This window comes from Symphalangus syndactylus, chromosome 5 (genome assembly GCF_028878055.3).
Source record: "Symphalangus syndactylus isolate Jambi chromosome 5, NHGRI_mSymSyn1-v2.1_pri, whole genome shotgun sequence".
Classification (NCBI taxonomy): Eukaryota; Metazoa; Chordata; class Mammalia; order Primates; family Hylobatidae; genus Symphalangus; species Symphalangus syndactylus.
The window spans coordinates 63,191,125-63,335,015 of NC_072427.2; the positions used below are offsets into that span (position 1 = coordinate 63,191,125).

The 143,891-nt window shown below is 36.7% G+C and overlaps 1 protein-coding gene across 1 annotated transcript; it reads left to right on the forward strand.

Moving 5' to 3' along the window:
- The first annotated feature begins 17,994 nt into the window (after positions 1-17,994).
- On the forward strand, positions 17,995-121,356 carry SPRED1 (sprouty related EVH1 domain containing 1). Its single transcript, XM_055278649.2, has 7 exons — positions 17,995-19,159; positions 64,533-64,707; positions 87,291-87,459; positions 89,810-89,856; positions 104,762-104,920; positions 113,425-113,526; positions 116,248-121,356. Exons 1-7 carry the CDS (start codon positions 19,128-19,130, stop codon positions 116,896-116,898), a joined length of 1,335 nt encoding a protein of 444 aa, XP_055134624.1. The 5' UTR covers positions 17,995-19,127; the 3' UTR covers positions 116,899-121,356.
- The last annotated feature ends 22,535 nt before the right edge of the window (positions 121,357-143,891 follow it).

Below are 143,891 nucleotides of genomic sequence, written 5' to 3' on the forward strand. Positions count from 1 at the left end.
TCTCCTGCCTCAGTCTCCCGAGTAGCTGGGATTACAGGCATGTGCCACCACGCCTGGCTAATTTTGTATTTTCAGTAGAGACGGGTTTCTCCATGTTGGTCAGGCTGGTCTCAAAATCCCGACCTCAGGTGATCCCTCCCCCTCGGCATCCCAAACTGCTGGGATTACAGGCGTGAGCCACTGTGCCCAACCTCCAATTTCTTTATCTATGTGGTTATAATGGGAACACGCTACAAACCATCAAACTGGTAAAATCTGACCCTGCCCAGATTGGTCAAGGTCGTGGTCATGGTCAAGGTGGATTGATCGAGGCATACGCACTCCCAAGCTGGGCTGATATGAATCTTTTACAAGGAACTTCAGGACTGGAGCTAAAAAGTAATATCAGCTTCTTTCTGGTAGCTGAAACTGAGGATATGCAAACCTACAACTGGTTGGTGGCCACCTTCCCAGTTTGCTCTATGTGGTGAAAACGATTAATAGACAATGAGAGAGAAGAAAGAAGAGGACACAAAAAATAGAACAGAAAGACAGAAACAACTTTTAAATCCATGATCCTGGTGGAATGTGATGCTCAGTGTATCACTGCCCTTTATACAATGAGAGGACTCAGAATCCTTACATTAAATTTCCCACTAAAAAAATTACATTAGCCACTTAGCCAATAACTTATCTATTAGTTGCGATGAAAACAGTTACATGCAATATATTCTAATATCTCTTTTGTTTCTAAAAGTTGAAGGTTTTAAGGACTGTAAAGGTTGAAGGCATAGCCAGATAGGAACATCATACTTTGACAGAAAGCAATTTAACTGGAACAGACTTGAAAACAGAAGATGTTCTGCTGAAGGGAGATTTCCTAGAGTTAAGATCAAAGGCATATTTTTACATCGGGGAGTTAAATAAAGTATCATCTTACCTAAATGTGAAGGTAAATCATGGAGTATCTGGACAGAATGGATATTATTTCCACAATCCTAGAAAAACTAAGAAGCAGATAGAATCCTCTGCATTATTTAAAATTTTTCTATTTTGTTCATCATGAATTCTTATGTATTAATTTGATTTTTATAAAACATTGCATTAAAGTATTATCTTCACTACTGAGTTTTTTGGTCACCCTTTTACATTTTTAGCTTGAGGTAAGTCCGTCACTCATCTCATCTTAGTCCTGAGAGTTCCATCTGTACAAAAGTTCAACGCAAGGGTACTGGTAAGAAGTGAAACAGGAGGAAATTATAGAAGCTTTGGTACCTGTTAAGCCAAATTAAATACAATAACTAAATGGTATATGTATAATTTGCCTTTCTGCACCTAATTCATGTCCCCAAGATTTCCTCACTCTGTAGTAGTTTTAAATTTTCAGTAGTGACCTCAGTATATATTTTGAACAATTACTGTATAAGAAATACAGGACAGGGGCCGGGCGCGGTGGCCCACGCCTGTAATCCCAGCACTTTGGGAGGCTAAGGCGGGCGGATCACGAGGTCAGGAGATGGAGACCATCCTGGCTAACATGGTGAAACCCTGTCTCTACTAAAAATACAAAAAAATCAGCTGGGCGTGGTGGCGGGCACCTGTAGTCTCAGCTACTCGGGAGGCTAAGGCAGGAGAATGGCATGAACTCAGAAGGTGGAGGTTGCAGTGAGCCGAGTTGGTGCCGCTGCACTCCAGCCTGGGTGACAGAGTGAGACTCCGTCTCCAAAAAAAAAAAGAAAGAAAAAGAAATACAGGACAGGAGTTAGAAGTATATTTCCTTGGGACTCTCAGGTAAAGACTTTGGTAATGAAACGCTGGAAAGCTTTCAGTCTTGTGTTGTGGGTCTGCCTTGTCACACTATATTTTTAACCTGATGGATGATGAGGGGGCAGAAGCCCCCCTTCTACCATATTGCACTATTCTCATGGATGGGAGCTATATTCTCCTATTACTATTGTGTCATTTAGTTTTAAGTGTGGATCTGAACTGGGACTGACATCCAATACTGATCTGACAAGAAGCTATTTCTAAGACAGTTTCTGAAGAAGCACAGATAGGCTGGATCTCCTAGTCTGATGTATATAGTGAAGAAGAACTGACTCCAGTACTCAAGTGGTCTCTGAAAGGGGTGAAAAAATCCCAGGATGTACACGAGATGATTTTAAGGAACAGAAATAATATTTTAGAAATTTTATTTTTACTTGTTCTTCGTTGCTTTCATTTTTGAAATTTTATTTTGGAGTGTTTATAATGAACATACTATTTTAACATAGCAATATATTTATGTAATTTAATCATGATTTCATTTAGGGGTATATTTTATAAATTACCAATAGAGATACAGTCCATTCTTCGATGTTGGGAACAAGGATAATGAGACTGACATACTCATATTATGTAAATAATGCTAGATTTGGTTTGAGTCAGAAAACATGAATTAAAATCCTAGTCTGCCTCATACTAGCCGTAAGCTTAGGCAAATAACTTGAGTGTTTAGTTTCCATATCTGCTAAATGGATATACGAGGCTTAAATAAAATCATGTACATAGGATTGAGCAGAGTATGTCGTATATAAAATTTTAAATAGTATATCAATTTCAGATACAATTATTAAGCATTTTTATATTCTTAGAATCTACATAAATATATCACATTATTATTATTAGACACATAAAAGAGACAGCATTCAAATCTGTAAAGTAAGTTTTTTTTTGAGATAAGGAATATTCATCCAAGTGTCTGAGTCTAATTATTGGGTAATAATTATTCCTTAGTTTCAGTGGAATAAAGGTTTTCCCTTTTTGCTTCTATTATTATCCGAACAACACCTGCTCAGTTTCATTTTAATCCATAGCTTTATAAAGAGATACCCAAATAATATCATTCACAAAATCCTTTGATAAAATATTCCATGATCAGTGGTAGAAAACTCAGACAAGAAATTACAAGCAAATATATTGGCTTGGATCTTTATACAACTTTTTTTTTTTTTTTTCTTCAAATGAATGGCCTGGCCTTAGGCCTCTGGAAGGAGTTGGAAGGGAAAAGAATGTGTTTTTTTTTTTTTTTTTTTTTTTTTTTTTTTTTTTTTGAGAGTCTTGCTCTGTCACCCAGGCAGGAGTGCAGTGCTACAATCTCCACTCCCTGCAACCTCCGCCTCCCGAGTTCAAGCAGTCCTCCTGCCTCAGCCTCCCGAGTAGCTGGGACTAGAGGCAAGCGTCATCAAACCCAGTTAATTTTTGCATTTTTTAGTAGAGATGGGGTTTTCCCATGTTGGCTAGGCTGGTCTTGAACTCCTGACCTCAGGTGATCTGCCCACCTCAGGTGATCTGCCCGCCTCAGCCTCCCAAAGTGTTGGGATTATAGGCGTGAGCCACTGCTCCTGGCTAAGAAGAATTTGATTGGAAAGAAAAGTGTCACCTGTCCTTGTATCTTTGTTAGGGAAAAAATTCCCATGCCACCAGAGATGAGCTTTCACTTGAGCCTGGGTAGCACTGCCTCATGGAACAAGGTTTCTCATCTTAAGCACTGCCAACATTTCAATCCGATAATTTGTTGTTGCGAGGGGCTGTCTTTAGCAGTAACCCTGGCCTCTATGTGCTAAATGCCAGTGGCATTCCCTCCAACCTTGCCAGTAGTGACAACTAAAAATGTTTTAGACATCACCAAATGTTTCATCACCAAAATTGTCCTTGGTCGAGAACCACTGTCATGGAGTGATCCTCATTACCTTCTTTACTGTGCATAAGATGAGGTGAATCTAATGAATTAAGGAGAACTTGAAATCCAAATCAGAATTCTATAATGTTTCTGCTATAATTTTTTTTCTATCTTATCTCTGCTATAATTTTTTAAGGGCACACTTTGTACATATGCCACTGGCCTGTATTAAGCCTAAAAGCACAAATCAATGAGTATAGAGTTGATCCCATTTTGCTTTGTAAGAGTTCATCTTTTACAATTTTTGTCAGACTTAGAAGTATAGCAGGGGAGATGCTAGGACCATATTCCCAAACTAGAAGAAGTACGTCTATAGGTGGAGGGAAGGGGGTGGCTAGGCCAAAGACTAGGGAGGATTAGGAAGACCAAATCCAAAATGCGGTGCATCTCATTAGTGCTGATATGAGCAAGCTCGGGTTAGTTGGCCATTGTGTTGATGGCATGAGAAGTTTGGAGAGTAGTTTTCCCAATTTCTTTTTTATTGCCTCCCTTTTGTCTACATCTCTATTTTTCTTTCTTTTTCTCTTCTCTTATCCCTTACTTCTTTCTTTTCTCCCTTGTGCATCCTTGTGCATGTTATTTTTCTAGTTCCTTCCCCCTCTGATACTATTTTAGTCAAGTACTGGTCATGAAAGCCCAGCATCATGGTTGTAAGTGGGGTCCTGGAACAAGATGGCCTGAGTTTGAATCAGAGCTCTGCTACTTTCTTGCTATGAAACCTACTCAAGCATATAATTTAACCTCCATGTGTTTTCATTTCCTTACCACTAAAATGGGGATGATATTAATAGTACCTGTCTCTTGGTCAGCATATTAACATATGTAAAGCGCATGGAAGGGAGGCTGTGGCAGGCAGTAGATGTTAACCATTATGATTACCTTCACATCCCCTACCCTGCAGGGAAGAATGCGACCACACGCTTTGATATAAGAGAGTCTAGCAACATTTTCCTGTTTGTATTTATTGAGAGAATTATTCTATATTACTGGTTTAGGAGAGGAAAACGTTAGGCATCTGTTTAATAACACTTTCAGGAAGAAGGCTCATTTAACACCTTTGTGCTGGGGAAAGTGCTGAGGAAACACTATGAACAAATGTACATTTTATAGTAATAGAACAGAAGTAATTCCATTGAATTTCTCCCTGCAATATGTGTATTGTTATTGCTAGTCTGAATATAATGTATGCAATATTTCTCTGTGGCTGGAGGGAAAACAAACTTTAAAATTACATAAATAACAATAGAATATTAAATACAGAAAATGAAATTTTGAAAAGCCTTTCTGAACAAGACTTATTTTTCACCTATTAGTTTTCTTAGAAAAGACAGTGAGCTACTGCTAATAGTGTTTAATAAATGAATATTCTCTGTATTAGTCAGTTTTCACACTGCTATAAAGTACTGCCCTAGACTGGATAATTTATAAAGGAAAGAGGTTTAATTGACTCACAGTTCAGCATGGCTGGGGAGGCCTCAGGAAACTTACAATCACGGCAGAAGGTGAAGGAGAAGCAAGCCACCTTCTTCACGAGGTGGCAGGAAGGAGACCAGCAAGCAGGAGCAGGGAAAACTACCTTATAAAACCATCAGATCTCGTGAGAACTCACTATCACAAGAACAGCATGGGGAAACCACCCCCATGAGCCAATCACCTCCCACCTGGACCCTCCCTCAACAGGTGGGGATTGTGGGGACTAAAATTCAAGATGAGATTTAGGTGGAGACACAAAGCCTAACCATATTAATCTCATTACAGTTACTTCACAACAACAGCCAATGGTATAGCTAAGGAAATTGAAGCAAAGAGAAATTAAGAAACAGGTAAATTAGGGAACTCACTGAAGAAGAAACATGAATAAAATTAAACCTAGTGGTTAGGGAAACACAAAATAAAACAACAAGATACCATTTTGGTAGGGCATCACACTGGCAAAACTTAAGAGATTGTTAATATCCACTTTGGGTGCACCTATAGAGTAAAAGCTACTCTTACACACTACTGGTTAAAAAATACTGGTTAAAAAAAGGAACAATGCTTTTCGGAGGGCAGTTTGGCATTATCTTTTATTATTTAAAATATTCATTCTCTTTGATGTAGCAATTTCACTTATATAAATCTTTCTGAGAGAAATCTTTGCCTTTAAGTCCAAAGGTAAGCGTACAAGGATAATCACTGAAGAATTGTTTTTGTTTGTTTGTTCGAGACAGAGTCTCACTCTGTTACCCAGTCATGATCCTGGCTCACTGCAACCTCCGCCTCCTGAGTGGGTTCAAGCGATTCTCCTGCCTCAGCCTCCTGAGTAGTTGGGATTACAGGTGTCCACCACCAGGCCTGGCTAATTTTTGTATTTTTAGTAGAGATGGGGTTTCACCATGTTGGCCAGGCTGGTCTGGAACTCCTAACCTCAAGTGATCCATCCACTGTGGCCTCCCAAAGTGCAGGCAGGAGCCGCTGCACCCAGCCAAAGAATTGTTTTCAATAGAAATAACAAAATCTAAAACAATAAATGATTGATGTCCATTTATAGACAGAAACATAAATAGAAATAAATAACTTGTAGTATATCCACATTATGAAATACTATATAACCATTTAAAATAATGAATGCTCATATAAAAATATACACAGCTTGTTAAAAAGTAGCATTATAATATGTAAAACTTGTGTTTGTTATGTGTGTGTAAATATATGGAAAAGGATGTGAAATTATATACTTGTATTCTAAACTGCTAATTGTGGTCACCTTTGAGAAAAGTGGGATTGGAGTACTCACTTTTACTCTGTACACTTTTTTATACAATTCTAAGTTTTTAGAAGGAGTACTTGATTTAATTATTAAATGAGCAAAAATGGCAATTTAGCAGTTTTGTCTTTGCACTTGGGGATTACTAGGGTTATATATGGAGAGTGCACGTGGACTTTAAATTCCAGTATATCTGATTTGAGCTAAGTATTGAGATTTCTTCATCTTGATATTATTTTGAGCCTTTTAAAATTATTGTTTTGGGCCAGGGGCAGTGGCTCACACCTGTGATTCCAGCTCTTTGGAAGGCAAATGCAGAAGGATCACTTGAGCTCAGGGCTTCAGGATCACCATGGGAAACAAAGTGAGACCCTTTCTCTACAAATATTAAAAAATTAGCCAGGCATGGTAGCGCACTCCTGCAGTCCCAGCTACTTGGGAGGCTGAGGCAGGGAGGATTGTTTGAGCCCAGGAGTTTGAGGTTACGGTGAGCTGTGATCGTACCACTGCACTCCAGTCTGAGTGATACAGTGAGACCCTCCCTGTCTCAATAAATAAATAAATAAATAAATAAATAAATAAATAAAATAAATAAAATTATTCCTTTGAATTATACATGACATAGGTGCACATAAGTGTCCGTTAAATTTCTGAAAGGCAACAGGCAATTTCTACCTATCAACAATACTAGATATTTGGGGAAGATAAAAGAGATCTTAGAAAGTAAGGCTACTGTTTTCTTAATCTGATATTCAGGGCAAACACTGAGAACCAAGAACACTTTTTGGAATAACATAAACACAATAAAAATATGTCTAGTATAGAATTTTTACATGCATTCAGAAGAGACAAGAGAAACAGAAGACCTAGTGAAAACTATATTGGAATGGATAAGATGAGAATCAGAACAGGTGGCCTTGGACATTTAGAATTTTTTTTGGTTTTTTTTTTGAGACACAGTCTGGCTCTTGTCACCCAGGCTGGAGTACAGTGGTGCAATCTCGGCTCACTGCAAGCTCCACCTCCCAGGTTCAAGCCATTCTCCTGCCTCAGCCTCCCGAGTAGCTGGGATTACAGGTGCCCACCACCACGCCTGGCTAGTTTTTGTATGTTTAGTAGAGACAGGGTTTCACCATGTTGGCCAGGCTGGTCTCGAATTCCTGACCTCAGGTGATCCACCCACCTCAGCCTCCCAAAGTGCTGGGATTACAGGTGTGAGCCACCATGGACAGCCAGACATTTAGAATTAATAAAAAAGACAACCACTCTTAGTTCTTGGGTTGGGAATCAAACCAAGTGCATTATGTAAAAGATAATTTTCTCAGAGTTTGTAGGTACTAAATTAGGAGATTGTTGAAATAAGCCACAAAGGGCCTATGTAATAAATAACTGCCAGAAAGTATAATTGAAAACAAACAAGTCAGCTACATAAACATCCATTGGGTCACTGTGTGGTACCAAACAGATATTTTCCCAGGGAAAATGAAATAGGTGCTCGTGAAAAGGATAACATATTTAAATAGGTTAAAGGCTGGGCAATGGCTATGACAGCTTAATTCTGATGGGGTTTCCTCTTCAGCCAAGTCCTAGCCTTGTCATATAAAAATGTACCACAAAAAAATCCAAACATGTATCAAATCTCTCTTAGCTTCAATTGGCCCTTTGAAAGTTGAAGTTATACAAATAAATAACAATTAGCATATTTTTTCTATTTACATTCTCCTTGACATGGTTAAGTCAATTTCAAGGACTGTTTTTCACTTCCTTGTTCTTGTTTATGTTTCACTATAATGCTTCATGGTAACTCATCTGCTGTTAATCCTCTATTTTATGTGAAGCAAAATCAGTTTCTCCCATAGTAACTCTTACAGCACTTACCATGGTAATGGTGATTACCAGTTTACACCTTTACTAGACTATAAACTTCTTGAGTTTAAGAACTGCTCTCATTTCATCTATAATAAGAGCCTGGCAAATAAAATAAGTAAGTCAATAAATTAGTGTTGCTGATATAGATATCTTCTGTGAGTTTATCAAAGATGGACCCTTTGAAAGTTGGACCTAGACACCACTCTTTAATGAATTCTAGATGTCTCTGATAGTTTTCTGAAGGTTCTCTCTATCGTTTATTGAGTACTGTTGGCTCTGTAAAATAGGATAAATATCAGAAGTGAAGGTGATAAGGAAAAGTCTAAAAAGAGCAAAACCAGGCAATAACAATGGTTAGAATTAAATGAGTTAAACTTCAAGTGATTTTCAAGCAAATTTGATATTTTAGATATATGAAAAGTAAAAATAAACTGGAATTGCACGTAAGTAGAGTTTATGAATTTGGATGAAAGCATGTCAAAATTTACATGCCATTTAAATGGATAGGAGCTCCAGAGACATAAATTCAAAATATAAACTAAGAGTTGTCCTACTAGAGTAATAAATTACTATTACCATAATAAAATAACATATAATAAGTGCCTATCTGACATCTCACTTTACAAGTTATTACACAAAATAATTTGTGTAATAAATGATAATATGAAATTTGAGACTTCATAAAATTTGGAAAGGATGGTTAGCTAAATACAGACATTAAACAAATACACAGTTAAGGACAGTATCATGGAAACTATAAAGGATAATTACATTTCTAAGACATATTCTGGACCAAGTAATTTAAGATTGCAGAGAGCAATTTTATTTTCCCAAATCAATTCCAAAAAGCTTTATGGAAAATATCAGGAGATATATAGTAACGTGTTATTTAAAGACAAGGATAAATTCTGAGAAATGCATTGTGAGGCAATTTCCTCTTTGTGTGAACATCACAGACTGTACTTAGACAAACCTAGACGGTATAGCCTAGGCTACAAACCTGTACAACGTGTTACTGTATTGAATACTGTGAGCAGTTGTTACACAATGGTAAGCGTCAATATTTGCGTATCTAAACATAGAAATGGTACAATAAAAACAAGGTATTATAGTCTTATAGGACCAGTGTCATATATGCAGTCCATCGTTGACTGAAAGTCATTATGAGGCATCTGACTGTACCTGAAATAAGCAAGAATAAGATAGGTAAAGAGAGACTGTTCAAAATGCATGGCATCTTGGCAGGGGACCCAGAAGGAAGTCTGGGACAATCCAACAAAAGAAGGAAACTTGACATAAACAAAAATTGGCTAAAACCCAGGAGGCAATGAGGGTGTTAATTGTTTTAGGGCTTTTTGATAAAGAGCTTTAGAGTTGAAGGAGGCATTCTCTAGGATGAAGGAAAGCCAGTGTCTTAGGATTTTAAATCTTATGGAAAATAAAAACATCTCTTTCTGGTGATGTAAGAACTGGCCAGATGTCACTGGACTGAAGTTTTCAGCATTTTTAAACCGGAAGAAGTTTTCCTTCGGGTGTATATTCTTTCTTTATAGAAAAGTACTAAAGACAATATCATAGAACTTCAAAACAGACACATTTGAGGATACTAATAAGATTAGTGTCATTGGAGAAAAACGAGTTAATTTTATTACTTTTTATGGCATTTAGTCATATTGCAATTTATATAATCTAAATGTTTCCTTCTGGTTCTATGTCTCCCTAGCTAGACTGTAAGTTTCTGGAAAGCAGGCCTCCTCCCTGTACCTAGAGTAGTCCTGTGGATTCTACCACCTACATATGTCTATAGTCATCTTCTTTCTAGCCCCACGAGCAATGTCCTCATTTTTCTCCTGTATAGATGATTGCAACAGTCTTTTTACTGGTCTCCAAAATCTTACAGTATAGCAAGGAGACATGGAAAACCAAATGGAAATATTTAAATAATATAAAATGTTATACAAACATATAAAAATATATAAAAATAACTGCTATTTTTCCCTTGAATATTGACCTTTTCTTTATAGCTCTCCTCCCACCTCTACCTATATTCTGACTTTCAATTATAACTATTAAACTGCACACACACACTGCCAACACAGAGGGCTGGATGGAGGGGCCAATGTTGCATGAAAATACAGGGTCTTAAGTTTTGTTTTGTTTAGCTTTCTAAAATTATAGTGGACGACACCGCAAGCTACAACAAAATGCAAAGTTTTAAGGTCTCCTGAGTGACTTACGTAGAAACACCAGGCTTTACATGTGCCTAATGAAGTGTGAAAAAGTCCGATTAAAGTGTGATGTTGCAGTGGGAAGAGGAGGGAAGCTTCAGGTAAGCCAGAGAGTTGGTGGAGGGGAGAAGACTTTTTTTTCTTTTTTTTTTTTTTTTAGAAAAGCAAAGAGATTTTGGAGAAAAGAGGGAAAGCAGGGAGTAGCTGTTAAGGCCACAGTCCCCTGCCAGGACTGCAGGGAGCTACAGGTGAGCAGTGGGCTTAATCCAGAGATGAACAGAGACAAGGCGCTGAGTGGTGCAAGTCACAGGCCAGGAAAAAGAGGCTAAAGGAAAACAGGAATAAAAATCCTGTTTTGGGGTGGGGAGCACAGAAAAAGGGCTAGAAATGGTGATGGGAATATCTGACTTTTGCATACTTGGAAGCTGGACAAGCTTGAAGAACAAGGTTAGGAAGGGACACTATTAAAGATAAAGGGATTACTGGCCGGGCATGGTGGCTCACACCTGTAATCCCAGCACTTTGGGAGGCCGAGGCAGGTGGATCATCCGAGGTCAGGAGTTCAAGACCAGCCTGGCCAAGATGGTGAAACCCCGTCTCTACTAAACACACAAAAATTAGCCGGGTGTGGTGGCGCACGCCTGTAATCCCAGCTACTCAGGAGGCTGAGGCAGGAGAATTGCTTAAACCCGGGAGGCAGAGGTTGCAGCGAGCTGAGATCACGCCATTGCCCTCCAGCCTGGGCAACAGAGCGAGAGTCCCTCTCAAATAATAATAATAATAATAAAGATAAAGGGATTACTTACAATAGGGCCTCTTAAACTTTAATGCACAGATGACTCATATGGGGGGTATTGTTAAAATGCAGATTCTAATTCAGGAAGGCTGGAGTGGAGCCCAAGAGCCTGCATTTCTAACAAGCTTCCAGGTGAAGCTTTTCAGCTTTGAGTGGCAAAGATATGCAATATTAAACATGAACACTTAAAACATTTTTTTTTTTTTTTTTTGAGACAGAGTCTTGCTCTGTTGCCCAGGCTGGAGTGCAGTGGTGCAATCTTGGCTCACTGCAAGTTCCACCTGCTGGGTTCACGCCATTCTCCTGTCTCAGCCTCCCGAGTAGCTGGGACTACAGGCACCCACCACCACACCCGGTCAATTTTTTGTATTTTGAGTAGAGACAGAGTTTCACCGTGTTAACCAGGATGGTCTCAATCTCCTGACCTCATGATCCGCCCACCTTGGCTTCCCAAAGTGCTGGGATTAGGGGTGTAAGCCACCGCACCGGGCCAAAACATTTTTATATACAGGGTGTGGTGGCTCACGCCTGTAATCCCAGCACTTTGGGAGGCCGAGACAGATGGATTGCTTGAGCTCAGGAGTTTGAGGCCAGTCTGGGCAACATAACGAAACCCCCTCTCTATAAAATACAAAAATTAGCTGGGCATGGTGATGGGTGCCTGTAGTCCCAGCTACTTGGAGGCTGAGGTGGAAGGATTGCTTGACTCTGGCAAGTGGAGGCTGCAATGAGCTGAGATTGTGCCACTGCACTCCAGCTTGGGCAACAGAGGAAGGAAAAAAAAAAACAAACCACAAACTAAACAAACAAAAACCATTTTTTTTACAAAATAAATCAGTCAATGAATTTATGCTTCCCAGTACAGATATCTTCTGTGGGTTTATCAAAGACCTATATATCAAAGATAATTATGAAATTATCCTCCCTTTAAGCGTTAGTTAATGGCAGTGAAGAGATAATCTACAGTGCCCCAGTTCACACCAATAATAATATATTTGAGAGCATAATCATTGTTACATGTCTACTTTAATAACAAGATAACTACTTTTGTTATTTACAGCAACACATTTGCACATTAATGTGTCTAAGAAAACAACCCGTGATGACAGAAATATTTTATATCTAGATTGTTCAATATGATAGCCACTAACCACTTGTGGCTATTGAGCACTTGAAACATGGCAAGTATACCTGAGGAATAAACAGCCACATATGGCTAGTGGCTACCATGATCATCAATATCTGCTAGCATCACCCAAAGACAACCAGATGTTATTCGCCTTCTGATTGAAGTAGTCCTCCTATCATGGCTCTAGATTTAGCAACCAATTTACAAAAGAGACTCCAGATGTCCCCAGATCCTACTCTAAGAACTGATGATATAAAGGAACTTATATACCTGAGGCCCACAAAAGGTAGCTGATAATAGCCAAGGAATTTAATTCTTTTGTTATCTAAAAGTAGGACTCTCCTGTTAAATCATTATCCAAAGTAATAATGACTTGAAAGTCTATCCCACCAAATATCCCATCTTTGAGAAATTATAATATCGAAACATACACACACACACACCCACATACACAGAATTTTGAAGGAGGGGATGATATGGGATTGAGCTCTAGCCATGCCTTTACTATTGTGTAACCTCTGGGACCTCTCTGATATTCAGTTTGCAAGTCTCTTTGTAAATTGGAGTTAATAATAATACCTACTGGGCAAGGGTGTTAGGAAGGTAAGTTCCTGAAGGGCAATGTATATTTGAAATGTAATCCTGTTGTAATCCTATACAGTGGTTAATTAGTACTTATTAAAAGGGAAGGCAATGCCATATTTAAAGCGAAATCCAAGGAACCAGCCTAGAATCTTTTGTTATACTAAATTTGTGTTGCACGTGACCTTGTATACTTTTATGATGGGTATTTCAGTCCTCCATATTTGTTGTAGTGGGACATAACCATTAAAGAATGAGCACGCTAAAGCCATTTGGGAGAATAATGGTAAGTGCTTTATTTAGTAGTGTGGGGTCTGGTAAGCATCCTCCCTGCTAAGATTATACAGAAAATAAAGGAAATTGCAGACTGCTCATTTCCCTTGTACTCATCCTAATCTTGTGGAAACTTCCTGTAAAAGGCAATTATAGCATTAAAAGTAAACTGATTACACACTCACCGGATACTGCCAAACCAACAATTGCCGTCCTTAGGGAAAAAAGGAAAATAGCATACTTATCCTTTATACTTTGCATTAGTTTGGAAGAACATGGGAATCCTAGTGATGGGGAAGCAGACTCATGCCAGAGGCAAGGAAACTATTTAGAAACATGGTTACCACTTAGTAATTCCACTGAGAGGCAGGGCTCATTAGCCAAGAGACTGGTTAAACTAAAGAAAAAAATCATTTATTAAACAAAGTACACCATGAAAATAGGAAGCTCCCATTGATCAAGGCACACATTAACTACAGTTTTAAAATACAAAATTTTAATAACATCTGCTAAGGAGTAATGTTAAGGGTAATTTTAGAAATGGAAATATGCACTTGTATTTTGTGTACTTTTAGAACTTCATATGTTGGCATGGCTGTCTCCTCTTTTGGCTTCTCAAGAATACAGATATCTGATGAGAGCTTCTAGTGCTAGGCACAGTGTATGTGAAATGCTAAACTGCAATAGTATTAAGTCCCAATAGGAAACCAGAGGGGATTCCTGATTTCAACTCCATTGCCAGTCAGTATAGCTTCATTTTTATATATAGTCAAGGCTCTGGTATAGTATTTCACCTAAAAAGCCTCTATTACTTAAAACCACTGCTAAAAAGGATGCCAAAAAATATAAAGGGCAGCCCCTACCTTCAAGTCACTAAAATTTAACTGGGAAAACAAATATAAACTCATAAAAAATGAATCAGCAAAAATAATAATTATCAACACAAGTATAAACAGCAAAGGCAAAAATAAAAGAATCTGAGAAGACCAATTTTGAACTTATAAGAAAGATTATTACTATGGGCTGAGCAATGTGAAAAAAAGAAAAGAAACTTTGAATAGGAGAACGGCATGCCATCTGCCAGTGTCTCAGTGAGGACAGCCTACTTTTTGCTGTCCTTATGAATAAACCCTGGCCTGATACCTACATGGAACTCAGAATCCACTTGTACCTTCTTAACTTGGACCATATCCTATAATGGCAATTACTTGGCAATTGTTCTCTTGTTCCTCCCTCTTTGGCCCATGGATGCTATTGATAATTAATTACCTCGAACAGGTCATTAAATGGTTGTGGCTAATTCCTAAAGCTGAGGACAATAATATAGATAGTCACTTGTGATAACCAGCTATTGTGACTAGCTTCCTTCCCACAGGTCCACCTAGGAAACACAACTGAGCAAATATAAGTATCTCCTTTCTTGCTGAGCCCGAATGTGGCCATAGAATTCTTCTTGATTAGTACCAACTGAATGGAGTTGGAACTTAAGACAAAACTGTGATCTGTATTTAGCTTCTCACATCTGGCTGGATCCCCCTTTCCTAACTGAACTATCCCTCTGGCCTTGACCAGTATGTATCTAAGCTTATGATATACCACGGGCCACCCTTTTTTGTGTTTGGCTAGAACACAGCTTTCAATCAGGGATGTGCTGGGAGACAGGATGACAAAAATGGTTTTAAGGAAAGGGGGAGTAGATGATGAAGGACTGAAAAGGGCCAAGTACCTGGCATACTTACAGAAGCATGGTCCCATCATAGACCTAGTGATCACAATTTCTGAGCTGGGGTCTAGGATCTGCATTTTAAGTACTTGCAGTGTATTTAAAAAAAATTATTGTAGAACATTTTAAATTATAAAATAGTAAAGAGAATGTGTTCATCATTAATCTATAACCAATCTTGTTTCATCTATATCCTTACCTGTTCTTCCTACTCCTCACCCCAGTGGATTATTCTGAAGCATAACATTTCATCTGTAAATATTTTAGTAAGTATCTCTGAAAGGTAAGGACTTGAAGACAATGTTGCCATAAACCAATACTTTAAAAAAAAATTCCTTGTTCTCATCGAATCTCCAGTTAATGTTCAAATTTCTCCAGTTGTCCCAAATTTAAAAATATTTGTTTAAGTCACGATCCAAATAATGTCTCACACATTCTCTTTGGTTGCTACATCTCTTTACTTTTAAGGTCCAGACACCCGGATAGATCAGTCGAGGCCTCCTGAGTATAGAGCAGCCAGTGATTGACAGACTAGAAGATCCCTTGGCTCTGAGCACTAGCACCATTTCTGACTGCTTCAGAGTAGAAGACTCTGAGCTCTGCCAAACCAAAGCAAATTTTTAAAAAGTTGGTAAGATCTTCAACAACTGGGTGAGAGAACTACAAATGTGTTGTTGAAAAAAGCGTATAAAAGTGTCCTAGAAATGGCACAGGACCACCAAAGGCTGTGAATGGTTTGGTGACTACGTCTTGATCATAGAGTTGAGAGCAATCTTTAAAGCATTAATTTGGGCTATTGATCACATCTTACTCCCTTCATGTAAGCAGTGTGTAGTGTATGTGTAATGTGGAAGTAGCCAGCACAGTGCCTGGCTCATGACAACCAAGATTCTTCCAAAGACGGTACTGACAACTTCCTTGGTACATTAGAACCTCGAACAGATGCAGATCTTCAAAAGAGAAAGGCCTTTGCAACTGACCAACTTTCCTTCTATTTACTTAATCATAATAACTGTGATAGTTTCATTTATTGATGGCTTACTAAGGACCAGGCCATGTGTCTAGCAACTGCTAATTATTTGTTGAATGCATGAACAAGAATATTGAATGCTTTACATTTAATCCTCAGAGCACCTGCCATTATTTTGCCATGAAGTTTATTACTATCTCTGACAAAATAGTAGTAAGAACTAGGACTTATTCTTACTGTGAATTCTTAATCTGTTCTAAGTAACTATGTATATTATTATCTCGTTCATCATTACAACAGCTCTATAAGTACTATTATCCCCATTTTATGCAGGCCCAGAGTTTCAGTAACTTGGATAAGAACATAGGTTATAACTGATGGGACTTGATTGAAACTTGAGCAGCCTAACTGGTTAACTGTAGTCCTGGAAGGGGAAGAGGCCAGTATCAACACTCCCACGTATAGGTTCTTTGCAAAATAAGTTCAAAAAGGCAGGTTTAGAGGTCATGTCTAGCACAGACCACCACCAACATTGCCCCTTTCTTTCTCAGAGTAAGGACAATACCGCTACTGAGGCAGGAAGCAAGTTACATAACGAGACCTCAGAAATCAATGGGATGGTTTTTTGGGCACATTGACTGGTTTAGCGCCTCTGTTTATTCGTCATTTATTAAGCACCTGCTACGTGCAAAACACTGTTAACAGTGCACTACTGTGCACGCTCATTCTCAGAGCAACAATCCTGCGATTCCTGGAGTGGGATGGTAGAAGAGGAGTGCTGCCTTGTTGCGAGGTTGCGAGGTTCTCCCAACTTCTTTTTTTCCTGGGGGATTGTTCTCTTTAATGTGGCACCAGCGGCAACCTTCATTCTTAGGTCGCACAAACCTGAGAAGGAAGAGAAAAACACTGCACGCAGGGCGAGACTTTCATCTGGGCAGATGCGTCAGGAACTTGGGAGCACTTGGGATTCAGTCCCCTAGGGTGGTTCATGTATAGGCTGGTTTTCTAAGTAGAGAAGACAGAATTGAATTTGCAGAGCCAGGAGCTCTGACTCCTGTGGCTGGGTTGACCTTAGGCTCCAGCCCGCAACCCCAGTAGGTTTCTGTGCAAAAATCTTTTGAGATGAATGCAAACATTGTCCTCTAACAATGCATTCGTGACAGCTGTCTATCCAATCGGTCCGCCTCCGTTCAGAGCAGTTCGTGCCACAGAAGCATCTCCTGCGCTATAGTTATGCAACCTCAGTCGCAGCGGGAGTTATTTCCTCTGTTCTGGCTGCGCCAGATTCATGTAACACGCCTACCCTGGGCTTCAATGGAAGTCGTTCTCCATTAACAATCACTCCAGCTTTCGGAGATGAATGCCCTGACAGCATACCCCTTGCGCAGTAAGAATCCAAGCAGCGAGGCGAGGTGTTAAAACTAACACACATACGTTCTCATATTCTCTCTCCCTCTTTCACACACACACACACACACACACACACGTCGTGCATGCAGCTAGGGGACTGCAGCAGTGCAACCAGGGGGACAGCAGGAGGAGCTCTCTTTGCACAGTCCCTGCTTCTAACCCCCACTAACTAAAGATGAACTCATGCCAGTTCCATTCTTTGCTCTGCAAGGAAAACACACACACACACACACACACACACACACACACACACACACAAACACGGCAGAAGAGAGTAGCCTCCAGATTTCCCCTCTGAGCACACTGTCTTTCTACCCTCTTCGTTCAAGCCACCCGGATATTCTAAGCAGAGTAACGGGGAGTAACGCGCCACAACAATGCAACCTCCCTAGCAGCTCCCCTCGCAGCTCCCACCCCCGCCCCCTTTCGCGGCGTGCCAAGAGTTTGGAGCGCGCGCACGCACACCGAGCACGGTGCAGGGCGAATATCCCTCCGCCTAACCCCCCCTTTCTCCGCTAAGTGGCTCGACAACGATTTGGGAAAGGAAGGGAGGAGGGAACTACTTTCCTGAAACTTGCTATGCTGCACACGACTTCGAGTTGCAGTGATTCGCCCGGAGGCCGCGGCTATTAGTCCTACCCACACACCCTCACAGCCCGGGCACCCCCCTCGGCAGCCCCACCCCGCGCCCGCTGTGGCCTCCGGGGGAAGCGGCTGGCCGGGAGAAGTCGCGAGGGACTACTTCGCCTCCTTCTCTCGCGGGTGCCCCCGGTTCGGGCAGCGGCGGCGGCGGAAGGAGCGGGCGGCGTGAGCGCTTCCGCCGCCCCCTTCGCGGCTCCCCTCTCTCGGGCGTGAGGAGCTGGCCCGCTGAGCTGCTGGTGGGCACCGGCTGGCGGGGAACCTGCGGCCGCTCTTGTCCTCTCCCGCCGCTTCTCGGGATCCTGTCCCCCGGACCCGGGCCCGCCCGCTCTTCTCCGGCCGGGTGGGAGCGATCGGCTTGCCTGCCCCTCGCCTCACACGCTCCCCGCCGCCCCCTCCACCCCCCGAGGAGGAGTCCCGGCTAGAGCGTGTCTGGAGGAATCCGCCGCCGCGGGGCCCCTAGCCCGGCTCTGCCCGCGCCTGAGGACCGACCCAGGCGCAGCCGGGGGTTGAGGGGCAGCCGGCGGCGAGGCGGGAGATGGTGGGGTGGGCTCCGGCAGGACCGCGCCGCCGCTGCCCGGAGCCTGGGCTCGGCACCCCCCCGCCGGCCCCCACCGAGCGGAGCTCTGCTTCCTCCTCGCCGCATCCCTGAGGGAAGCGCCGCCTCTGCTCCCGGGTTCTCCGCCCGCCGGCTCCTTCCTGGCCGGACCCCGCAGCGCTCCACCCCAGTGGCTGGAGGAGCAGCTCTCCAGTCAGCCTTTGCAGCCCCTCTCTTTTTCCCTTTCCACCGGGCCTCCTCGGATCCCTTGGCTGGGCACTGAGGCGGGGGAAGAGGCTGGGGTCGCCACGGCGGAGGTTGCTGCCGCCACCCCCCTGCGGGGGTGGCCGGGGTTCCCGGCTGGGGGGGTACCGTTCTGGGTGAGGCATCCACCATGGTGAGGCCCCTGTGCCGCTGCCCCCGCGCCCCCCCGGCCGCCGCTGCCTCCTGCCCCTCGGTGCTGCTGCTGCTCCCCCGCCTGCTGTTGCTCCTCCATCTCCAGATCGGATCACGGTGAGGGAAAGATGAGCGAGGAGACGGCGACTTCTGACAACGAGTAAGCGCCTCATTGATCTCGATTGCTAATCCCCCTCCTCCAATCCGTCCTCGGCTCTCCCCCAGACCCATCCGAGACTTGGGTGCCGGAAAGCTTGCGACCCTGGAGAGTTCAGTGCATCTTCCGGAGATAGCTGATTTCTTTAGCCATTTTCAGTGGCAGCACCCCTCCCTACCCTCCCCCATTTAGTTGCTTTCTTTTGGGGTAGGGGATTAAGTGTTGGGAGAGGATGGTGGCAATTGTACGTCTATGAGATGGAATAATGTGGATGGATGGAAGTGGAAAAGAAACTACCCCTTTGCCTGTTAGACTCCTGTCCTGTCCTTTTTCACTCACATACCAGTCACCATACCTTCAATATCCATCCTGCTTCCTTTATAGCTGTTTCACTTGGAAACTAATGTGTGGGAGCACCTCCTGCAGCAAACTGCTCTTGAATCTTAATTCGATGAGTCAGTGACTCTTAAATACCGATTAAGCCTTCACCCTCTCCCCCCTCCCCCTTTTAAACTTATGACCTGTATGATTCTTGTAAAAAATAGGGTTAGGGAAACATTTTTAGAATTTAATAGGATTAAGGACACCTGGAGTGTGGGAGATGTTGAGCTAGAGTTTACCTTTGTGAATATTGGATGTGTCTTCAGGAACGGAGAAGAATTTTGAATGCTAATTCTTACCTTTCAGCGATGTGAAAACACATGATTTACGTTGATTTAACCGAATTTACATTGCTGAATATGTTGGTGATTTCATTAACTTTTAGAGCATTCTGGTTTAAGTTTTAGCTTCCTTGGGCTTTCTCCTTGCTTTCCAAACGAAATACTTCGTCTTTTAAATGTTTTGCTTTAAAGTAACAGCTGCGTGGAGAAATAATGGTTGGCAACACTTTTCTATTGAGAAGGGATTTAATTCCAAGCAGAATATTAGCATCCGTTTTCTTGTAATTAAGTTCAACTTTTGTTTATCTTTGGAGGGTTGGAAAGAGTTAAGTGAGTTAGGACTTAGTCCTTTGGATGCATTCCTTTAAATACAGTGCATTACTAAAGTCAGACCTTTTTGAAATAACTTTATAAAGTCTAGTGCCGAGTCCTGTTTAACATAAAATAGCTAGAGAAAGGCCAAGCAACATTTCCTCCCCCCTTACTCCCTCCCCACCCCAAAACACACGCTTCTGCTGAGCGGGTGTAGAAGGAGGTACATTGCTGCAGTGTCAGTACAGTGTAGAAGCAGAAGTGGCAGCCATGTTCTGTCTCTTTTTGTGAATCGCCCTCATTTGCATAGCACACTCTTCATTCATAAAAAAAATAATTAAACATCCATCACCTTGGACATCTTGAAAGGATTTCCCAAGAAAAAATTCGCGGCTTGTTTGTCTGTGTGTAGATTTTTGAGTTCAGAAGGTAAGAAGAATGTGAAATTTTAGGTTAAATTTAAAAACATACGCACACACAAACAACTACCCCTGTTCTGAGAATGTTGACACAGTTATGTGGGAAATATCAGTTCGGGGAGGTGCTGGGATCACGTGATCGCCTCCATTCATAAAATACCTGGCTGTCCATTCACAGTGCAGTACAGTGTCTCCCTGCCTTCTGCAGATTAGACCTACTTTGAGGGAGATCAAGAAGTCTATCTCAGATAATGGTTATTTAGGAGAAAAACTGCTAAAAATGCTGAACAGAATGACGGTAACTTTTATTGGTATCTTTCAAACAAATAGTTTGGATTAAAAATGTTAAGTTTTCTTTTAGAGATGGGAAAAGACTTATTACCAGTTTAATTTTTTTCTTAAAGCAGTGAATATCTCCTTGTTTCCTTCTGGTTGCAGCTAATAAAAAAAGCAGATGATGGAATGTGAATTAACACAAGTAAAACATATTTTTTCTAAATGGCCATTTTTTAAATACTTGCCATAAATAAATTGAGAAAACAGATTTTTTTTGTATAGTGATAGTGCATTCTACTGCTATTACAGTAAACTGAGAAAATACTCCCAGTGATTTAATCCCCAAGATGTTGATATTTGAAACACCGAATGGCAATCGTCAGTGGGAGGATTGCTTTAAATAATTTTTTTCATCCAAATGTACTTAGTATGGGACAACTTGGAAAATATCTCACTCACCCAGACTTTTAAAATCGTTTTTTCACAAATTTATCCTGCTTTATTAATAAATTATTCCCTAGGAGCTTTGTAATACTTTTAAGTTTGGGTAGGGCGAATAATATTTTGGTAAACCCTTCATGGGAACAAAATCTTGGGGATTTTACTTTAAAAAAGTCTATTATATTGGAAAATAATGTGTTCATCTGATAATCAGTTTTACTAGAGCCAGCATTGTTTGCTTGTGCATTAGATAAACCACAGAGTGAACTTATTTGGAATGTAGCTTTTAATATAGTAATTTATGTCTCATCTTTTATAGGTGAACTGTTTTGAAATGGAAATTTATTATTTATAGTCATATATTATGAAGAAAGATACATATCATGGCAGAAGCCATTAAGGCCTTAGCACAGTTTAAAACTGCCCGATAACATGGATTTTATTTGGGCCTTACATTTTTTTCCCTTTTCTCTTTTTTAAAGCCATTGCTCATAGGGGTTTAATTACAGTAGGGACTATTCTTAACATTCTTTAGTTTCTTTTTCACCTGATTTCAACCTTCAGGAAAAGTGAAAATCACCAATTTCTTGGGAAACCATTAACCCTTTCTAGATAGCCATTGTGGTAAAATCCAGTAAGGCCTCATTCTGAAATCCTCGAGTACATGCTCTGTTATTTGAAATTAAAGTTTTATGTAGAGAAATGGATAACTCCTAGGCTGACTGTGAGAATATATTTAATCAAGAATTAGTGGGGAATCTGTTACGTGTAGGGCTTTGCTTTAATGCCAAATCAAGTAAGGAAGAAATAAATTAGAATAAAGCATTTCTTAGATTGTTTCACATTTATGTTTAAAAATCTTACTTTTCAAAAATAATAAATGCACTCTGGAGCAAAAGAGTTTGTGTTATAAATAGTAGAGGAAATAGCCACATACATGTTTATTTTGTAGGTAATTTGCACAGATTGTTTAATACTCCAGTCAAATGTTTCCGATAGATATAACTGTACCATATTTTACATTATTGAATTAGCCTTCTAAATAGAGTTTTAAACATTTAAAGGCATATTATATAATACTTAAGAGTCTTTGTCCTTTGGTATTGAGTGTATATAGCACTACATGTCCTTTTGTCAATTTGGCCAAAACATTTGGAGAAGTGAAGTAGCTGAAATAATAAGCATGTGGCTTATTAGGCTCACGTTAGCCAGAAACACTTGCTGTGTCAGTATTAGGCTTTCTAATAGCAAGTTGGGATTATATTAGATTTTGGAATTAGGTTAATTAGAATTAGACCACGTATGATAAACGTACTATGTTGTAATCTGAATTTGAACCGTTTTTCCATAAATAAAAAGCAATTTTTTGTGGTTATATCATTTAGTGCCTCATAAAAAATATACCCAGTGGTATATTTTATTTACACTTATTTTTGATAAGTGTAAATAAACATATGTTCACCCCATACATTTTACTTATGTATATGTATGTACACACACACACACATATATATAAAATTGGAAAACATTCTAGAAATAAATGGAATCATTGGAAAGCTGTGTAATATTAAGCCATCTAATGTTTGTTTATATAGATGTGGTGTATACATAATATAAAAATTTGCTTATTATTCAGTTGGCCTATGTAAAAATCAGCTAAATGACTGCATACTTGCTTCAACCTAATTTCCCTCTGCTTTCTCACTTAAAACTAGGATCCTGAATTATGTATTTTAAACACATTATGATACCATACCTAGAATTCCTCTCATAAACTTTTGTAAATTCATCATTTTTCCCCAAAAGACCTTCTCTCTTCCCCTCTTTCAACACTCTCTCCCTCTATGTTGCCTCTGTACTTCGTACATATGTATATTAGCTTTAAAATAATATAATATTGTGATTATTTACTTGATTTCTATGACCACTATTCTGTAATCCCCTACTTTTGTTTGTATGCCTAGCACAGTGCTTGATGGCAAATGCTCTACAAATGTGGTTGAATTAATGGAGCCTTACTACCTCATTTTTTTGTTTTCTCTGAATTTATGCATTTGAGATCATTAGCTGTGTTAGAAAAATAGACTGAAATAGAGTATGGGAAAAGTAAATTATTACCCATTTAAGAAGGCTTACCTTATTTTTTTAAGAAAAGACCAAAATTGGCCTCATTTTTGACATGTTTTGTTTCTGCAAGTTTGAGAAATAACTTAGATCAGGCTTAAAACTGTCCTAAATGCTGTTGGGATGTTTGGATGTGCTTGGCCTCTGAGTTATGTGGTGTATCTGAAGACCCGTGTTATATCCACAAGAAGGTAGACATTTGTGTCTCTGTCTTTTTTGGCATAGGAAGCTCAAAATTTAGGAATATATATCTCCAGCTGTTTATCAGTTTTAAGTTCTTTAAATTGCTCTCCCTTTCCCCCATGGTTCCACATAAGTGCCAAGGGTGAGGAACTGACTAGGGATAAAGAAGTGAAATTGATCAGGAAAGCGTAAACAGCAGCAGATTCCATGATTTTATACTGCAGCTGTTGGTGACTGAGAACTGCCTACGGGGAAAGTGTAACAATTTAGCCTTTTCTCTGGTGTTGTATAACTTGAACTTGACTAGTCTTACCCAGTTTGGGGAAATGATTGGTAAAGACAAGCCTGCTTTTCTTCTCCATCTTTCAGTGGGAACTGGAACGACATTAAAAATGCCAATTTAAAAAATGCTTCACCCCATGTAAGAGTAGTAGTTTATTTCAGATAATGTACAAAATGATCTCTAAAGTGAATAATAATTTATTTGCAATTCTACCATTAAATAACAGCTGTTAAAATTTTGGTATACGTGGAAACCTTTCTTATGATGTTGGTGATGAAACATATTCATTTATTAGATTTTTACTGTATGCCAAGCACTGTTATAAATGCTTTATCAAAGCATTGTGAAGTTTATATATATACATGTGTTTCTTCTCAGTGGAATGGAATTGCACAGTGGGTACGATTGTAGCTTAATGTGAGTATTTTCTTAAGTCGTTAAATATTCTAGAATATAATTTTTAGTGGCTACATTATGTTCAGTGTATGATATACATTAGTTTTAATCAGTCTCCTATTGTTAGATATTTTGGTTATTTTTAAACAATGTTGCATACCATCCTGAGTTCTGTCTCCATCCAGATCTCTTACTTTTCCCTTGAGATAGTCTAAGAATGGAGTTAAAAGAGAGGAAAATATTTAATTTTATTCTTTCTGCTAAATTGCCCTCTAGAAAAGAAGTATTTAGTATATGAGAGTGCTTACACTTTGAAATGTCTGTACAGTTGTCTGAATTTTTCTTTGCCAATTTTGAAGGTAGAAAATGAAGTCTTATTTTTTAAATGCTTTATGGTAAAATAAAATTGATTTAAAAACATTAGGTTGTTTTGCGGTAACTAGAATGTTTTTAAATACTGTATTACAAATAGAATTTAAGTGCTCATGTAAAAGCCATTTGTACATCGTTTATTTAACTCTTACCATCTTCTGTGCAGTATGGTATAGTCTAAAGAACACTGGACTTGAAATTGGGAGATGGATTTCTTTTGTAGCTATTTTTAATTTATTCTCGAATCCTGGGCTCTGTAGGCCTCAGTTTGCTGATTTATAAATTAAAGAATTTGGACTAAGCATCATATGCGCCCTTCCTTTGTTGATGGTGTATGATTTAGACTTTGTTAATTTTATTATATTGTTATTTTTGACATACTTAAACAAAAGACTTAAGAGTAGAAGTGGTAGGATGATGAGGTAAAAGCATGCATTTTGAACAATTAAGATACAAAATTTGGAAACCATTGGTATATTAATAGTCTTTTAAGACTTATGTTGGGCTTAATAGCCATGTATCTTTGATGACACAAAATTTTGTACTACTCAATTTTGTTTATTATTTATTTATTTATTTTAAAGAGGCAGGGTCTTGCGGTGTTGTCCAGCCTGGAGTGCAGTAGAGTGGTATGATCATAGCTCACTGCAGCCTTGAACTCCTGGGTTCAAGTGATCTCCCACCTGCGCCTCTTGAGTAGCTAGGACGACAGGTGCGCCACCACACCTGGCTAATTTTAAAATTTTTTGTGGTGATGGGGTCCTGCCCAGGCTGGTCTCAAATTCCTTGGCTCAAGTGATCCTCTTGCCTTGGCCTCCCAAAGGGCTGGGATTACTGGCATGAGCCACCATGCACAGCCCTCATTTTAAAAAAGAGAAAAAAAGTATGGCCGCCATCTGTGGATGAATAAGTAAACAAAAGGCTATTGGGCTTAAACACCAACTTGATTAGTTCTACAAGGAATATGCTAACAAGATACTAGTCTTTATGCTTTACTTACAGAAGTAAGTTTTTTGCTAGGTCACTTATACAAATCAATAATCTAACACTAAGGGATAACTGTATATTAGTTTAAGAAGTTAACTCAAGTAATGAATTTTGTTACTCTTTAATGTTTAGATTTATGATAAGTATTATGTCATAGCTGCATCTCAGAATCCAGAACCAAGATTATTACATATCTGTGAGATTGTGTTTTTGTGATCCTCAGAATGAAAAACAGTTCATTAATAATGGATTTTACGCTAAGGTGTTATGTTGCTATAGACAAAGCGTTCTTAAAATTCAGAGTGTTTGCAGGCTTGAAGGAAAATGTGACATTCTTATTAATCTCTAACTGAAATATGTTAACATTCATAATTAAAGGAAATGTTAACAAGCCATGACAGTATTAGAGGTACTTGTGACAGTAAATGTATTAGTTTTTATTGCTGCTGTAACAACGTACTACAAATTGGATGGCTTAAAAAGCAACAACAAATTTATTGTCTCACAGTTACTAAAGGTCCAAAATCAAGGAGTTGGCAGGGCCATGTTCCCTCTAAAACCAATAGGGGAATCCTTTCTTTTGTCTTCCTTGCTTCTGGTGGTTGTTGGGAATCTTTCACATTCCTGAGCTTGGAGCTGCATAATTCCATGTCTTCATCATCACATGGCGGTGTTCTCCCTGTGTGTCTCTATCTTCATTTGAATGATACCAGTCACTGGATTAGCCTACCCTACTGTAGTATGACCTCATCTTAACTAATAAGGTCATGGGGCTAGGACTTCCAACATGTATTGTGGGGGAGACACAGTTCAACCCATAACACCAATAGAAACTATGGATTTTTTTTTCTTATAGCACAATTGCTGTTGGCTGTTACAGCTATCTTGAAATACCATTTATAGTCATCACTAATTTGAAATTATTATAGTTACTAAACCTATTGCTAGAGCATATATTTTAAAGTGTTAATAAAGAACCACATTATTACTGTATCAAAATGAAAAATACTTCAATAACTATGTCAATATAATTAATTTCTTTTATAATACTGTATGTATTGTTTTAGGCCCCTAATATTGTTCTGAGAAAGGGGTCATAAGCTTTACCAGGCTGCCAAAAACATCCATGACACAAAAGGTTAAAATCTTCTGCAATGGACAGAAGCCCAGCAGCCTGAACCCTAAGACAGAGATATAAAATAGGAAGAGTAAGAAACATGAGGATAAGATGAGTAACTCCAACATACAGCTAACAGTTCCAAAAGAAGAGAATAGAGGAGAGGAAATATGACAAATAGTGGCTGCAAATTTTTAAGAAGTAGCAAATCAAACCTCAGTCAGCGAACTAGAACAAAACAAAGCCTCACAGTCAAACGGGGTTTATCTTTAGGATGTAAGAATGGATCAACATGAGAAAAGCAGTGCATTTTATCACATTTGAAGATTAATGGAGAGAAATGATACGATCTCAATAAATGCCAGAAATGTCATTTAATCTCTGCCCATAATAAAGTAAATGTTCATAAATATAGAGACAAATTATTTTTCTGCTCTCTAGAATTTTAGATTTTTAATTTTTCTGATTTAAAACGAGGGTGTGGGATTTACTCTGGGGTTTTAGTCCAAGAGTTCTAGAATCATAACTGATTTTTTTTGTACTTCTGAATTAATATATCATTTCTGTTACTCAGATGTAGGATTGACTCGTGGAAATTGCCTTGTGTCTGAAATTTCTGGATCACCTTGCAAGGCATTTCTTTCTGTGTTTGGAGAGCAAAGAATAACATTTAGTAAATTCAAGAGTAATTGAAATTAAATTTCAGTCTAATATCAGTTTAATAATTTTATGTCTAAATTTTATCTGTATAACAGGAGCTATAATTTGTTTTTTTATTTTTTTATTTTTATTTATTTATTTTTTAGACGGAGTCTTGCTCTGTCGCCCAGGCTGGAGTGCAGTGGCGCCATCTCGGCTCACTGCAAGCTCCGGCTCCCGGGTTCACGCCTTTCTAACAGGAATTATAATTTGGATAAAGGCCATTATGAACTTGGAATGTGGAATGTAATTCTTTTTCCTGGTAGTATTTAGTGATACCATTGCATGTGATTAAACACATTTTGCTTGAGCTGTTCATGTGGTTAGGAATTACATTCACAAATACACAGTGTTTTTTAATGACTTCTATGTATTAGCATCCTGTAGCAGGATTGCCAAAAATTTAGATAAAATTTAGTGAGTTGTGTCTTTTCTGATGCCACTTTTTCAAAGTTACTGTAACTTTTACCACTTCAGAGTGTTTTATTAAATTCAGCACAGTCACCAAACTTTTTTTTTTTTTTTAACTGTTTTATTGTGTTATTTTTATACTGTGAGATTGGGGAGTTCTGGGGTTTCCCCCCTTAATATGTAAAAGCAGTATTAAACATTTCAGAATTTTAGTTGCTGGATTATATATATTGACTTTTTACACTTTCAGGATAGATTTGAACAGGGACCATTAGTAACTTTTTCCTAAAGAAATTCAGTTCAGTGGCATTTGAATGAGTGCTTACTAGGCACTTGACTTTTGCCTTAGCTTTGGAGATACAAAGATAATTAAAACTTTAAAATTGCTATCACAGTCCACAAGGGAAATAGATACTTCTGAAATGTAATGCGTGTTCTGGTTATAAAGTTCTTCAAGGCTCAAGGAGAAAGTGATTCTACCTGGGAGTGGATGGCAGGATGGTGACTGTGTGTGAAGGAAGGCTTCAGAAAAGAAGTGGCATTTTAGTAGTCAGCCATGAATGAGAGCATGGAAGGGGGGAGGGGTATTCCAACCAGGAAGAGAGGGGGCAGAAGACAAGCATAGAAAGAAGAAAAAGTTGGAGGAAAGGCAATACCTTTTTGGATACAGTTGTTTGGAGGAGTTGCGAGGGGTTAAGGAAAGTGCTGAGGGACCAGATTGTGAGTAGTGTAGATTTGTGCTTACCTGTGTATCACCAACTGTGGGACAGGGGATGGTGGCTAGGCCTAAAATATGAGACACAATATGAGCATGGCAGAAGCCCCTGGAAATCAGTTTTTCTTGAAAAGTTCAATATTTATCTGACTGGTTAGTAATAAGATGAATTTTGAACAGAGTTCCCATTAATTTTATAGATGAAACACTGAAGAGTTGAAAGAAAATTTGTTCTTTGAGCTGCCCTCCCTCCTCACCACAACTATCTTCAGTCAGTAAGGATACTTAATGAGAGGCACCAGGTGAAGTTTTCATCATGTAGACAGTGGGGAATCAGTATTTTAAGTGAGGGAATGATAATCCAATTTGTGTAAAGCAGGGCTTGTTAGGACAGTTGACTGGAGGGAGAAGAAAATGAACTTCAGTTGATGAGGAAGATGTAGTAAGACAACAAAACAGAGCTGGAAATAGAGCATTTGGAACTACTGGGGACTCATATGAGAAGAAATTCAAATGTCCAACGATTATTTGACTGAATGTGAAGGAAGGAGTAGGAAGGTTGTGGGATGACTTGAACATTTTAAATTTAGGCCGCTGTAATGCGTTTAAATGAAGGTGGGAATAGAGGTGAACCCAGTTTTTTAAATGGGAAAATAACCCAGTTTTGATCTTTTTTAGTCTGGGTGCTTACTGGATGTCAAGGTAGAAAGTGTCCAACAAGGTGCTTTAACTATAGGTTGAGTTCTCAAAAAGGTTAAGAGGGTAGAGTTATAGTGACATCTTCAGCATAAGGTTAAGAGGGTAGAGTTATAGTGACATCTTCAGCATACATAGTAGTTGAGGCCAGTGGAGAATTTCCCATGGAGAATATTAAGTTAAATGGAAAGATGACAAGTGAGAAATAGCAGTGTTTTTAAGGGAGAGGAGAAGAAAGAAGAGACACCAAAAGACGGAAGTGGCTTAAGTGGTAGGAGAGCTCCGAGAGGAAAGTATTTTAGAAGCCAAGGGAAAAAGGAGTATTGAGAAAATGTTAGATATCACAGAAAAATTAGATTGGTGATTTCTAAGACAAGGATTTAACTGTTAGGATGTCATTGACCTTTGTGGGAGTAATAATGGGGATAGACGTCAGGTTTTGCTATAGGTTGAGGGTGTCCAATCTTTTGGCTTCCCTGGTCTATCTGGAAGAAGAATTGTCTTGGGCCACCCATAAAATACACTAACACTAAAGGTAGCGGATGCGCTAAAAAAAAAAATCACAAAAAAATCTCATAATGTTATAAGAAAGTGTACGAATTTGGATTGGGCTGCATTCAAAGCCATCCTGCTGCATGCGACCCATGGGCCGCGGGTTGGATGAGCTTGCTGTAGATTAAAGAGAAAATAAGAAGTGCTGAAGCAGAGAAGTCATAGAGTAGATGCTAGTCATTTAGGGCGAAGTTAGTAGTTGAAGTTTATTTGTTGGCTTATGTCAGTAGTGGAGAGGAAGAGAAAGAAAGACTTAAGGAATGGTGTAATGAATGGAGCAAGGCCTAGGACAGTCTATCAAATTGTTTTACTGGTTGTCACACACTGTTAGATTTAATCCTTCTAAAGATCATGTGAGCTAAGTATCCATGGTTTACAGATGAGATAACTGAGACTCATGAAAGGTTTAGTAACTTGCCATGGCCACGCAAGAGAGTAAAGTGGTAGAACTGAGATTCAAATTGCACAGTATTTATACCACACTGTACATCATATACTTTATTGATAGACTAGATTTTAAAGAAAAAATTAGCTTGAAGTGGTAGATTGACACATAGAATTGACAGCTGTTTTGAAGAACTGCAAGTTTTGGTGAAGCTAAAGAGCTTGTAGAGTGTAAGTTGGAAAAATGGAAAGACAAAGAGATTTTGATCATAGAACAATGGCTCCAGAGTGATGACATGTAAGGGAAGATTAAAGTAGAAACAGGGATGAAGGTTATTGGAGAAGCCAGGATCTGCTAAAATGTTTTTTTTTTTTTTTTTTTTTTTTTTTAAAGAGTCAACAATATGGATGTTTGGATAGCTAGGGTGGTATCAAGAGTTGAGGTGGAGAGAAATCCTAAGCCAGTGCCAGTGTATTTAATGTGAGTGTGGGTTGAATGACTTAGAGTGCTGGTATCACTGTTGCCACCTCCCTCTGCAATCAAAAGAGACAAGGGTAAGGATTTTGGAATTGGAGGTTGAAGAAAAGGGTATTGGGGAAGAGAATAAGAAAAGGGAAGGGTTTAGCTGAGAAGATGTGAGAGTATTAGCAATGATAGGATGTCATGTAAAATGGTCCTATCAGGAATGAGTGATTCTGAGAATTAGAAAGTAGAGGGGAAGAAAGACATGTAAATAAACTATCCAAATTAAGGTCTTATTAAGAACTTTACGTTTTTATGAGAGGCAAACCAAGATGTTGACTGATATTGCAGGGTTTTATCCAAATAAATTATAGTGTCATTTATGGGATTTTGTAGCCTTTGGGTACTCCATTCTTAATGTGGTTAGAGAAGCCCCTTCAAATAAAAATTTACTAATTTAAATTTTATAGTTAACCTGGTGTTCACAACTAACATAATCCTGGGGTTACTGCTGACAGTAGCATTAAGACATTGGCAAATAACGTAACCTGTCTTTGTGCTTGCTTTTTCATCTATAAAACCAGGATAATATGTCCCCACTTCAGAGGGATACAACCTCTGAATGTAACCTCTCTCCCTACAATAACATTTTTTGATTAGAGATAAAAGAATATTAAACAGAACTTTTAGTTCTGCAGAAGGAAGGTACTATGTTTATAAAATAATCAGTGCTCATTTTCATTTAGCCTGAAGGTGGGGTCGGTTTTTAAAAAGGATTATTAACCTACTTAGAAAAATTGTGTTTCATTTTAAATGTTAGAAAGCAACTTTTCAGAAAAACTTAAAATCTAAAAATTCCAACATTAGAAAAATAATTTATATTGTGAAAATTTTCTTCCATGTTCTGGGCAGACTGAAGAGGTAGATGTAACTAGTCTTGAGTAGGTTAATAAGACAAACAACTAGCTCTAACTAGTTTTTTGTTTAATTTTTTAATACAACTAGTTATAAAAGGAGTATATTTCTAGAACTTATTAAAATAATTTTAATACCTGAGCACAGTTTGGAAGTCTAAGTAGATTCGGTATCTTGCCATCATTTTTAATGGAAAAAAACATCTTACAGTTCAATCCAGGAACTTTCAAATATTGTTATATGGCGAGCAGAAATCTGTTTTCGTGGGAGAGAATGGGAGAGGAAGATTTTTCAGCTTAGGGAAATTATTAAGTTATTAAAGGTTTAGAATTTAATTTTCTTGCAGCTGTAATTAAATTAAGATTCCTATTAGATGGACGCACTAGTTCTGCCAGCTAGAAATTCATTGTTCTTGATTTAGTCTGTTAACTTTAATTTGGACAGCTGATGGTCTGTATGCTCATGTTTAGTTAAGTTTTATGGTCATTAACAACTAAAGCAAAAATACGTTTACATTTTGCTTTAGCCTGATGTTTAGTCGTAGCATTCTGAAAAAACTGTATAATTTGTTAATTCAAAAATAATTGCCTTGGACACATAATCAGAAACTTGGTTTAGGAATGAGTTATGTGTGAATCAAAATCTTAAGTGAGCATAAATCAGGAACTTAAAAATATGATGAAGAATGCACATACTTTTTCTCTTGATGAAGGTTATTGGATCCAAAAATCAAACTTAATTAACTTAGTGACAGTTAAGAACATATAACAGCCTTAAATGATATATCAAATTAGGGCCGGGCATGGTGGCTCATGCCTGTAATCCTAGCACTTTAGGAGGCTGAGGTGGGCAGGTTGCCTGTGCTCAGGAGTTGGAGACCAGCCTGGGCAACATGGCAAAACCCTTTCTCTACTAAAAATACAAAAAGATTAGCCAGGCATGGTGGTGCATGCCTGTTGTCCCAGCTACTTGGGAGGCTGAGGCATGAGAAACGCCTGAACTCAGGAAGCTGAGGTTTGCAGTAAGCCGATTGTGCCACTGCACTCCAGCCTGGGCAACAGAGTGAGACTGTCTCAAAAAAAAAAAATCAGGATATTCTTCAACTTTATATTATCATTTTTAAAGAGAAGGAGAGTGGCGAGAGATGAATGAGACAGACTAGCTTCTAGCCACCTTAGTTTTCCTTAGCAATGTTTCCTAATCTTGATACTTGAAGAGCAAGCAAACTGAGCTTCTAAGTGAGCCAAAAAGAAAAAAAAATTATCGGATGTTGTATAGACTCTACTGCTTTTGAGTCTGAACTGTGTTTTGTGTACTAGGCCCTAGCATATAACACACAAGAAGGATAATTTCACTTATAATTACTGGCAAATAGCAGATCATCCAATTTTTGCATTTACCCTATCAGATTTAGTCAGGTGGTATAAGGAAAAAAATGAAAGTAAGCTAAAATCCTTTAGGAAGACAATGAGCAATAATTACATCAAAAGAAATCAACTAAAAACCCAGCACAGCTTTCAACTGCGTCTAGTTCCATACACATTTTTGCTTGTGTACATACACATATTATTTACCTGATTAAGTATATCACCTGATGTACTTAATATAAAGGCTTAGGTGTATATATAGTTTTTAAATAATCATTTTAGTACCTGTAATATTTCACATTGTTTTGCCAAAAGTTTACCTACGTGTTATCTCTTTAAAGAACACTTTAGGTTTCCAGCTCTTTGCTGCTACAAATAACATTTCTAAGGAGCATCTTTTTGCATATAAATATTTTCTTCTCTTTAATAATTTCTTAAGATAAATTTACAGGAGTGGGATAACTGTGTCAAAGAGTACAAGTGTTTTTTTAAAATTCTTAATGTGAACTGCCACTTCTGAAAATTCACATTTTTTTCTATCGTGGATTATTTGTAATGAAATTTGTTCTCAAATTTCTTAGATTCCATTTTTGTTCTTTGGTACCTTGTGGTTTTATGTAGCTCTAAGTACATAATTAAATGACAGCTCATAGTAACTAACAGCATTGGCCTAAAATCATTTCATGCATTTAGTCTTTATAACAACCATTTAAGTGTTTGTTATAATGTTACTACTCCCATTTACAAAGCCAAGGAAACTGAGGTGCAGGAAGGTTAAATGACTTGGCAAAGATTATATACTTGGTAAAGTCTTACGATTCCAAAGCCTATGCCCTAAAACAATGGCTTTTAGACTTTGACTGCATCACAGTAACAAATACATTCTGCATTTTGACACTTTGACATCAGCAGTGTACATACACACACGTATGCCCATAGGATATGCATATGAAAAGATTTAGTGTTTAAAAAGCTTTCCATCTTTTCCTAATACAAATAATTAAAAACATTTCATATTGGGAAAACAACTGTCCTAGTGATTAGAATTCAGTGTTCCTATAAATCATAAATCTGAGTTAGTTTACTAGATTTACAAATAATTATATACTTATAAAAGATTAATTTGCAATACATTGCTATATCATTTGGAGCACTTCAGTGAAGACATCTGAAAAAGCAATGATGTAATAACATTTGCTATCTCTACTCTAGCTACAGCAATTCAATTCTGAATTCTTCTGCAGTCCCTCACAGCTCAGCCTTGAAACCCACTCTTGTGAGTATCCTATGCCTTTTAGTATTATCTCTTATTTTCATGAAATAAGCTGAACATAAATGTGAATCTTCACTACCAACAAGGAGGTACATCCTTAGAGGAGAACAACATCCCAATACTTCACAGTAGTTTAGAGCAGCGAATTTTTCATTGGCAATTGGTCTCCATGAGCATTATGTTTCCATGTAGAATGGAATAGAATACCAAAGTCAGCCTGTGTGTTGTCACAGTAAGTCGAAGTTGTTTCGTGAAAAGTCATGTGTGTGCATGATACAATTACCCTTGTGACTACCAATCATCGCCAAACAAATTCACAAGGATGTTGAGACCATGTAGGGGGTGGGGGAATAGCCTAAACATTTAAAAGTGACCAGGGTATAGTAAATGATAAATCATCATACAGCACCCATCATTTAAAAAGATACTGTTAATACTCTGTTATTTGAGCATACTTTCCTTATTGCTTTATGTTAATGAAAGTAATCAAAAGATTTTTCACAGGTTGTGTTAAAAGTGTATGGCTTCAGTCTCTTAACCTTGTTTTCTAAGTTTTTACTGTTCGTTCCTTAATAGTAACCATATCATCTTAGCTGGAGAGGGATTCCTATCTACCTTAGTACATTTTCAATCTTTGAAATCATCAGATTATAAAGGAATTATAGAAACAGAAATCATATTTAAGGTACTAACTTTTTTTTTTTTTTTTTTGAGACAGAGTCCTGCTCTGTCACCTAGGCTGGAGTGCGGTGGCACGATCTCGGCTACTGCAAGCTCCGCTTCCCGGGTTCACCCCATTCCCCTGCCTCAGCCTCCCGAGTAGCTGGGACTAAGGCGCCCACCACCATGTCCGGCTAATTTTTTTTGTATTTTTAGTAGAGACGGGGTTTCACCGTGTGTTAGCCAGGATGGTCTGGATCTCCTGACCTTGTGATCTGCCCACCTCAGCCTCCCAAAGTGCTAGGATTCCAGGCATGAGCCACTGTGCCCATCCAGTACTTTTTTTTAAGAGACAGGGTCTCTCACTTTGTTACACAGGCTGGAGTGCAGTGGCACAATCACAGCATGCTAACCTCGAACTGTTGGGCTCAAGTGATTAATCTGTCTCAGCCTCCTGAGTAGCTTGGACTACAGGTGCCTGCCGCCATGCCCAGTAATTTTTAAATTTTTTTGTAGAGACAGGGTCTTGATTTGTTGGCCAGCCAGGCTGGTCTCAACTCCTGAGCTCAAGTGGTCCTCCCACTTCAGCCTCCCAGAGTGCTGAGATCACAGGTGTGAGCCACCATGCCTGGCCCTTACTACTAGCATTTAATTCATTGTCTCTCACTGTTTTTTTCCAAATGTTTGTTGCTTTACTGAAAGATACTACCTTTGTTATCTGCTAAAATTTTTACTTCCATTTGCTGCCAGTTGGACTTTATTAGAATTCTTTGAGAATCTAAAGCAGTGAGTACAATAGAACATTGTGTGATGATGGAAACATTCTGTTTGTGGTATCCAATATGGTAGCTACTATATAGTTATTTGGCTGTACCTGAAGTGGTTTGAGGGACTGAGGAGCTAAAATTTTAAATTTTATTTATATAGCCACAAGTCGCTAGTGATGACTGCTGTATTGGATGGCACAAATCTGGAGCAATTCTTTCTTTTTTTTTTTTTTGAGACAGAGTCTTGCTCTGTCTCCCAGGCTGGAGTGCAGTGGCACAATCTTAGACCACGGCAACGCCTGCCTCCCAGGTTCAAGTGATTCTCCTGCCTCAGCCTCCCGAGTAGCTGGGATTAAAGACGTGTGCCACCATGCCCGGCTAATTTTGTATTTTTAGTAGAGACGGGGTTTCACCATGTTGGCCACGCTGTCACAAACTCCCGACTTCAGGTGATCCGCCTGCCTCGGCCTCCCAAAGTACTGAGATTACAGGCGTGAGCCACCATGCCCGGCCCAAATCTGGAGCATTTCTTTTCCTTCAAGCCCAACACCTTTTTTGAAAACAATGACATGTTCTCCATTCACTCTGTTGAAGAAAGTTTCTAATTTTTTTTCATGGAGAGGTAACTTGAGGTAGCAGAGCTTTTTCCAAAATGTGGAATTTGCCACTGGTATGTAAGATAATTGTAGTTGTTTCACAGACATGGCATTTGTGTTAGTCTGTTCTCACTGCTATAAAGAACCATCTGAGATGGGTAATTATTAAGAAAAGAGGTTTAGTTAACTCACAGTTCTGTAGGCTATACAGGAAGCTTGGCAGGGAGGCCTCAGGAAACTTACAATCATGGTGGCAGGCAAAGGGGAAGCAAGCATTACCAAGGCAGAGCAGGACAGAGCCAAGTGGGAAGTGCTACACGCTTCAAACAACTAGATCTCCTGAGAACACTATCACAAGAACAGCGAGGGGATAGTCTGCCCCTATGATTCAGTCACCTCCCACCAGGCCCCTCTTTCGACACATGGGGATTACATACTCGACCTGAGATTTCAGTGGGGACACAGAGCCAAACCAAATCAGCATTAAATTAAATTGAGAAGTTATTCCTTTCTTAATACTTGTTGAATTTTAAATTAAAAAGATGTATGTATGTATATATACTAATTAGTATACTAATCTTCGTTTATAAGCCTTTGTACATATGTCTCATGAACTGAGTGAAATGTTTTCTTTAAACATTTCTTATTGATACCTTTGAGGTAGTGCTTTATAAAGCCAATCATCTTTATGATCTGCTAGATGAACCATAGATTGTTGTTTGTTTGTTTGTTTTGCTTTATTTTACCTTTTAGACACTGGGTTTTTAAAGATAGATATTATATAAAAATGATTCTTCTGGTGATATGAGAATTTACTTAATTATTGAGTGACAAAGTTATTAGACCAATAATAAATACCTAATTATCCATATATCATGCCAAAGTGTGATATTATCTAAATGTCAGATGTTAAAGTGTTTAGATTCTATGAAAATAGTGTTTAGACCTGTTTCAGTAAGGAAATGTCTTTTAATTCAAAGTCATGTGTATGCTGCATATTTTAGTGGTAATTAAATGTTTCAGTGCAGCAGACTCTAAAGGATCAATCACACGTGTGCGTTGGAATGCTGGGCTAATAGAAACAGCCAAACAGATGGAGATCGGGATGTTGCAACATTTCTTATTAGTCACATTTAGTCCATCTCCTGGATTTTACATTGCTCTTAGGTTTGACAGTCATTAATGTTGATACTTAATGAAATAGAGACAACAAACATTTATTGAGCATTTATTATATGTTAGAGAAAGGATAGAAACTAACATTTTTGAAGCTTACTGTGTTCCAGGTGTTAGGACAGTAGGCTTTAGAGATGAATAAAATCTAGATCTTTGCATCATGCAGTTCTCAACCTAATGTTAGAAGTAAATGATTGATTGGTTCTTTGGTAAAAAAGGACTTAGAGATATTGATTCCCTGCTAGGGGAAATACATTTTTCACAGGAGAGTGAGAAAAACTTTAATGAAAAAATTTTTTCATTAAAAAAAATTTCCATTTTTATTTTAGATTTGGGGAGTACATGTGCAGATTTGTTACAAAGGCATATTTCATGATGCAGAGGTTTGGGGTATGACTGAACCTGTCACCCAGGTAGTAAGCATAGTACCCAGTAGTTTTTCAACCCTTACTTCCCTTCCTCCCTCCTGCCATATAGTAGTCGCCAGTGTCTATTGTTCCCATCTTTATGTCCAGGAGTACCCAATATTTAGCTCCCCCTTGTAAGAACAGTGGTATTTGGTTTTCTGTTCCTGCCTGAATTCACTTAGGATAAACAGCTGCATATGTGTTGCCGCAAAGGACATGATTTTGTTCTTTGTGGCTGCATAGTATTCCATGGTATATATGTACCACATTTCTTTAGCCCACTGTTAATGGGCATCTGGGTTGATTCCATGTCTTTGTTTCAATGATCATGAGTGCATGTGTCTTTTTGGTAGAACGATTTATTTTCTTTTGGATATATACCCAGTAATGAGATTGTAGGGTTGAATGGTAGTTCTGTTTTTTTTTTTTTTTTTGAGATGAAGTCTTGCTCTGTTGCCGAGGCTGGAGTGCAGTGGTGCAATCTTGGCTCACTGCAACTTCTGCCTCCCAGGTTCAAGCCATTTTCCTGCCTCAGCCTCCCGAGTAGTTGGGATTACAGGCACCCACCACCACGCCCAGCTAATTTTTGTATTTTTGCTAGAGACAGGGGTTTCACCATGTTGGCTAGGCTGGTCTCGAACTCCTGACCTCAGGTGATCTGCCTGCCTCAGCCTTCCAAAGTGCTGAGATTATAGGTGTGAGCCACTGTGCCCGACCTCGAATGGTAGTTTGGTTTTAAGTTATTTGAGAAATCTCCAAACTGCTCTCCACAGTGGCTGAACTAATTTACATTCCCAGCATTGTGTAAGTGTTCCTTTTTCTCTGCAACCTTGCCAGAGTCTGTTATTTTTTAACTTTTTAATAATAGCCGTTCTGACTGGTGTGAGATGGCATATCTCATTGTGATTTTGTTTTGCATTTCTCTGATGATTAGTGTGATATGGAGCATTTTTCCTTAGGTTTGTTGGCCACTTGTATGTCTTCTTTTGAACAGTGTCTGTTTATGTCTTTTGCCCTTTTTAAAATGAGGTTATTTGTTTTTTGCTTGTTCAGTTATTTAAGTTTCTCATAGATTCTGGATATTACGTCTTTGTTGGATGCATAGTTTGTGAATATTTTCTCCCATTCTATAGGTTTACTCTGTTGATAGTTTCTTTTGCTGTGCAGAAGCTGTTAGTTTAATTAGGTCCCAGTTGTCAATTTTTTTGTTACAATTGCTTTGGAGGACTTAGTCGTAAATTCTTTTCCAAGGCCCATGTCCTGAATGGTGATTTCTAGGTTTTCTTCTACGATTCTTATAGTTTGTGGTGTTGCATTTAAATCTTTAATCCATCTTGAGTTAACTTTTGTATATGGCTGGGATAGCTGGCTAGCCATATGCAGAAGAATGAAACTGGACCCTTACCTTTCACCACATGTAAATTACCTCATTTTGAAGAAACATCTTTATGTGTTATACTTAACTTTATAGTTCAGTAGTAGTCTTGTGATCTAAGTAGCTACAATCTTAACTGTTTTTGATTCACTTTGAAGTTTGTATGGCATGATAGATTGTGTAAGAAGGGTTAAAGATTTATTGTCTGTTGACATAGAGCTCAGGATCAAATGAATATCATGAACTAAGTTTTTTTAACCTTAGCCTTAATTTTTATTTTTATGTATTATTAATTTATATATATATATGAATAATAGTTTTTTCCTATAGGATGTGTAGGACTTTAGTGTTTTTAAAAAAATTATTCCCTTCACTAGCAAGAGCTTGAAAATGGATAATTTGTAGCTAAATGATAATTTAAATTTAAATGATAATTTGTAGCTAAATGATAATTAGCCTAGTTGGGTCTGGCATGAGATGTATGAGATGTGTCATTCTAAATCATATAAATGGCCCAAACTGCCCGATTTCTGATTGGAAGACGAAGGGAGGATTTTAGGTGAAGAACACGGTTGTGGTTCCCGACTCCTTAAATAACTCATCATGAACCTACTGAACTATGTTTGTTTCTCCCTTTCCCTTCAGTTATTTATACGAAAAACTTGCTAAGACAAGAAATGACAGACAAGCACGTTTAAATAATCCCATCACTACTTCTGTTTTGACAACCTAGATAATCTTGAGAACTTTTTCACTATCACATATTAAAGAGTTATTCAAAGATATGTGGCCATTATTGGTAATTATGAGCGAGTCCTCCTCATATTGCTGTGTTTATTCAGAAAATTTTTATGCTTAGAGTCTACTTTAAGATCACAGTGACAGGGAGACAGGATTCATTTTTAAAGGGTCAGACTACATTTTTAGAAAAAGTTTTTGCCTTTAGAGTGGAAATTTAAGCACCCTTAGATACCCTTGGTTTAGAACCAAAATTCTACAGGTAGGACCAGTTAACAATTTTGGTTCTTCCCACAGACTGGAAGGTGTACTGGGGGGAACTGCCAACAGGAAGTGTCAGGCATCTTGCAGCACCAGAGTCAGAAATGATAATGAAAATTGCTAACATTTGTATATTACTTTAGAATCTACAGAGCACCTTTACGTGCATTATCTCATGTGATTCTCAAAGCAGTTGTGAGATTTATGAAACTACGTATATATTCATTCTCACTTTGAAATAATTTTAGACCTACAGGAGTAAGAAAAAATATACAAAGAATGCACATATCCTTCAGGCAGCTTCCTAAAATGTCTTACATAGCCAAATCAGGAAACTAGGATCTATACAATATTATTATCAACTGGCAATGTAATATTCGTATCTATTGATATTATTGAAATTTCACTGGTTGTTCCACTAATGTCCTTTTTCCAGTTCAGGATATGATAAATGATGTTGCATTAAGTTGTCATGTCTCCTTAGTCTCCTTTAAGGTGAAACAGCTGTTCAGCCTTTCTGTCTTTTATAACCTTGACACTTTTGAAGAGTACTGGCCAGGAATTTTGTAGAATGTTCCTAAATTCAACTTCCATGTTTTTGGCAACAATACTGTAGAGTGATGGTATCCTTCTGCATCAATTCAACAGGTGGATGGTGTTGATATATCCCGTTACTGGTAAATTTTGATCATTTGGTTAAGAAGATGTTTGTTTTGCCAGGTTTTGTAACTGTTCGCTTTGTAATAAGCATCTTTTGAAGAGATAGTTTGAGACTACGTAAATATCCTATTTTCTGTCATTCACTTGTTACTATTTTTAGCATCTGCTGATGATTCTTGCCTACAACAATTACTGTGATGTTTGCCAAATGATTTTTTTCTACTTCCATCGTTCCTTCTGCTTTTATTAATTGGAATTTTATAGAAGAGCCTTATTTTCTCACATTTATTTAATTATTAGTATCAATTATAATCCGTCACTGTCATCATGTTTATGGTCTGTTGTCCCAGATTTGGCCATTGGGAACCCTGTCAAGTCTGTTTCTATGTCCTTTTGACATATCCCTTCATTTTTTCAGCATGTCCTTTTTGGTATCACAAGATGCTCCAGGCTCATCTCATGCTTTTCTTGTCCAGCTTTGGAACCATCCCATTACTTAAAGGAGCTCTAGTTCCTTTTATTGGAGAATTGTATTTAGAAACTACTCTATGGGTGCTAGATGTGCTAATTGGCTTTGGAATGAGGCTGGTGGTATTATTATTACTATTATTTTGAGACAGAGTCTTGCTCTGTCTCCCAGGCTGGAGTGAAATGGTGCGATCTTGGCTTGCTGCAACCTCTGCCTCCCAGGTTCAATCAATTCCCCTACCTCAGCCTCCCACGTAGCTGGGACTACAGGTGCGCACCATCATGCCCAGCTAATTTTTGTATTTTCAGTAGTGACGGTGTTTCACCATGTTGGTCAGGCTGGTCTTGAACTCCTGACCTTGTGATCCACCCGCCCCAGCCTCCCAAAGTGCTGGGATTACAGGTGTGAGCCAGTGCACCCCGCCGCTGGTGGTATTATTAACCCTCTTTACAGTTGGAGAAAACTAAGCTGAAGTTAAAAGTCTTGTTCACAATACCCAGGTAAGGTGATCCAGTTGGGATGTAAACTTGGACCTTCTTAGTGTGGAGTCTGGGTTCTTTCCACTTACTCTCCTGTGGTACTGTAGTATTCCTTTCTTATATTTGCTTTTCCATTAATTTTGTCATTTGTTTTGCCAGACAAGGACAGGACACAATCGAATTAAAATTGATTCAAGAAAATTATTTGTTAATAATAGATACAGTTATTTCAATGCAAAAAATAGTTATTGCAGTGCCAGAAATATTTATCATATGCTTGCCATGAGTAAGGCAGTGTGCCAAACATTGCTGGTATGTGAGTATTTGCATATGTACTAGGAGACATTGTGCTGAGAATGTTTTTGTTTTTTTTACTGTGGCTCTTTTTCCCTAGATACATATTTAAGGGGTAGAGGTAGGTGTATGACAATTGTAAATTATGTCATTATCCATTAATTCAAATGGCCTAGGATTTTTATATTATATAAATATGCAGAAATGTTATATATATATAGCATTTGTTTACATGTGCCTCCTTTTAGTGCACTATCATTTCATAATTAGAGTAATACTATACACCCATTAAATGATATTGTTTCATAATTGTAATATTATACACTCATTAAATGATACATATTTGCTAACCACAGTTAAGCACTTTATGTTGTTGCATTTAATTCTCACAATAGCTTCATGAGTTGGTCTTATTTTCCCCATGTTTCAGGTGAGCAAACAGACTTAAATTGACTCACCCAAGGCGTAATAAATATTATAAGGTGGATTTAAATCTAATTTTTATGCTACCTACAATGTGAAATACAGTTCCTATTGTAGATGTATTTTGTTGAGGCCTTCAAGTATCTTTTTAATTCTAATGCTCAGGATTTGGTGAGTAAGTCTATTCTGTTTAAACATTTTTTGACTTACACATTTTGATCCTGCCCCTTTAAAGTTTTTGCCTGATGTATGAAACACTGTAGTTTATCTTAAAGAAGTCTTATGGCAGTATCATCTTACTAACTTATGGAACATTCTTCTGGTCTATAAAGTTGTGTTGGGTTAGTGATAAGCATCCACAAGTAAAAAGAGGTGGATATATTTTTGTGCTAGTTTATAACAGCAGGCTAATGCTTGGTGTGCATTTCTTTTCTGGGTCATCATGATTGTTTGGGGTCTATCTTTATAAAAAATTATAGTAATATTCATAAAGCTTATCTTTGCTTCTACATTAAGAGAAGTAAATTTATTGAAATTTCTTGTGTCAGTATAAGGACTTTTTAAAACTTTTAGGTTCAAGGTTACATGTGCAGGTTTATTATATAGGTAAATTTTATGTCACGGAGTTTGATGTACAGATCATTTCGTCACTGAGGTAATAAACATAATAGGTGGTTTGTTTGATCCGTTCCCTCCTCCCACCCTCAAGTAGGCCCTGGTGTCTGTTCCCTTCTTTGTGTCATGTGTACTCAGTGTTTAGCTCCCACTTATAAGTGAGAACATGAGATATTTGGTTTTCTATTCATTCATTTGTTAACTTAGGATACCCATGGCTTCCAGCTCCATCCATGTTGCTGCAGAGGACATGATCTCATTCCTTTTTACGGCTGCGTAGTATTCCATGGTGTATATGTACCACGTTTTCTTTATCCAGTCTACCATTGATGGGCATTTAGGCTGATTCCATGTCTTTTCTATTGTGAATAATGCTGTGATGAACATACATGCGCATGTGTCTTTATGGTAGGATGATTTATATTCCTTTGGGTATTTACCCAGTAATGAAGTTGCTGGTTTGAATAATAATTCGAACTTCTTTCAGAAATCGCCAAAGTGCTTTCCGCAGAAGCTAAACTAATTTACATTCCCACGAGCAGTGTATAAGCATTCCCTTTTCTTCTCATCCTTGCCATCATCTGTTATTTTTTGACTTTAAGAATAGCTGTTCTGCTGGTGTGAAATGGTATCTTTTGGTTTTGATTTGGATTCTTCTAATGATTAATGATGTTGAGCATTTTTTCATGTGTTTGTGCTTGTTGTCTGTGTATGTCTTTTTTTTTTTAAGTGTCTTCATACCCTTTGCCTACTTTTTAATGGGGATGTTTGTTTTTTGCTTGTTAATTTGTTGAAGTTAATGTAAGGATGTATTAATGGCAATGTCAAGTAATATAGGATTAATTATATCTTAGATATTTAATATCAAATTTTACAAATGAAAACAGGTAAGAAAGAAGGTAGAACTATTTATGTGTGTGTTTATTCACTATCAGTCATGAAAATAGAAAACTCTCAAGACAAAAATTCATGTTTGTTACTAGAGAGCTCTTAGAAATTATTACTCCTGGCTGGGAGTGGTGGCCTATACCTGTAATCCCAGCACTTTGGGAGGTCCAGGTGGGCAGATTGCTTGAGCCCAGGAGTTTGAGACCAGCCTGGGAAATAAGATGAAACCCTGTCTCTACCAAAGATTTAAAAAATTAGCCTGGTGTGGTGGTGCGAGCCTGTAGTCTCAGCTACTCTGGAAGCATAGGTGGGAGGATCGCTTGATCCTGGGAGCTGGAGGTTGCAGTGAGCCGTGGTTGTGCCACTGCACTCCAGCCTGGATGACACAGAGAGACCCTGTCTCCTCCTCCAAAAAAGAAAGAAATTATCACTCCTTTTTGTACACTTTTTGTGTACATTACAGATTAACACTTACTGTTACTTGTGGGGGATTGGCTTTAGGACCCCTGACCAAATACCAGAATCTATGGGTGCTCAAGTCCATTAAATAAAATGATGTAGTATTTGCATATAATCTACACACATCCTCCCGTATACTTTAAATCATCTCTGGGTTTTTTATGATACCTAATACAATGCAAATGCTGTGTAAAAAGTTATACGGCATTTCTAAAGGAAGAATGACAAGGAAAAAAGTCTGTACATGTTCAGTACAAACACAACCATTGTAGCCTAACTACATTTTTTGTGTGTGTGTATGAGATGAAGTCTCACTCTGTCACCTAGGCTGGAGTACAGTGGCGGAATCTGAGCTCGCTGCAACCTCTGCCTCCTGGGTTCAAGTGATTCTTCTGCCTCAGCCTCCTGAGTAGCTGGGATTACAGGCATACACCACCAGGCCCGGCTAATTTTTGTATTTTTACTAGAGACAGGGTTTCACCATGTTGGTCAGGCTGGTCTCGAACTCCTGACCTCATGACCTGCCCTCCTAGGCCTCCCAAAGTGTTGGGATTACAGGCCTGAGCCACCGTTCCCAGCCTCCTAACTACATTTTTGATCCAAGGTTGGTTGCATCCAAGGTTGGTTGAATCTATGGATGTGGTACCCACAAATACTACAACCATGGTACACCCACGATATGATCATACCATATTTTAATGTTAGTCAGTGACCAAGAAGAATTCTACCACATTTTCTTCTTGTTGTACTTTAAATATGGTTGAATTTTCTCTGTAGAGCAATTACCAGTATGAGTCGAAGGCCATGATTTATGTAGGCTATAGCTCTGCAATTTAGATTGTTTACTAAAATTTAGTCTTAAGAGTGGATGCAGAATATTATTTCTGGTTTTCTTAATCTTATCAGATTGCAAATTAGCATCTCAATCAAAAGAGGATGTTTGTATGTGGTTTTGTGCCAAACAGTGCTATCCTGTTCTAATCACAACCTCTGAAGTAAACTTCCATTGGTACTTTTGAGTTGCTTCTGCCCAGATGAAGGTCCAGCTCTTTTACTTACCAGTTATGTGGTTCTGGACTTTTGTAAGCCATAGTTTCCTCATCTATAAAATGAGAATAATCATCAGGATTAAATATAATCCTTGTAAAGCATTGAACCATATCTGCACATAGCAGATACTGAAGTGTTGAGTGCCTGTTAATATTAGTGGTAATAGTAGTAGTAATTCATTGCAAGGAGACATTAAAAGTTCCTAATGGTAGAGTAAGAACTAGGTAATACATGACAAACATTTATGGGGGACTATCTAGGATGATTTTAGGAGTCTTCAGTATTTCATGGAATCAAAGAAGTTTGGATTAGGAGAGGGTTTTGATTAGCATCTTTTCTTCCTTAGTTTTATAGATGAGGGTGCTACATCTTGGAATGATAAAATAATTTGCTTGAACTATTACAGTTGTATGTGTCAGTCTCAGTGGAAACTTGGTCTTCGTGACTGTAAGTTCAGTGTTGTTTCCACTGAATGTTGCCTTGGTCAATTTTTTCCTATAATTTTGCCCCTAGTAACCCCAATGTCTTTAAAGGGAAATGATTTGTTTGGGAAGTCATCTTTTTCTTTATTTCTAGGGATCATTGATGTCAGTAATCAACACTGATTCTTAAAGTGTAGGTAATATAAGTTGGAAGAGAAATACCTCATTTGCCTCCTTAAAGGAACACAATAGTATAATAATGTTATTTGTCAGAATCTCTTCATTAATCCCTCCAGCAAGTTAATGAAAATCTCCAAAAGCACAATTCAGATTCTCATGATAGCCAGAAGGGTATTGGCAGTAGATTGATTATTTAGCTTATAGATGAGTTGCTTGTTTACTCTTACACATTTGAAAAATACAGAAAGGTACGAAAAAGATAACCTTATCTATATCCTTATCCAAAATTGACATGGATATCATCTTTGTATTAGATTTTTAAAAATCCATTGTTTTTTGTGGAGATAATTATAATTGAGTTAGACCATTAAATCTATCTTATCTAAAGATAAGAGATTTAAAAGATGTGACTTTTAGCTTGGGGCTACTTAGGACATTTGATTAGGCAGTGTACTAATAAAGATAGTAAGCATATATGTGGATCAGCAAACTGTTTTCTTTGGTAATCCAAAGCCCTTATTTGCCAAACCACAATTTAGAATGAATGAGTAGAAATTTAACATCTCTTATAACTTAAAAATAACTACTTGTGAACTCTATAGATCTTCATTCAGAATATGTAATTGTAAAATAGATGATACCTTAAAAGAGAAAACAGTGAATCGCTTTGCTAGTGAGTGAGCCTAGCTCATCACCTAAACATCCATATCTCAAAGGTTATTATTTATTCTTTTCCAGTACATATATAACCATTGTGATGAATTCATAACCCACTAGTGTGATGATATATTTAGAAACTACATTAAATTAGGACAAGTTGTAGGAACTGGTCAGGTTGAACTTGGAGAAGAGTTGATCATTGAAATATTAGTTATCTTCAAATAATTGAAAACCTCATATAATAATGGGAGTAAACTTAGACTTTTTTGTCCCTGAAAGTAAAACTAGAATCAGTGGATGAAAGTAAAAAAGGTGGGGGAGTAAGTTTTGTTTCTATACAAAAGAGAACTTCCTACTGATATGATTTGTTTGATAATGGAATGGACTGTCTTGTGAAATTGGGAGCTTTCTATAGTTATTTTCAAATGGAGAGTGAAAAGATTGATCATCTGTGCATCTTTGCAAAAGGAGTAAGTATGGTGTAGCGTGTCAGATTAGTCTAGATCTTTTAGGTTCCTTAAAACTGCTTAAGTTCTGTTTTTTTGACTTTTTGAGACGGGGGGTCTCTCTGTCACCCAGCATGGAGTGCAGTGGTGTGATCATAGCTCACTGCAGCCTCAAACTCCTGGGCTCAAGCGATTCTCCCCACTCAGACTTTCTAATAGCTAGGACTATAAGTGTGTGCCCCCATGCCCATCTAATTTTTTTTTTCTTTTTTTTTTTTTTTTTGTAGAGACAGGATCTTGCTATGCTTCTCAAGCTGGTCTCGAACTCCTGGCTGCAAGTGATCCTCCTCAGCCTCCCAAGGTGTTAGGATTAGGCATAAGCTACCGTGCCTGGCCTTTTGATTTTTATACATGTGATACACTGCTCTGTTCCTTACATTTCCACCCTTTGAGAAATGTACATTTTTGTATAAAAATATATAAAATGCATAGCTTTAGAGACATGCTGTAAACTTTCGGATTTATGGATGAAGAAGAAATTTTCGACCCCAATTAATCTTTTGGAATTTACTCATTCATGTTCACTTATAGAAGTTCCTGAAATTTCTAGATGTAAAGTTGATACCTAGTTCATTATGAGCTCTTACAGGGTAAAGCCGATTTTATTGCTGAAGAAGGTATGTTTTTGTGGTTATTTATCTATGGAGTGAAAAAGCTTTACTTGTTTTAAGGGATTAATTTGAAGCTTTCTGAAGTTGTCATAGTCCAGTGGACACCAGCATCACTGAGTTCATACACTGTCCATAATACTCCATGCATGTTCCATAAATACATCTTTTTGGGAATGAGTGTTGGTTTACATTCATTAAATTAACATTTCTTATTCTGGCCAGAATCGGTGGCTCATGCCTGTAATCCCAGCACTTTGGGAGGCTGAGGCCGGTGGATCACTTGAGGTCAGGAGTTTGAGACCAGCCTGGCCAACATGCTGAAACCCCATCTCTACTAAAAATACACACACACACACACACACACACACACACACACAAGTTAACCTGGTGTGGTGGCGGGCACCTGTAATTCCCACCACTTGGGAGGCTGAGGCATGAGAATTGCTTGAGCTGGGGAGGCAGAGGTTGCAGTGACCAGAGACTGTGCCACTGCACTCCAGCCTGGGCAACAGAGCGAGACCCCATCTCAAAAAAAAAAAAATTCTTATTTCATTCCTTACTCTACTCGAGAAGCCATTGGTAGTATGTTGGATTTACTCCACCTGTGTCTGATGTAAAAGCCACTGATGTCGATGTATAAACAGTGGTAGGATGGTTTGAGTTTGGGGATCTTGGAAACACTTGAAAATTCTTATCTATGCCCGTTTCCTAATAGCAATGAGAAATATCTCCTGTACATCTTTGCTGTTTTTATTCAGTTTAACTTTGCAGATGAACTTTGCAGATGAAAAGTTTATAGATTAAAATTTGTCTGATGATAGCTGTTTTTATTTCTTCATTGTCTTTTTTTTCTTTAAGGACCATGGTTTGTAGGTTTGTAAGTCCCTCGCTGTCATGTGTTGTTTTAAACCACTGTTTTCTTGCTACTTTGAGGACTGTGACACTGATTTGAATCTAGTGTTGCTTATAGTTAAAAAGCTTCTTGTAAGTTCTAGTGTATTTCCATTAGATACCGGATTGCTGAACATTTTGGGGTATAATGAGGTATGTTAGTCCGTTCTCACACTGCTAAAAAGAATACTACTTGAGACTGGGTAATTATAAAAGAAAGGGATTTAGTTGACTCACAGTTCCACAGGCTTAACAGAAAGCATGGCTAGGAGGCCACAAGAAACTTACAGTCATGACAGAAGGCGAAGGGGAAGCAGGCGCCTTCCTCGCAAGGAGACAGGAGGGAGACAAGAGCGTGTTAAGGGGGAACTGTCAAACACATATATAACCATCAGATCTCATAAGAACTCACTATCACAAGAACAGCTTGGGGGAAACCACCCCCATCATCCAGTCACCTCCCACCTGGTTCCTCCCTTGACATGTGGGGATTACAATTCAAGATGTGATTTGGGTGGGGACACAGAGCCAGACCATGTCTTGAGAGGTATAGGGAATAATGTGAAAGGATATGTAGATAAAGTCAGCATGTTTATTTTGTGAAATAGATTACAGATTTTGTGATTTGTTTCCTTGTAGGTGTCAGGGGCATGATGATGGAATCTGCTTTTTTCAGTAGGTGCTATGAGCTTATATTTAGACATAGAAAATTGTAGACAATGAAAAATATAATTGATGGAGAATATTTACTCCAAATATTCTTATTTTTATGTAAGTGAAGCTGAGAGTGTGATATGAGTGGCTGTTTTCCTTTCCAGTCACAGCAGGACTAGAAGAGCAGGGATTTAAATCCTTACTCAGTGATGTGATCTTGTGCAAATCACTTACCCTCTTGAAGCTTTAGTTTCCCCATCTGTAATTTGGAGATAATACCCCTTTCCAGGGTTGCTGTCAGAATTAAAGATAATGTCTTTAACCAAATATTCAAAATAGATTAGGTAGATAGAGCTGCCTTACTATAGTGTAACTGCCTTACTAACAGTAAAAACTAGTGGTAAAAATTAGGTATTTACTATTAAATGTTTATTATTAGAGCTCAGATCACTTTATTTTAGATAGTTTTCTTTGTCCATGTGATTATAAAAGAAGAAAATAAAGATAATCTCTACTTCTGCTACTAAGAGATAGCCGTTACGACATTATGTTGTAAATTTTTCCAGATTATCTTTTAAGGCATATATGATGCATTTTAAAATGTTTTTATTTCTACAAACTGAAGTTATACTATTTTATACTATTTGGAAGTCTTTTTATTTACTGAATCAGCCTGTGAAAATTCACATCATAATAGTGGCCGAAAATTTACTTTTAGTCAATTTCTTAGTGGTGGGTCCTTAGGCAGTTTCAAAGGTTTTTATTTTCCTATAATAAACAATGTTGATACACAGTTTTGTTCATATGCTCCTGAGTGCATGTCTCAGTTTCTTTAGAATAAATATTTAGATGTTACATTTCTGGGTCTAAAGGTATAATATTTTTAATTTGCCAAATTACTGTATAAGATTTAATTTTATATTATTATACTAATCTTTGCCATGTATGATGACATGTTTTTTCCTAGTTTGTCATTTGTCTTCTAATATCTTGGTGTTTTTAGCAATACAGAGATTTTACATTTTTATGCAGTTGAATATAGCAGTCTTCTGTTATAATTTCTGACTTTAGTGGAAGTTTTAAGTGCTATTACCACACAACTATAAAAATATTTCTTTTAATAATTACAGTCTTAATTTTAGTGTAATGTAGAGATTCAAGTTTTAATTTTTTTTTCAGATGGATAGACTTTTACTTCACTATTCCTTGAGTAAACCTTCTGTTTTCTACAGATTTGATGTTCCTTGTTGTTATCACCTACTAAATGTTTATATGCATTTGGATGCTTTCTGAGCTCCACTCCTGTGGTTTTTAAACTGTGCATAAGTGGTTACTTCATCTGGGATTTTTTTTTTTTAAACCTATTTGTGGGCCTTGCCTCCAGAAACTTTGATTCAAAGTTTTGGTGGGATCTAGGCATCAGTTTTATAATAAACACATTTGGTTATTAAGATGCATGTGTTTTATGAGCCACACATTGAGAAGCCTTCCTCTGTTTTGCCTGTACCACACCATTTTAAATACTAGATCTATTTTTTTTTTTTTTTTTTTTGAGACGGAGTCTTGCTGTGTCACCCAGGCTGGAGTGCAGTGGCGCGATCTCGGCTCACTGCAAGCTCCGCCTCCCGGGTTCAGGCCATTCTCCTGCCTCAGCCTCCCGAGGAGCTGGGACTACAGGCGCCCGCCAACACGCCCGGCTAATTTTTTGTATTTTTAGTAGAGACAGGGTTTCACCGTGTTAGCCAGGATGGTCTCGATCTCCTGACCTCGTGATCCGCCCGCCTCGGCCTCCCAAAGTGCTGGGATTACAGGCTTGAGCCACCGCGCCCGGCCACTAGATCTATTTTTTAAATGTTTTTTTTGTTCCCAGCTGCTCCTGCTGCCTGACTGTCCTCTTCTGCTCCCTCTCCCTCTGTTCAAGTAATGTATTTTTACATTACACTTGAATAACTACTAGGAAAAGCACCACCTCCAAATTAAAATGTTTATTTATTCAGCAGATATTTTCAGTGCGTATTTCGTGCCAAGCACTCTTCTAGTTTAAGGATGTGTTCAAGAACAAAACAAAGATCTTTGAGTTTTTATGTAGGTGTGAGAGAGATCACAGAAGATAACAATAAAATTATAGTAATTAAATTATAGTGCTGTGGTAGCACAGACTACATGGTATGGATGGCAAATGGAGTGGAGATGATGGCAGTAGGAGCACCCCATTGAGAAAGTGACATTTGAGTAAAGCAGAGAGTCTCTCGTGAGGGAATCTGGCATACAGAATATCTGGGAAGGGGTTTAGGTGGTGAGCACAACAGGAGTAAATGTCCTGAAGCAGGCATATGCTTGGCATGTTTGAGAAGGAGAAAGAACAATTTGGCTGGAACAGGGAATGGGAGGGAGAATGGCTGGAGATGAAGTCACACAGATTACAGGAGCCAATTTTTATAGGGTCTTTAGAGTTTGGACTCTTTCCGTGTGTGAAATATGTGGCTCATGGAGGTTTCTGAGCAAGACTCACATGACCTGATTCATGTTTAAAAGATCACTCAAATGTTCTTGGCTTTATTGTATACTTAAAGCTCATGTTTTTCAAGTTACCTTTTCCCCAGAATAGTCCATCGGTATTTTAAACTCAATTTCCAATAAATGAACAGAGACGTTAGAATTGTCATCCTTGAAATACTAAGCTTTGCTTCCAGAAAACATACAATATCTTCTTACTCATTCATGCCCTTTGTACCCTTATTAGTGTTTTCAGATCAGGCAGATGTGGAGGCTCACACCTATAATCCCAGCACTTTGGGAGGCCAAGGAGGGAGGTTTGCTTGAGGCCAGGAGTTCAAGGCTAGTCTGGGAAACATAGTGAGACCCTGTCTCTACAGAAAGCGAAAAAATTTAGCCAGGTATGGTGGCAGGTGCCTGTTGTCATGCCTACTGAGCTGAAAAGCTGAGATGGGGAGAAGCACTTGAGCCCAGGAGTTTGAGGCTATAGTGAGCTATGATCATGCCAACCACACTCCAGCCTCAAAAAAAAAAAAAAAAAAAGTTTTGCAGATTGCTTCAGATTAGCTCTGTACATCATTATCGTATCAATTTTATATTATTTTTATTGTGAATTGGCTCTTTTTGTATGTGTGGCAATTTCTAAATCATTGGTAAATAGGACAGTTTTTAAAATTTTTAAAAATTTTTTAAAATTTCCTCTATCTAACACTATATTGCATTCTCAAGGGAAATCTGCTTGTATCTTCTAAGTAAGCAGTCACATAATCTGCAAACAAGAATAATTTTTAAATGAGGATTTATATTTATCTTTTTCCACCATCTCCTCTAATCATTACTTATGCCTTTTTTTTTTTTTTAAATCTGTGATAATGTCCTATTTCTGACTTTAATAGAATGCCACAGGTATTTCATTTTTAGGCATGGTACCAATTATTGAAATACATTTTTATTGTTGTAAATTACATATTATTAATTGAGCCTTTACAGTATTGATGAAGTATCTCATACTGCTTTACCATGAATATTTTTAAGAATAAATGTTGAATTTTTCAATTCTTTTAAACCATCATCCAAGTAAGTGAAGTTTTTCTGAAGCAGTGTCTTTTGATTGCCAGTTTAGTCCCCTTTCCAGTATTTGAATCATGGAGTGCAAACTTTGTAAAAATAATGTTGTCCCACTTTATCAAATTTATATTTGAAATTTCACTCCTCTTTTCTCTTTTTATGTATTTTTATTCATACTGCACATTATTATATTGCTACTTGTATTATATCTACAATCCTATTTAGATGGTGAACTTCTTGAGGGAAGGTATAGAATCTTTTCTGTATTTGTTTCCCATCGCACATGTCTTATGTAATAATGCAGCTGTTACCATGTTAAGTTGAATTGCATTACCTCCTTAATTCTTTATTTAAAATGTGTAATAAGGCCTTTATTCTAGAGACTAGAAACAATTGAAAAAACAGAAAAATGCAACAGAGGTCAGAGTTTTAGAAGCACACTGGCTAGCACAGTTTTACCTCCAGAAGACATCTTCAATCTATGTAGTTTTCTCATTTGTTTGTCTAGTTATCTCATTATTCTAGTCTGTATTTCTCACCTGGATTTCTTTTTTTTTTTTTTCTTTTTTTTTTGAGACAGAGTCTCGCTCTGTCACCCAGGCTGGATCTCACCTGGATTTCTAACATGCCACCTTCATCTGTTGCTGACTCCCTTTCCCCCACTATCTTTTCATTCAATCTGCAAAACTGTGATTTTTCTTTAAACAGACATCTCTTTCATTGTTTCTTTGCTCAAAATGTGTTTTTTCTTAAAATAAAGAACAAAATCCTTAATATGGCCCTGTATGAGCTGGTCCATATATCCCATTACTGCTCCCTCCCCACTTAAAAAAATGTCTATCTGAATCTTGTAGAATATCATTTTCTCTAATGCTCTTTCTTGTCTTGTGGCCTTTGCATCCATATGTATGTGTTTCACATCTGTGAATCGAACCAGCTGCAGATTGAAAATATTTGAAAAAAGTTGCATCTTTACTGAACATGTACACACTTCAAAATCTTATTATTCCCTAAACAATACAGCATACCACTGTTTACAGATGATTTAAAGTATACAGGAGGATGTGCATAGGCTGTATGCAAGTATTTTGCCATTTTGTATCAGGGACTTGAGCGTCAAGGATTTTGATACTCAAGCGAGGTCCTGGAACCAATTTCACACAGATACCGAGGAACAACTGTAGCCTTCTATCAGGAAAGCCTTTCTTCTCCTTCCTTTATTTTTTCTTGTTTTTCTAATTTCCCCTTGCTTATCTTTCTGATCTCTTAGGATCCAGAGTACACCTGGTTCCTGGAAAGACTTGAATCATGAATCACTATGAGATATGAGGTGGTCTTCTCTGAATGATAACACAACTGAGAAAAGCTCTATATCTTACGGTTTTTGCTTGGATTGTAACAATATACCTGTTTTCACCTCTCTATCATTAAGAGTTGCTTCTGGAGTCATGTTTACCTACCTTAAGTCAAAATTACCTGATCACAAGGGTCAGGGATAAATGAGTATTGGTGGAAGAAGGGAGCTCAGAGGAGGAAGGTAGAGGAAGGTACTGAAAATTTTCTACTTCAGGCTTGTTTACAACTAAAATTTCATAACATGTTATTGTCTTCACAGAGGTTCATGACTATGACATGTTAATAAATTGAGAGGAAGGTTCGGAGTTTGTAGTGAGCAAGGAAAACAAGGTTCCTACTCATGGAGCGTAAATCCTACTAATAGAGGACGACAATAAATAAATAAATAAAATAATTTCAAATAGTCATAGGCATTATGAGGAAGCTAAAACCAGAAAAAGAAATAGTGGAGAGAAGATGGATGGATGCTGGTGCTACTCCGAGGAGGATTCTTGTTAGCTGATAGCTTAGAAAGGAGCAACCAATAGAATATCTCAGGGGAATACCCAACTAAAGGAAACACTGTCTAGAGGCCCCACGGTAGAAGAGAACTATTAAGGAGTACAAAAATACTATCGTTGCAATATAGTGAGTAAGCAGTAAGAGAGGTGGTCAGAGAGGTATAGCCTTTTAAGTTATAGCCATTATAAGATTTTATATTGCCAGGCCATGCTAACTCAGTATTTTTTGCTTTGAATATTGTGTCTTTTTTTATTGCTTTTCTTTGGAACTCAATATTTAAGATTATCCAAAGCCCAAAACTAGAGTAACTGTTTGGTTAGGCTACATTACCTGCAGTGATATGAGATAAATTATTCTGGATAGAATTTTACAGCAACAAGTTTTCAGCTAGTTTATTCAAAATTAAGATTAGTTTTCTAGTTTACTAATATTCCAAATACAACATCATAACTTCCTTAGGAATTTAAACTACAGGTTTCCTGTGCCTTAAACCTTAGGAATCAGGGAGTAGACCTTGGGAATCTGTTTTTAGTTATCTCTAAACCAATGGAATTTTTCGCTAAAACAAGTTTTGCCATGATTCCTGATTATTAGTGTGGTCATTATTAAATGAATTTGTTGGGATTCTACAAGTTTTGTATTCCACATTTAAGAAAAACTGCAATCAGTGCTTTGAAATGAAAAAAAAGGTAATCTCTTTAATTTGCATTCCTCTTATTCTGAATAAAATTACTTTTTCTATATTTCATGGCATTTATGTTTTTCTTCTGTGGATTTTATTCATGAACTTGGCCTGTTTTTCCTTTGTGTTGTTTGTCTTTTCTTACTGATTTTTGGAGTTACTTTTAAGGAAGTACCTTTTTTTTTTCCTGTTATATGCCATTTGTGGTAGACAGAATATGTCCTGCCCCTCCCCAAAGATGTCCTTGCCCTGATCTTCAGAACCTGTGAGTATGTTAGGATTTTGCAACTGTGATTAAGTTTGTGAGCTTTGATATAGGGAGATTATCCTGGATTATCTGGATGAACCTAGGCTAATCACATGAGCACTTCAGTGGATAACCTTTCCTGACTGTATAGGACTGTGGTCAGAGAAAGAATCAACTACAGAAGAAGGTTCAGAGAGAAGCAGTATTCATGACTTTGAGGGTAGAAGGAGGGAGCCATGAGCCAAGGAATGTGGATGGTCTCTAGGAAATGGAAAAGGCAAGGGAAACTGTTTTCTCTTTTAGAGCTTCTTGAAAGGAATGCAGCACTGCCAATACCTTGATTTTAGCCCAGTGTGAAACTCTTTGAACTTCCAACTCACAGAAGTGTATAAATTTGTGTTGTTGTAAGCCACTAAGTTTGTGGCAGTTGTTAGGACAGCAATAAAAAGCTAATACATGTGTGTTACATATTTTTTTCCTGATTTGTTTTTTTGTCTTTATTGTTTATGGTGTTTTTACCATGCAAGAATGTGTTTAATATAGTTGAATTTATCCTTTTATATTTTAATGGCCTTTGGATCTTAGGCTTTCCCAACTATAGGATTATTTTAAAATTTTTCATATTTTACTCTAATGCTTTTATCTCATCATGAACTCTAATATTAATATTAATGTTGACTTCCCGTCTTCTATGTTTTGATCTTTTGTTGAGAATGAATACTTTTTATAGTTCACTTCTTCTGACATAGACCAAGAGAATTTCAGAATGAAATCATAGTATCAATGCTAGTAATTAAGGAGTCATGAGGAATGGACACTAGTAGTACCAGAAGGCAGGGGACATTCAAAGTAGTTATAGTTTGAACTATTTTCATAGGTTGATGATACTGTCTAGCAGAACCTAAAATGATTGATTCTAAAGGTGTAGTTTGTGAAAACCTCTATTCATCTCTCATATTTTAATTTTATTTCTTCTGGAAGAATTCCCAGATGTCTGCATTATATAAACAGTTTGTGGAAGACTTAGATGACTGATATTTGATACTGTATTAGTTTGTTTTCATGCTGCTTATAAAGACATACCCAATACTGGGAACAAAAAGAGGTTTAATTGGACTTATAGTTCCACATGGCTGGAGAGGCCTCAGAGTCATGGCGGGAGGCGAAAGGCATTTCTTACATGGTGGCAGCAAAAGAAAAATGAGGAAGAAGCAAAAGCGGAAACCCCTCATAAACCCATCAGATCTCCTGAGACTTATTCCCTATCAAAAGAATAGTATGAGAAAGTCCAGCCCTAATGATTCCATTACCTCCCCCTGGGTCCCTCCCACAACATGTGGGAATTCTGAGAGATACAATTTAAGTTGAGATTTGGGTGGGGACACAGCTAGCCCATATCATTCTGCCCTTGGCCCCTGCAGTTCTCATGTCCTCACTTTTCAAAACCAATCATGCCTTCCCAATGGTCCCCTAGAGTCTTAACACGTTTTACCATTAACCCAAAAGTCCAGAGTCCAAAGTCTCATTCGAGACAAGGCAAGTCCCTTCTGCTTGTGAGCCTGTAAAATCAAAAGCAAGCTAGTTACTTCCTAGATACAATGGAGGTACAGGTATTGGGTAAATACAGCTATTCCAAATGGGATAAATTGTCCAAAATAAAGGGGATACAGGGCTCATGCAAGTCCGAAATCCAGCGGGGCAGCCAAATTTTAAAGCTCCAAAATGATCTTCTTTGACACCATGTTTCACATCCAGGTCTTGCTGATGCAAGAGGTAGGTTCCCATGGTCTTGGGCATCTCTGCCCATGTGGTTTTGCAGGGTACAGCCTTCCTCCTGGCTGCTTTCGCAGGCTAATGTTGAGTGTCTGTGGCTTTTCCAGACACATGGTGGAAGCTGTCAGTGGATCTACCATTCTGGGGTCTGGTAAATGGTGGCCCTCTTCTCAAAGCTTCACTAGGCAGTGCCCTAGTAGGGACTCTGTGTAGGGGCTCTGACCCCACATTTCCCTTCCACACTGCCCTAGCAGAGGTTCTCCATGAGGGCCCTGCCCCTGAAGCACTTTTGCCTGGGCATCCAGGTGTTTCCATATATCTTCTGAAATCTAGGCAGAATTTCCCAAACTTCAATTCTTGACGTCTGTGCACCCACAGGTTCAACACCACGTAGAAGCTGCCAAGGCTTGGGACTTCCACCCTCTGAAGCAACAGCTCGAGCTCTATGTTGGCCCCTTTCAGCCATGGCTGGAGTGGCTGGTACACAGGGCACGAAGTCCCTAGGCTACACACAGCACAGGGACAGTGGGCCCATCCTGTGAGACCAGTTTTTCCTCCTGGGCCTCCGGGCCTGTGATGGGAGGGGCTGCTCTGAAGGTCTTTGACATGGCCTGGAGATGTTTTCTCCATGGTCTTGAGGATTAACATTAGGCTCCTTGCTACTTAAGCAAATTTCTGCAGCTGGCTGGAATTTCTCCTCACAAAATAGGTTTTTCTTTTCTACTGCATTGTCAGGCTGCAAATTTTCTGAACTTTAATGCTGTTTCCCTTTGAAAACAGCATAAAACAGCACCCAAGTCACCTTTTGAATGCTTTGCTGCTTAGAAATTTCTTCCCCCAGATACATACCCTAAATCACCTCTTTCAAGGTCAAAGTTCCACAAATCTCTAGGGCAGAGGCAAAATGCCACCAGTTTCTTTGCTAAAACATAACAAGATTCAGCTTTGCTCCAGTTCACAACAAGTTCCTCATCTCCATCTGAGACCACCTCAGCCTGGACCTTACTGTTCATTTCACTATCAGCATTTTTGTCAAAGCCATTCTCCCACATTTTCCTGTCCTCTGAGTCTTCCAAATTTTTCCAAACTCTGCCTGTTACCCAGTTCCAAAGTCACTTCCACGTTTTTGGGTATCTTTTCAGCAATACCCCACTCTACTGGTACCAATTTACTATATTAGTCCATTTTCACGCTGCTGATAAAGACATACTCGAGACTGGGAAGAAAAAGAGGTTTAATTGGACTTACAGTTCCACAGGGCTGGGGAGGCCTCAGAATCATGGCGGGAGGCGAAAGGCACTTACATGATGGCAGCAAGAGAAAAATGAAGAAGCAAAAGCAGAAACCCCTGATAAACCCATCAGATCTCATGAGACTTATTCACTATCACGAGAATAGCACAGGAAAGACCGGCCCCCATGATTCAATTAAGATCCCTTGGGTCCCTCTCACAACACATGGGAATTCTGGGAGATACAATTCAACTTCAGATTTGGATGGGGACACAGCCAAACCATTTCACATACTTAGCTATGATTAATAATTCTTAGCGTTAAAAGTTCTGAGAGGGAGCTGTCACCTTGGTTTTTTATACAAGATCATCATTAATGAGACAAATTTAGACAATTTGATAATGCGGTTGTAGTAATATAAAGTTGATTTAATATATTAAGTCATTGTAATAACATTTATTGGGCACCTAACAATGAGCCAGGCAAAATGCTAAGAAATCTACATGCATAACCTCATTTATTTCTTATAGCACTGTGATAAATATTATTATCTCCATTTTATAGACCAGGAATAGGGATATAGAGAGCTTAAGTAATTTGCCCAAGATTACAACTTTTTTTTTTTTTTTTTTGAGACGGAGTCTCCCTCTCTCACCAGGCTGGAGTGCAGTGGCGTGATCTCGTCTCACTGCAACCTCTGCTTCCCAGGCTCAAGTAATTTTCCTGCCTCAGCCTCCTGAGTAGTTGGGACTACAGGCACACACCACTATGCCCATCTGATTTTTGTATCTTTAGTAGAGACAAGGTTTCGCCATCTTTGCTAGAATGGTCTCGATCTCTTGACCTCGTGATCCACCCACCTCGGCCTCCCAAAGTGCTGGGATTCCAGGCGTGAGCCACCACACCTGGCTCCAAGATTACAACTTTTAAGAGGTGACACTGCCTTTGAAACCTAGATCTGACTTGTTATTAAACAGAGTACCATGTTTAATATTTGCTCCAGTTTTTAGAGTTGCCAGTGCTAAAGGAGTAATACAGATCTTCATCTTTCTAATCAAACTCAGCTCTTCTCTGTAAGATGAAGAAATATCTCCTTCATTAGGGTTAATGCAGTAATGTTCTCCTACTGCCCTTAGAGCTTTTAAAATACAAATCAGAACATTCTGCTTTCTTGCTTATTGTTATCCTGTGGTCTCTTTATCGTGATAAAATAGAGTACTAACCTTGAGCATAGTATGCATGGCTTAATACAGTAAGTCAACTACTATTTTCTTTCTTTCTATCGCTTATGTCTACTGTCATCTTTTGAACTTTGTATTGGTTCTTAAATATGATATACTTGTGTCGTGCTCTCTCTGTTGAGTGTCCTTAGCCTTTTATCTACCTGATATACTGCTATTAAAAACCTACATCAAATATGAATACTAGTAATCTCCTATATTCCCATTATGTGGTAATATATCTTTGCCCACTAGATTATGAGCTTCTACAGGGAGAGGATCATAACTTTTCAATTTTGTTTATGTAGTATATGAATCTCATGGGTTAAGTGAATAGATTATTGAGTAGTAATGTGGTTATCTTCTGAATGTCTGCATTCTACATAGTTTAGAAAGCAAGTACTTACACTGTGAAGTACTACATCATCCTAACCTACTTCTATTAAATGCTTCCCTTTTCTACCTAGTCTCTGTAATAATGTTTAATATTTGGATGGTTAATATTTACTTAAAATATATAGAGAGCAAAGGGTGTTTTGTCACTATAAATATGCCTCAATGGATAAATAAGTTCCTGTTATACTGTACAAATCTTAAGGCATTCTAAGAACTTCCTCAATTTGGTGGTTGGTTGGGCGGAGGTCAGGATTTTGTTTTAATACTATTGTAATTAAAAATGGAAAAAGTTATCTTTTTCTGCTGTATATATATTACTGTATCTTCAAGAAGGTGTTTCCTCCTTTGTATTAGTTTCCTGTTGCTGATGTAGGCAAATTACCATAAACTTAGTGACTTAAAACAACAGAAATGTATTATATTTTAGCCTGGAGGTCAGAAATACAAATAGGTCTCACTGGGCTAATATCAAGGTATTGCTTGGGTATGTATTATAATAGAAAAGAAAGGTATAGAGAGAAGAGAAAGACAAACAACTTATTTTAGAAATGTTAAGCTTAAGAACAGTCCAAAACAATATAAATGGCCAGCAGGCTGTTAGAAATGTATCCAAATTTAGGAAACTGATCTGAGCAAGAGCCAGAGCTGTACTGCTAGTCATTTTGTTTGTATGGCAATGGTTACTAAATTGGTGGGCCAGGGTGATCATAGATGCTATTGTGATTAAAGCTATATACTGTCTCCCCTGAAGAAAATACATATGTGGCAAAAAAACTCACATTTGATTATGATTTTGGGGATTCATAATCCTTTCCAGGAGGTTCACAAAATTAATCTTTGGTGTAAAGGGCAAAGTTGCTTTGCTACAGATTTATAGGCTCTATGAATTTTGGATTCATCGAGATAACATTTCCTTGCACATTAGATATTTGAGTGCCAGTTGAGTGGAGTTACAGCATCTTCTATCAAGTAAATCATAAAATTATTTTACTTTCAAGAGAATAAAAGTAGGGTAAGTAAAGCAGTCATGTGTTTTGCAATAGGTATTTGCTCTGAGAAATACATTGTTGGGTTATTTCATCAAATTTGATGAATTAATTCATCAAAATTACAAATTTTGCCAATATGTGAATTTGAAATTGCTGCCATACATTTATCCACAAAGTGCAATAAAGTATAGCTTTAGAGTTATTCTGGTTCATGTGTAATATAGTACTGTCATTTCAAACAAAACTACATGGTTCAATACAACTGAGACAAAATTTGTCTTCGTGTGTTTGGTCATCTTCTTTTGCCTTTGACTTTATTGAAATACTAGCTGGAAATTTTAGGTAATGAAGCTCATGGATGCTACTAAGAATTTTAGATGATTTGGAACACTTGTTTTGTAGTTACAATCTCATCAGCAAGTCCTCTTGGTTCTACCTCCAAATTATAACCAAATCTCTCTATTCGTCTTCGTGTCCATTGTTATCGTCCTAGTTCAATTCAGTATTACCTCTCACCTGGATTTCTACATTAGTAGTTGCTATGGATTTAATGTTTTTGCCCCCACAAATTTATGTTGAAATTTAAACTCCAGTGCAACAGTGTTAGGAGGTGCGGCCTTTTGGGAGGTGTTTAGCACCTACCGTCATGAAAGTAAGAGTTCTACCTTCATGAATGGATTCGTATCCTAATAAAAGAACTGAGGGTGCCCATCCCTTTTTGGCTGTCCACCTTCTGCCATGTAAGGGCACAGCATTCCACCCCTCCAGAGGTCACAGCATTCAAGGTGCACCATCTTGGAAGTGGAGACTGACCTCTTTCCAGACAGTGAACCTACTGGTGCCTTGATCTTGGATTTCCCAGCCTCTGGACTTCCAAGCCTCTAGAACTGTGAGAAATAAATTTCTCTTTATCATTTACCCAGTCTGGTATTCTGTTAAAGCAGCACAAAACGTACGAAGACAGTAGTTTAGTTCTCCTGCTGTGTATGAAAGGATATATTTGAAATTACTGTTCAAATATGATCAGAGGTTAGAAATTGAGTTACAGTTTAGGTTTTTAATAAAGAAGGAACATCTTATAAGATTCTCTTGATTAGCTTTAGAATGGAAGCTAGCCCACAAATGTGGTTATTATGTAGTCTGCTCCCACTGCCTCTTAAGATGCATATTGTGTTTATAGTGGTGGAGCTTGCTCCAGCCCATCTCAGGAGAATTTAATATCTACATCGACCCAGCCTTTATGCACCGGCACTTCTTCTGACCATTTCTCTGAGTTGAAGATTGGCAATAATTGGGTCCAGATAAGAATCAGAGCCTCTGAATAACTAAATAATAAAAAGCTTCCACAAAAGAGTAAATTGTGAAGCCAAACCCTTTTAGAGTTTCTATATAAAGAATTATTTTGACCCCAATAATAGATAATTATGGTTGAACATGAAAATTCAATTATTTCCCAGATTCTATCTGATTTTGAATTACCAGGATGGTAGTGTCTTTGGTTTTCAATGCTTTGTTGTCATAACGATAATAAAAAGTAATACTCATATAGTGCTTGTTATGTGTCAGGCATGGTTTACATTTATTATAAGTGAGTGCTGTTATTTCACACATACGTTTGAGGCACAGAGGTTTAGTAACTTTCTCAAAGTCATACAGATAGTAAGTTTCTAAGCCAAGATTCAACTTGTGGAAGTTTGACTCTAGAATTCTCACTGTTAATCACAACCCAGTGCAACTTTAAAAGTATATTCTCTAAAAAATACTTATGTCCAGAATATATTTTAAAAAACACTTCTAAAAATCATAATAAAGACAATGTAATAAAAAATGGTCACAGACTTAAAAACAAGATAAACAAATGGCCAAAAAGCACATGAAAAGATGCTCAATATCATGAGTCATTATGGAAATAGAAATTAAAAATGCTGTGGGATACCACTATATACTCAATACAATGAGTAAAGTTAAGACTGAAAACACCAAGTATTGGCAGGGATGTGGTGCATCTGAAACTGTCATACATTATTGATGGGAATGTATAACAGTACAACCACTTTGGAAGACAGTGTCTTGTATAGTTAAACATGTACCTATCCTGTGACCCGTTAATTCCACTCCTAGGTAATTATTTGAGAAATGAAAAAATGTCTACAAAAACGACATGTACAAGAATGTTTATAACAGCTTTACTCATAATTGCCAACAGCTAGAAAAATCCAAATGCCTATCCATGTAAGAAAGAATAAATTATGATAGATTTATTCAATTAGAGGACTACTTAGTTAAAAAAAATGAACTTCTGATACACGAAACAACATGAGAGAAAGAAGTCAGGCAAAAAGGGTACACATGGTAATTCTCTTTGATTCCATTTATTTGAAGGCCCCAAACAGGCAAAATCTCTGTGTTCGGCATAAGGATTTTTGAAGTGATGAAAATGGCCTGTATTTTGATTATCATGTTGATTATACATGTGTCTTATTCTCTTTGGACTGCTATAGAAAAATATAAACTGGTTAGCTAATAACAGAAATTTATTTCTTATAGTTTCTACAGACCAATTTGCTTGTTAAGTAATTTAAGCATAACACTTTTCTTTATATGATTTGTGTAAGTGATTGAGATTCCCAGTTGGTAGAAGAAATTAAAGCATGTTTGTTTCAGCATTTTATTTATAATATATTCTGGAACTGTTAGGAACTTCTAGATGCTACAGTTTAATGTGCCGAAATACAGCAGTTTGTCCTGGTTATAATATTGTAGCAAATGGACATATATAGACAAGTTTTATGGTACCCTGTGTAGTTTGACAGTATTTGTCTCTGGGATCCTTCACAACTTGTTCCATGGCAATCAGATGTGCTGGAACTACTGAAATGATGAATTGAAGTAGTTTTGTAGTCTTTTATTACAATATTAGTCTTCAAAATAAAAGACAACCTTAAAGTCTGTTTTCGGTTTTTGACCTCTTTCAAGTAGGTTACTTTCTGTGGATTTTCATGGAAGTAGTAAACACCTTAGGCACCACATATTAACTAATGTGGTCTTTGGTTTCTCAAACAAGACTGATGGCTTGGCTGTTTTTTGTTTATGGAAAAGCTAATTCCTGATCTTTGCATCTATTTTAGTAATAGTTATGCACGAGTGCGAGCTGTGGTGATGACCCGAGATGACTCAAGTGGTGGATGGTTACCACTTGGAGGGAGTGGACTAAGCAGCGTCACTGTCTTCAAAGTCCCTCATCAGGAAGAGAATGGCTGTGCTGACTTTTTTATCCGTGGAGAGCGACTCAGGGACAAAATGGTAATGAATAATGTATCTAATACTATAATTTTAGATATTTCTACAAAAATGAATTATCTGTTTAAAGTTATGATTAGTATACTGTTCTGAGATTTTTTTTCACCAATGAATCAGTGATTATGTTTCTGGAGCTGTTTCTGTGTTAAAGACAGTGAAATACAACATTTTTTTTTCAAACTGAGACTGACATCGATACACATTTGTTGGGGGGTGGGGTTGCCGCTTTTCCATTTAGGTTTAATGCAGGAGTTAATAAGTAGTCCGCCTAGTTATTAAACTGGTAACATCATGCCTTCCCTTCTCTCTGCTATTCCCTAGACCAGAGATTGGCAAACTAATCCACAGGCCAAATGCAAGCCCACCAGTTGTTGTTATATGGTCTGTGAGCTAATAATGGTTTTTATAGTTTTATGTGGTTGGAAAAAATTAAAACTAATAATTTTGTGTAACATAAGAATTATATGAAATTCACATTTCAGTATCCACAAATGAAGTTTTATTCGAACATAGCCAAGGTGATTCCCTTATTAATTCCCTTATTTTCTAGGCTCATAAGATTACCTGGTGGCCAGCCTAATTTTTAACACTGTTGTCTTCCATGCGGTTTCTTACCTGTATACATTTTAAAATTTCAGTTTAACCTTTGATAATGTTATTTGTTCTCTTTTAATTGGTATGGAAAGCTCCTTCACTTTCTTTGTTTCATTTGTGGGCCAAAACCAACTGATTACATCCGAAAAGCTGAGTAATGTTAGTGTCATTTCTGTATCAAGAAAAAGAAGAGCATATACTTAGATGCAAAATAAAAATAAAGTGCCACAATAGAGCCTTGAAAATAATGAGAATTCCCTTTAAATATGTATTTGTGGATCTGTTTATTTAGCATCTTTGTTATTTCTTATGTTTTGAGCTCCAAATAATTCTTCCATGCATGAACAGTTTGAATATGACTTACTTTCAGTTTGGGGGCTTGGTTTCTTCGTATTTTTTTTACAACTGAATCATTGTAGTAATTCAGAAAGTTGCTTAACTTTCAGTGCCCCAATTTCTTCCCCACTTAAAGGGAGAGTTATCCTAAATCATCTTGAAAGCCTTCCTACACTAATGTTTTATGAGTTTGTGATTCACCCATGCTACACATTGTATAATGTGTCTCAGCCAAAATATGTTTAAGTAGAGAACCCCGATTGAAGTCAAAAGTGAAATATGATAAATATGTCATCTTTAAAAAGTTTAAATTTTTAAAGGTGGTCTGGCCTTGGATAAAATGGGATCTGCCATATACTAATGGTTTTTTAAGCCTGGAGACATCTAAGAAGGCGCCTATGATGGTATGATGCTTCTGGTCTGAGCTAATGGTAACTGGGGAATATTGTTGGAGAAATTGTCTATTTTAGAAACCGAGTAAAATGGTGAAAATCTAAGGCATTTTTTTCTAGATAAACTTTTTCTTAAGAATACAAAGGTAGTAGAAAGTAAAATGTGGATTAAGAGAGAAAAATGCTTGCTCAAAAAATTATAAGAACAAGGAAAGGATGACCTAGATGTGAACAAAAAACTCAGTGAAACAGAATATTGGATATAGTAGAGATGGACAGTTTAGGATAATAAGGGACCAAATCTGCATAACTAAGTATGAGCCTGCACAGATTGATGGATTGGGTGATTGTTCAGAGTGTGGCTTTAACATAAAGCTAGTGAAAATAAACCTGAGATTCAGAAAGAACAGAAACTTTTATTCCCTATGACAGAGCTTAAAAATTAAGAGCACTTACCCTACTCCCAGGGTATAGAATATTGATAGACTAATAAGAAAATAGATTATTTTGCTAGAAGTAACAGGAATCAGAACACCTGTTGTTTTATGTAGCCATTTTTCTTTGAGGAATCTTCTTAATTGTGAAACGGGGGTAAGAAACATCTCTCAGTGTAGCCGTAAAGGAAAGCTTTCAGTCAGAAAGTTGCCATATTTCTTAGAGGGATTACTATAGTACAGCATTCTAGGTTATGGGGACTTGTGTGATCAAAGGCAGAGGCAATAACTCATGGCTGTAAATTGAAAATAGTGAAGTCTTGTGAAATCTCAAGATAAATGAGACAGTGATACTGAAATGAGATTAATTTGCACCCTATACTGGGTAATACACTCTGATCAAGACTACTTGAAGGACTGAAAAGTCCAATAGTAGAATTGACATATACATACATTAGTTTACAATATCACTGCATTTTGAGATCACTAATGTTCATTTCTGTAGTCATTGGTTTTATTCATTGGTTATTCATTGGTTTTACTTTAACCCGTTTTCCTGAGTTCTAGTTTCTTGACTTTTTTTTTAAAGAAGTATTGTGATTACTGAGTCTGTAAGTCTACAGGGTTCCTCCCAGATTAATGGTAGCTTTCCTTTAAAAGCCTTCTCAGTGAATAAACAGTGCACTTTAGTAGTAGTTCTGATGTAATAGTTATGTGAAAGATAGTTGCTGAAAACTGTTCTATAACCATTTTGCCTGTGGACCACATCTTAGAATCCTCTACCTTAGATGAATTCTAGAAGTGAGATTCTTGCCCCTCATATCCCATGAATTCATGCCCTTGAAGAAAGAATAAATATTCAGAAGAGGAGTATATGACCACTCATGTGGCTAATAAGTACAATATTTTAATGAGTGTTTATAAGTCAGAATACTGATAACAATAGTGAAGAAGATGGCCCTTATCAGTTATGAGAGAACTCGTTTCACAGAAGACTTTTCCAGCCTTTGATTTACAATTACAGGTACTAAAAATAAGTCTTGCTACGATTCCCAGAAGGTTATATACTTTACTCTTTTTATTTTTTTATTTTTTATTTTACTTTATTTTTTTAAGAAGGGGGGCACAAATGAAGAGCAGGCTGCCTGAGACTTGTTCAAGAAGACATCGTTTTGTGTAACTGACTCAGTGTTTACTCATTCACTCAGTGATCCTGTGTTGCTTACCTATAAAGCATCTTTGTGATGCCTACAAAAGGTGGAGTTTATTTCCTGGTTTATCCTTTGATACTCTAAATTGGAGCTTTCAAACCTGTGTGCCATGAGGGTTTGGGGCCTCCAGACTGGTTGCCTTATGTTATTGTTCTATATGTGCCTGAGGAGAGAAGAGTTGGAAAGCACTGCTCTGCATAATTGGCTTTCATGCTTTATGGATGATTGAGAAAGAATTTGAAAGAAACACCAGGGGTTGGTGTTGTAGCCTAAGAAAATGAAAGTACTACCTTTCTTTGAGACACTTGGGGATGGAATGATCGTTGTTAAGGACAGATTCGGAGAAAGTCTTGGCTGGGCGTGGTGGCTCAGCACTTTGGAAGGCTGAGGCAGGCGGATCACAAGGTCAGGAAATCTCGACCATCCTCGCTAACACAGTGAAACCTCATCTCTATTAAAAATACAAAACAACAACAAAAAAACAACAATTAGCCAGGCGTGGTGGCACGCACCTGTAGTCCCAGCTACTCGGGAGGCTGAGGCAGGAGAATCGCTTGAACCCGGGAGGCGTAGGTGGCAGTGAGCCGAGATTGTGCCACTGCACCTCCAGTGTGGGCAACAGAGCGAGACTGTCTCAAAAAAAAAAAAAAAAAAAAAAGAAAAAAAAGTCTTACTTGATGTGTGTGAGCTATAGCCTCTGTTTTCTTCTAAACCTTTATAGCCTTGATTCTTCCTTTAATTCTTTAATACAAGTTAGTATTACCTTGGAGCACATATAATTTAAATTGTTAACTAAAATTTAACTGTTCATTTGCGTACGTCATAGAGTTCCACATTGCCTATTTAGTTTTCATTAGACATAATGGTTCTTCTCTGTAAGTAGGACACTTCTGTCTTACAAACATTTTATGAAAATGTTTACTATTTGTATAGGTTATGTTATTTGACCATTTTTAGCTGATACATAGCATGTGACATTGTAAATTTAAAACACTGAATTATAATACAGCTTAAGATTTTTTAAGTTTCTGAATTAACTAGTAACAAAAAGTTTGCTAAAATATCTGTTTACTACTAAACAGTTTTTAGTTATCATGGGGATCTAAAGTAGATTTTCTTTAGTTTACATAATAGATAATAAAATATTATAAATTTGCTAGTATTATTAAAATTTGCTAAAGCTATGCTTTTAAAACCATATTATGGGTTAAGGTATGACAAAAGAATAGGCTGAGTAGAAAGATAGGAGTCTTTTAAAATGCCTGAATTCCTGAAGATGCTCTGTGGGGACAAGAAAAAGCAAGGTTATAAGACAGTTACCATTATAAACTTAGAGTGACAAAGGTAATATAGAAATGGAGAAAGGAAAAACTAGAAATATTTTCAGTTTAAGGAGTTGCCAAAGAGATTAAGGAATTGTTTTTAGGATTAATAAGTAATTGTTTATAGAAGTTGAAGTGCCTTTAAGATAATGGTTCTATTGTTTAAAAAGAGCATGTTTTAAAAATAAGGTTTCTTTCCAGTTACTGTAGCCTAAAACAAAGTTACAATATTTCTTTTCTAGGAAGAAAATAATGTGGTTATAATATAGCAGTAGCTTTATTAAAAATGATACTCACCCCTTTCTATCATGGGGGAATCTTAAAAGACCAGGGAAACATCTTTCTGCCTTGGGTTGAACTTTATCGAAGTACAGAAGAAGAATTTCCTGGTAAGCTTTTCCACTGTGCTTCTGAATTATTCCTTTGTGAAACTTCAGTCCTACAGAAGTGCTCCTCCACTAAAAACCAATTGCCTTAACTAACTTTTCCTTAGGATTCAGCCTTCCTAGCAGTTTTGTTTCTTGAAAGATACTAGTTCTCCTATTCACCATAATACCACAGTTAGGAAAAGAATGGGAGTGGGAGTAGAGATAGTGGAGTATTGTTATTATTCCTTATTCCCCTTACAAGTTGTTAGTCTATCACCCACATATATAAATCCCATTACTGAATCTATGTAGCATTCCGATCAGCATCTATTAGCTTTCATTTTCATCTACTGATCTTAGCAATTTCTTCCCAAAGCCAAATTTTCTACATCTGAGCCTCATCATCATTCTTGGCTACTTTTCTTTGCAGTCTCGACCTTCTGGTCTTCATTTCAGCAGGCTACTTTCCTGGATCTGGTTGTTACCCAGAACTGTTCCATTTGAGGAATTTTATAATTTCCTGTCATTCTTTTTTATTCCCCTCCTACTGCTCTTCAATTTCATGTCTTCACTATTACATTGTGCCTCCAATTTTTCCTTAATTAGATTCCTTCTGGCTTCAGTATTTTTTTATTGTTTTCTTTTTTAATTTAATCTAAATCTTTTCAGTCAATCTCTCAAACAACCCTTTCATTCATATTTCAGTAGACAATATGTTGCCAAGTTTTTTTTAACCTTACTTGACACTGAAGGAACTTCACTGAATCCTACAGTATTTTCTTTTAATACTCTTTTCTTAGGCCAAGCACAGTGCCTCATGCCTGTAATCCCAGCACTTTGGGAGGCCAAGACGGGTGGATTGCCTGAGGTCAGGAGTTCGAGACCAGCCTGGCCAACATGGTGAAACCCCACCTCTACTAAAAAAATACAAAAAATTAGCTGGGCATGGGAGCGGACGCCTGTAATCCCAGCTACTTAGGAGGCTGAGGCAGGAGAATTGCGTGAATGTGGAAGGCAGAGGTTGCAGTGAGCCGAGATCACGCCATTGCACTCCAGCTTGGGTAACAAGAGTGAAACTCTGTCAAAAAAAAAAAAAAAAAAACAACTTTTTTTTTTCTTTTTAAAGGTGGGTTGTTCGTTCATGCAATAAATATTGTTGAGTGGCTACTGTGTGCTAAGCAGTGTCCTAGGCACTGGGAATATGTAAGTGAACAAAAATAGAAATCTCAGTTCTTAAGGTAATATACATTCTAGTGGAAGATAAATATTACAATAAGTAAAACAGAAAAATGATATGCTAGACAGTGCTAAAGGGAAAAAACAAATTAGGAAAAGGGAGTATAGGGAAGTTTTTTGGTGGGGGTGGGGATTGGTTAAAATGTATATAGACACAGTGACCAAGGAAGGCCTTACCAAGAATGTAGGTAACATTCGTGTGAAGATTATTTATATGGTGAATAAGGTCTTATATTTTAGTTTGTATGTTCAGATTTTCAAATCTTCGGTATTCTTAAAGTAGAATAAATTCATCTTGTTTCAGTTCTTATGTTAAACTATATAAGATCTTGAAATTGGATTTGGTGAATGTTCTCAAAATGTGCATCAACAATAGCTATAAACTTAGGAATTATCAGTGATCTCTCCATTTATTCAAACAGATCTTCTTTATTCTTGATTCTGTTTCATTCTTTTAATCTCTACCCCTCTCATATCTTTCCTGCAAATAAGCCTACTATTTTTTTTTCATTGCCCAGTTTTACCTGACTCCTTCTAACTTCTGTGTTATTTACCATAATTAAATTTCTAAAACTTGGGTCTAATACTTCTTTAGGATTCCCCACTAATTTCCTAGAGACAATTTCAACTCCACATAGAAAATGTTTATAATCTGGCCCTGTCCTCCTTTGCCTTTAATCTGTCTGCCTTTTTTCTCAAAGGTAATCATTTCCATGGTATTTCCTTACTGAGTTACTTGTAGTTCATCAGAAGTACCATGCATAAGAAAATGCTCTTCCCCTTTTACATTAATAAATATGGCACTATATAGATAGCATATTGAGAGATTATGTGGAGTAGAGAATGCTGATAAACATGTTGCTAATGCTCAGAAAACAATAATGGCAGGAAACAGTGGTTTCCTTTTTGCTGTCATAGATGGAAAAATAGGAAAACTGGGTTAAAGCACCTTGGGCAAACCAATTTTGCTGTGAAGAATTGGAATTGAGATAAATGATAATAATAACCAGTCCAGAATCCCATTCATTTCATTATTAACTCATTGAAAAGGTAATAAATTATGCTATTAATTACTTTCTGTACAGCCATGAATTTTTTAGTTTTTCCCCAGCCGTTGTTTTGCAACAGTTAATTATTTAATATTGCTAGTATACCTCAAAGAGGGGGAGAAATCTGCGTATTGGCATTTCTGTTCTCTTTCCCTGGAGCCTTGTGGGAACTGGTTCCTGAAAATTAAGATTTAGAAAATGTCCCAAATTATTATACCTTCCTATTTGCCTTTATTTTCTCGTTTAGCTTAACACTTTACCTTTCTTCAGCGTACTCTTTATTATTAACATTTCCTCTTCTTTCAAACCCTGCATTTGGCATCTGATATATTTCCTCTTTACAATTTATTTTAAACGGACATCATTCCTTTCTGTAGTTACTGCTTTTCACTGGTTGATTTGGTCTGTCAGCCTCATCAATATTATCTTGGCTTCATTGTTCTCTTTTATACCTGGTTGTGGTATATTTCATAATTTATTTCACATCCTTTCCATTATCTTCCAATTGCCATTACACTGTAATAGCCTCCATCATAGCTAAATTAAAGCCCAAACTCTGACCTCAATTTATCGACCATACTTATTAGCTTTCCAAATGTTTCTGCACTACTTTTGTTTTATTACATTCTAAATTATAATTTGAATGTGTCATGCTTTTAATTGAGTGGTTGACTGTAGTATTCTTTTGTTTAATCAACTACTCAGTGCCTTCTGTGTGCTTGACTTCCTGTATTAGTTTCCTTGGGCTGTCATAACAAAATAATGTAGACTGAATGATTTAAACAACAGAATTTATTTTCTCACAGTTATGGAAGGTGGGAAGTCCAAGGTATTAGCCAATTTTCTGTTTCTGGTGTGGGCTCTCTTCCTGGCTTTCAGAGTGTCACTTTCTCAGGATGTCCTCACATGGTCTAGAGAAAGAGCTCTGGTGTTTCTTCCTCTTATAAAAGCACTAGCCCTATCAGATTAGGGCCCCACCTTTATGACCTCATTTAACCTTTATCATTTCCTCCCAGGCTCTATTTCCAAATGTAGTCACCATGGATATTAGGGCTTTAACATATGAATTTAAGGGGAGCACAATCCCTTCAGTCCATAGTACTTCCTATTCCATTCTACTGTTTGTTGATTGTTAGTTGAGTAGTCTATGATATGCATGTACACTCTCTAAATTGTTGTAACTTTAATATGAAGTTTAGTATCTGCTAGTGCTAGTTTTTCTCATTAGACTTGTTTAACTTTTGTGGGGAGGGGTATATTTTTACTTATTCTTTCAGAACCGTAGACAGTTTATGTTTTTTCGTATGTAGATACATTCACAAGTTTTCTCTTAGGGTTATAAAAATGTGGCAAGGGGCTATTGTAAATGATATATTTTAAAAATCATTATCTTTTGAAGCTCTTCATTCAGCTTTTAGAATAATGTTAGACAATATTGGTGATATAATATCTCTTTATTTTCTTTGCAAATTTAAAGGCATTTCTAATGTTGCACAGATAAGTATGATGTCAGCTGTTGTCTTGAGATGTCCTTTACCATGATAAGGAAGTGTTCTTATGTTCTCCACCTCCCCAGACTAGAATTTGGTACGGATTTTTATGAAATCTAGTTTTGCAAATGTCTCACAGACTTTTTAAATTGAAATTTTTGTTGAGATGATTGTAGATTATTAATTGCTATTGTAAGAAATAATAAATGCTGTGTACACTCTACCCTGTTTTCCCAAGTGGCAACATTTTGCAAAACTATATTGTCATAATCACAGTGAGGATATTTCTGTTGATACAATGTATCATATTCAGATTTCCTCAGTTACTTGTATTCATTTTTCTGTGTATTTTAAGTCTGTACAGTTTTATCACGTTTTCACTACCACAGACAAGATGCAGAACAGTTTAACAACCACAAGAATCTCTTCTTTCTGTTCATTTTATCACCACATCTATTTCTGTTTTTGCCAGGCAACCACTATTTTCTTCTCTCAATTATTTCCATAATTTTGTCTTTCAAAAAATGTTATAAAAGTGTAATCATAAGTATGTAACCTTTCAGGATTGACCTTTTTTCTTTCATGATCATTCTCTGAGGGTTCATCTAGGTTATTGAGTATCTCCAGAGTTTGTTCCTTTTATTGTTAAGTAGTAGTCTCTGATATGTATTTATATGACTTACTGAAGGACATCTTGGCTGTTTCCAGTTTGGGACTAAATATAAGGTTGCTGTGAACATTCACATACGTGTTTTTTTCCGTGAATGTAAGTTTTATCTCTGGGATAAATGACCAGTTATGCAGTTGCTGGGTTGTATGGTAGTTGCATATTTAGTTTTGTTAAGAAACTGCAAAACTTTTTTCTAGAGTGGGTTTATCATGCCACATTGCCACCAGCAGTTTATGAGCAATCCATTTTCTAAGCATCCTCACCAGCATTTCAAGTAGCCACTATTTTTTGTTTTACTCATTCTGAGAGATGTGTAGTGATAATAACTTATTGTGGTTTTAATTTTCACTTTTCTGGTGACTAATGATCATCTTTTCATTTGATTATTTGTACCTTCTTTGGCGAATGTCAGTCTTTTTGCCCATTTTCTTATTGGATTGTTTGAGGTTTTTTTTTTTTAGATAGAGTCTCCTTCTAGTGCAGTGGCACGATCTTGGCTCACTACAACCTCTGCCTCCCGGGTTCAAACGATTCTCCTGCCTCAGCCTCCCAGGTAGCTGGGACCACAGGCATGCATAGCCACACCTGGCTAATTTTTGTATTTTTAGTAGAGATGGGGTTTCACCATGTTGGCCAGGCTGGTCTTGAACTCCTGACCTTAAGTGATCTGCCCTCCTCAGCCTCCCAACGTGCTGGGATTACAGGCGTGAGCCACCATACCCAGCCTTGCTTTTTTACTATTGAGTTTGGAGAGTTATTTATATATTCTAGCTACTAGTCCTTTGTTGGAATACGTGGTTTGAAAATGTTCTCTCCCAGTCTGTAGCTTGTCTTTTCATCCTCTGAACATGGCCTTTTGCAGACCAAAGTTTTAAATTTTGGTAAGGTCCCATCTATCAAATTTTCCTTTCATGGATCATACTTTGGTGACAAGTCCAAGAACTCTTTCCCTAGCCATAGGTCATGAAGATTTATCCTGTGTTTTTTTCCTAAAAGTTTTATGTAATAGTTTTACCTTTTACATTTAAGCCCATGGTCCATTTTAAGTTAACTTTTGTGTAAGTTGTGATACTTAGATCAAGGGGTCTTTTTTTTCCTATGAATGTCCAGTTTTTCCTGCACCATTGTTGAAAAGATTGTCTGGATTCCTCCCTTGAATTACTTTTGTACTCGTTAAAAATCAGGTAAGCATATTTGTGTTCTTTATTATGTTCCATTTCTCTATTTGTCCATCCCTCCACCAGTACCACACACTGTATTATTGTGGCTATATAAGAAGCCCTAATGCAGAGTAGAATGATTCCTAATACAGAGTAGAATGATTCCTCCCATGTTACTCTTCGTTCTCAATATTGTTTTAGCTATTCTGGATCTGTGCTTTTCCATATAAATTTTAGAATTTTTTTTTGTGTGTGTGTTTTTGTTTCTGGTTTTTTTTTTTGGAGGCAAAATTTCGCTCTTATTGCCCATACTGGAGCGCAGTGGCGCGATCTCGGCTCATTGCAACCTCCGCCTCCCAGGTTCAAGGTTTTCTCCTGCCTCAGCCTCCCGAGTAGCTGGGATTACAGGCACCTGCCACCACGCTCGCTAATTTTTGTATATTTAGTGGAGTTGGGGTTTTCACCATGTTGACCAGGCTGGTCTTGTACTTCTGACCTCAGGTGATCCACCCACTTCCGCCTCCCAAAATGCTGGGATTACAGGCATCATCCACTGTGCCCAGCCAAATTTTAGAATATTCTTGTCTGTATCTACAAAAAAACCTTACTGGGGTTTTGATAGGAACTGTATTACACCTGTGGATCAACTTGGGGAGAATGGACATCTTTACTATGATGAATCTTCTAATTCATAAATACACTGTGTCTCTGTTTAGGTCTTTGAATCCTTTCATTAACATTTTGTGATTTTCAACACATAGATCTTATATGTTTTGTTAATTGTATACCTAAATGCTTTTCTTATATGTTTTGCTAATTGTATACCTAAATGTTTTGTTTGGAGCAATTGTAAATACTATTGTGTTTTTAATTTTGGTTACTGCGTGTCCGTTGTATATAGACATGCCATTAATTTTCATTTGTTGTTCTTGTATCCTGTTACATAGACATATTTAATTCTTTATGTAAATTCCCTGGAATTTTTTAATGTTGACATCATGTCATCTATAAATAGGAAGAGACGTATTTCTTCCTCTTCAGTCTATGTCTTTTCTTTTTCTTCCCTTATTTCTGTGGCTAAAACCTCCAATTCTATATGTAATACAATGGTAGTAGAGTACATCCTTGCCTTGTTTCAGATATTAACCAAAACACATACACTCTTTCACCTTTAGTATGTTGTTGGCTGGGGTTTCTTATAGGCATTTTTTATCAAATTGAGATCATTCTACTCTTGCTAACTTGCTGATAATTTTTATCATGACTAGATATTGGAGTATGTTAAATTTTTTTGTGTGTCAATTGATCACATTAGCCTGTTGATATGATAGATTATATTGATTTTTAAATATTGAACCAGTCTTGTTTCTGCAATAAATCCCACTTGGTCGTGGTGTATAATTTTTGATACGTTGTTGACGTTGTTGGACTTGGTTTGCTAATATTTTGTTGAGGAATTTTGCATTTAAGTTCATTAGAGATAATAGTCTGTAGGTTGGTGGGGGGTTTTTTGGTACTGTTTTTGTTTAATATTGATGTCAAGGTAATACTGGCCTCATTAAAATAAGTTGGGAAGTATTCCCTCATATTCTGTTTTCTGGAAAAGACTGTAAAATTGGTGTTAGTTCGTTTTCAGATGGTAGAATTTTTCATTGAAACTATCTCAATAAAGATCTCTTCAGAAGATTTTAAATTACAAATTCAGTTTCTTTAATTGTTATAGGACTATTCAGGTTATCTATTTCATTGTGGTTGAATTTTTATAATTTGTGATTTTTAAATAATTGGTCAATTTCTTTAAAGTTGTCCAACTTATGAGCATAAAGTTGTTCTTAGTAGGTCGGTTATTCTTTTAAAGGCTGCAGGAACTTTAGCAGTATCCCGTTTCATTCCTGTAATTGATTTGTGGCTTTGCTCTTTTGTCAGTCTTGCTAGATTTGTATCAATTGTATTGATTTTTAGAAAAGTAGTTTTTGTTTCATTGATTTTTCTTCTATTTTCAGTTTTATTTCTGTTGTCATTTTCTTTTTGCTTGCTTTGGGTTTATTTTGCTCTTCCTTCTTTAGTCTCTTGAGGTAGGAACTTCAGTTATTGATTTGAGATTTTTCCTCCTTTGTAAAGTCCAGACTTTTGAAAAGACTTTGGTTCACTGTAGTATAAAGTTTTGGTTTTATAAAATTTAACATTATTTATTAAATTATTCAAATTTATACATCCTTTTTTGTTTAACTTTCAAAGGTTGAATATCTCCAACTATCATGTTTTTGGATATTTTTGTGTTTCTAAATGGTTTCTGTGTTGTAATAGGGTATTGCTGTATCAATTGGTTCATAAGGTTCGTAACTGTTAAAATCTTAGATCTTCGAGGTTCATTTCATCAACATTATAGGAGCCCATCTCCAAATTATAGAAATCCGGTGAGGGAAAAGAGAATTGCCTAAGCTTATTTAGTTTTATTCTGGCAGTTTAGAAAGCTAGCAACCTGTGGGGACCTGGGAAAAAGCTGAGTCAACAAGCCTGTGCCGGAATGTTTTTTATTATTTTTTAGTGTGCCTACCAGAAGTCAGAGCCATATTAATTCCTAATTAGGAGTCAGTTTTGACAATGCCGTTCCCTTTTGCGGGTAGAATTCCCCTACAGTATCTATAAAAGGTGGTGACATTCTTGTTCTTTGACCTCTAGTCCTTGTTATATTTTTTCAAGAGGTGCTGGTGGAATCCCAGTGTATCTCACCTCACATTCCCGCATCCCATGTCGTCGTTGCTTTCTAGTCATTCACTTTTGTTAATAGTTACAGGTCTCTAATGGTTTTCTATTTTATTTTTCAGTTAGTTTGGTAAGTTATAGTTTTTTAGGAAATTGGCTTGTTTCACTTAAGTTTTCGTATTCAGGGTCATAAACCTTTATATTGTATTCTTTATTAATTCTTAAATCTCTACTTCTAGTTTTGTCCCTCTTTTTCTTCCTAACATAGTTTATTTGTACTTTTTCTTTTTTTCTTGTCCATTTCACTGGTCTTTGCAAATAATCAGCTGTTGGCAAGGATACTCTCAAGACCTCTTGTATACCTTTTACCTAAATTCACCAATTTTTAACACTTGCCACATTGAGTGTATCATTTTCTCCCTCTCCCAACACACGCACACACCCACATACACAAAAATCACTTTTTTTCTGAACTATGTGATGTAAGTTGCATTACAGCCTGCTTTTTACCCTAATTGTTCAGTGTATTTTTCCTAAGAACAAGGATATTCTCTTACAAAATTATAGTATATTTATCATATTTAGGAAATTAACATAAATACAGTACTTTAATCTACAGTCCCTATTCCAGTTTTTACAACTGTCCATGTAATGTTCTTATGACAATTTTGTTTCTTCAGTATAAGAAAATGTAGCATTTAACTGCCATAGCTCTTTAGTCTTCTGTAAAATGGAGCAGTTCCTCAGTCTTTAATGACATAGACATATTTAAAGAATACTGGGCAGTTATTTTGTAGAATGTTTCTCAATCTGGATTTTTCTAATGTTTCCCCATGATTAGATTCATATTATTCATCCTTGCCCAGAATATCATATAACATCTTGTGCCAGAAAGTAAAGTTGTACTCAAAGGATGAAATCTTGTTGAAAAGACACAAGTCAGCATGAAGGAGTTCCCTTTATCCAATTAAAGTAGGATAAATGATTATAATTCATTGACTAAAACAGGAATTCATATTATCTGTGTTCTAAAGAAGCAGGCAAATGGTGGAAAAGTAGTTCTTCCTTTCTGTAGGTTTTTTTAAATGAATTCATACTCTTTATTTCTTAATACTTTTTGGGGGTTTATTATATTCATTTTTAACATTTTAAATTGGACATTGAGTTCATTTTATTTTCAAATTCTTATTTTCACTGTAAGCTTTTTAAACTACAAATTTCCTTTTTGGCTTCTTGTTTTAGATTGTTGCACTACACAAATTTTTATATGGAGTTAATTTCATTATCTTTTAGTTCTAAGGATTTTCCAATTCTCATGCTGATTTATTTGATTCACTTGTCATTTAGAAGCAGGTGTAATTTCTTTCAAAAGAACAGGTATTTTAAACTAAAGTTGTATTGCATTATGTTTAGAGATGATAGCCTATGCGATAACAGTTATATTTGTCAAGATATATGTTATATTGTGGGTAAATGATTAATTTACCTAAGTGTTCCACATATTTTAGAAGAATGTATTTTTCAAGTAATTCATACAGGTTTCTTCATGTGTCCCATAGGTCAGATGTTTTAATGGTGATATTCAAATCTGCTTTATCTTTACTAATTTTGTGTCTATTTCATCTATCAATTATTGAGACATATATTCAGATATCTTACTCTGATTATAGATTTGTCAAGTTTTTCTTGTGTTTATTCTTGCTTAATAAAAATATATGGATTATATTTCTACTAAGTGAACCTTATTCATTATACCTTTTAGCCTAAGAGTCCATTTTGCTTATTACTCTCAGCATCCACCACCTTTTCCCAATATTATAATGTCAAGTTTAATTCCAGCTGCACACTTTTTCATATCCTTGTAGTCATGTGAGCCTCCAGTTAAATTTTATTCCTCTATTGGTTGTTTGTTCTAATTTTTATTATTTGCACACATACATGTATACTTTCTCGCCTCATTTATTTAAGTAGGAACTAGGTAGGAGTGTGGGTTTATTGGAGTATGGAAACTGTAGATACTGCTGCTCCAGTTACTATCTTTTTGAGTGAAAATAAAATACGTATGTATGTCTGTCAAATATTTGATCTTTTGTAACTTGCTGTTTTTTATATGAACTATTTAGTCATACAAAAATAATGTGTGTTAAAATAAAGTGCCATAATTATGAAAATATGATACTATTTTCTTTCCCTTCTCTCCTCCTTTATTCCTTTTTTTCTGCCTCCTTCCCTTCCTTTTGCGGTAGCTGAAGGTAACAGAACTGCTACTGTGTGAGAATCACTGCCATTGCTGCTTCTGTTACTTATATTTTTCAATGTCTAAAGTCCCACTCAGCTCAGAACACAGTGTTAAACACAAATTTATATTAATAGACAATTGTAAAAACATGTATTTGATAACGTAATTCTATATAGAATGTCATAATGTATTTCTTAAAGGGTACAGGTTTTTACATTCAGAAAATTAAAGTTCATAATAAGAGGCAACTATTTGAGATACCAGTTATTGGCTTTGGTTATCAAGTAATTTAATCTGAATTTGGAATTATTATTTTGAAAATGAAATTATTTTTCATTGGATTCAAAGGTATTTCAGAAAGTTACTAGTCAAAATTTTTATGTCTGGTTACCAAGCATGCTACTTCTTAGATAACACTATTTGTGAACATGTAATTATCTACTTGTAAGGTAGAAACTACAATATAGTACGTAGTAATTTAAAAGTATATATTTAATTGTACTCTCTTCTTCCAAATTATTAGTTGTTATTAGTGAAACAAAAATGCACTTACACCCATTTTTGGCTTGGTCTATTTTAAATGCTTCCGGCAAGCAACACAGTTATTTTACGATGGGAGTTTTGCTCTATATTTCCCAAAATAACTTGGAATAAGTCTTCAGAAGCTGTAGTTATTTAATAACCACAGTTTCTCCCCTTTTTTTCCCCTCTGTAAATTCTTACCCTGGAACTTTTTTCAGATGAAGGAAAAGGGTTGGAGATTGAAGCATTTTTACAGCCTTTAGAATCCATTAACAAACTCTTCAGAATTTATTCACATAAATTCTTTGAAGTGCTTAATACTTGTATCTGTCACTCAAACACCTCTGTCTCCATACTCAAAAATCCTTTTCATAAATAATGATCTCCCATCCTCGCATAGCAAGTAACCTATTGTGGGGTGGTGGCATCACCTAGTCACCAACATCACCATCACTACTAAGATTTATTGAAGATTTACTATGTGTCAGGCAGTATTTTGAATACTTTATTAGTTCATCTAATTCTCAAAAGTCAGCTGGATGTTGAGTGGTAGAGACTGGACGGGACCCAGCAGTTCTTGGCTGCAAAGCCTGCAAGCTAAACTAATTTCTGTACTGAATTCTTCTTACACAGTAGTAACTGTTTTCTTCTTTCTTGAGAAGTGAATGTGTCATGTTTCTGTCCTGTTCTATTTTTCATAGATTAATCATTTTATTTTGAACACTTTTCACTCATATAAAAATCCATTTTTGTTAAACACCTTCTTCCGCTGTCTCTTAACCTGGTGTCGTATAAGGAAACCATTTGTCTTCCCTCTTCCTTCATCTGTATCAGATTTTATTAAATTTATGTCAACAGTATTTTCAGTTTTCTTGAAGTCCAGAGTTCACCTGTTTATCTGTATTTTCATAAATAACGTCTGTTTAATGTTAACAGACAAAAGAATAAAAAATAAAAATAGATTTTAAAAGTTATTTTCGTTACCACTGGATTGAAAGACTTTAAGATCTTCTTAAAATATCTGTGGTTCCAAAAATATTTACCTTGCTAGTAAAGAATTTAGACTTGTATGTCTTAAGTAACTTAGATTTGTTTAGATCTGTGTTGGAATGCAAAGTTGTGCTACCAAATACACCTACATAATTGTATTTTCCTCCTTTATTATTATAGTCACTTTCCTAAAGCTGTCTCCAGCCAGTCTATTTGCAGCAATTATATTGTACTCCAACCTGGCCAGATCTGTTTGTATGTAAAAGTCTGAATTTTTCTTCATGCAGTCAGTATAAACGTTTAAGTGCTCTTGAATTTGTTGTGGCTTTTTCTAGTTTAAAATTTTCCATTATATGGTTTGTTTGTTTGTTTTTTTTTTTTTTTTTGGTTAATTCTTTATTTCTAATCCCTGTGCATTTGTAGATGATCAAAAGTTCGAAAAGTTCTACTACTAATACTAAAACATTACTCTAATTTGTTCTTTGTCAACCAGCCGCATTTTTAATGGATCAGTGAAGGGTTATTCGTGTCATATTATTTTGGCAACATATTCTTTATAGTTATTCTTGTTGATTGAGTCCTACATTTAGTATTTACTTTACAGTAGCTGTCTACACTTCTGATGTCTTTCCAGTTTATTAATATAAACTATCTTTTGAGTAAAAAACAGGGTGAGGCCACTGGTTGGCTTTTAAATTTATCTCTACTATCTATTTTATGAATGTCCTTCATTAATACGATGGGGGCCTGATGAAATTCACACCCACAACTAATTAATACTAGCAAGAAGTTTATTCAGCTTTTAATTAGAATTAGGGATGTAGTCCAATAGACTGAATATTTTTAAGGTTATGTTTTTAATAGCTTCTGGCAATGGCCTTTAGGATAGTCTTAACAAGACTTAGAATTATTTATTTCCTTTTGCACCATGTCTTGTCTTACAAAGAAGACAAGACGTTAATTGCCATTGGTAATTAGTCCAACTTCCTATTGGCCGGAAATATTGTATCCCTTTACCTCATTTCTCCTACAAAGTAAATAATTCACTGGTAATATGGGATTGGTTGTTTTTAATCTCTTGTCAAAGATGTAATTGCTGTTTTCTACAGTTTGCTAATTATGCCAATCTCAAATATGGTAATTCAGCATTGAACTCTGCTTCCTGTATGACTGTTGTTACTAATATTACTATTATCTTAAGATACAGAATTAATACACTGAAAACTACATTGGGCTAAAGTCAGAACTTAGTGTTCTGATATAGTTGAGAAGGGACAGTGAAAATAGGCAGCAGAATTCAGTAATTTTAAGAATCCTCTAGCCTTTAAAATTATTTTTGCTTTTCAGGAATGTAGATTTAGTTCTCATCAGATGATGAATAAACATCTTCTGAGGCGTTCTTTATCCTGCTTTCTTTTTCTTTCTTTTTTTTTTTTTTAACAACTTTCAACCCCATTGATTTTTTTTTTTTTAAATTTGAAGTAGACAGTTGGTATCTGTCTCTGTTACTTAATCAAGGTGTACTATACATTGCCTTTAGTGTGATGAAAGTACATTTTAAAAAATGCTACTTAAAGTCAAAAGCAAAACAACTTTCTAATATATTATGTCACTTAGATAAATAAGAAAATATTGTACATTGCATAGGGAACCTATGAGAATTATGTAAATGAGCGATAGACTGTTCTAGGAGGCATATCCTAAAAATTATCTACAACGATGTTGGGTGATTGTGCCAGTAGATTACCTTTTTTCTGTTCCACTGCCTATTCCAAAATTCGTTTTAGCAGCTACCATAGAAGTTTTTCCCTAAAGGATAATCAGTTTTATGCTACATTAAATATATAATGCCAACAGTATTTTCTCATATTTTTATAGATAGAAGTAAACAAGTTGAGATCTAGTTTATAATTAGTATGTTTTAGTACTGGTTGGTATGATATTTAAACTCAGTATTTTCATGACTTTTAGGTGGAACACATTTCTGCATAGGTATTTATGTGAGTCAAAGAGCTAGTTCATTAGCCTCTTCATTTCCTCAGTGCATTTTAAAGCTCATTTTTATTGATTTATTTATAATTTCATCTTTTAGATTCAAGGGGTACATGTGCAGATTTTGTTACCTGGGTATATTGGGTAATGCTGAGGTTTGGGGAATGATGGATTTTGACTCCCATATACTCAATAGGTTTTCAACTCTTACCTCCCTCCTTCTCTCTCCCCTGTAGTAGTTCCCAGTGTCTATTTTTGCCATCTTTGTGTCTATGAGTATTCATTATTAGCTCCCTCTTATAAGTAAGAACATGTGGTGTTTGGCTTTTGGTTCCTACATTAATTTGCTTAGGATAATGGCCTCCAACTATATCCATGTTGCTGCAAAGGACGTGGTTTCGTTCTTCTCTATGGCTGTTTAGTATCCCATGGTATATGTTTTATAAGTATATACGTACCACATTTTCTTTATTTAATCCACCATTGATGGACACCTAGGTTGATTCCATGTCTTTGCTATTGTGAATAGTGCTTAAACTTATTTTTAAAACTACTTTTTCTGTGAGTGTTGGGAGGCTCTAAATAATAGATGCCATTTGAAGACAAGATTAGGGTAGATCCCGTTGAAATTTTATTTATCTGAGAGTTAATAGTTGAAAATATTAATTTTGGAAAATAGAAGAGGGGGCTAATTCAGTAATATTTTCATGTATTAAAAATTTAGTGTCATTATCATATATTAAAAACTAGAATCAAACTGTTTTTATGTCTTCCCCTTTTTAACAATTCCAATTTAGCATTGTTTTACAAAATACTGCTTTTCCCACTGTTTATGAATATAGTAAAAATGTTGCAGTAATTTATGACACTAACATTTACTTCCCCTTGAATTCTAGAACTTAATCATGAATTGTTGTTGTTGTTGCAAAGTGATTGTAACAAATATTTAATAGTAAATCTGTGTAAAATGCTTTAGCAAAATGCCGACTCATAAAAGCTCTGGATACATGTAAATTCTTTTCTTTTTTTGAGACGGAGTTTTACTCTTGATGCCTAGGCTGGAGTACAATGGCACGATCTTGGCTCACTGCAACCTCTGCCTCCCAGGTTGAAGTGATTCTCCTGGCTCAGCCTCTTGAGTAGCTGAGATTACAGGCTCCCACCACCACGCCTGGCTAATTTTTGTATTTTAGTAGAGACGGGTTTCACTATGTTGGTCAGGATGGTCTTGAACTCCTGACCTCATTCGATCCACCCGCCTCAGCCTCCCACAGGGCTGAGATTACAGGCATGAGCCACTGTGCCTGGCCGTTAATTCTTTTCTAATACATGTAGAGTCATCAAAGTATAGGAAGCAAAAGTCTTGAGAAAATTTCACTGCATTGCCTATAAACGGGCAGGACTGAACCTTAGTCACATTTTTGGTTATTTCTGAATTAATAAAACTTACTACCAAGAATTATTATATTCAGTGATATGCTGATAAAAGGTTTAACAATCAGCTTTCAAGAGGGGACACAAGTCAGTGATTTATAGCATTTACATACCTCTACCATGGCTGCTTTTACTCAACATGCTATCATTGCATATAGCGTTGGGAAGAAATGAGCAGTAGTGTGGCATTATATAGTATTTCCACCATACAGATATGACAGACATAAACTACCTCATGAACATAGGTAATTGTAAAAATATAGTAAAATAATTAGGAACTGATGAGTTTTGTGTATTTATTGTTTTATTTTTAATGTAATTTATTTCATTGTAGAGTTATATATTCTAGCTTTTAACAATGGCTTCCAAAATTCCTGAAAATTTAATATCTGGCTTTTAGGAGCCAGTATAAGCAGACTCTAGCAGACCTCCCCTCCAAAAGTATAAATTAGAGATTCCTAGTCCATGATCTGTGAATGAGTTCCTAGGGAAGTGCGTAAAGCCTAAAAGTTTTTCTGAGGAGAAGTATTGGTTGAGTACCTAATATTTGTCTGCCACTATAGTTTAAGGATTTGGCAAACAGACAAAGACCAGCTCATGCAGGGCCTAGTAGGTCATAATAAGAATTTTAGTCTTGAAAGCATTGAAAAGACATTGAAACTAGGGAGTGGTCCAGTAAAGTTGCTATTTTTTTTTTAAGAAAAAATATTACTCTACCTGCAGAGTACTGCAATTACTATTAGTAATTCACGACTACTAGTAATATCTGAGGGGATCATCAGCAGTGCGTGGAAGAGACGTGCAAGTGATAATGGTGATTGGAAAAGAGTGGAGGTAGTGAAAATATAATCTTTCACCAAATACCAACTGAGCATTTATTATGTGTCATGTGCTACTATGGGTTTCATTTGAATTATTTTTAATTCTTTTCCTCCTGTTATAGGGGATTCTTAAAGTAATTAAGGTGTGTAGTTCTAGTCTTTTTATTAGATTAATTGCAAAGATCACTAGTATATCCACTTTTGTTTTATGTGACAACTAAGATTTATTAAAAGCATACTGTGAATATGATGAAAGACAAAGGCCCAGGAACGAAAGACTGAAGAGACCTTACAACTGTCCTGGAACGGATCCTATACTGGAAGGATTTTTAAAATGCTCTAAAAGACATTATTATTAGTATAGTAGGCAAAAATGTAACGCGGTCTATGGAACATGGTCTATAGATTAAAGTTCTGTGTTGGTTTTAAATTTCCTGAATGAGATCACCATAGTGATTACATAAGAGAACAGTATTGCACTTAGGAAATATACTCAAGTGTGTATTAAAGAGCAGTAGAACATAATATATGTAACTCCTTTGAAATAGTTCATAATAAAGTAAGTTAAATGTTTATACATGGACATATACGGAGAGAATGTTAAAAATTAATGTGATAAATCTGGATAAAGGGCAAACAGGAATTTTCTGTATTATTCTTGTTACTTTTCTACAAATTTGAAATACTTTCAAAATAAAAAATTTGAAAACCAAGGGTATATTGATTCATGCATTGCATGAAGCTCTTTACATGAATGCACATTCGGTCATTCCACTCTAAGCTCTGGGATATTTTGGTACTGTAATTTCTGTTTTAGAGATGAGTAAACTAAGGCTTTAAATGTTAGGTAACTCACTTAAATACATATTTTGAAAAAGTGGCAAAGTGTATTTGTTTTACTGCTATGACCATTAAATCCTTACACAAAATATAAATACATCTTTTAAGAAGTTTAGGAAAATGACTTTGTTTTGTTTTGTTTTGTTTTGTTTTTGAGACGAAGTCTCACTGTGTTGCCCAGGTTGGAGTGCAGTGACGTGATCTCAACTCACTGCAACCTCCGCCTCCTGGGCTCAGACGATTCTCCTGCCTCAGCCTCTTGAGTAGCTGGGATTACAGGCGCGTACCACCATGCCCAGCTAATTTTTTATATTTTTAGTAGAGATGGGGTTTCACCATGTTGGCCATGCTGGTCTCAAACTCCTGATTTCAAGTGATCCGCCTGCCTCGGCCTCCCAAAGTTCTGGGACTACAGGTGTGAGCCACTGCCCCCAGCCAAAAATGACTTTAAAAAGTTAAATTTCTATTACTACCACCCCCCTGCCTCTTTCCTGGAAGTAATTCCTGATATATTCCTCCGGAAATTTTGTTTGCAATGGGAGTATATATATGTGTGTATTCTTTAAAATGGGAGTATAATAAGCATCTTGTTTATAATGTGCATTTTTTTATTCCATCTTAATCTATTGAGTGACTTTGTGAACTAGACCACTTTATTTAAAATATTAAAAATTATTCATTAAAAAGTAATAGCATTGTATCATCTCAGTTTGTATTTATGAGCTACATTAGATGCATTTGATTTATGTATATTAATTTTTGGTATTTGGCTTTTGTCAGGTGGTTTTGGAATGTATGCTTAAAAAAGACCTCATTTATAATAAGGTCACTCCAACATTTCACCACTGGAAGATTGATGACAAGAAGTTTGGTCTTACGTTTCAAAGTCCTGCTGATGCTAGGGCTTTTGATAGAGGTATCCGAAGAGCTATAGAGGATATTTCTCAAGGTAGGTATTCTTGACTATTTTCTTAATTTATTTGTTGGTTATATATAGTAGAGGTTATCTTTCTTAAACTTGACCCAAAGTAGTTTTCACACTTTAACCATGTCAGCTTTTGTGATATGTGATCAGGCTTTGAAACCTCACAATAGATGAAGATAAAATAATAGACTCCTTAACGTGATTTGTATTTGTCACATCATAGTCTATGTCAATTGCATGTATTATCTTGAAGAGTCCATCAACAGCTGACTTCAGATAATTCAAATGTTTTAAAATAAGAGCTTGAAGGAAGAGGGAATAGAAATGTACAGCTGTGAGAATCCCAGTTGGTATTCTACTTGTGTATGTATGACACCAGTCACATCCTTTTTTTGGGTAATTATATAGAACTTGTAATATTCAAATTTATGTAGACTCTAGTTATTCCATGACAAAAGTCTTCACTTGATTGATTTCATTATTGAGGATTGGCAGAGACCACAAGCTCATCTATTCCTTTGTTATCTTGCCAGTCTATTAAAATTATTAACTCAAAAGCATACAGGTTTTGAAGGGAAGAATAATGTTTTTTCATGTAAGACTGGCTTATGCTTACTTAAACAAAAATCACATTAAAACCCATTTCTTCCATAAAGGAAGAAATATCCAAGACTTGATTTTTTTTTTCTAATTAGGAGGAAAATTATTTCAATTTAACTAACTTTCTGTATAAAGTAACTGAAAGTGTGCTAGACTACATTGTGATTTGTGTATTTTGAAGATGTTATTTTAATAAGAAAATCTGAAAACATAAACTGTGAGACCAATCACAGGCAAGAACATGGAAATACATTGTACAAATCTGTTTTGATAGTGCATGAAATTGTAGTTAAGTAATTTATTTAGCTACTTTGAAAGATTAGAATTTGGTAAATGAGTAATTTTTTATTCTGATCCAGAAAAAATTACTATGAAGTAATAGTAGCCATTTTGTCTTTATTGTGAGACTCCTTAAATTCTCCTTAGATCAGTGTTCTTAACCTTGGCTACACATTAAAATCACCTGGGAAGCTTTTGAAGCTTAAAATGACTAGTCTGTGCTCCAGACCAATTGACTCTATCTGGGGAATAGAGTCGAGTCATCCCTTATTTTTCAAAAACTCCAAGAAGTTCAAATATGGTGAAGAATTGTTCTCTGGTCAAGTAATTGTAATTTCAATTTGAAGAAAAAAATAAGAAACTTAAAAAAAAAAATACATGATGTTTCTGTGCCTCATTCCACAGAGATTCTGATATATTTTGGTTTGACTCCATACTCTGGCATCAGTATATTTTTTGACAATTCCTCAGTTGATTCTAACCTTTAGCCAGGTTTGAAGAACCAGTGCTTTAAAGAGAAAAATAGTATCCATGGCTGCTGGAATTTATATGATTTAAAGTTTTGAATTACTTTTAAGCATATGCTCATGTACCGTAACAGTATACCTCTTTCACTAGGATCAAACAGATTGGGTTTAATGTTTTAAAAAATGATTTATAAGGAGTAGCTTACAAACTCCTAGGTAGAGTAGACTGCAGTACTTAGTCTACCTTGTTATTTTTGAACATTAAAAAACATTAGCTAGCATTGTTATCAGCTGCTATATAGACTTTCAACAATCTCAAATTGCTTTTACTTGACCTTCTGTGACAAAAAGATAAAATATGCTGCTCTTTCCAAAGGGCACATTTCTTCTTATCTCATGCCTACTCCATGCTAAGCTGTGCCTCTCAAGGGTAGCATGAACTAAGAATACTTTGCCAGGACAAATCCTTTCTTACTAATTTATTGAAACTAAAGGTACTCTTAACAGCATGAAAATCTGTACAGAGACATTGATGCAAAAAAGTCAGTAACAACAATTGGCCATTAACTATCAATAGGGGATTAAAACTGATTTGTTTTCCATCTTAGCTAAAGCAACTAAAATCCTGGTTATAGGTACTAAATACTGTTTCCCGGGTCAAAGCATTTAGAAAAATTGAATAAATCACATCTTAGCATCACCAGAGCAGTGTAATTATAATCTGCCTAGTAATTTTGAGTATTTGGGAGAAACTAGGGGCAGGGCTAGCTAGAGATAGTATACTTTCAGAGAAAACGTCTCGTTAGTAAGCAGCTGGAAATTTACCTATAAAAGAGGGAAATAATTACATTATTCTCCATTATTCTAACACGGGCAAATACAAGTGGCCAGTATCTTAATTGCCAGGCAGTCCAGAAAGATCTCTGGTTAGTCTTCTAAAGTATTATAATGATATAATCAATTAGTCATTAATACTGGACTCTAAGACAAAAATTCTATACTTAATTAACTTTTATCTATTTTCTTAGGATGCCCTGAATCAAAAAATGAAGCTGAAGGGGCAGATGACTTACAAGTAAGTAATGGCTTGGAAGGAATTTGTAAACATAAAGGATGTGGAAGAAATCACTAGCCTTATTAAATAAACTTAGCAATTACTAAGAATATTTCTAAGACACTGTATTTGTCAGCTTTCTCCAGAAAAAAAGAACCAGTACAGGTTGAGCATCCCTCATCTGAAAATTTAAAATCTGAAATGTTCCAAAATCTGAAACTTTTTTTCTTTTTGAGACAAGGTCTTGCTATGTTGCTCAGGCTGGTCTGGAACTCCTGTGCTGAAGCGATCCACCCACCTCCCCACAGTGCTGGGATTATAGGCCTGAGCCACTGTGCCCGGCCCCAAAATCGAAAACTTTTTGAGTATGGACATGACACCTCAAGTAGAAAAAGTTTACACTTGACCTCATGTGATAAATCACACTAAAAATGCAGTCAGAATTTTGTTTCATGCACAAAATTATTTAAAATCATGTATAAAATTACCTTCAGCCTGTGTGTTATAAGGTGTATAAACATAAATAAATTTCATCTTTAAATTGGGTACTATCCTTAAGATGTCTTATTATGCACATACAAATATTCTGAAATGTGAAGCAGTTCTGGTTCCAAGCATTTCAGATAAGAGATATCAATCTTTATATAGAAAGTAAAGTTTCTGTTTGTTTGTTTTTTTTCTTTTTTAAGGAAGTGGTTCATAAGATTGTGGGCTGGGTTGGCAGAATGGGCAGGCATGCTGGAAACTGGCACAAGTTGATGTTGCAGTCATGAGAAGGCCGAATTCTGTTCTCTTCAGAGGACCTCAATCTTTTTTCTTATGCCTTTCAACTAATTGCATGAGGTCACCCACATTATGGAGGATGCCAAACTGCCATATTAAAAGGACATTCAAGCAACACTATGTAGATATTCATGTGGTGAGGAACTGAAGCGTTCAGACGATAGCCATATTAGTGAGCCACCTTGGAAGCAGGTTATTCAGCTCCAAGCAAGCCTTAAGATGACCAGTTGTGGCATGTTTTCATTGCAACCTTATGAGGAACCCTGAGCCAAAACCATCTAGTTAAGCTGCTCTTGAATTCCTGGTTAACAGGAACTGTGAAATAATAAATGTTTGTTATTTTAAGCCACTAAATTTGGGAATGATTTTTGACTAATGCAGATTCTGGCGACCTGAAAATGGCGTGCTGCTGTAACAAATACTAAAACATGGGAATGACTTTGGACTCAGGACTCAGACAGTAAATAAAAGGTGGAAGGTCTTTGAGGCGAGTTTTAGTGAAGTTCCGAAGAGACTTACTGGAAGCTTGAAGATCTTTGGATAGAGCGTCAGTGAGGGCTTAAATGAAAATGAAGAAAACCATATTTGAAAATGGAAGAAAGGGAATGTTTGTTTAGTGGCTGAAAGCTTAGCAACAATGTCATGGCAGTAATGTGGGAAGCAGAAAATGTACCTAATGTACTGGGTGGTTAAGCTAAGGAGTTTTCAAGCAAAAGGTTGAAGCTGTTTGCCTGATTTCTTCTTACTGCTTATGATAAACAGTAAATGAGAGAAGTAAGCTAAGGAAGGGCTCCTAAACAAAAAGAACCCAGGGCTTTGCTGGTTTTGAAAATTCTCAGTTTCTCAGTATGTCAAACGGCTAAGATTAAGAAATGGCTTCTAAGCAAAGATCAAATCCAGGGCCTTCTCAGAAAAGCATTGTCTAAGGATGTGAGTGTAAATTCCTTCGTTTAAGACCTCAGGAGGATTTAAGATGAACCTCAGAGAAACTTTCGATCAAAGTAGTAGGTCCTATAAGAAGTGTAAATGTATGTCACTTAGCAGAAGTTTAAGTTTGAGAAGAGTTTTTCTCATTTGTGAGTGTGCTTTTTATCTAATGGAATGGACTTCTATAAGATTCACAAAGTTTTTCACAGCATTATATTGGCAGAAATAACCACCTTTGATTGAAGAGGGGCCCTTTGGATCCCCAAAATTCCACTGGCAGGAAGCAAGTTGAAAACACTATGCAGATGCAAACCTGGCCCACCTTTCAATGAAAATAGAAGGAAATTAGAAATTAGAACCAAGATCTCAAAGGCCAGAGCCACGAGTTATGAAAAATTATTCCCAGGTCCTAAGTTCCACTCTAGGAACTTTCAGCGTTGCCACCTTGATTTCAGAATTATGTGCACCAATAACTATGTTGTTCCTCTCATTTTTTCCACTTTTAAGCAAGAAGGTCACCTGGCAGTTACCCTCTGCCTGTCCTACGATTGTCTTTTGGATATGTGTTGGGCAGGTAATTTGTCTCTTTAGTTCCAGAAATCAGATTGAGAGAAGCAATGTATATTCAAGGAGCGGCATTTAAGGAACTACATATACCCAGGAAATTTCATCTGTACCTGCACCTGTTTAGAAGACAGCATCCTAGCTTTGAAGATGTTGTTGTAAAAAGATGAGACTTTTAGGGAGTCATGGGAGGGTAGAGTGTATTTTGAATATGAGAAAAATATAAATAATTGGTGTTCAAAGAGCAGTGAATTATGGTTTTAAAATATGGAAACATTATTTTATACTTCTCTCATCATTGGAGTCTAATTCCCCTCTTCCTGAGTATAGGCTGTTCCCAGGGACTCACTTCTACCACACGGAATGTGTTGAAAATGAAGTGTGACTTCTGAGGGTAGATCCTAAGAAAATTTCTGGCTTCCATCTTGCTTTCTCTCTTGGATCACTGTGGGAGAAGCCAGCTACTATACGTGACGACACTGGAGGAGACATGTATGAAGAGATCCATGTGAGGAATTGAGGTCATCTGCCAACAACCAGCAAGGAACTGGAGCCTTCTAGCAACAACCACGTGAAGTGAACCATCCTGAAAGCAAGTCCTCCAGCCACAAACAAGCCTTCAGATAATTACAGCCACTGCTAATACCTTGACTAGAACTTCATGGGGACTATGAGCCAGAATCACCCAGCTAAACTGGTCCCACATTTCTGACTTACAGAAACTATATATAATAAATGTTTGTGTTTGAAGCGGCTAAGTTTTGTGGTAAATTTTAATGCATCTATAGTTAAAGAATGCACAAGCAGAAAGGGAAGTTTAACTTTTTCTTAAGATGATTAGAATGATAGCTAATTTTTTCAGAGTTACAACTGCGAAAGAAAACTCTTAAATTTACCTTAGTACCATTTATTTCATTCATGATGTTCCAAAGGTTTAGAAGGTCATTCTTCTTTTGGAATGTATGGGAAGTTGCAGTGTGTTCTGATTTATCTAGCTACTTTATTAGGAATAAAATAGATCATGTTAAGTTTCATAATTCATCTTATGGGCTTGGCATAAATGTTTTGAATACAGAGTATGGTTTCAGGTAGTGTTTATATTGGGTTTACTTCATTGGCAATTGTTTGCAAAGACAACTAATATAGTTTAAAAGAATAATGCATTATCTAATTTTTTAACACAGTAAAAGTAATGATAATGTTATATTTAAATAAATGTTTTGAAGGCATTAAATGTCAAGAGTGGAAATCCTTTCCCTTTTGGATGTTCATTAATTAATTCAACAAATATTTGAGTACCTATTTCTGTGCCAATAACTGTGCTAGACATTTCCTTCATAAGCTATTGGACAACTTTCTGCTTTCAACAATTAATGTCTTCATCAATTATCATAAGTCAACAAAGAAATCTACCTTTCTATTTCATATCTGTCTTTGGAAGGTTTTATAACAGATCATCATTTGAATTTAAAATCCTATCTTGCTCATCTTTTATTCCTTATGTGTAGTATAGTGCTAATCACATACATAGTTGGCACTCAAGAAAAGTTTTGAGGAAAAGTCTTAAAAGTTAAAATTTTTAAAAGCCTAACCAATATTAAGGTATGAATGTTCTTTTCATTTGGTTTCTTTTCTTTGACTATTTTAATGAGACAAATGAGAGCTTTTGGTTTTTTTGTTTGTTTTGAGACAGGGTCTTACTCTGTTGCCCAGGCTGGAGTGCAGTGGCATGATCTCAACTCACTGCAGTCTTTGCCTCCTGGGCTCAAGTGGTCCTCCCACATCAGCCTCCCGAGTAGCCATAGGCACGTACCACCACTCACGGCTAATTTTTGTATCTTTTTGGTAGAGACGGGGTTTTGCCATGTTGCCCAGGCTGGTCTCAAACTCCTGGGCTCAAGTGATCCACCCACCCACCTTGGTCTCTCAAAGTGTTGGGATTACAGCATGAGTCACTGTGCCTGGTCTAGGTTTTTCTTATTGTTGTTGTTGAATGCTAGCTTATGCTTGTTTTAAGATCATTTTTAGTGCTGACAGAGTTGTCACTTACAACATTTACAGCTCTTATTGTTCAGATATGCTGGATTGAGAGCAAAACCCACAAACTTACCTCACAACAGGCTTGAGGTTGAAAGAGGAAAAGATACTAGATAACATGTTTTTGGGCAGAAGAAAGATGAGATCTGATTGATAATGAAGTAAAACATTTTCATGTTTTCTCATTTGGCCATTAGAAGTACGTGACTAACAATCTTTTTTAGAAGTAAGTAATGTCATTTCTTAGCCAAAATGATTAGAAGGCGATGATTTATGTTTGTCTAATTTTGCTTTAGGCAAGGGATATGAATTGTTCATGTAATGATTTTCAGAGGTAGTAATATTTTAATAAGGCTCTATATCTGAAAACTAAGTTAGTGGATTGGCTTTATTTAGGTAGTACAGAGTATTTAATGGTACTGCAAGCTATCACAATCCTTTTGTAAGTGCTGCCTTAACAGTTTTCAGAAAGCCCTGATGTATCTTAGGTTGAGTTTTATTTATTACGCAGTAAGAGAGCAAAAACATTCTCTGTATAACTTTTTGCATAATGTTATTTAAAATTTTATTGACTCTTAGACTAGTATGTGCATATTTCAAAAATTACAAATACAAAATTAAGAATCATTCATTCCTACCTAAAAATAATTACTGTTTATATTTGGATATTTCTGCTTAGGTTTTTCTTTCTTCTGGCATCTTGCATACAAATGCATACTTCCTTTTAAAAGCACCATTGGGATCATACTTCTAAAATGCAGTCAGCTTAAAATCTCTTGGCCATTTTCATTGTGTCAGTCTAACTTCAGAGTCTTTGATCTTAGCCATTACGTTATGTAGCTATACTACAATTTAATCATTGACATCATTGAATATTTCCCACAGCCTTTTACATACATTTTAATTTGTATCTTTGAGTGTGACCTTAAGATAAAAATCCTAGAAATATACTTACATTTAAAGGGTTGAAGATTTATGTGTTAGCAGGATGTGTGTAATTACTGCTTATTAACTCAAAAGTAGATCTACAGACAGTAAACAATCTCTGCAAACCTAATACCACATTAAGCCGAACTAACTCTTCATTAGAAACATAGTTTAGTTCTTCCGTTGAATAAGCCAGATTAGAGGATTTGTTTTCCTTTACCACTATTGCCAGACATTGTTGTCTTGCTGCATTTTTCATATTCCTTCTATATTATTTCCTCACAGATCACTGTGTTCAGGTTGCTTAAAGAAAATGCTATATGCTGTTAATGTTTCCAGTCAAAGCTCATAGACAAATAGAAAACTAAAAATTCAACTGCTGGTTTATTCTTACCGTTAAGCTAATCAAACTAAAGAAAGCTAATGAACAGAATAGGAGACAGTTGTGGCCAAATTTAAAATGAATTGCAACTGAAAACACTACACCACAGGGTTAATAATGGTTTTGTTGGACTTGTGGAATTAGAGTAATTTTTTTCCTTTTTTTCTATGCTTCCTAAGCTAGCATAATTTGAGCATATAATTTTAAATACCTAAAGAATTGCTTTGGTAGCATGTTTAACACATGTAATGCCAAGATATAAGGGCTCTTTACCAAAGAAAATTTTAAACCACTTCTGTCATTTAATAAACCAATGATATAATTATTTAAAAACTTGTTTTAGTAGGATATGAGCCAGTCACACATTTTGCAAACCTGTAATTTGTGATTTACAATTACAAGAATGATGTTCTTGAGCAGTACGTCGACTGTGATATCCCTTTTTTTCTGCATTTGACTTATTTATTGGGAATCATACATTAACAAGGGTTTGCAAAACAGCACTAAATTTTCTCTAAGAACTAGTACTAGCAGAAGGGGCGCAAAGGGAGGAGAGAAGCAAAATCTGTTTTTGTTTTTTCTGCAGCTGTCATCTGGCCTTATGTTCTGATCAAGAGCTACAGCTGGAATTATTTTATTGCTTTACTCTGTATCCTTTTGCCTCCACACACAAAATTGCTATAGAAGTCTTTGAAAAATAAAAAACTAGGCAATCACTTATCAACCATAAAAGAATAATTCTTACACCAGCAGCTGAGAGTAAAACAAATTTTCATTGTGCATTAACTATTGGCATGGGGTTACTTTGTAGACAATACACATTAGCCTGTGCCAGCATACAATACTAAAAGCATTGAAAGTGAGTATATATAACTGCTGTAAATGTAATTTTTTTAAGCTAGAGATAATGCCAGCGTATTTACCGTCTTTGTGCCTATCATATATTAAACTTTTTGCTCTTGTGGAAGATTTTTGGCATTCCCCACCACCTGATTTTATGTTATGTTCATGTTTCCTTAGTAATTGTCACTTTTCAGGGGTTATAACCCAGTAAAAAAAAAAAAATAGAAGTTTGTCTAAGTCTGAACACTTTATGGTCAATCAAATCCAAATTAAGAAAGTGTTTTGGTTATTACTACAGGTTGAGCATCCCTAATCCACAGTTCAGAATGTTCCAAAATTCACAATTTCTTAAGCACTGACATGTGGCTCAAAAGAATGCTCAGATGTTGAATTTTTTTTATTAGGATAGGTATATTATATTATACGCATTTATACTTAGGTCGAACATCCCTAATATAAAAGTTAGGTAAGCAATAAGGCCCAGTGTGGGCAGAGATGTAAGGAAATGGTTCCTCTGTCTTAAACAATTAAGGGGTTTTCAGTTGATAACATAAGTTTGCCAAAGGGTAGCTTGGTAATATAATTGAATACGTGTATATACTTTATTCAGCAATTCCATTTATAGGAACTAATACTAAAGAAATGATACAAGTACACCAAGATACATGTAAAAAGAAGTACATTACAATGCATGTAACAAAAATTTGGAAATCTGAATGCCCATAATTAGAGTATTAGCTAAGGTAGTATATGACATATGCAATATTGGACTTCTTTGCAGCAGTTGCAAAGTGTAACTTGTATACTGGTATGGGGAAAGGTCCATGGAATGTTAAGGAGTGAAGAAAAAGAGCACTGTGTGGATAGACTGCAATATAAATGGAATCAAATTATACATAGCATGTAAACACATATGCATGCATTAGGAAGTTTAGGAAGATATATGTCAAATAGTAATAGTGGCTATTCCACGGGGGTAGGATTATGGAAATAATTTTTATTGTTTTTATAACTTGAACTTTGAATAACAGTTATTCAAAGATATTTTTTGCCAGGTGTGATAGCTCATGCCTGTAATCCCAGCAGTTTGGGAGGATGAGACGGAAAGATTGCTTGAGCCTAGGAATTCAAGACCAGCCTGAGCAACATAGTGAGACTCTTGTCTCTACCACAAGCAAAAAATTAGCCAGGCATGGTGGAGTCCACCTGTAGTCCCAGCTACTCGGGAGGCTGAGGTGAGAGGATCATTTGAGCCTGGAAGGTCAAGGTTACAGTGAGCTGTGATCGTGCCACTGCATTCCACCCTGGGCAACAGAGCAAGACCCTGTCTAGCTAGCTAGCTGGCCAGAGTGTTTAGATTTATTATTGCTTAAGGAGCTCTCTTTATATACTTTTTTTCTAATATATCACATTTACTCCTGAGGTATCAATGTGATCTGATTATTGGGTATTTGCATGTCACAGATTGTAGAATTCTCAGTGTGTGCCAGGCATATAGTTCTATGCTCCAGGGATAAAACTTAGGCAGAGTCCCTCCTTACAGGTTGTCCTAGTTCGTTCTAGCTGCTACAGCAAAATGCCATGACTAGGTAGCTTATAAACAAAAGTAGTTTGTTATCATTCTTGAGTCTGGGAAGTCCGCTCAAGGCACAGACTGTACCTGGTGAGGGCCCACTTTCAGGTTCATAAGTGTTACTTGGCTATATCCTCACATGGTGGAAAGAACAGGACAGCACTCTAGAATCTCTTTTATAAGGACACTAATCACATTCATGAGGGCTCTACCTTCCTAATTGAATCATAGCCCCACCTCCTAATACCATCATATTGGTAATTAGATTTCCACGTATGAATTTTGTGGGGGACACAAACATTCAGAGTATAGCACTGGTTCATGGGAAAAATGTAAATAAAAGAGTACTGAGAATATAGGGTGATAGATACATATAATTTTAAGGTAATTCAAAGGAGGGAGTGACTAACTTGTGAGTGAATCAACAAAGACTTTTTGATGAGTTTGTGGCTGAGGTTAAGCATAAAACAGTTTTTTAGTGGAAAATTTGAAGCATGTCATTGTTGGGCAGAGGAAGCGACATGTACCAGAAAATCAGAAGTATGAAACATCAGTTGCTAACGGAAAGAGACAGGTATATGAATATTTTTAAAGCAAAGAAATGAGGATGAAAACCAGTAGGAACAAGCCATATTAAGAAAGTAGATTGACTCTTTTTAAGTAACAGACTGTGTGTTCATTTATTCTTTTGTTCATTCTTGGAGTTTCTTATTCACGTAAGGAAAGCCACTATTTAATTTTTAATAAGATGGATCCATTGTAATAGAAATTAAATAGCAGATATACATATAAGAGTGAACAGTGTGACAGCACCTAGTCTTGGTAAGAATATGGAGCACTGATTGTGGATATATGAATTGTTTAAACCACCTTCAAAAATCATTTTCATTATGAGAACTGGAACATATGTATATCCTGTGACCCAGCATTTCTATTCTTGGATGTCTTCTAGAGAAACTCTTGTGCATATATACCATAAGGCCTATACACTATTATTCCTAGCAACGTTTATTGAAATAGCAAAAAATTAGAACTGCCCAAACATCCATAGACAGAGAATAGATGAATAAATTATAGTGTTCTTATCCAGACTCTGCCACCTAGTAACTTTTATTTTAGGCAAGTTGCTTAATCCCTTTGGATTTTAGTCTTTTCATATGGAGTAGGTTGATAATACTATGTACCTCAAAGGATTATTGTGAGGATTGAGTTAACCCATGTAAACTACTTGAGACTGTCTGATACATAGAAAATGCTCAATAAATTTTAGCTATCATTGGTACACAGAGGTCAAAATGACTGATTATTGCTACACATGTCAATGTGAATGAATTTCACTGAAAAAAATTGATCAAAAAATTTCAGAATGTCCCATGATATCAGTCAGTTCAAAAGCATCTATAACTAAATATTGTTCAGGGATATTTGTTTAGTAAAACTTAAAGAAGATAAAAAAATGAAAAAAAAAATGACTTCAAGATAGGGTTTATCTGCTGAGGGTCCAAGTGGTAGAGATGGGGGGTGCTAATACGGAGAAACACAGAGGAGTAATTAGTTGTATTGGTTATGTTCACTTTCCTTAAGTTGGGTGACAAATGTACACGTTCTATTATTCTTTATATGATTATGTATATAGTCCTTTATACATATAAAATAACTCCTTGGAGAGAGAACCCATGAGTCCCCTGGTTCTAGCCTCAACTCCACAGAACTATATTGATAGTTTCTGGTATTTTAAAAGTAAAAATATAAATCCATCAATTCATCCTTCTATCAGTTAGACAAATGGGATCATGCCATGTTGACTGTTCTGTACCTAGCTTTTTTCATTTAACAATACCTTGGGAATACTGAAAATATCATTTTAATAGCTGTGCAGAATTCTGTCATGTATCAAAATTTTTAACCAGTTCCCTGCTGGTAGAGCCATAAGATATTTTGATTCTTGTTTTCTTTATTTTTGTTAAAAAATAGTGCTACTGTGTGATTGTGTGTGTGTGTGTGTGTGTGTGTATCTGTATATACAGTCAATCTCTCAAAGTAGAAATGCTGGGTCAAAAAGTACGGATTTTTTTTTTCCAGTGCCATTATCAAATTGCACTGTCACCAACAGCGCAAAAAAGTATTTCTGTTTCTCCAAACCCTTGCCAACATTCAGTATTACTACCTGTGTTTTACATCTTTCCTAGTTAGTATATAAAAATGGCATTATACTTCCATGTGTCTTTAATTGAATGGTCAGTATGTTTTTATATACTTACATTCCATTTCTTTTTCATAGGAAAATAAAATTGGGCTTTATCTTGTGAGTCTCATATTTCCCAGGGAGAGAAGGCCCATTTTTATGTATGTGTAAATTATGTACCTTGCAAAAGAGTTCCTTAGCTAATACTTACCCTCCTCCCTGTCCTCTCCAGTATGTGCCCAGTCTTCCAACAAAGCTTTGGTAATTGAAAACCTTAAGGGGTTTTGAACAGAAAAACCAATTACATTTGCCTTAAGAATAATGGGACAAAGGCTGCAAACAAGGAAATCAGTTAGAAACCTACTGAAATAAGACAGGCAAAAAAAGATAATGAGGGCTTTGCATTAAGACAGTGAATAGTAGGTATTGAGAAGAGGAAATGGATTTGAAAGATATTCAGAAGATTACCTTGTTTAGAAAATTATTTTATTGACATAAAGACATTCTGCATGAATTCAGAAGGATTTGGACAAAGGTATAGTATGTCTCTCAGTTAATTATTTCAGATGAAGAGGGAAAATGTATTTAAGCTAAAAATTGGTTTCATTGATACAGTATATTTGTATTATATTTTTAAATATTATGATTTATCAGGTACAGTGACCTATACCCATCTGTAGTATCAGCTACTATGGAGGACCAGTTGAGGCCAGGAGTTTGAGGCCATCCTGGACAACATAGTAAGACCCTGTCTCTTGAAAAAGAAAGACAAAACAGGAATAGAACTGATGCTAAACCTGTCTCATTCTAGCAGTACTATTCATAAACATGTTAATTGAAAAAAAGATCAGTCTCATTGAGTTACACCTCCAATAAAGTTTAAAATAATAAAAATTTAAAATATAAAATGATCCTACATCAAAAGGGAGAAAGTATGCAGTACCTTGATTTTAAAATTATATAAAAGTAAGCTTACAAAATTGGAAAATTAATCATACCATCAAGGAGTATTAGCCTTCATTTTATTTCCAACTTTTTATCTTTTTATGGCTACGATAATACTGTAAATAAAATTTTATGTACTGACTTTTTAACACTAAACCTTTCCTACATTGTATATTATATTATTCCCAAACTTGATTTCAAATGACAACACCATATTTCACTTTATGGGCATATCATAATTTACTTCACCATTCCCTTATTATGGCATGTTCAAGTTGTTTCTTTTTACCATTAAAAATAGTTCTCTACCTAGAGAAAAAGAAGTCATACGAAAAAGATACTTGCATATGCATGCTTATAGCAGCATAATTTGCAATTACAAAAATATGGAACCAGCCCAAATGCCCATCAGTCAATGAGTGGATAAGGAAAATGTGGTGTATGTGTGTGTGTATATATATTTTATATTATATATATTGTATATATTATTTGAGTCATTTATTTTCAGAAATCTCTGGAACAAATAAATACATTTGCTGAAGTTTTCTACTCTCCCCAATTTTGATTATGTATATGCACACACACATAAACACACACACACTATGGAATACTACTCAACCATAAAAAGGAAAGAAATAATGGCATTTGCAGCAACCTGGATGGAATTGGAAACTATTCTAAGTGAAGCAACTCAGGAATGGAAAACCAAACGTCATAGGTTCTCACTCATATGTGGGAGCTAAGCTATGAGGACACAAAGGCGTTAAGAATGATACGTTGGACTTTAGGGACTCGGAAAAGGGTGGGTGTGGTGAGGGATACAAGACTACACATTGGGTACAGTGTACACTGTTTGGGTGATGGGTGCACCAAAATCTCAGAAATCCCCACTAAAGAACTCACTCATGTAACCAAACACCACCTGTTCCCCAAAAAAACTGGTGAAAAAATAAAACTTTAAAACAACAACAGATAATAATTCTGAGAAAAATACTTTGTGCCTAAAGCTTTTTCCATTTTAGTACTGTTTTTTCTTTGCTAGATTCAAGAAGTGGTCAAAATGTGTGAATGTTTTAAAAGCTTTTGGTACATTTTATTAAATGCTTTTTTGTTGCATTATTATTAAAATTGCTTTCCAGGAAGAGTTGTTCCAGATTTTATTTTACTTCTGTGTGTGTAGAATTAGCAATGAATGAGTATGCCTGTTTTCCTTATCACCACTTTTTTAGAAACCTGTAAATTTAATATGCATTTAAACTTTTAACTTGCTGAAAGAGATAATTAGGTAGTAGGAAGATACTTTTTTCTAGCTTAGGATTCTCTAAAATGTTAATTTGATTCTTACAATTCATGAATAATATATATACTTCATTGTAGATTGTATACTTTGCATTTTCAAACAGTCTTTTGTTTGCCATATCAGACACTTGAATGATGCTTTGGTTATTTTATTCACTGAGACCCGTTTAGGTGTGTAGCTATAAATTCAGTGTGCAATATGAACCTTTCCTAGTTAATAGGTTAATTTCAGCTATGTTGGTAAACATTTAAAAATCATTTGTTGCTTAAATATTACACACAGTTTAATAATGAAGCAACAAACACTTGTGATATTTTCTTTAAAAAAGTATTATATTTAAAGTAAAATGTGTTAATGTTTAATTTACAGTATATAAATAGAATAATCCACTCAGTACAGCAAGACACTAAGTTTGTTCATATGCAGATTTTTTTCAAGTAAGCTTTATTTTAATTTATAATTTTAACATGACTTCTCAGTTATTATAATTTAGTAAAAGATAATTCAAAAAAGTCACAATTAAAAGCAGTATCTTATAATTACCACTGATACTACTCCTAAAACTTATGCTTGTTTATAGTTTTCAATCTCCTGAGTATCCCAACCCTGAAATTGTTGAGGCAGATATTCAATTTATAATAAAAAGAAATTGTGCGCCTGTAATCCCAGCACTTTGGGAGGCCGAGGCAGGTGGATCACTTGAAGTCAGGAGTTCGAGACCAGCCTAGCCAACATGGTGAAACCCCGTCGCTACTAAAAAACAAACAAACAAACAAAAAATTAGCCAGGCATGGCGGCGGGCGCCTGTAATCTCAGCTACTCAGGAGGCTGAGGCAGAGAATTGCTTGAACCTGGGAGACGGAGGTTGCAGTAAGCCAAGATTGCATCACTGCACTCCAGCCTGAGCAACAAGAACAAGACTCCATTTCAAAAGAAAAAAAAAAGAAAGAAATTGTGGTTTAGATAAGTTAAAGTAAGACAAGATTCTAACTTAGGTCTTTTCTCACCCATTTTTTTTTCTCCCAGTATTCTATTCAGTTTGCTTATGATTTTTGACAATTATTTGAGTCATTTATTTTCAGAAATCTCTGGAAAAAATAAATACGTTTCCTGAAGTTTTCTACTCTTCCCAATTTTGATTATGTATTTTGAAAGCATGTTTGCTGGATATCAGTGTTTAGCCAACATTTTTTCAATATTTTATCAGCAACTGTCACAACACATTGGAACAGCTGTTATGAAAATTGGGTAAAAATAGCAGCCAGTTTTGACATAGTTTTAAGTGACAGTAGATTCTCAGATATATTTTTAATAGTTCAATTGCCTACTCCTTGATACAATAACAGCTTTTAGTTTCAAGAGCATTTTCAGTTACTACCATTATATCCTTATGATAACCCAGTGTCATAAAATAGCATCGGTATCACAATTATTTTCTAATGGAGAAATTGAATGCCAAAGGAATTAAATGGGACAAGGCTGGTTTTTTTTTTCTGAAACAAAAACTAGAACTTGCATTTATAAATTTAAAATATCTTAGTCATTTTTGAATTTTATTTGTTAATTTTAGAAGTAGCACCAACACAATCTTTTAAATCTTTTAAAAAGAAAAGCTTATGAAAGGTTTGAACCCTTAAAATTGTTAGCCCTATAGTGATTTCTCTGAATTATTTTAGAATAAGCTAGTGAAAGTATTTCAGCCACTTTTACTTGGATATCAGCTTTTTTCTTAAATAATTATACAGTGATGGGAAAAATAATATCCCATTTCTTTAAAAAATTAAATGAAACAAAGCCCTTCCAGGACTTTGTGTTTTGTAGTGTGCTAAATTTTACTTACTTAATATTTATTTTATATAAATTATTGTTTATGACATTTTAAAAGTGTCTTTAGTGAGTGTCATTTATTGAGCATATCTCTCAACCTAAGTCTAGTTAGAGTACATGATTTAAATCCTATGTAATCAGCAAGTTTAGGCTAATTTATTCATTCACTCATTCAACACAGTAATCGACTACTGTTGTCTTCTCTTTTGACTCACTGTATCGACAGCAGAGTTCTTTGAACATTTTTTTTAACTTGCAAAATAAAACAGATTTGTGTTTTCTTCCTAATAATTTCTGCATTTTCTATGTACATTTATCACTTTTTATTATAGTTAAAAGCATTATTATAATTAGCTCTTCTACATGACATGGTTAGCCTTTTAGTTCTTCATGTTATTTTTAATAAAGCCCATTTTTCTCATGAAGTTGAATTTTTCTAAAAGTTCATATTATCATTTTTTGACATAGCTTTATAATCATGTACATTTGAGTTTTGGGAATTGCTATTCATAGCGATGGTAGCGATATATACTTACTGACTTGCTGAATACTTTTTAGAGTGAAAGTATCTTACTTTGTGGTGGTGGTGGTTTTTATTCTGGCAACTAATGCGTTAAGGTTTGTTCCCAATAGGCAAATGAAGAGGATTCTTCCAGTTCTCTAGTGAAGGATCACCTTTTTCAGCAAGAGACAGTTGTTACCAGTGAGCCTTATAGAAGCTCAAATATAAGACCTTCTCCCTTTGAAGATCTGAATGCCAGAAGAGTCTACATGCAAAGCCAAGCCAATCAGGTAAGAAGATAAAATATTTTTTCAGCACGTTGTTTATATGTGTAGAAATTGGATGATGTTTTAGATAAGGACATTAAAACTATCTGCCCTTTACCAGACACAGTCAACAAACAAACAAAAAACCCCACAAACAAAACCAGGAGAATGTGATTTTTAATGAATCAAATCCAGAGTGAAACAGTAAACATATACACCATAAAGTCCTATATGGGTGTAGTGATTGAGCAAGGGGACATCACAAGCATTCTTATTTTACCCCTTATCTCACAGGAAAGCTTTCAATATTTATCATTAATTATGATGTGTTTACTATATGTTTTTATAGATCTCTTTATTAGATTAAGGATAACCTTGTGTTCCTACAGAACTAAATTTTTATTACATGCTTTTTCTGCAGTAGTTGAGGTGATTCTATTTTTTTCTTCCCTTATTCTGTTTGTTAAATTGCAGTCATTGGTTTGCAACCTTGCATCATCTTATGACCATATTCATTTCTTGACCCTGCACCCCTCTAACTCCATCTATTTGTTAAGGAAGGCTTCTGCAGTCAAGCTTCTAGAGAAGTGGCTAGCAAACATCATCTTTGTTTCCTCTCCAGACATGCACACCTCTTAACCCCACTGAAACTGTGGTACGGTTATCAATTACCTTTATAGAGATGAATTTGAATTTTATTGGGGCATTTTCGCCATAAAATATTAATTAACTACTCCATCATTTCCTTTCCTTACTCCATCACTGTCCTCCCCGGGCTTCTGAGACATCCTTTTCTGGTTCTCCTAATGTGACTGCTCTTTCTTAACTCACTATCTCAATATTTAGTGATTCCCTACTGTTAATAGTTTTAAAACAGAACATATATAGTCTTCCAAAATAACTCTAACTGTCCTCATAGTTTCAATTTTCATTCTCTGATAATGATTTCCAAAATTTATCTCCAGTCTTTAACTCTCCCTGAGCTTCAAACAATATTTAAAGAGCTACTTTTTTGATGTCTGATTACATCAATTTTCTTCTGGTTAGCACTTTTACAATGGGTTTTTGGTTTTTTTTTTTCCTTCCAACATTTCAGACCTCTCTTTTAAACCATATATAGTTGGGTTTGGGTTTTTTTTTTCCCCCCGGAGTGTCTTTGTCTTTTAATTGGAGTATTTTGTTCATTTACTTTTACCACAATTATTGATATAAATCTACCATTTTATTCATTTTTTATTTGCCCCATTTACTGTGTTTTTTTCCCTTCACTTTGCTGATTCAAATATATTACTTGATTCTCGTCCCTTTATTAGCTAATTAGTAATACAGTTGTTAAGTATTTTTAGTGGTTATCCTAGAGATTACAAATGGGTCTTGCCTCCTTAAAATCTATCCTGTATTAATGTTTTACCATTTTCAAGATAAAGCGCAGATCTACAGTATCTTAACTCAGTTTACCTCTCTTTTACCTTTTATGTAATTGTCATTACAAACTTTATCTCTATAAAATTTAAAACCTTGCAAAAATACTATTTTAAACAGCATTCATTTAGGTTTATTCACTTTTTTATGACTTTTGACATTCTTCAGTACCTTATGTATTATACTTCCATCTAGGATCATTTGCTGTTTATTGGTGCTTGCTGAACCTCAGTTTTCATTTATCTGATAAAAATCTTTTATTTCCTTCATTTTTGAAGGATGTTTTGCTTTTCATTGAATTGTTATAATTTATTTTCTTTCATCAATTTAAAAGATGTAATACCATTGAGAAGAAGTTTCTACCCTTCCTATTAAGAAATAATATCTTTATTGTTTTCAGATGTTTTATTATGCTATACCTAGGTATTAGGTTATATATTTTGTTTTGGTTGTAAAGAGCTCCTGGAATCTGTGACTTGATGTCTTTGAACAGATTTAGAAATTTTCAACCAGTAGCTCTTTAAATATTGTTTGAAGCTCAGGGAGAGTTAAAGACTGGAGATAAATTTTGGAAATCATTATCAGAGAATGAAAATTGAAACTATGAGGACAGTTAGAATTATTTTGGAAGACTATATATGTTCTATTTTAAAACTATTAACAGTAGGGAATCACTAAATATTGAGACAGTGAGTTAAGAAAGAGCAGTCACATTAGGAGAACCAGAAAAGGATGTCTCAGAAGCCCAGGGAGGACAGTGATGGCGTAAGGAAAGGAAGTGATGGAGTAGTTAATTAATATTTTATGGCGAAAATGCCCCAATAAAATTCAAATTCATCTCTATAAAGGTAATTGATAACCGTACCACAGTTTCAGTGGGATTAAGAGGTGTGCATGTCTGGAGAGGAAACAAAGATGATGTTTGCTAGCTACTTCTCTAGAAGCTTGACTGCAAAAGCCTTCCTTAACAAATAGATGGAGTTAGAGGGGTGCAGGGTCAAGAAATGAATATGGTCATAAGATGAAGAAAGTGGAGAAATTAAAAGATTCAGGACAGAGAAAAAAATTGATAGAGAAAGGCACAATGGAGACTGTAAAGACAGGAGAATTGCATGAGAAGAGATAAAATTACTTCATTTTCCAAGGTGGAAGTGAAATTTAGGTAGAGTTACAGATTTGCTATTGAGACAGAAAGTTAAGAATTCAAACTTGATTAATTCAGCATTGTGGGCCCTACTATTCTTGTCCTGAAGTCTTAAAAGTGGGTAGAGAGAGAACAAAAAAACTTCTAGATCATCTGGGAGCTTTTCTTCCAGCAACTCTCATACCATAGCAAATACAGTTTGAATTATTCAAGGTAGACACAGATTGTAAAAGGCTCCAGGTAAGTCTCCCAGGCCGCCTGTAGCTTTATCTTTCACTAATCATTATTATTAATGTTTATCATAGCTGGTACCTACTACGTGCTAGATACTGTTTTAAGTGCTTTACTTATATAACTCTTTTAATCCTCTCAACAAACTGGCAAACTACCTATTTTTAGTGATTAAAAATTATCTGTAGTTTATGTATGTTGTCCAAATTTATTATGAAATTTTATAAAAAATTAAAGAAAAATGAAGATATTGGTACAAGAAGGAAAAAATTGCAAGCCAGTTTTACTTTGAGCAAAATAATTGCAAGAATAAAGGCTAAAAGCAATCTGCATATTTTTGCTAGAGATTTTGGGATATTAAAATGAACCCACGAGGAGTCATACTTGCTTATAAACTTCCAGGCATCCTGTGAGACATTTGAATCTGGAGATACTCAGTTTAACAGTTTTAAATACAAAATATTTTCCCACATACTGAGTGGCGGGCAGAAAAACTCATCTCAACATAGGAGAGAGTGGAAGTGTGGATATTCTGAACTAAGTCACTGATTCATACAGTCGAGCAGGGAAAGAAAACACGGTGAATGTAAGACAGGGACGTTATGATATACCAGTATTCCTCATCCCAGGCCCTGGGAATTTATTTGGCCTACCTTCTTTGGCGGAAAGAACTATAAATTTAAAGGTGTTCTTTTGATTGATGGGGAAAATAACTGAACTCTTCTCCCAAAATAGTAATGGCGGTTATGATGGGGTGGTTGAAGAATGTAGTCATCAAGTAGAAAGTACAAAAAGTGCTCAATAACTGCAGAGAGAGAAGTGAACAACATTTGGCAGACAGCTGATAGCTTTGGGATTATGACATGGCCTCTAGAGCTATTCTGTTTGGCTCTGAATTCCAACTTCTTTACTTACTAGCTGTGCGGCCTTGGGCAAGTTACTTAAGTTTTTTGTGGCTTAGTATCCTCATCTGTAAATTGGAATAATATCAGTATCTACCTCCTAGAGTTGTTATGAATATTAAATAATTAATGTTATATATAAAGCACTTAGGAAAAATGTTAAATAGAACAATAATACTCGTAAGTAATTCCTTGTAATTGATACTTTTTCTTATCTCCAAAATTGATGTGACTTAGAGAAACAAGGGTTATATGAATTGCATAACTAGATGTTTATACATTTACTGCTGTTATAATTAGTGAACTTCGCAATTTAATAGGAATTAGAATGGAACGGTTTACTCTTTTAAAGCTGCAGTGGACTGTAGCTATACTTACAGTAAAGAAATATTGTAGAAGTTTCTTAATAGGAATAAAACAGTTCCATTCAGCACAGTGCTGTTAGGATAGTGTAGCAGTTTTCCATTTGTATGTGACCAAGAAGGCCTCACAGGATGAGTTTTTTCATGGTAGAGAATCTGGCCCTCAGCTTGCAGACCCGACACCTTATTTTCTTAGGACTAAAGTCATCTTCAGAGATTCAAATAATTGAGTTTAAGAAAATGATATGTGAAAATCAGAACATAAAATTTGATTTCAACCATCATGAGGACTGTAGTTACCTGCAGTAGCCTGATTAACACATTCTCTACCTAAAATAGGTCTTTATGAGATCATCACTAAAAGCTAACTTGGTGAGTGTAAATGCTCAACAAAATAACTATGTCTTTTGAATGTTTAATTGCATAAGTTGATGGATCCTTTTCTACAACAGAGGAACAACCTTGCCAAAAGGACTAGACAACTGCCTTGCTGAACTGTAAAGAGTAAGCTAGCAAGTTAACTTACTAGTTTTATGAATGCTGCTAGAAGACATGGCTGCTGGGTCAAACAAAGGACTTTATTATTATTCACAGTACAATAGTAGCATGAGCTTCATGTTTGTGTTTCCCTTGCTCCTTCAAATCCCATGGGAATGATGCTCAGGAATATGTTGTCCACTCGGTGGGTTAGCATCCCAGCGTTGGAACCTTGAACTTAGGGAAGCCAAGTCTTTTGTAATGACTTTTAATGCACTTCAGTAGCCTGCCTGCCTTGCTGAGGAAGGAGATACTGTCTTTGTTATACTGGACGCTAAACAAGCCTGTCTCCAAAGGGGAAACACTGTGTCTTTCAAGGGTTTCACTGTACAGACATCCTTGAAAAGATAGTCCAAAACAAAAGGCCAGTAGTGCATATGCTCACAAGATCTGCAGAGATGGGACCCATAAAGAATTGTCAGCTACGCTAGTTTATGTTCCCTTAGTAATGCTTAAATAGGCATTGCCAGTGTTTGTCTTTGACTCGTTTTTTAATGCTTTGAAGAGCTAGTAAATCTTTTGAGGTCAAGCATGGTTGCTCACACTTGCAGTCCCAGCACTATGGGAGGTCGAGGTAGAAGGATCACTTGAGACTAGGCATTTGAGACCACCTGGGCGACATAGCAAGATTCCATCTCATATATATATATATATATATATATATATATATATATATATATATATATATATCTCATGGTGATACGCACCTGTAGTCTCAGCTACTCAGGAGTCTAAAGCCGGAGAATTGCTTGAGCCAGGGAGGTCCAGGCCGCAGTGAGACAGGTACGCCATTGCACTCAACCTGGGTGATAGAGTGAGACCTTGTCTCCAAAAAAAAAAAAAAAAAAAAAAAAAAAAAAAAAAAATCCTCTGGATGGATAGATACATTGTTTCAAAGTCTTACAGGCCTAGAAGCCATTATAGTTCTTTAACTCAGTTTCTCATATTTTCACGGGGTTCATTTCACTGTAGACAAATATGACAGCCTATATCAAAGATTTATGACATGTTTAATACATAAAAAAAGAATGTATTCACTGAATACTTGAGAAACCACGAAACAACTTAAAAAAGGAACACCCCCAATCTACACCTTTGCCTTCATCCTAGAGGTAACTATTACCTGGAATTGTATTTGTCTAACATTCTCATGCTTTCCTTGATAGTTCTAAAACTTGTTTCTTTTTATTCTCCCAATTGGATATTTCAGTTGTTTTCAGGTTTTTGTTGTTACAGGCATACTGCTGGTACAAACTTTCTTGTCCACAACTATTCATGTGCATGAGTTTCTTTAGAGTGTTCAGGAGTGGATTTTTTACATTGATGTGCTACAGAAGATTCTGGGACAAACTGGACTTTAGGATTGATGTGTACCATGTACAGGGAGGGGATATGTATTGAGTATTTGAAAGACTTTGGAAATAACTGTGATTGTTCCTTTACAAATGGGTTTTAACTGCATGCTCTCATATGGCCTTGTTACTAGGTAATCAAATGTTCTGTGTCACTTCTCTGTATATTCTGGATTCAGATCTTTCTGAGTTTTATTTGCAGCTATTATCTCCTAGTTTGTGATTATTTTTCACTCTTTGTGGTGTTTTGGTGAACAGACATTACAAATTTTAATGCAGTTGAATTTATCATTTCTCTTATTATTTTGACAGACTCTTCCCTATCCTCGTCTTAAAGATTTTCTTCCTAATCTAAAAGTTTTAAAGTTTTGTCTTTAATCCACTTTAATTTGATTTATTTTCTATGGTAGGGATCAAATTTTATTTTTTCCACATAGATTACTAATTGTCGCCACACTGTTTATTGGAGCCTTTCCCCGCACTGATATGCAGTACCATATCTGTCACATCAATTCTCTATATGTGTTTGAGTCTATTTCTGATGTCTCTAGTCTAAATGAGTGCCACATTGTCATCTTTACTGTAGAAATGCTGTAGCTCTATAATAATTTAATATTTGTAGAGAAAGTGCCTAACTTTGTTTTCCCTCTTGGATCTTTTTTTTTTTTTTTCAATTTGGCTGTTTGCCCTTTTAAAAAATTTAGAATCAGCTTGTCAAATCTGATGAAGAATCCTTTTGTGGTTTATATTTGATTTGCGCTGAATGTGTGTGTTAGTTTAGGGGATAATTTATCATTTTATTAGTGAATATGATATATACCTCGGTGTAGCTCTTCTTCTGTATCTTTACATAAAACTTTGCATTTTCTTTGTGAAAAGATAATACATATTTTATAGGATTATTTCTTTGTACCGTTTTTGTTGTTCTATTATAAATGGAATCCTTTTAAAATTTTAATTGTGACCAGCTTTGAAGAAGTGTCTCTTATGACTTTTTCAGCTGATAAATTTTACTGAAGATTATAGCAAAAGTGCCAAATTTTGAGGATATTAAAAAGCAGAAATTAATTGGGGTGTATCTTATCACATTTGTTTTTAGTAAGTTTGAAAAGGTCAATATTGTCCATTTATTTGTCTTTTCACTTAGAGATTGTGTGAGAGAACTAATATTTAATATTCATAGACCCTATTGACTCAGGTAGTTTTCAAAGTATGTATGTGTTTAAGTGGTGTGTGTGACTTTTTTCTGAGACAGTGGTGAGAAACGTGACATTTTTACTCTTTAAAATAGTTCTTAGAAATACATATTTAATATACTAGTTGAGGTCATTGTGTTCTATCAGGAAAAAAAAAATTGTTCTCTCCACTTCCTTTTGTGTAATGTTCTTCTGTTTTTCTTTTTTTCACTTGACCAAATACCTAGCTTATTCTGTGTTTACTTCAAGTTGCATTTCCTTTCATGCCTTCCCAGACCATTTAATCCATAGTTATTTCCTCTTGTTAATTTCTAAATTCTTACAGATTCTACTTATACACATAGAATGCAGAAACCAAGGGCACAGTACAAAGGGTCCTGTTTTAAAGATGTGTGTGTGTGTGTGTGTGTAAAAATTTTTGGAGGAATGCATTAAAAAATTTTTTTATGATAGTTAACTTTTAAAACTGGGACTGAAAGGTCTAAGATGGAAGGAAGGGTTTTACTTCATGTGCTTTTATACTATTTGAAAATTTTGCTATCTGCATGTATTACTATTTATTTTCAGGGTTATAGTGTTTATTGTGTTTATTAAGTGCGTAACAGTAGGAGTTGGATCAAAATTATCTGGAAAAATAAGAAGTAAACAAGATTGCCAAAATGTTGATGATAACTGAAGCTAGATAATAGACCCGTGGTGATTCATTACATTATTCTCTCCTTTTATGTATATTGGAATTTTTCACCATAAAATTTTAAAAATTAAACATTGATGTATTTTAGCTATAATTTAGGTCTGAAATGGGCTTTGCAATTCAAAACACTTGTAAATGTATCAGGACAGTAAAGATTCCTATCTTTTTATTGCTATATAATTCACCTACCACAAAATCATGCTTTAAAAAAGTATATAATTTGGTGGTTTTTATTATATTCACAAGATTATGCAGCCATCAGCAGTATCAAACTCCATATCACTTCCCAAAAAACCCACACTGATTATCAGTCATTGCCCCTCCTTCCCTATTCCCAGTCCCTGGCAACATTGTGACATGTGTAACTACCTTATTTCTCTTTGTGGTTGAATAATATTCCACTCTACGGATTTACTACATTTTGTTTATCCATTCATTACTTGATGAATATTTGGGTTGTTTGTACTTTTTTGACTATGTATTCATTACCTGTTAAAATTTAAATATGTAAGAAAAGACCTACGGTTTTTGTGTTTTAGGTGGGGGGAAATGATTCTGTTTTTATTCTCAAAACCGTTTTTGAAAAACTTTACTGCTAATAGATTATAAGGTTTTGGAACATACACTGTACAGTTTCATTAAAAGTAAAATTCTTGTGTCATTCAAGTAGAAATTGTTTGTATTTTAGATAGCATTTGGTCAGCCAGGCTTGGACATTCAGAGCAGAAGTATGGAATACGTACAGCGGCAAATATCCAAGGAATGTGGAAGCCTAAAGTCCCAAAATAGGGTAAGTAATGTTAGTTTATCTTGTGATATGGAATTTAACTAATTAATGTATAGGTAAAGTTTTCCAGTCTTTCTAATTCTCCATATAGTTGAATTGTACTAGAAAACTTTTCATTGTATGAATTTGCTGCCTATGTGCTTATAAATGCTGTTAGTTAAAAACTCTCCAAACTTCTCATTTGAGTCTAAAAGATTGCCAGAGCTGCATTTATTAGATAGGACCAATAAGAATTATATATTGTTAATTAAATGAACTGTATCTGTCACCCCACCTTTAGCTCAGACCTAGAATTTTTTTAGCCCTAATTCCATGTATCTAGGAAGTAGAAGTTTGCCCCAAACTGAGTCAGATGCTTACTTGTAGTAGACTGGTCACTATGTCCAGGGACTGGAGCTAAAGATACAAATTTATCTACTTAGAAGCCTGCATTTATGGATGATGGAAGGGGTCAAAAGACTTAATTTTGTTCTTTGGCCTCAAAGAACCAACCCTCCCAGAAGGGTTGTGGAAGTAGGGGTATTTTAGGTCATTTTTCAGAGACTTTTTGTGTACCCAAGCTATACACATGTATGTCTTTGTATTAATTTGCTGGAACTCCCACAACAAAATATTACAGACTAGGTAGCTTCAACAACAGAAATTTATTTTCTCACAATTCTTATAAGTTCAAGGTCAAGGTTATTGGCAGCTTTGGTTTCTTCTGAGGCCTTTCTTCTTGGCTTGCAGGTAGCTGCCTTTTCACTTTGCCCTCACATGGTCTTTCCTCTGCCCATACATCCCTGGTGTCTTTCTCTGTGTGTCCAAATTTCCTCATAAAGAAAACGGTCAGATTGGATTAAAGTCTCTCTTAAGGGCCACATTTTAACTTAGTCACCTCTTAAAAGGCTCTATCTCCAAATACAGTCACATTACTGGAGGTTAGGGCTTCAGCATATGAATTTGAAGAGGACATAAGTCAGACCATAACATTTTGTCCTTCTCACATGCAAAATACATTCATCCTTATCCCAACAGCCCCAAAGACATAACCCATTCCAGCATCAACTCTTAAGTCCCAAATCTCATCTAAATAACATCTTCAATCAAGTGTGGGTAAGATGAGGTACATATATCTTGAGGCAAAATTCGTCTTCCGCTATGAACCCGTGAAATTTGTAATTTCTTGGTACAAATACCACGATAGGATAGGTTACAGAATACCATGATAGGAAAGGTATAGGATAGGCATTCCTATTGAAAAAGTGAAATTGAAAGGAAGAAAGGTGTCATGGGTCCCAAGCAATTCCAAAACCTTACAATAATTCCATTAGATATTTAAACTTTTTAAAATATTTTAAGATTTTTTGAAAAAGATTTTAGGATTAAGAATAATCCTCTTTGTTTTAATGTTCTGCTCTCTGGGCCCACTGGGATGGTAGCCCCACCCCCTCAGCCATAGGTGTCAGTATTGCCCCCAGGGCTCTGGGCTGCTACAGCCTGGCCCACTGACACGGACTAATTGACCCCACCCTTTGGAACTGAGGAGAAAACAGCCTGCCTTTAGGCTCATTCTTCCCTTTTCTTGAAAGATAAGTCATATTTCACATTACTCCCTTGGCCCATCCTGTAGAATTCCAGAAGTCCAACAGTCTTCCTTCATTTTGTCCTGACTCTGTCCCCTTCAATCCAGATTGACAGCATTTCATTTTACCATATGATTGTCCAACTCTACCCTAGCTATTCTTTCCATAACATGCTTTCTCATTTTATTGCAAATGGATAGACATGGAACATATCAAATCTTCATGTACTATTCCTTTTTGCTTAACAGTTTCTTCTTTCAATTCTTCTCTCTCCTCTCGAATTTTACTATAAGCAGCAAGGAAAAACTAGACTACACCTTCAACACTTTGCTTAGAAATATCTGCTAAATACTTAGGTTAATCACTCACAAGTTCTACTTTCCAAAAAACACAAGAACACAATTTAGCCAAGTTCTTTGTCGCTATATAACACAGGTTGCCTTCCTTCCAGTGTCCAAAACATGTTCTTCATTTCCATCTGAGATCTTACCAGAAGCACTTTTTAAAGTCCATATTTAGAAGCAACAGTCTCCTCAAGGCTCTTTCTAACATGCATCTCAAAATACTTTCCACCTCTACCCATTCCCCAGTTCTAAAACCACTTCCACATTTTTAGGTGTTTGTTAGAGTGACACCCCACTTTGACTAATACTGACACTAAAATCAGTATTAGTCAGGGTTTTCCAGAGAAGTAGAACCAACAGTATGGATGGATGGATGGATGGATGGATGGATGGATGGATGGATGGATGGACAGACGGATGGACAGATGGATAGGAAAGTTTTATTTTAAGGAAATGGCTCATGCAATAGTAGAGGTACAGATCCAAAATCTGCAGGGTAGGCTGTCTGGAGACCCAAGAAATAGTTGTAGTCTGAGTCCAAAGGCACCCTGCTGGCAGAATTTCTTCTTGCTCAGGGGGAGCTCAGTCTTAGTTCTAGTAAAGCCTTCAACTGATTTTATGAGGTCCACCTATATCACAGAAGGTACTGTGCTTTCCTCATAGTCCACCAATTGAAATGTTGATCTCATCCCAAAAACGTATCATAGAAATGTCCAGAATATTTCAACAAATATCTGGACGCTGGCCCCACCAAGGTGACACATAGAATTAACCATCACAGCCCTCACTCCAGTTTTTATCTGTTTCTTTTTTAGGTCCCTTTGAAATCAATCAGACATGTCAGCTTTCAAGATGAGGATGAGATTGTCAGAATAAACCCTCGAGATATCTTAATACGTCGCTATGCAGACTACAGACATCCTGACATGTGGAAAAATGACTTGGAAAGAGATGATGCTGATTCCAGTATTCAGTTTTCTAAACCAGACAGTAAAAAATCAGACTATCTGTACTCTTGTGGGGATGAGACTAAGTTAAGTTCACCCAAAGACTCTGTGGTATTTAAGACACAGCCTTCCTCATTAAAAATTAAGAAGTCAAAACGAAGAAAAGAGGATGGTGAACGTTCTCGCTGTGTATACTGCCAGGAAAGGTTTAATCATGAAGAAAATGTCAGGGGAAAATGTCAGGATGCTCCAGACCCTATTAAAAGATGCATATATCAAGTTAGTTGCATGCTCTGTGCAGAGAGCATGTTGTATCATTGTATGTCAGACTCGGAGGGAGATTTTTCTGATCCCTGTTCGTGTGACACTAGCGACGACAAGTTCTGCTTGCGATGGTTAGCCCTGGTAGCTTTGTCTTTCATTGTACCATGTATGTGCTGCTACGTCCCTTTGAGAATGTGCCATCGCTGTGGTGAGGCATGTGGTTGCTGTGGTGGGAAACATAAAGCTGCTGGATGAAATGGTCCAGTGCCAAAATGAGCTTAAAATCTTTGTTTCCAGGAATTAGCTAACTTGGATTTGTGGAAGCTTTTGGCAAGCAATATGGAATCTTGCCTGGTATCATTGGGGCCACACATGGAGGAAGCAGAACTCATCAGTTCTTGGCGTTTCACGCCATGCCTAACTTTTCCCTTGAGTGCATGGCATGTTTTGTTACAGGTTGTAGAGTATTTGCAGAAGGAAACCATTTCTGGTTATTTGGCTATAAAACGTCAGCATAAAATATGATCCAACTAAAAGGGATTAATTTTTGGCATTTTTGTATATTTATGCATTAGGTGATGGGACTTTTAAAGGTTTGAATTTATTAGGACATGAACTAAAAATAAAAGTGCACTAGGGGACAGTTGATTTCAATCTAAGAAAAGTTAACACTTGGGAATTACAAGAAGTAAAACAAGTGCAACTAAATCATTTATTAGTTGTTTTTTGAAAGCAGTTTTATGTATAAATAACAAATGTTTATATTTAACTAAATGTAAGGTACGAATTATTACATATTAAACTTTTCTTCCCCTTCCTAGTTCTGAAGTAGATATATATATATATATATATCTACTGTCACATTCCATATATTTTGAATATTTAACTCATCTAGTTAATAATGTTTTTATTCCATGTGAATGATTTGATATTTTCATCCTTATTTCTCTTTGGCTACAATTTATATTGAGTTATGTCTGTACATTCTGGTAATCTAAAATCCTTAAAAATACTCTAATAGCCTTGAGTGACCAACTTTTTTTTTTAAAGCACAGATGTAATTGTCTAATGTTCTGATGGGAACGTAACACTTATTTTTATATAAAAAGAGACTGAGTAAACAAACATTATAGAAAAAAAGTGAAGTTTTTTAGTTGTTTTTTGTGGTATTCAACCAGCAAGTTGTTTTCTTTCAGAGTTTCCTCCTTCAAAAAATTATATTGCATTTACAAATGTTTTACAAGGCAGAAAGTTTGACTGGATAATTAGTGTAAAAGCTTCGTCTTGAGATCTTCATGTATCATTCTGCTAAACCAGAATATGTTCAGCTGTGTTACTAATTTTTCAGCTTAATCCTCAGTGCTTATTATTTACATAACAATAACTTTTTATCAGTTACATTTTATTTTTATTTAAACTGGCCAAAAGCAAAATTATTTTATGTTAAAATGTGTGCTAAACTATCCCAGGAAAGTATTTAATCCAACATTGTAAATGAAGTATCTTGTACATATAAATTTATTTCTTTTGCAGAGCATTATATTACTGGATGTTTAATTTACAAAATAGTTGGATAAATGTTCCAACAAACTTTAAAGTACCTTGAAGTCAAATTGTCTGTTTTTGTTTTTTTGTTTTTGTTGTTGTTTTCTTAAGTGTTACATTAAAACTCTAACCAAGGAAAGGGTTCTTTAAGAACATTCCCTTAGAGGGATAAAGTTGAGAAGTGTGCCTTTTTTTTAATGGCTTGAAGTTTCAGAGGTGATAAAAATTAAAATCACACTACCATTTGAAGCTCATTTTCTATGCAGGTTTTTAAACGTCATTTATGTATCATTCTTTTTATATATCACATTTAAGCTTGTGTTAGCTTTTTTCTTTTGCCCCAGATCAAACTGAACAATGTATATAACACTATCTGTCTGTAAAATACTTTTTTTAAGAAAGCATTTATATTTATATGACAGCTTGAACTGACAACATTGTGTATATAGATCATCTTGAAGTATTATTTCACATTGAAAAGAAGAAAATATATTGATAACTATAGATGTTATGAAGAAGAGGGTATTTCTAGTTTTGTACTAAAAGTCAATTGGATGAACTAAATCCAAAACATGACACTGTAGCAGCAGTTTTAAGTCTTATTTTTACTGTTTATATATTTGAATGCTGCTACAACAGATGATCTTCATCCCTGAAGTTTTCAGCTAAACTTGGTTTCCTAGAATAGACTGTTAACTTTCAAAATTTTTATTGGTGAAATGGAAATACTGTTTTTCCTTGTGAATGAATTTTCATATTTGTAAGTGCTAAGATTATAATTCAGGTTTGATCAAGGTGTGAATAACTGAAGAAAATAACTTGCTGGCTATATAGGAAAATGCTGTGGAAATGAACTGTGTATATACTTCTGGGAGGAACAAATTTAATCATTTCTTCTGTTAAGCACTAATCAGTATAGTGCAACTCCTGGTTCTGTACTGTATTTTATATGCAACATATATGCTTTAATATTTTAATGTTTGTGCATTAATATTTTCAATTTGTTTAACCACTTTGCTGCTAAGATTTTGCCATCCCATTCCCATTTTTTCCTTTACAATTTTAAACAAGTTTCTTCATTAAAAACTATGGTGATGAAATGGTTTTTATTTTACCTTGGATCTTTGTAGTTAACATACCCAGTTTCTAAATCAGTCTACAAGACTAACTGATGATATAATGTTCTCTGAATCCCTAAATGGAAATTTTCTTTTGAGTAAATTAGAATTCCTTTGTGAAAGCAAATGGGTAGTTTAAATCACTGATTCTTAAACGTGTATAGGCAACTTCAGGAACATTTTCTCATTCTCTGTACAGACTCGGCACTGCCAATTGGCTTTTCCTCTAAAACTTTCCTTTGTTTTTATCTGATATAAGCAGATGGCTCAAGACAACTGCTTGAGTAATAGTATTGAAAATGGAATCATCTAGATGGTATGACAAGCAAGACTGGTCTGATGAACTTGTTTTGTTCAGAATTGATAATTCTTAAATATTTCTCTTGACTTGAAAAGGGACATCATTTGATTTCTGAAGAAGTATGTTGTGTGGAGCTTCAGCACCACCTACTGGATGATTTCCAGGCCAGAGACATGAGATGGCAATAGGGATCTGACAGGGTTCATCACTACTACCATTAAAGGGCTATTTATGTGGTGACCACCTCTACCAGGGAAACCAGGAATAAGAACTATCTCAAAGGAATTGTAAATGTGTCTTGTTGGCTTGCTGAAAGATTTTAAGCACTTTTTTCTTACATATCCTGTTTTAAAATATTTGTTGATATTTGGGACTGGCAGTCAAACTTAATGGATGTACTGAGGCATTTATAGAACCAGTTGCTTTAACTCTCAAAAGCCATTACCAAAATGGTATTTTTTTCCTCCTTCCGCCAGTCAGGGAGAATTTTTAAAAATAATACCCAAAACATGAAAAAACATAATCACACCTGTATTTTATCATGACAACTTCAGAGAGTGTGTGTATGTTTCTTTCTTTTTTTTTTGAGGTGGAGTTTCACTCTTGTTGGCCAGGCTGGAGTGCAATGGTGCGATCTCAGCTCACTGCAACCTCCGCCTCCTGGGTTCAAGCGATTCTCCTGCCTCAGCCTCCCAAGTAGCTGAGATTACAGGCGCCCACCACCATGCCCAGCTAAGTTTTTGTATTTTAGTAGAGACGGGGTTTCACCGTGTTGACCAGGCTGGTCTCGAACTCCTGACCTTAGGTGATCCACCCACCTCAGCCTCCCAAAGTGCTGGGATTACAGGCATGAGCCACTGCGCCCAGCCATGTGTATGTTTCTGAAATGATGATGGGGTGGGGTTAAAATCTAAAGGGAAAAACTTGAAACTACCTATTTTCATTGGTTATTCAGCAGTGCCTAAAATGAGCTTTTGAAGTAATGTAAATGCACTTTCAATTCATGTGTATAGTGCCATCTGATATCTTGGGTAAGTCTTGCTTTTTCTTTTCTTTTTCCTCTCCCCTGCCCCCTTAATTAAATGGCACAGAAATGTTTCTTAATATGCATGTTAGTCTCCAGAGTACAGGAAATGTGCTTTCCTCTAAATGGTCAGTGTAAAGAATTTTAAGGATATTTCTTGTGTTGAAATTTACATTCGATTTTATGATTACACTTGGAAATATGTGTTAAATTGGGTTTTTAATTGTAGCCCAAAGGTGCATTAAGCAAGTGTTACATTTTTTCCACATAAAACTTAGAAAACTTTAGTTACCTGAAAAGCAAGGATTCTTTACTAATTATGTTCATTCTTGATTTGACTTCCATGATCACATTTCAAAGTGTAAGAGGAAGCACTAGAAACTGGCATTATTGTTGCACTAAAAAAGTCTATAAATCATGATAATAGCACCATGAGGTGTTTTGTAATGAGACAAACATAAAGAATGAATTTATTTAAGAAAGAAACACAACCTGAGATGATTTATATAAACCAAAAGAAAAAAAAAAGGCTTTAAGGTATTAGGTACTGTTTGCCTAGCAGCCAGGTGGTTATAAAACGTTCATATGCTTTGGTACACTGATAAATGTTAGCCATTATTCCTGAAAGCTTCTTAAATTGCATCAGTGATTAGTTTTGGAATTTTTCAAGAATAAACTAGTTGAAAAGTCTTTGTATTAAAAATACACATAGGTTTTTGTGAACATTTCCAGTGTGTAGTGTCGTTTGCTTTCTATTTCTGACCTAAAAAGTGCCTCACTTGTATATTATTTCCATTAAAAGCTTGACTGCATTCTTTCTAATGAACAATGAAAAACTGTTAAACTCATGTCATAATGTGTCTCCTCAGATATAGTTAACTAGCTTGATAGTTTTGAGTATAGAATGTAAATAATACATTATAAGTTTGTAACCATTTCTGTTACATCATACCCATGTAATTGGACATACCAGATGATTATCATAAGATTTTGTTTTAATGGTTTTTTTCCCTCCTGGAATTACGTGATTAAACCTATCATGAATTATAAAAGGACTTTTTCTTATTCTCCTAGAGCTTATCAAATTATCACATAAGAGATAATTACTGGAGGAGAAAGTAAAAATGGAAGCTTTTGATAATTAGCTCTGTTCTTTAAAAGTATACTTTTAAACTGAAAGTTCACATGTAGTTCATCTTAATAACATATTTATTCATCCTTAATTGTATTCAGATTTTTTTTAAGTCTCTAACCTAATAATGTTATATTTATTGGTTTGGTAACATGTTGCAGCTAAGCTAATGACCTTAAGTGGCAAATGTTTAACCCAGAACTACTGATTTTTTTATATTCAAGTCAGTTTCATCGTTTTACTTAACTTGCAATATAAACAAGAAATAACGAATAATCTAAATGAAAGGTTATTAGGACAGTAATCAAAAATTATAGTGTATCTCAACACTAGAATAAGTTGGTTTACTATATTATAGTTTATTTGAAAAATCAAGGAGTAACTGTATCTTTACCATTAATTATGAAATGTAGTCTCATGTGCTTATTTACAGGTTTTTCAGAATTTGCTTTACATTCTTCACCTCAAGTTAATACCCACAAGTAAGTAGAATAGCTTTTATAACAAGGAAATTGAAACTAGGGTTCTAGCTTGGCTATCAATATAAGTGTCACGCACATAGTGCTCCTTAAAGAAAAAGACATCGACATCAATGGTATGAAAGCTGTAGTCACTCTTTAAATTGAACTGCTCTAAGATTTGCAGTTTTAGTGAGATCTGAAATGATGGTTCAAAAAAATACATTCATAATAAAAGTCTAACAAAATCGCAGTCGAAATAGTGTTTCTTTTGTCTTCATTTTTGTTACATAATATATTTTATACATGATTACTTTTAATCCTCAAGTAACCTTGTAAGGATTATCTTCCTTATTTTTCTAAGGAAGAGATTTGGGCATCAAAAGGTCAAAATACCAGATTACATAGAGGCACTAGGTCTGAAACAAATTGTCTGACTCCAAAAGCATAGGCTTTTCTTCCTGATGCAGTTTCAGCTTTCTGTTACAGGAGTTACAGATATACTTCATAAAATAATCATTCTGTTAAAATGAAATTCTATTTATTATTTTAAGCTGGAGTAATTTTGTTTCATAAAGGAATAATTTCTTAATTTCTACTCTCCCTTGTGCATTTCTGGCCCCCCTGTCTCACTAAGTTGTGGTATGTGATCCACAGTATGGCATGGGAATTTTTTAAATTGGAGAATAATTGTGATAATGCTCCAAGATATGCCAGTTGTGAGCTGATCCAATGGGAAGCACTAAAAACATACATAGTTCAGTTTGTGGAATTGTTCATTTTGCTCAATTGGTGATATTTCATTGGAGGGATTCATTTTCACCAAAGCAACAATACTCCTTGAGGCAGTAGGAAACAATGCTCTAAAATGAGCTGTGTATACAGTACTCTTCGACCTGCCACTCCCCCCCTCCCCCTCTCCAAATGATGAGCCATTCATCTGTCAGTTATTCCACAGAGCCTCTTTTGGGAACCAAAGTTGCGTTTATTGTCAGGACTACTTTTTTTTTTTTTTTTTTTTTTGGAGACACAGTGTCGCTCTGTGCCCAGGCTGGAGTGCAGTGAGCAATCACATTACACTGCAAACTTGACCTCCCAGGCTCAACCTACCTTTCCACCTCAGCCTGCCAAGTAGCTGGGACCACAACAATTGCCATCACACCCAGCTAATTTTTTTCTTTTTTTGTAGAGACAAGGTGTTGCTGTGTTACCCGAGCTAGTTTCGAACTCCTGGGCTCAAGCAATCCTTCTACTTCGACCTCCCCAAAGTGCTGAGATGACTGGCATGAGCCACCGCACCCGGCTGGGACTACTACTTAAACATGTTTCAGACAATGAGATTAGTATTCTCTCTTCTCTCAAAATTACTGGTTCTGTTAACCTGGAAATAATTTATAATAACCAAGATGCTATGTGCAATTAGGAAGAAAGGAGGACAAAGAATTCCAGAATATTCAGTATTGAAATGTCAAGACTATTATCTCAACAATAAAATTTAAATTAAAATTTAACTTAAACCTGTCTTTCATTTCTATCACTTAATTTCGTATTGCCAGTTGCAAGGCACCAATTAAGTGCTGGTTTTTTTCCTTTTAAAATGTATTGTGATACATCTCCTTGTAGATTTATTTTTCTTGCCAAACCCCGTTTTTTTGTGCTCCACGTTTTCCTCTCCCCTTTTTTTCTATTAATTAAAGTAATGTTTCTCCAACTTCTCCAAATCTATGAGGAAGAATTCATGGAGAAGAAATTTTCATGAGTATATTTTACATTTTCTTTAAAAATTCTTGTATTCATCCCAAGAAAGTCCAGCAAGCTTGAATATATGTCTTCCGTTGGTAGGGGAAGCAAATGATTCACAATCCCTTAAAATTTAAGAGAAAACAAAGTTGTATGAATTCACAAGCTTCTAACTGGCTAATAGTTTCTGTTTAAAACTGCTGAACTAGAGTGCTAACAATAACATGATACTCTGGAGTCTAATAAGAAAATGGGGATCCAAACCAAATTATTTAAATGATAAAATGATAAAGTTGAATTCACTGAAGTTTTAGGGCTGAGAGGCACCTTAAAGATCAGTATGACACCCTCATTTTATAAATATAGTAATGGATCCAAGAAGGTTTAGATATTACTGCAAGGTTGTCATTCACTTAACATACACAGTAACACAATCTGTACTATATATCCAACTGCCTAAAATACATTTCTTGCAAGTACCTTAAATTCAATATGCCCAAAACTGACATTTCCCCCATTCTTCAAACCTTTTTTCTTTCTGCCTTGAGGTGACACCACTGCCTATCCAGTGGGTTAAGCCAGAAACCAGGTCATTAGAGAAAAGAAAATTTTTTTTTATTTTTAGTAGAAACAAAGTCTCGCTATGTTGCCCAAGCTGGTCTCAACTCCTGAGCTCAAGTGATCCACCTGCCTCGGCCTCCCAAAGTGCTGCGATTACAGGCATGAGCCACTGCACCTGGCCTTCATCTTTATTTTCTCATTTCCCCTTTTCACTATTGGTTCTCAATTTCCTACAGTTCTATTTCTTAAGTATCCCTCAAGTCTGTCCATGTTCTTCTATCCCCACTGTAACTATCTTAATAGAAGTCTTCTCACTATTGACATTAGAAGGTAGGCATTGAATGAATCACTTGGATGCCATTATTTTTAATAAGAGTCTGTATTTTAAATGTGATTAAGAAGGTGAAAGTACTTCATACTGTAACTAAAAAGTGATCTTCAGATTGAGACATTCCCAGATCTAGACAAAATCTAAAAATGGTTTACAGGGATTGCAGAATCAGATGATGGTGACTTGAAAGAACACTGCAGGACCTAGGACCAACTAGAAAATTAAGACTAAGTTGAACTACAGAGTACAAACTTACAGAAATGGTAAACTTTAAACTTTATTTTCACTTTTCCTCAAACCCATTATTTTTTCTAAGTAATTTAAACATATTATCTTATTTGTCGTCGTGGGTTTTTGTCTTAGAGTGTAGGTGAACGAAGAGTCCCTTACTGGAAACCATTGGAATCTTGTCACTGGTAGCATTATAAGTAAGTCAGTAGCTCTGTAATCATGTGAGCCTGTATTCAAAAGATTTTCTTTGCCTTTTCCAACTCACTTTTTGCCAAAGCAAGATCAGAAATCACCTACCTAGTGTAGATTTCTTTCATAGGAAAAAGAAAGCTCCAGGTAAGGTTGACTACCTAAAAGATGTGGAGGAGGTATGGTTGTTTTTTTTTCTTTTTTTGAGATGGAGTTTCGCTCTTGTTGCCCAGGCTGGAGTGCAGTGGCACAATCTCGGCTCACCACAACCTCCGCCTCCCGGGTTCAAGCGATTCTCCTGCCTCAGCCTCCCAAGTAGCTGGGATTACAGGTATGTGCCACCACGCCCGGCTAATTTTTGTATTTTTAGGAGAGGTGGGGTTTCTCCGTGTTGGTCAGGCTGGTCTCGATCTCCTGACCTCAGGTGCTCTGCCCGCCTCGGCCTCCCAGGAGGTATGGTTTTATACACAGTAGTCAGGGAAGGCTATGCACATAAGTGAGGAAGGAACCATGCAGGTTAGAGAAGAGTAAATGCAAAGGCTCTTAATAGAAGGGAACTTGGCTTCTTAATGAAGAGCAAGAAGCTAGTAGGGCTGGAAGGGCTGGGTGAGGCCGCTCTTGCGCTCTTGGATGGAGGTAAGACCACAAGTGCCAGATATTCTGGGAATCTGGAAGTCTCGGTAAAGAGTTCAGCTTTTATTCTGAGGGTAATAGGAATCCACTGGAAGTTTTTCAACTGGGAAATTTTGAAATCTGTTATTTGGCCTTTTAAAAGGAAAGAAAGCCCAATACTAGTTTAGATTTTTTTTTTTTTTTTTTTTTTTTTTTTGAGGCAGTCTCTCGCTCTGTACCCCAAGCTGGAGTGCAGCGGTGCAATCTCACTGCAAGCTCCGCCTCTTGGGTCCAAGCCATCTTCCTGCCTCAGCCTCCCGAGTAACTGGGACTACAGGTGCCCGCCACCACGCCCAGCTAATTTTTTGTATTTTTAGTAGAGACGGGGTTTCACCATGGATGGTCTCGATCTCCTGACCTTGTGATCCTCCCACCTCGGCCTCCCAAATTGCTGAGATTACAGGCTGGTTTCAGATCTTGTTGGCATGGTATTGTGTTACCTGAGGCTTTGTCCTAAGCATTCCACTGAAATGCTCTCCACAGGGCCTCCACATGTCTAAATGTGATGGATGTTTTTTAGACCTCACCTCACTGAGCAACTTTTGGCACATTCTTCCTTGATGCTACACTATCCTTGTTTCCTCAAATTTCACTTGTCGCTCCTCTAAGCACTACAAGCTGGAATTCTTCAGGGTGCAGCAATAAACTCTCTCTAGCAATACTCCCTGCTTAGAGAGTTAAATGCCATATTGATGTTTGTGGTATCCACATTTAGATCTTCTACTTGACATACCTACTGGGGTTCTCATTGGCATTTCAGTTTTAATGAGGCCAAAACAGAACTCCTGATTTTCCCCTCCAAACCTGCTCCACCTCCAGGTTGCCTTATTTTAAGAAATGATCATAATTCACCCAGTTGTTCAGAGAGTTCGTCTTGTTGCTTCATGCTTTAAATACAGACCAACAAGAGATTCAACTTAAAAATAAATTTCTATCCTGGATAGTTCTCACCATGGGCAACACTGCCATCTCAGTCCAAGGTTCAATGATCTCTTCCTATACTTCTATAACAGCTTTCCTACTTCTACTTGCTCACCTCAGGGTCTTTTATTTTTAGAAAGATTCATTATGTTCACTGAATATTCGTCTTTTCCATTATCGTAGTTTTAGGATTAATTGATATGTTTTTTCTTAATTGAACAATTATTTTCCTTATTCTCCTCCTTTCCTTCCTACTTGTGTTTTGTGCACAAGTAATGAGGAAAGAGAATTTAACATTTATTGTATGCCTATTAGGTACCAGATAATGTGTTGAACACATTCACATATATTATTTAATTACTCAATACTTTTGTAATGTAGGCATGATTACTTCCATTTCACACATGAAACATGGCATATAAAAATTGAGAAACTTAGCTATGTTCTTAAGTGTGAGAGCTAAAATTCAAACCCTGGTCTATCTGCTTCCCTTTCTTTCCTGGCTTCCGTTCTACTCCTGTGGGGTTCATCTGCATTGTGCCCTTCTTAAATCCCTGGTCTGTCTTCTTTTATTTCTATTTATTGTTTTTGCTCAACCTGCATTGTCTCTTTTTTCCCTTCAAATTTCTTTCTGTGTGTTTTCTCTCATTCTGAACTTTCTGGTATACTCACTGACCTATCTTGCCCATAAATAACACTCAAATATACTAAATTTTTGAAGGACTGACTGTGAGATTAGTTTCATGACGCCCATCAATATCAAAGCCACTTAAAGATGTTAAGTCTATGCTTAGAAATTTTTAGAAAGAAAATGACTAACTAGAAGGTCAGTGTGAGCCTCTGTAGCATGTTTCTGCAGTGCCTTATATTCTAACAAAGAGGCCTTTATTTGCTTCCTTGTAATGGGGCAGCATTAAGTCCATTGTGCTTAGCAAATGCTGGCACTTACCCATTACTCCCTGTAGTTTGATCAGCAGTTGATTAAAGTCATCTCTACTTCTGATGACATAGGTTTAACCTGTGTGTATCTTATTAGAAACTATTTCCTCTCAAGTATTTAAAACCCATTATTTTTAATATGAATACTTTTCTTAGTCTTAATTTTCTCCACTTAATTTTTAGTAAAAGCAAACAATAATGCATGATGTTTTAACCAAGAATAAATTACTATCTATTTTCTTTCTTTTTTCTTTTTTCTTTTTTTTTTTTTTTTTTGAGATGGAATCTTGCTCTGTCACCCAGGCTGGAGTGCAGTGGCGCGATCTTGGCTCACTGCAAGCTCTGCCTCCCGGGTTCACGCCATTCTCCTGCCTCAGCCTCCCGAGTAGCTGGGACTACAGGCCCCCACCACCGCGCCCGGCTAATTTTTTGTATTTTTAGTAGAGACGGGGTTTCACCGTGTTAGCCAGGATGGTCTCAATCTCCTGACCTTGTGATCCTCCCGCCTCGGCCTCCCAAAGTGCAGGATTACAGGCGTGAGCCATCGTGCCCAGCCTTATCTATTTTCTTTCTATTTTTTAATTTAACTTTTAAGTTCAGGGGTACATGTGCTGGTTTGTTATGCAGGTAAATTTTTGTCATGGGGTTTTGTTGTACAGATTATTTTGTCACCCAGGTGTTAAGCTTAGTAACCATTAATTACTTTTCCTGATTCTCTTTCTCCTCCCACCCTCCACACTCTGATAGGCCCCAGTGTCTGTTGTTCCCCTCTTTGTATCCACGTGTTCTGATCATTTAGTTCCCACTGTAAGTGAGACATGCAGCATTTGGTTTTCTGTTTCTGTGTTAGTTTGCTAAGGATAATGGCCTCCAGCTCCATTATGTTCCTGCAAAGGAGATTATCTCATTCTTTTTTATGGCTGTGTAGTATTCCGTGGTGTATATGTACCACATTTCCTTGATCCAGTCTACCACTAGTGAGCATTTAGATTAATTCCATGTCTTTGCTATTGTGAATAGTGCTGCAGTGTACATATGCGTGCACCTGTCTTTATAACAGAATAATTTATAGTCCCTTGGGTATATATCCAGTAACAAGATTGCTGGGTTGAATGGTATTTCTGTTTTTAGGTTTTTGAGGAATCACCACACTGTTTTCCAAAATAGTTTAATTTACATTCCCACCAACAGTGTATGAGTATTCCTTTTTCTCTGCAAACTCACCAGCGTCTGTTAGTTTTTGACTTTTTAAGAATAACTATCCTGACTGATGTGAAATGGTATCTCATTGTGGTTTTGATTTGCATTTCTCTAACGATAAGTGATGTAGAGCTTTTTTCATATGCTTTTTGGCCGCATGTTTGTCTTCTTTTGAAAAATGTCTGTTCTCGTCCTTTGCCCACTTTTAATGGGGTTGCTTTTTCTTGTAAATGTATTTAAGTTCCTTACAGATGCTGGAGCTTAGACCTTTGTTAGATGCATAGTTTGCAAAATTTTCTCCCATTTTGTAAGCTATTTACTCTGTTGATAGTTTCTTTTGCTGTGCAGCTCTTTAGTTTAATTAGATCCCATTTGTCGATTTTGCTTTTGTTGCAATTGCTTTTGGTGTCTTCATCATGAAATCCTTTGCCCAACGGACAAAGAATGGTATTGCCTAGGTTGTCTACTGTTTCTACGTCCAGCATGGTATTGCCTAGGTTGTCTTCCAAGGTTTATAGTTTTGGGTTTTACGTTTAAGTCTTTAATCCATCTTGAGTTAATTTTTGTGTATGGCGCAAAGAAGGGGTCCAGTTTCAATGTTCTGCATATGGCTAGCCAGTTATCTCAGCACCATTTATTGAATAGAGAGTCCTTTCCAATTGCTTGTTTTTGTCAGCTTTGTCGAAGATCAGATGGTCATAGGTGTGCAGTCTTATGTTTGGGCTGTCTATTCTGTTCCGTTGGTCTATGTGTTTATTTTTATACCAGTACCTTGCTGTTTTGGTTACTGCAGCCCTGTAGTATAATTTAAAGTCAGGTAGCATGTTATCTCCAGCTTTGTTCTTTTTCCTTAGGATTGCCTTGGCTATTTGAAATTATTGTTTATTAACAGTAGTTTTATCTAATTTTCAAACTTACCTTTGTCTCCCAAGAAGTCTGATTAAGAAGATTACAAAAGAAAGTGGAATCAAGAACAAGAACTCTGGAAAAGTGATGTTCAAGGCATAAGACCCACCCTGGACCACTAAATTTCCTTCAGTAAGAAGCAGGCTGAGAAGGCTGTACACTCTCCAAAGGCTCAGTTCAGATAGTTACTGAGGATAAGAAAAATGGAATAAGCTCCTATAGTAGGCTGAATAATGGCCACTAAAGAGAACAAGTCCTCTGGAACCTGTAAATGTTACCTTATATCAGAAAGTAGCTTTGGCCATTGTGACCAAGGATCTTGAGTTGGAGAGATCCTTGGTCACAAGGATCTGGAGTTGGAGAGATCATCCTGGAGTATTCACGTGGACCCTAAATATAATAATTTCATATGTTCTTATAAGGAAGAGCAGACAAACCTTACAAGCATGAGGTGACACACACAAAAAGCAATGTAAAGACAGAACAGGGAGATTTGAAGATGCTGGCCTTGAAGACAAGGGTTGCAGTCAGAAACCAAGGAATGCTGGCCGCCATCAGAATCTGGAAAAAGAAAGAACAGATTCTCCCCTACCTAGAGTTTCCAGAAGGAGTGCAGCCTTGCTGATACCTTGATTTCAGCCCAAGGTATTCAAGTTTCAAACTTTAAACCTCTAGAAGTGTTGTAAGTTAAAATTTTGGTAATTGGATCCAACAGCTCCAAAAACCTAATACATCCCTCAGAAGCCAAAGCAGTGGGCCACAGCAATGGATAAAGGAGTTTTTCGGAGCAAAATTAGGGACTAATCAAGGATTCTTTCTGATTTTCAGGGTAAGAGACCTTCCTGTTGTCTCCTGAGTGGAATTTTAGAATTGCTATGGATGTTTTATTGCTTTATGTCCACCATTCTTCCTTTTTTTGAATGAGAATTTTCTATTGCAGTTATCCTGTTCTTGATTTAGCAGTGTATCTGGGATATGTTGGAGAAGTGGACCAGTAAGTTGACTCTTGGCTCATAAATCTATGGAGAAGAACCATGTCTCAAAGACGAGAAATACACAGGTCCAGGCTGTTAAGCTGGCTGCAACAATAGGATGGTACTTTAGGTTGTCTCCCTTGGGAATCAATCAAATATGTTCTTTGTGTGGTGTTAAAGAAAAATTCAGATGCTTGTCAAAATGGTAAAGTAGACCTCATTCATAACTATTGTGATAGAGGTAGGAACTACAGCAATGGGGATTTTGCAGTAGGGAAGAGAAATTGGACTCAATTCTGAATACATCCAGGACAAGTAGGGATTTATAGCCAAGGAGTAGCATGAGAGCCAGCCAACAGAAAATTTCTATAAAGAAACATCAGGGGTAAGGGAGATCGTGGCAAAACCCACTTGTCAAGATCCGTGCTGAAGGCAGACCAGAGAGACAAGATATCAAGGAGGGTGGTATGAGAGAATTGATCGTATATCAGAAGGGGGATTTTCATTCAACTGTTCCAGCAGGATTCTTGCCAAAACTGAACTAAGTTGGCTAAGGGCATAGCCCAAGTTTAGGGTCTAGTCCGAGGAGCCTGACTCAAGTCAAGAAGTCTTTGTTAGTAGATGGAAGGAATCAAAGGAATAGTTGATGGCCTGATTAAGGGAGAGATTGCTAGTGCTTTTCTAGTATTCATATGCTTCTTTACCTCTCCAAGCTTCCCCTAGAATATGTTGAGGCTGCATGACTACTTCTAGCCAGCATAATTTAAAGAGTTATGAGGGGTCACATTTGAGGAAAGACAGTTAAGAACTAGTATGACTTTGTCTCTTTTGCCCTTCTGCAAAATCTTAGTGGTCATGAATAGCTGGTGCAGCTACAAGATGGAGGAGGACAACCTGAATTTCATTGGACTTTTCCTGAATAAGAAATGTACCCCTGTTATGTTAAGCTCATGGTACTTTGGAGTTTTGTTGTTTTTGTTTCAACAACTCAGTCTAGCCCTACCCAAATATAAGTGATAAGCACTTAACTGAATTATTTTAGAACATTGATTTGGCTTTAGCCATGAAGGCAAATTAGAACGTGAATCTCTTTTTTTGTACATTTTGTATTAATCTGCCTCCATCCTCACTTAATAAATTCAAAAAGGATCTGTCTAAAGAAAATGGAATTTGTTGGCTGCCTTAGGTTGTTTATGTGACTTTGAGTACTGGGAAGAGAAGGATAGGATATGAAGCTGGAGATTCTACACTACTGTATCTCCAAGCACCAGCCCCTGGGGATGAAATGAAAGGTAACCAATTGTTACAAATGCGAAGATTTGTATTTCATGTCAGAAAGTTTAAACTTTATCCTGAAGATTATAAAAATTCGTTAAGGAGAGGGAGAGAGAGAGACAGAGGGGGAGACAGAGAGAGAGAGAGGGGTGGGGGAAGAGAGAGAGGATGATCATATTTGCATTTCTGAGTAATTGTTTTATTAAATTACTTAAGAAATACTTATTGAGAGTCTGGGGACTTCAGAGTAAGCAAAGCAAATAAGTTATCTGCTTTCATGGGGCTTATATTCTAGATGAGGGAGAGGGTATTCAATAAACAAAAAAATAAAACCAAATCAGAATGTTGCAAGTTATATACAGAAAATTAATACTTGGTTGAAACAAAGAACACCTGGGTAGCCAATGACAGCCTGAGAAGGTGACTTCTGAGATGAGACCTGCATGTCAATAGGGAGTCAGCCATGTGAAAATTAGAGGGAAGTTCATTCCAGGAACAGGAAACCGGTCTGTGGTAGAAACTTGTACTCGTATTGGACTCGGCTCTCCTTCTTGGCATACAGGAGGATTATACTTTCCTACCTGTGGGGTTATAGGTAGTTACTTCTGGAAAATGGGTTCTGGAGAATGGGTTATGAGACAAAGTGATACAAAAATTTGCAGGCTGATGTAAGACCTGCTAGTACTTTCTTCTTCTACCACAACAATCACATACTGAGATGGTGAAACCACAAGGCTGAGGCAGCCTGAATTACTGGGTCCCCTTATGGACAGCAGTTGAGCTGGAGAGCTGCCTGGTCCCACTGGATACTTTGTGGGATTTGAGGATTGTGTATTACAGTAGCATAACCTACCCTGTTTTGTCTAATGCAGGCCTCAGGTGGAAACAAGCTTTATGGGTTACAAGAAGAGATAGAAGACTAGGATAGGAGCAGAGTGAACATGGGAGAGATTGTCAGAAGCCAGATTATGTAGGCATCGTACACCAAGGTAAGGAGTTTTTATTTTATTCTAGGTACAAGAGGAAATAATTGAAGGGTTTTAGCTAGGGGATGGCATTTTATCATTTACAATTGTAGAAGATTACTCTGGCAACTATATGGAGAATTGCTTGGGGAAGAGGGAGACAAAACAAAAAGCAGGAAGGCCAATGATAAGACTATTGAAGTAGTCTTCTTAGGGTTTTTTGCTTTGGATCAGATGAGGAAGAGAAAGGGACAGATTCTACATATGTTTTGAAGGCCACTTCAACAGGACTTCATAATGGAATAAATGGTGTGGGAGGTGGAAATCAGTGAAACAGTATAATCCTTGACCTTAAATCTGGAGAGATGTTGATGTAAGTGAGCCTGGGGAAGGACAAAGTCTTAGTGGGAATAGGAATGGTGAGGGCATAACACACCTGAGGGGACTATTAGACACCCAAGTGGAGATGTTGAATAGGGACTTCAATATGTAAACACAAAGTCTTGAGAAGCAATCAAGTTTGGAGATGTAAAATTAGTACATAAATGATTTTGCCTTCATCTTCAGTTTTCATTTTGTGGGTTCATAGGCTTATTACTTTTTTAATTAATAAGCTTGATCTAATGACCACATATATCCCCAAATTGCAGAATATATTTTTAAACACTCTTAGAAAATTTACAAAAATTGACTATATATTGGGACATAAAACAAATTTCAATAAATTTTAAAAAATTGATTAGAGGCACATCTCTGCTCTGAATGATGTTAGGGAACAAAAAAGGAATTTGAAAAAATATATAAGGAACATTAGAAACACACTGCTAAATAACTTGTGGTTCACAGGTGAACTTATGATAAAAATTACAGATTAGACTGGAACAATAATAAAAATCACAGATATAGAATATCAAAACATGTAAGAACAGCCAAAACAGTACTTAGAGAAAAAATTATAGCTTTAAATGTTAATATTAGAAAAGTATAATGTATTGAAATTAATGAGACTCATCATGAGAAGTTAGAAAAAGAATAACATAATAAAGTCAAAGAAAGTAAAAGGAAATAAGATTGGAATTTAATAAACTAGAAAATAAACATAGAATTTAGAAAACCAACAGAATCAAACAGTGGTTTTGAAAAGACAAGTTAAAGTGATAAACCTCTGGCAAGACTGATTAAATAAACAAGGAAAAAATAAACAAGATCAGTGTTCTGTATCCAGCTAAAATATATTTGGAAAGCAAAGATGAAATAACAATTTGTTCAGTTATACAAAAACTGAAAGAGTCATTACCATCAGATCTTCACTGCAATATATGTTAAAAAAAAAAAAAAAAAAAAAAAAAAAGTCTTTTAGCCAGAATGAAATGACACCAGGTAGAAATCTGGATCTAAACAAAGGAATGAAGAGCTCTGGAGGTGGTAGCTATATGAGCAAATAAATACTTCATATTTAATTCTTTTAAAAAGAATATTGACTTTAAAAATAAAAACAAAGTAGTATGTGCTTTATAACATATGTAGAAATAAAATTCATGACAATAGTAGCCCAAAGACTGGGAGGGGAGAAAGGGAATTATAAAGTTCTTAGGCTATATGTGAAATGTTATAATAGCACTTGGAGATAGACTGATAAATATTCATACTACAAACTCTAAAGTAACTACTAAAATAGCAAAACAGGATTAAGCAAAGATTTTTTCTGTCCATAAAAGAGATAGCCTCTTACATTGGACTGGGAAACCGTTCTCCTCACTTGACTTCAGGACCTAACTTTGCATAACAACAACAAAAAACCCATTAAGATGTTTTCTTAAACAGAGATGCCAACCTCTTGATCCTTGGCTATCATCACTATAAGCAAAGCAGGTTTTGAAATGATGGCTTTCTTAGGCAGGGCTTCTACCCCAGCTAATCTCAGTAAAAAGAAAGAGGTCAACAGAAAATTGTGTATTCCCAATCCAGAGCAGCCTATTCATGTACGTATTGAATCTTCCCTAAAAAGTATAATTTTCCTTTGGGCAGGGACAGAATGTTATTTAAATATTGTTTATCTTTCAGTCCCACAGAGTACTCCTCATTTTGATTTGTATCTCTGCTCACTAAATATTTGCAGAATAAATGAATGATTGGCTACATGTTATTTAAAGACATGTGGAGACAGTATAAATGAAACACAGAGATGGGAGGGGGCCCTATCCCTGCCACATTCCAAGGCAGTTAGATGTCCATCTTCTTAGAATGCCTCGGGTGATTGGGCTGCTTTTGCCTTGCTTCTTTTGAGCTATGTCATGACACTGCTACTTTCATTTTTTTTTTTTTTTTTGTCATTTTTATCCTGGGCTCAATTAACAAAATCATGTGTACTTCTAATTATCTTACTCATCAGATATTACTGCCTGTTCTACACAGACTTATGTGTGAAGAGAACTATCATTACCTACCTTCAACACTGGATAAAAAGTACATTACTGAAATTATTTACCTAGTGTTAGGGTCCCTACTCTGAAGAAGTTCAGAACAGATTTTTAAGGGACTAAAGAAGTAGAGAAAATAGTCCGGGCGCAGTGGCTCACGCCTGTAATCCCAGCACTTTGGGAGGCCGAGGTGGGCGGATCACAAGGTCAGGAGATCGAGACCATCCTGGCTAACACGGTGAAACCCCGTCTCTACCAAAAATACAAAAAATTAGCCGGGCGTGGTGGCAGGCGCCTGTACTCCCAGCTACTCGGGAGGCTGAGGCAGGAGAATGGCGTGAACCCGGGAGGCAGAGCTTGCAGTGAGCCGAGATCGCGCCACTGCACTCCAGCCTGGGTGACAGAGCAAGACTCTGTCTCAAAAAAAAAAAAAAAAAAAAGTAGAGAAAATATAGTTGAGCAACTTTTAGTCTCTTTCTGACGTTTATTTTCCTTCTCAGTAAGGTACAAATAATGTTTTCAAATACTAAATTATATGGTTAAATTTGTTGTTCTTTTTTCCATTTGGTAAATAATTATGACTTATAAATAAATATATGTCAATACTCTTTAAGAAAATTTTTAACATGCAGTAATGCCATCTAATATTTAAATAACATATGATTTTACAAATAAAGTTATGGTTTTTGTATGAATCAATGGGACAGAAAGGAATGTGAAGAATGTCTTCTCCACATTTCAAACGTGACATGCCTTGTTCTCTACCCATGACTTTGGATATAGTGTCTGAGAGTGGAAGGTTGGGATTGGGGGACAGAGAAAGGAAGTAGGAATAAGAAGATGGAGATTATTATGGAAAAAGAAGGTGAGAAGGGCTGGGCTGTGGGCCTACTCGGACCTTTCTTTATTGGCTCCTTAACTAGCTGCTCCTTGAATACCGGAGTCCTGAAGATTCTATCCCAGGATATCTCTGCTTTCTACTCAGTGCATGTGGGGAAATTTTCATTGGCTTTGGGGTCTTCAACCAGCACTGAAATGCCGTGACACCACCTCTATAATTCTGGCCCAGCTATCTTTCATGAGCATAAAACCTATATTCCCAATTGCCAGTGGACATACCCAATCTGATTTCTCTCCAGCAGAGCAGGGGTTGGAAAACTACAGCTTATGGGCCAAATCTTGCCTGCCACCTGTTCTCATATAGCCTTCAAGCTAAGAATCGTTTTTATATTTTTAGTTGTTGAAAAAAAATCAAAGGAATATTTCATGACATGAAAATTATGTGAAATTCAAATTTCGTTGTCTACAAATTAAATATTCTTGGAACACAGCCATTCTTGTTCATAGGGACTGGTGGCTGCTTTTGAGCTACAACAGCAGAGTTGAGTAGTTTCAAGTAGTTATAACAGTCCATATGGCTCACAAAGCCTAAAAGCCTTTACTGTCTGGGTCTCTACAGAAAAAGTTTGTCGATCCCTGCTCTAGAGTACAACTGAAGGGATGCCATGTAATTTACAAGCGTAGATCTTAAAAAGTGGATGCAGCTTCTCCCCTGTTGAGTAGAATCCTCAATGTTGAAGCCTTCAGCCACCATAGAAGCAGTCTGAATGCCTTGGGCCACCATGTTGTAAGAATGCTCAAACCAGCTGACATAGAGTCCCTACGATGACCAGAGAGTGCTTCCCCATTCCCCTACCCCAGCCCCAGCACACCCACAGTGCAAGTGTGTTATAGACTCCTCAGCCAGAACTGCCCAGCTAAGCCCCTCCTGAATTCCAGACCCACAGAAGCCATGGGCAACAATGAAATGAGTGTTATTGCTTTAAGTTACTACATTTTAGGGTGATTTGTTATGCAGCAAGAGGTAAATAGAACACTTCCACTCTTTTCATCTAGGCTACTACAATACCCTCTTCCTTGCTCCCCCTTAGTTTATTTGTACTTTGTATTGTCATTTCCAATCATCTTTTCCTTCCTCTGAAAGAATATTTTGCATCCCCATCCTTGCTATGCCTTCCTGTAGGTGAAGTAGACTTCCTTATCCTTTTGTTTCTCTTGGCCATGTGGCTTACTTGGGCCAATGGAAATGTGAGTGGATGTAAATTCTAAGCAGGTGCTTTTACAGATATAGGAAATTTCCCTCGTGCCCTCTGCCATAAGAATGATGCATCTCGAAGGGGGGCTGCTCCTTCAGCTTGAGCGCGAGGATGAGGTGAAATGTCAGGCTGGTGCACAGTCTACCTGCAACCTAGAGCAGATCCTCATCTGATCCATTGCTGACATGTAGCACCAATGAAAAATAAACTTTGTTGTTGCCAATGACTGAGATTTTTGAAGTTACTTATTCCTCAGCATGACTGTAGCAAAATGAACTTCTGCTACATGCCAAGAGCCTGAGCTTATATAGAATACATTGCAGTGCATTGCTTCTGTTCTTTAGCATAGCTTAGGAGCCCTTTGTGATCTGGTCTCTCATCTCCTGCCATGACCTGACAGTCTCTTCCCAGTACTTTCATGTTTATGTGTCCCTTGCACACACTGTTTCTTCTGCCTGGAATCCTCTTGGTTGCCTATAAAATTATGTGTAATTCTTTAAAACTTCCATGAAATACCATATCTGTGGTAAAGTCTCTCCCTAGACTGCCCCTCCACCACCCCCTTCCCCACCCCCCGCCCACCTAATGGTCTCTCCTAGTATCTTCAGCACTTGCTCACATGCCAATGAACACCTATCCTTATATGGTGATATTTGTTTACCAGTGTGACTCCCCTCCTAGATTATAATCCCCTTGAGGAAGAGTGTCTTTTTTATGTTTGTTTTACATCCCTAGACCCTAGCACAGCCTAACATGGACGAGTACTCAAAGAATGTTTGTTGAATGGGTGACCGAGGCAGAAGGAATCTTGAGGGTGAGGGATACCATTTAAGTTTAGGGCAAATTCTGTTTAGAGTCGCTGTCACTTCTTACTTCCAGCATTTTTCTGTAGAACAAATCAGATTAAAATAAACATTAAAGGCAAGCTCGAAGGATAAAGGAATCACAAAAATTCATTCTGAAGACTACTATGGCCTTAGGAGTTTTGAGGTTGATTTTATGTATATAAAGCTCAGTTGGTTGGCCGGTTGGTTTGTTGGTTGGTTGGTTGGTTGGTTGGTTGGTTGGTTGGTTGGTTGATTTATTTGGCCACCACCCATTATCTCTTCCTCTCCCTTTAGCAGTCTTCTTATTCTCAGATTCAATAACCATTAAATTCCACACAGTCACCCCATTTGCACACCTTGAAAGAACTACCCTGGGTCCTTGCCAGGGCGGGCATTTCTGATTCACCTACTCATTTAAACCCTTTGGTTGTCTCTATCAGAGTTCTGGGTGCAACTTTCTGAGAGAAGGCAGTTCAGGGGAATGCCTAGTGAGGATCAGATCCCACCCAGGAGGAGCAGAGGTGAGGGGACTGAGCCTTTTCCATCTTTTCATGCCCACGGCTCATTGTGTTGAGCCACATGCCATGTGCTGATTGATGAGGACTGCTTCTTAGGAGAACTGGCTTACCACATTAGCACCATGGGGACATGCTGAGCAACCTTAGGTGAGTCTTAAAATTTCCATTTATGTCTTTCAAAACTGTATGTGAAAATAACATAGTAACCATCAGAGATTGTGAGTATTAATTGGATTAATACTTGTTTTATTTGAGTCTAACCCTGGCTCTGCCTCTAGCTAGTTCTTTGGACTTCAGCAAAATAAGTGGTTTGGAAGAAAGTGAGAGCTAATGTTCCCTTAAACCTTTGAGAGTCTAAGAGTCATAATGAATTTAGCAGCTGCAGGATTTTGATGATGTGCCCAGAAATACACATCACAATTGGATCAAGATTGTGAATGCACTGATCTTTAAATAAGGATGGATGGGGGGATCTGATGAAATTTTGGTGAGCATAAAATAAAATGCTGGATGTGAACAAGCTTTGAAAATGTTTATGCATTTTATGCAAAGTTCTGCTCATTATTGAAGAGTAAAACACCACATTCAGTAACTTCCTATCATCTTAACAAAATTGATGATTATTTTGTACCCATCGTAGCCAAAGGGAGAAATAGCTGAAAACAGGTTCTACTGAGAGATACTATAAAAATATAATGTTCCTCACATTATTCATAGTCTCCCACTCCTTCCTTGCTCCGTGAATCAGTGATTAACCTCACCCTCTGACCAGTCTACAAGCTGCAAACCCAGCATCCTCCCGGACACACCCTCTCCTGCACTCCCATTCCTGGATCACTGCTCAGCACCTCCCCTTTAGTCCAAGCTGCTGTCAGCTCTTGCCTGGACTTCTGCTTAATGCCCCAGCCCACTTCCCTCAGTCCTTTCTCCATACTTCAAATCTATTTTGATCTCTTTCAAGGCTCTTCATTGGCCTTAGGGCAAAAGCACAACCACTTAGCACTACTGGGTGAACTCCACAGTCTCATCGGCCTTCAGAGCTCTGGCCATGCTGGCCTTCTTTCAGTCTTTCCATTCATGCTTTCTCCTTCTGCAGGGCCTTCCTTCATGCAATTTCCAAGCCTGACATCTCCCTTAGCATCTCCCCTCCTGACTAAATCCTACTCATCTTTCAAGCAGTCCCAGCATCATTTTCTCAGGAAAGCTTTTTCCTGGACTTCCTGACAGCTTATGACCTCTCACAACTCTATGTATGTACCTAACATTTATTTGTGTGATAAATAAATTAAAAACTATAATTTTCGTGAGACCAGGCACCATGTTTATTTTTGTTTATCATTTAAATCCCTGACACCTAACAGAGTAGGATACACACACACACACACACACGTATATATACACATATATTTTTTAAAAGAACGAATACTGTTAAGCATTGTTCTTTTCCCTAGTCCTCCCTTGATTCGCAAGTACCCTAGGACCAGAATACCCCAAGTTCTCATATCTATTTTCCTCATTGGAAATAACCTACAGAGGCAGTGAAATGATTTGATAGCTAGAATTATAGGAAAGTCAGAGTGCAGAGTGAATACTGAGAGGGGAAATGAGAAGTGTTGATGATTAGTGATATGCATCTGCTTCTCCAGTGACTGGGACTGGTTCTGCATCTTGGTTTATCTGATTAGAAATCCTTCTTGGAAAAAGGGCATTCTCCCATTGGTCCCTAAGCTATAAGGGCCCTTCCAGTCCTGAAAACTGAAAGGAAGAAAATTTACACAGCCATGGAATAATTAAAATAATTATCTGAGGGTGACCAGAAAAATCATGGGCCTCTTCAAATTTCACCCATCTGAGTAAGGCAAAATTAGCCCACTAAAATTGCAAGACAGGGATTAAAGTTGATTTTTGTTGTGCCCTTAAGTTCTGAATAAGTCCTGCATATTCAATGAAATTGTTACATTTGTGCATGGTATTTCTTATCCTTACATCTCTGCTCAAAAGATACTCCTATTTAATCTCTTAGCTTCATTCAGGATCTGGACCAACCTTCTACCCTTTTTCTTTGAGCTCTAGGAATTCCACTTACTGGTTTTCCTTCAAACTCACCGGCTGCTTTTTTTCAGATCCCTGTACTACCTCCTCCTTCTCTAATAAACTGCTAAATTGTGGCCCACGGCTCAGGTCTCAGCCCTTTTATCTTCTCAGGATGATTTCATTTGGAAACATGGCTTTAATTATCATTTATTAACTGAATAGCTTCCAAATTTATATGTCTAATTTTGACTTCCCCCTTGACTCCCAGACTTGCATAACCAAAAGAAAAAAAAAGCTTTCTTAACATCTCCCCTTGGGTGTGATGCTGGATATTTTCCATTTTCCCTTCCAGGTCCATTCTCCATCCATCTCTTTCTTGTTCTGTGCTTTGGGAGGCTGGCTCATATGGGCTGCATCACCAAGCTCTCTTGTCCTCTGGCTTCCCGTTGGGTTTGCCCCATGGGATGCATTAGCAATATATGGGAAGGCAGGGGACAGTGAGGTTGTGTATGCCTTCCCTTGTCTCCCTTCTTGCTTGCTCACCATGGGTTAGATGTTTCCCTCTATTGAGGTCAGCCCTCTCCAACAGCTATAGCTACTCTCTCTGGCTTCTGGTTAGCCCACCTTTTCCCCCATTGTCTGGAAAGCCTAGAGATGGTAACTGTTATGTGCTGTGGCCTCTCCCAGAGTACTTCACCACCCATGCTTGGAGTTTGGGGGTTTTTTGGTCCATGTTCTTATAACAGTCACTTCATTAAACTCCCTCCCATTATCTAGTATACATCTGTTTCCCGCCTGATCCTGACTGATATGGACATCTACTAGACATCTCAAATTTAACATAGCCAAAGTAGGATTCATATTCTTCCTGAATCTCCTAGTTTTTCCCATGATAGGACATAGAACCAGCTTATATAGCCCCTTGTTCACACCACAAACAGGCTCAAGTCTATTATATCAGCATTTGTCTTGGTCCTCAGTTTTTGTTTTGTTTTTGCTTTGCTTTTTTTTTGAGACAGGGTTGTCTCACTCTGTCTCCTGGGCTGGAGTGTAGTGGCACAAACACGATTCACTATAGCCTCGAACTCCTGGGCTCAAGCAATCCCCTCACTTTGGCCTCCGCAGTAGCATATGCCACCATGCCTAGCTAATTTTTATTTTTTTTGTAGAGACGTCCTGCTATGTTGCCCAGGCTGGTCTTGAACTCCTAAGCCCAAGTGATCCACTTGCCTTGGCCTCCCAAAATGTTGGAATTACGGTCATGAGCTACCACACCCAGCCACCCTCAGAGCTTTTATACAGAGGTTGCTCATCTGCGACTCTCCGTCTGTAACAATGAGAGTGTATAATTAGAAGATTGGGGCTTGTCTTGAATGCTGTTTGGCCCACTTGCAATGAGAATTTCCTAACATTTCTTACTACTCTCAATGGCATAACTTTATTCATCTTTGTAATATTATGTAGCTTAGTATTTGAAATATAATAGATATCCCCAAAAACATATGTCATATTTATGAATTAAGGTTTGTTAGGTATTGATCTAGTTAATTGGGACCCTTTTTGTTCTTATGCATTTAAACTTCTAATAAAAGGCTACAACTTTTATCTGATAGTGCTGCACATTTAGTACAATCTTAACTTACCTAGAGGTAATTCTATCTCAGCCTTAGTATTCTACAGCTTTTAGTTTGGTTTCTTCTAAAATGCAAGGGATAAGAATTAAATAGGAATGTTTTTGGCTTTTGAGTTGTTTCTGAGTGGAATGAAGTTTACAAAACTACTGGGAGACTTCTACACGAACAGCTGTTATGTGACCCTGTAGAAGGAAATGTGCATTTTAAAAAAGGCAAAGTATAAACAATAAACATGCTGGGAGGTCAAATTGAGAAGAGGAAGAGGAAGGCTGGGAATAGGAGAACTGAGACCAGGGAATATTTCACACTAGATCTGAAGGAGCTAAGCATTTTTCCTGATGTCTTTAAAAGAAGTTTTAGCCATTTATGGAGAAAAGATGATTGTGGCTATTTATGAACATCATGTTGCTAGGTGACACCATGGGATGAGCACCATGCTAACCTATCACTCACTGATTTCCAGAACTAGCAATGAGGGGCTATATGGGGGTGGGGGTAGAATTCAGAAAGGAGCACAGTGGCATTGGGATGGGAAGTGCGAGGGTTGAATGAATCAGCTTTAGGAAAATCTTTATTTTTCTCTCTCCATTCTAGAAAAATGATCTGTTTAGAATCTTAGGTCCAACCTTTCCCCTGCTCTCTCATTTGGGCCCCCTTGTTGCTAGCAGCCTTTTTTCTCTATTATGACATTTGGCCTCCTCTGGGAGAAAAGCAGATCTGCTTCCTGCAGAAGCCAAGACGGGAAGTCACCAGGGAGGAAGCCGAGAAGTCAGGCTCCCAATGCAGCAAGTCTGAGAACAGGCATTTTCTTCTAAGTCTTCCACACACAGCGTGGGAATGTGTGGGAGTCCGGGCGTCTGTGCTTGAGTGTAAGTCGGGGCATCGAGAGAATGACGCTGTGTGTGATAGGGCTGACTTCCAATCAGCTGGCCACCTGCCAGATGCCAGCTCTCTCAGCAGCTATTTAAATACATATTTAGCTATTCTGAAATAATAGTGAATTGAGGCAAAGTCAACCACCGTTTTGAAATGCATCTATTGAAAACTAGGCTCGAAATATTCGTTTGACTAATAAGCATGGATTTAGCTTGGGAATATACAGGTTCACACAACTGGCTAGAATCAGTGAATGGCCACTTGTGGGATATTAACCAGCATCCTGCAGGTATCAACAACTTACTCATGCAGTGGGGCAAGATGGTGTGTAGGCATGTGTTATGTAGGCTATGTTTCCCCA

Bases quoted from the DNA above. Each gene is read 5' to 3' on its own strand.
- SPRED1 (XM_055278649.2), top strand. From the start codon at position 19,128: ATGAGCGAGGAGACGGCGACTTCTGACAACGA. The intron at 19,160-64,532 runs GTAAGCGCCTCA...CATCTATTTTAG, and splicing joins ACGGCGACTTCTGACAACGA to TAATAGTTATGCACGAGTGC. The intron at 104,921-113,424 runs GTAAGAAGATAA...TTTGTATTTTAG, and splicing joins TGCAAAGCCAAGCCAATCAG to ATAGCATTTGGTCAGCCAGG.